This window comes from Pongo pygmaeus, chromosome 2 (assembly GCF_028885625.2).
Source record: "Pongo pygmaeus isolate AG05252 chromosome 2, NHGRI_mPonPyg2-v2.0_pri, whole genome shotgun sequence".
NCBI lineage: Eukaryota > Metazoa > Chordata > Mammalia > Primates > Hominidae > Pongo > Pongo pygmaeus.
In genome coordinates, this window is record NC_085930.1 from 115046078 (window position 1) to 115174788 (window position 128711).

The 128711-nt window shown below is 50.3% G+C and overlaps 1 protein-coding gene across 1 annotated transcript; it reads left to right on the forward strand.

Annotated features, from left to right (window-relative positions):
* Positions 1-8184: 8184 nt before the first annotated feature.
* On the forward strand, positions 8185-111260 carry SCN5A (sodium voltage-gated channel alpha subunit 5). Its single transcript, XM_054482377.2, has 28 exons — positions 8185-8334; positions 24573-24897; positions 27508-27626; positions 35463-35552; positions 36965-37093; positions 44107-44198; positions 47982-48212; positions 49740-49803; positions 51133-51274; positions 51797-51994; positions 53102-53281; positions 53927-54298; positions 58947-59079; positions 60030-60268; positions 70443-70616; positions 71973-72323; positions 76665-77102; positions 78637-78798; positions 81359-81479; positions 82672-82826; positions 92647-92820; positions 96879-97001; positions 98903-99184; positions 102027-102080; positions 102731-102872; positions 103553-103653; positions 104748-105018; positions 107742-111260. The coding sequence occupies exons 2-28, from the start codon at positions 24625-24627 to the stop codon at positions 108977-108979; spliced, it is 6048 nt and encodes a 2015-aa protein (XP_054338352.1). The 5' UTR covers positions 8185-8334; positions 24573-24624; the 3' UTR covers positions 108980-111260.
* The last annotated feature ends 17451 nt before the right edge of the window (positions 111261-128711 follow it).

Consider the following 128711-nt stretch of genomic DNA (forward strand, 5'->3'; position numbering starts at 1 on the left):
ATTTTGCCTTCCCCAAAATGCCATATAAATGAATTCATAACATCTACAAAACTTTTGAGGCTGATTTCTTTCACCTAACACAACAAATGTAAGATTCATCCATGCTGTGTGTGTATATCAATCAAAATGCTTCTCAAACGTATAAAAATAAAACTCTGGTGGAAACCCAATGCCCAACCACAGTTCCCATCCAGTAAGAGTCTCCAGCTCTGAACACAGCTCACTAGCTCCTCTGTAACCAACGTCACCCTCCCCTCCACCCTCAGCCCCATTCCTGTCCTTGCCTGCTTGCTCATTACAGCATGCATCCTGCCCAGAGCCTACCCACCTCCTTCTGAGCCTAGTTCCTGTGGCCACACTGGGTGCTCCACAATCCTCTTGGTGCTGCTTGGTCCTAATCCAAGAGAGAAAATCGCAAATGCCGGCAGAGCCAGGCTGGTAATTTAATAAACATAATACAACACGGAATGGTGGGGATCAAAAGGACCCGGCGAGCACATGTCTCAGACAAAGATATTCACATTGCTATGAATTATTTGACACACTTTACCTGCACACCTCTCTCTCTGACCCCAAAAATACATCTGTGGGATGAATTCAGGCACCAGGATTCTGGATCTGCAGCCTCTAAATCTCTCACCCTGACCCTCTTACACAACTACACCACTGCACTGATGTGAAATATGACAAAACACAGGACAACCATCGCACCTTTATGAAGGTGGCAGAACTCAAGGTGATCACATGTCCCCAGTGGAATGCAATGGAACATGGGGAAGCAGATCACCCCCATGTGGACTTGAGAATATGCTTTGAATAGAATATGCTTGGAGCAGATTCAGCTGCCAGAAAGGCCAGCTGAATGAAAGGGATAATGCCCAGGAGACCCCCCTCCCCAGCCACAGCAGTCTAGTACTTCTTACCCTACAAAGCTCAGACCCAGGAAGGCTGTGTAATGTATAGAATCAATGGTTGGCTCTTTTTCTTATGGCTTCCATATTGCTTGCACCAACAACACCCCTCACTCCACATATACAACCAAGGGAAGAGAGCATGCTGCAGTGAGTTGCCCAGAGCCCCTCTTAGGATGGAATTCTTCCATCTAGCTCCTCCTCCAGCTGGAGGTTCTTCCTCCAGCTGCCAGGAGTGTGGCTGCTGATGGCTCTCAGAAGTGCCCCTCTCTGGACATTGCCCTTGCCTCATGGGAGCTGCTCACCCAAGGTTATGGCCTCTCATCAGAAGCAGGCCACTGCCAATGACTGGTTGAAGTGGAGGTAGACAAGCTTGCTCATACCACTCTGGGCTAAAATTGGGACAACTCCAAGGGGTCATCCAACTCCTGGTCATCCCAGCTTCCAGGAGGCTTGGCTGAGGCGTTGGTTGCAACCACATTGGAGTTCAACTTCCTCTGCCCAACCCTGCTTCCCTCACATCCTTACAAATATTGTTTCCAAGTGCACTCCATAGAAACTTCCTGAGTGCAAATCTCCATTTTAGAGTCCGTTTTTAGGGTTTTTAGGGAACCCAATCAAAAGCAAAGGATGAATAGGCTTTAGATAGTATGACTGTCAAATTCAATCTGTAAAATATTTATTTTTAAAACATCTTCCCGTATTATTTCATTTGCTCCTCTTAACAACTCAGCTAGGTAAGTATAGAATTATCTCATTTTATACATGAGTGAAGTAAGACCCAGAAGAGTTATGTGTTTAATACAAGGTCACATGGGCTATAAGTGAAGAATCCTATCAAGGCTTCTGGCCCTCTAAGCCCTGCTCCCTAGTCACTACAATGGCCAGAGCTGATGGGTGAGGGACTGCATTTTGTAGCAAGGAGATGAGACAGGTGGAGGCAGGGGCCGATGCCATGCACCGTCATGCTTCACACAACCTGGGGTACGATGCACATTCCTGCTCATCAGATATTTCTATTTTCTCTCAACTTTCCAGCAGATGGCAGTCAAGTGTCTTGAGGAAGGCTCATCTTCATTTGCAGATTTGCAGGCAGGCATTATTTGAGCTAGTGGGGCCACCGGCAGAGGCGAGGGTATGTGTGTCTGACTTGGGCTGAGAATACATGTAAGAGACAGCAGATGCTTCCCACATGGGAATGGTCCCTCAGTTAAGAGCATTACCCTGTCCATTGTCTAGGTATAAAGGCAGGATGGGGTCACCAGCCCTTTGGCAGCAGATCATGGCCTTGACCGTGAATACATTTATTTTTTTCTCTGCCCCTTCTAAGATAGAGGGTCTCAACTGCTCAGGCCTTCAAAATAAAGCAAGAATGCTCACAACCCATGAGGGTAGTATCTGATTACTACTTAAAACTACCTGGGGTAGAAACTGAAATGGAGGACTTTCTTCAAAATATAGTGGAAGACATCTATTGAAACGTCACTAAAATGACAGTGAAATAATTTTTTTTGTTTGTTTGTTTTGAGACAGAGTCTCATTCTGTCACCCAGGCTGGAGTGCAGTGGCGCGATCTCGGCTCACTGCAACTTCTGCCTCCCAGATTCAAGTGATTGCCCTGCCTCAGCTTCCCGAGTAGCTGGGATTCCAGGCACCTACCACCACGCCTGGCTAATTTTTGTATTTTTAGTAGCGATGGGTTTCACCATGTTGGCTAGGCTGGTCTCGAACTCCTGACTTCAGGTGATCCCCCCGCCTCGGCCTCCCAAAGTGCTGGGATTACAAGCATGAGCCACAGTCCCCAGCCGACAGTGAAATAATTGTAAAAGGACAAAATGTACGGAAGAGGGGCCAACAGCGGATATGATGACAACTTCCTGGAAGTTTGAGCCATAACTGCCAGAGCTGAGTGTGCCTGCAGAGGGAAAGCTGGCAAAAGAAAGCAAGGGGTAGCCACTCTCTTCAAAACCCTGGAAAGTTCTCAGGACTCCAGGCATTAGGTACCTTCGAAAATGGGGAGGAAGAGTGAGGTTAAAAACACCAGAGCTAGTAAACAGTTTGTATTTGGAGCAACTGAGCTACCAGGCCCCTCCTCACCCAACACAATCTGGCTGCGGGTGGCAGAGAATCCTGTCTTATTTGTTTAAACAAAGAGTGAAAGAGAAGGCCAGGCGCGGTGGCTCACGCCTGTAATCCTAGCATTTTGGGAGGCTGAGGCAGGTGGATCATGAGGTCAGGAGTTAGAGACCAGCCTGGCCAACATAGTAAAACCCTGTCTTTACTAAAAATCCAAAAATGAGCTGGGCATGGTGGCACATGCCTGTAATCCCAGCTACTCAGGAGGCTGAGGCAGGAGAATTGCTTGAACCCGGGAGGCAGAAGTTGCAGTGAGCCTAGATCGCGCCACTGCACTCCAGCCTGGGCAACAGAGCAAGACTCCGTCTCAAAAAAAAAAAAAAAAAAAGCACGAAAGAGAAGTACAAAGGTATTAGTTCTATGGTTCACTGTCATCAAGGCCAATGTTTCTGCAAATCTACCAGCCTTACCTTCAAGGCTGAGAGAGGTTTTGTCAGCTCCAAGCATCATGTCCTCATTCAAGACAGGGAGAATCAAGAAGAGGAAGACAGTAGAGCCAGCAGCTCTTGTCCTCTTTTACCAGGAAAACAAATGCTCTCTCAGAAACTGCCCTTCCCTAGCAGAAGTTTGCTTCTGACCCTTGGCCCTCATGAAGTTACATGGCCACCACTGGGTATAGGAAAAACTGGAAAGGCAAATACTGCTTGCCTCTTACAGCCTTCATGGAAGAGGCAGGCAAGGAGAAAGAGGGGTGGGGATGAATGCGGAGCAGGCAGAGTTTCTTGACAAGTGGGCAGTATAGATGGTAATGTCAGTGCCCAGTATCAGAGATGTTTTCTCTTGGGCTGGTCAGTGTCTCAGTGTGAAATTCTCCAGCCCCCTGCCTAGTGGGAAGTGCACATAAGAGTCAGAGTTCCAGCGCCCAGCAGAAGGAGGAAACCAGGGTTCTCACTAAACCCTCTTACTTTCAGTAAGGTTCCTCAAGCCTGCCTCCACTGTGCCAGATGCCCTCCATCTAGAGCTCAGAGATAGCCATCTGCATGAGGCAGGACCAGCCTCTGCTGGGGAGGGCTGGGCAAGGCGTTTCTGGGTCTGCTGGCCTTTGTGTGGCCTTTCCCCCAGGCCTCCTGTTCTTAGCCCCAACCTGCACCTCCACCATCTAAGATGCCTCCTGGTCCTGACTGTTTATGAATCTGAGACCCCACTTTCTTCTTTGTCCATCTCCACCCCTGGAATTAGCAGAGTGAAGAAAACAGAAACACAAGACAGTTACTACTCTTCCATCCACTTACCTTCTTCAATCTCTCACCGCAAGGGGAATGGATTAATAAAGTGCTGTGGATGCAGAACACAGAACATTCTGCAGCTATCAGAAGCAAAGAGCCAGATGCCTATGCCACAACACAGATACAGCTCAAAAGCAGGGTGTTGAGGGAGAAACATAAGGAAAAGAAGGAAATCTAGAACAATACCCATTTATATAAATGAAAAGCACATACACACCAACAGCCATTAATCATAAAAAATGTGCTCAATTTCATTAGTCATCAGGGAAATGCCAATTAAAACCAGAATATGAAACCTCTGCACACCCACTGAAGGAGATAAAATGAAAATGACAAAAGTATTAAGTGTTAAAGGATGCATGCATTCACTGCTGGTGGAGTGAATACTGGTGGAACCACTGTGGAAAACTGTCTGGCAACATCTGCTAAAAGCGAACACACACTATCCTATGACTCAGCAATTCCACTCCCAGATATGTACCTGGCAGAAATGGGTACATATGTTCATCAAAATTTATGTACTAGAATGTTCATAGGTGTGCTACTCATGAACCCCAAACTAGAAACTACCCAAACACCCATCAGCAGTAGAATGAGTAAAGTCTGGTATATGCATACAATAGGATGCTGTACAGCAACAAGAATGAATGAACTACAACAACAAGCAGCAACATGTGACTCTCATGAGCGTAAAGCTGATCAAAAGAAGCCAGACACAAAAGAGCTCCTATTATACAATTCCACTTTAAATAAATATCAAAACCAGGCAAAACTAGCAAGGGGAATTCGATGTGACTGTAGTAGTTAACTCTGGGTGGGTGTAGCGGTGGTGACAGAAAGAAGGCACAAAGAGGTCTTCTGTGGTACTGATAACGTTTGGTTTCTGTGTTGTGCTGCTCACACGGATGTATTCAACAACAGAAAACCCTTTCAAGTGAACACTGAGGATTTGTGCACTTTTCCATTATGTAGGTTCAATAGAAGTAAAACATAAAAAGAAAAGCTTTGGGCTGTTAGAAGAGAAAACGCATATGCACAAACAACAATACTACCTGTTTTACAAGGATGTGCACATAAAGACCTACTTTAGCTCTTAGAGAGGTGCCTGTGTGGAGAAGGAGATGGCAGTGGAGTGATGATGGGGGAAGAAATAAAACAAAAACACAAGAGGGGAGTAATGATATGGTTAACCTAGCTTTGAACCTGAGGCAAAGTAAAGGCAAACCTTGGGCAAAACTGAGGGGCGAATAAAGGATATACTAGTTTTTAAAAACATTTATCTCTGACAGCCGACAACATGTTCCTCTTATTGCTTTAATTAAATAGGGTTGGCCAGGCATGGTGGCTCAAGCCTGTAATCCCAGCACTTTGGGAGGCTGAGGTGGGTAAATCACGAGGTCAGGAGTTCGAGACCAGCCTGGCCAACATGGTGAAACCCTGTCTCTACTAAAAATACAAAAAATTAGCTGGGCATGATGATGAGTGCCTGCAATCCCAGAGACTCAGGAGGCTGAGGCAGGAGGATTGCTTGAACTGGGGAGGCAGAGGTTGCAGTGAGCTGAGATCACGCAGCTGCACTTCAGCCCTGGAGGCAATGCAAGACTCTGTCTCAAACAAAACAAAAAATTTAAATAGGGTCTGGCAAAGAGAAGGGAGTAGCCAAGATCTTGGCAAGGGCTCTTTGTAGGAAGTGCCTGTCTCCAGACACCTGTTGCCTGTCTCTGCACTCTGAGGCCTTTCTTGGACCACAAGGTGTGCTTTTATGGATGAACTTCCACAGGGTCAGAGCTCTGGTTCCCCATCCCCTGGGCTTCTCTCCCCTGTTTAAATTCAGGGTGCATGTAGACTTACGAGGCTCAACCCACCTCTCCTGCTGGCAACATCCAGTTGCCCAATACTAAACAGGAGAGTGAAAATCCCACTTCTGCTACATATGGATGGAAGGGAGGCAGGTATCCACCCCTACCCCCAGCAGCTTCTATCCTAGCCTTGTCTCCTGCTTGGCCCAATGTCAGTTTGCAAGTAGAAGCTTCATTCTGAGGCCGAGAAGCCCGTGATGGAAGTTCTTAGGGGAGGTAGGACCTTCCTGCTACTGTACTCTCCTGCCTGGTAGGTGTGACTCTGGGAAGGCGGTACTGCACGGGGGCTGAAACGTTGACACTGCCTGCACTTCCCCTTCTGGCCGATAGTGGGAGCTGCTAGCCAACCTGAGGCTCGTCAGGCGCTAAAGGCTGGCAGCCGACCTGTGGTCCATCCGTCTGTACCCGACACCCCACTCAACTCGGGGCCGGAGAGGCCCATGTCCTGAACTTTCCTGTAGACTGACTTTCCTACTGATCCCCTCCCGCAAGCAAAGCAGCCCCTCCGTATGTACCTAAGGCGTCCAACGAAGCCCCACACCCAGGTCGCAAACGGACGCTGTCCCAACACTCCCCTCTTTGCCCTCCCACCTCTCCAAGATCCCCATCATGGAGGAGCAGGTCCCAGCCTCTGGGCTCCCAAACCCAGCACCTCTGTGCCCTCTGAGACCCTGGCACCCATTTGGCTCTCTAAGAGCGGTTCTTGCTTCTGGGAGCCCTGAAAATGTGGCAGAAAAGTGTACCATCCCTTCCAATGACTGTACTTTTTTCGTGGGCAAAAGCTGATAGCCTGTTTTTTGTTGTTGTTTTGTTTTGTTTTGGTTTTGGTTTTGTTTTTGTTTTAGAAGCAGCAAGATTTATTGTGAAGAGGGAAAGAACAAAGCTTCCACAGCGTGGAAGGGGACCCAAGCGGGTTGCCCTGATGGCCTGTTTTGTTTAAACAAGAAGTGTGTCCCCATAGGCCCTGGGCATGGGCATGGGAGCAACTGTTTTGTCAGCGTATGTCTCCGTGTGTGTGTGCCTGTGACCATGTCTCTGAGTGAGAAACAGTGGGTGTGTAGGTATGTGACTCCAGGTTCTGCGTGTGTCAAGGTGAAGGTTGTATGTGGCTCAAGAGGGTGGAGGTATATATATAACGAGGTATATATGTATATATATGTATGTGTGTGTGTGTGTGTGCGCGCGCGCGTGTGGGTGTCTCTGTGTTGGTTGCCTGCTTGCTTCTGGGTCTGGGTGTGTGTTTGGTTCTGTCAGCATGTGCGTCAGTGTGTTCAGGTAGATGTGTACCATTGTGCAGATTTCTGTGGCATCACTAAGTGTGTCTCCAGGAAAGTGTGGTTCGAGTGAGTGTGTGTGTCTCTGTGTCAGTGTGTCAGTGGATGTGTGTCTAAGTCATGTGGGTGTCTAAGTTTGTCAGAGTGTCTTCCTCAGTGTCAGTGTGTGTCAATGATGTGTCTGTCTGTGTCTGTGTGGGTGTGTGGGGGTGTGTATCTGTCTCAGGGTGCATGTGTGTGTCTGTGTCAGTGCAGGTATGCCTATGGTAGCGTGTGTCTGTCTCGGCATGAGTGTCAGTGTATGCCCGTGTCCACGTGGGTGGGTGGGTGTCCGGTAGCCTTCCCAAGTCAGCAAGGTTGCGTGTGTGTGTGTGTGTGTGTGTATACTCCGGCGGGTGCTGGTGTGTATGCCAGTGTTTGTTAATGTGTGCCTGTCCGCGTCCGCGTGGGTGGCCATCTGTGGTGAAGCGTCCCCGGGTCGCCGTGTGTGTACCCCCGCCTGTGTCTGTCTGTCCGCGGCCGCGTGGGCGGCTGTCTGTGGCTGTGAGCCCCAGGGTCAGTGTGGGAGTGTGCGCCCCGGCGGGCGCCGGTGTGTCCCCCCTCCGAGCGGGCGGAGAGCCACGTGCGGAGCCCCTGGTGCGTCGCTCTGGGGCGGAGCCAGCCCGGGGCCTCAAGCCCCAGGCCGAGCCCAGGCGGGGCCCGCCCCGACCCCGCCCCCGACCCCGCCCCCAGCCCGAGCCCGCGCCGCCTGCCCAGCCCGGGAGCCCGAACGGAGCCGCGGAGCCGAGACGACGGCGGCGCCCGTAGGATGCAGGGATCGCTCCCCCGGGGCCGCTGAGCCTGCGCCCAGTGCCCCGAGCCCCGCGCCGAGCCGAGTCCGCGCCGAGCAGCAGCCGCCCACCCCGGGGCCGGGCCGGGGGACCAGCAGGTGAGCGAGCGGCCCGGCGCCCGGCAGCCCTGGGCCGGCCGGAGCCCCCTTCGCCTGCCGCCGCCCAACTTTCCTCCCCGAGGGCCGAAGCCTCCAGCCCCTGCGTGCTCCTCCCCTGCCCCGGGTCCGCCCAGCCGCTCCCTCCCTAATCAGTGCCCCAGAGAGCCGGAGGGGGAGAAGGGGCGCAGATCCGCCAGGCTGGAGGGTATCCCCGGGGGAGACGTCTCTAATCACCGTGCGCCCCCGGTCCCTTCCCTTTCCTTCCGGGTTTCCTGGTGCGCTGTCGAGGGCCGGGGGAGGGGGAGCTGCGGCCCCAGCTTCCCGGCCATCCCTGGCGCAGGCTCGGGGAGGGTCTGGGATTGGGACCCGGATACCGGAGGCCGGAGACCCCAAGGTCAGAGCGGCGACTAGGCGCGCAGTGAATGTGGTTCCAGAGAGCGGGGTTTGCGGGGGCTGACTGAGCAGGGCTGGATATGGGGGAGGAAGCCACGCACCCCCTTTCTCTGGGCCCAGGGGGAACCATCCGCTGGGGCTGTCCTCTCCGTGAGACGAGATCTCTGCGCGTTTAGACCATATAGAGATCTCGGTGCCCTTTGACGCCCTAAAGGGGCCGCATCTCCTCTATCTGATCTCTGTGCTTCTCGAAGGGGTGGAGATCTCTGTGCGCTGAGATTGGAGAGAGTTCTCTGCCCTCCTCTCTCTGAGCCGGACAGATCCACGCACCCTGATGGGAGGTGGCTCTCGACCTCTGTGTTATTTGATCGTCTTTGGTGGCGCTCTGGAAGAAAGTGGAGGTGCCAAGCTTTGTCCGAGAGGCCAAGGGCTGGTGGGGGCCAGAGGTGTGGGGACTGTTAGTGGTGGTGATGAGGATGGGGGGAAATGATGTTGGGGACAAGCCCCTGGCTGTAGGCCTGCCTTGCAAACACCTGTTGGAGAGCAGCGCACAGCCAGATCAGGAAGCCATGGCTAAGATAGTGCAGGACTCACTCTTGTGCTCCTCAGTGCCTTCAGCCCAGCCCCGGGCCATGGGATCTATCTCCTCTTAAGGTCCTGGGCCTATGTTCCATTCCCAGGCATCTGCTCGCCTCCTGGTGAGACCCCAGGTGTGTCTCCCAGTGAGCCTAGGCAGTATCATCCAGACAGGCAAACCACGTGACCCCCACCATGCCATGGCATCCCAAGCCCTCTCCCAGGTTCCCACCATCCTTCAGGATCTAGTGGGACCCTGAGCAGCAGAGGCCCCAGCTACTGGGGGCCCAGGCCCTTGCCGCTGCCCTCAACTCCATCTCTTTGACCTCATCTCCACTCAGTAAGAATTGGGCAGGTGCATATGAATCGGTGGTAATGAGTGAGAGGTGGAATGAGGGTGGTCAGGCTGCTGTCGCAGGAGCGTGGAGAGGGTGAGGTCAGGTGACAGCCAGGATGTGGAACACAGATTCTATGTTACAGTGTCCAGCTCTGTGCTGAAAAGAGCCTCATTAAACTTTTAATCATGTCATCACCACCATATTTTACAAGTGGGGAAACTGAGGCCCAGAGGAGCTCAAGGACTTATTCAATGTCATCTACAGAATCAGTGGATTGGGGGCACCACTCAGTGTGAAGACACCTTGAGATCTACTTTCTATGGGGCAAATAAGCCTAGAACTGAGCCAGGAGGATCTGAGCAGAAGGGGAACTGGCCCTGGGGTGCCAAGAGCCAGCATTCAGCCCAATGTGGCATGGGCAGCTGCTGTGCTCCAAGGTGCTCGGCCCCCTCTCTGTGTGTTGATCAAAGCTACTCTGGAAAAATTCTAGGATTGACTCACTCAGCATGAAGATTGGGCTTGGAGGACTGGTGGGAAGCACCAGAGACAGCTGGGGATGGGGGAACAGCGGAGGCTGGTGCCCAGGCAATCCAAAGAGAAGGGAGTCCTGAGGGCAGCCAGGGACAGTGGCAAATTGCAGTTTGTGTTCTGTTCAGAGGAGCCTGGCTTATGCTCACTCTTGGGAAGGTTATTGGAAGGGTGTGCAGTGGTAGAAGTGTGTCCCCAGAGCCCACTCACAGGAGAGGTGGTTACCTTTGGCCGGAATAGTCAAGAATCTTATTCTAACAAAAAATAACTTTCCACACTGGGTTTCGAAGGGTGAATAGGAGTTTTCCAGGCAAGGACAGTGCAGTCTAGCTGTCAGGACCAGTATGTACAAAAGCACAGAAAAGCGAAACAGCACAATTATTAGTTGAGTGATTTGTTGGGCCCCATGGTGTGAGGAAGAGAAGAGCGGAGTTAAAGCCAAGGTCACAGTCACGGGGGCCCTTGTGAGCTCTGCTCAGGAATTGGGAATTTATCCTCAGTAATGTTACTAAAAATAGCTAACATTCACTGAGTGCTTTCTGCAGGCCAGGCATGGCACTAAGCGCTTTATACGGTTAATCTCACTGAATCCTTGCATCAACCCTAGAGGTAGCGACCATCATAATGGCCATTTTGCAGATGGTGAAACTGGTGGTCCAGAAAGGTTAAATAGTTGCATACCGTCACATTTTCTAAGTAGCAAAACTTGGGTTTGAGCCCAAGTGTCAATATTTGCTGTGTACTATACCACCTCCCCAGCTCAGACCATGGGTGCCATCCAAAGTCTTTCCATTGAAGGAGAGGTGACTGGCAGCTTACCACAGGTAATAGAACTTATGGTGTCCCATCTTCCTTCTCTGTCAAGTGACATGCTGCTCTCCCATTCCCCACCTCCAATGTCTCACTAAGTGAGGTGTGCTGCCCCCTGGCGCACCATGAGAAGAAGAATGGGCAAGTTAAATTTGGGTTGGCAAGCTTGATGAAGAGCAAAGGAAAAGTGACAGATGTTCTTTTTCCCCACACTGAAGGGCAAAGGAAAAGTGACAGGTTCTGATTTGAACCTGTTGTACTTCCAGGGACAGATACTGACATCCAGAAGGTAGTTGGAGGGAAGGGCCCAGGAAGGAAGTATGTTCAGGATGGAGATCTGGGCTGGAAATGGAAACTTGGAGTCTTCAGCAGAGGTTGTCATTGGAGATGTGGCACTGAGTTAGATTGCCCGGCGAGAGTGCAGACCTGGGGCTCTCAATCCTGGTGACATTAGCATCACTTGGAAAGCTTTAAGTAAAAATACCTATGCTCAGGCTCCAGCCCTAGACGTGCTAATTTATTTGACCCTGGGATGAGGCCTGGGCATCAGGAGTTTTGAAAGCACCCAGGTGATTCTAACGTGGTGTAGAGGGTAAGAAGGAAGGGGTTGAGTCAGGAGCCCAGAAACACTCCAACCGTCAAAGCAGGAGAAGTCTGCAGAGAAGGCTGAGAAGGAGCAGCCAGAGAGGTAGGAGGAAAGCCAGGAGTAGGAGGCGCTGCAGAAGGCAAGCAGAGTGCCCTGCTCGGGGGGGAGGGAAAGTGCCCTGTTTCTTTCTGCTGAGAGACTGAAGGTGCATTCTCAGAAGTTCATGGATAGATAGAAAAAGAATGAATAATTTAAAAAGAAGTGTCCATTAGATCGAGCCATGGTGAGGGTGCTGGTGACCTTGGTAGGAGAAACTCCACTCAGCGCCCGCAGAATGTAGTGCCCAGTACAGACAGGTTCTTGTTGAATGAATGAATGAGTGACTTGGTGGGAATGGAAGCCAGTTTGGAGTGGGTTGAGAAGCGAGCTGGAGGTGAGGACGTGGAGACAGCATGTGTAGACAGCTCTTTCAAAGAGTTTGATGGTTGAAGAGGGAGGAGAGAGATAGAAGGGAGCTGGCGAGGGGTGGGGTCAGGGAGGGCTGTCGGGAGAGCCTGGAGTGGACACTGTGGGCATGCGTGTCCGTGCAGCACATCACCGTGCAGGAGCCTGGGGGAAGGCCTTTCCCTCAGTGAGGGCTGCAGGTCTGTGAGTTAAGATTGTACCAGTGAAGTGTGTAGTGGTTACTATTTGTTCAGGGGGCAGTCAGGAAGGCCTGGGTAGAGGGAATAACTCTTTCTGTGAATCTCTGGGAGGGAGATTTTGATGGCAGCAAATGTGGTTCCTGCTAGGGATGGCAGGCAGAAAGGAAAGGGAGCCCTTGCTCTGCAGAGAGAAGGGTGTTCCAGAAAGCCGTATTTAGGGACAAGATGAAGTTTTCTAGGGCGGGTATCCAGGGTGATAGGATTGGGAGAAGGGAGCTGGAGTAAAAGCCCTGTGGCTAAATACATGAAGAAGGCAGAGAGAGGAAAAAGCAGGGCCAGTGGGTAGCCTGTGGACAGAGGCTGGGCCCCGTGGGGAGCAGACCCACTACAGGGCTAGCCAGGGCTGCAGGGGAAGCCTAGGACGGGACAGCCCCACAGCCTGCTGCCAGCCCAGGCTGCCCTGATGCAGGGGTCTGAGGCAGAGTTCATGCCTTTGTGCCATGGAAGGTTCTAGAAGGTGTACAAGCTGTAACAATTGTTCTTATGAAGTTTACATAAAAGTAGGGAGATACCATTAAACCAATCCATACAGAAGATAATTGGAGATGGGGCTAGTGCTATGAAAGAAATACAACAGGACAATGTGATGGAGAGACATGGGGGTGACTCTAGACTGGCTGGGCAGGGAAAGCCCCTTGAAGGAGGAGACTGAACTGAGACCTGAATAACATGAAAGAACCAAGCCCGAGGAGATCTAGGGAAAGAATGTTACAGAGGGAACTGCAAGTGCAAAGGCCCTGAGGCAGGGGCGAAATCTGTGGGTTGGAGCAGAGGGAATGGGGTAGGGATGGAGAGGTTCTGTGCCTCTGTTTCTGGCCCACCCCTTCAGACTGCCCATTCGGCTATGCACAGCTTACGCCACTCGCCTCAGGCTGGCAGCGGTTCCTGGGGATGAAACTATTTTTAGACACAACTCTCCTCTCCGTGGGCCTAGAACATACCGTGTCTTTTTAAGATGATCAATATGGAATGATGCTATTTATAGAGACCCCACGTCAATTCTCGGAGCCTGGGACCCCCAGTGTGGGGAAAATCCCAGGACCAGGCTTTGTGGAGGTAGGCACCACCCCTGGCACAACACTGGGACCATCTGACATCAATTCTTTAACACTTGTCTTAACTTCTCCACCCCGCCTGCTGTCACTTGTCTTTCCTGAAGAGCCACAGCCATGGGCTGGGGAACTTGGTACCCACAGCCTCCCCCTGCAACTTCATTTCCCCAAGGGGTACCTGGTGTGCCCCAAGCCCAACATAAAATTTAGTTGTGATTTGCGAAGCCAGAGTCTGATAGAACAGTTTCTCAACCTCTCTTGTCCATTCCTCACTCTGTTTACTATTCTGGAGGGGCAGAAAAGGACAGTGAAAATTCTTAGGACCTCCTAGGTTCGCCTCAGAGGGCCAGGGAGAGATCCGCCCAGGACAGGAAGAATGCAAGGTTGAACTTAGGGGCTGAGCTTCCCTGGTGGGAGGTCAGTGTGGCCCAGAGCAGCCAGGGGAGACTGCCTGGAAAAGGTGGGACTGGTACCCCTCCACAGAGGATGCACAGAATTCGGAGAGGTAAGCGCTTAGATCGTGTGGCTGGGCCTGTTGTCGGGAGAGAATGTCTATACTGAAGCTGAGGCTTCAGTTCTTTCTCTCCTCTTTAGTTTCTTCTTCTATTTAAATCTCCTAGGGAGGCAATGGAAAGTCATGTCCCCACAGAGGTATTAACAGAGTGGAGGGATGGAGCTGCTCTCACAGCATCTGTGTGTGCCCAGGAGGGTCCCTTGTCCACTCAGAAACCCTGTCATCATCACCAAGGGCTTTCCCTGGCCTAACAGCCCTGGGTGACGGAGGCTGGTGCTGGCTGCCCCATAGGCTCAAGGTCACACGGGGAAGTGGGCAGAGCTCAGACAGGACTTCACCCTTGCCCTTGCCCAGGGAGCCCCCGTGGTTTCTGGGAATGGATTTTGAACAGGAGAGAGGCTTCTCCTGGCACCAGGAGAATGGTAAATGCCGTTCTGGTGGGTATTGATTCCTCGAAGGCCTGTGCGAGGCAAGAGGCCGCTTTCAAAGAGATGGCAGAGCAGAGAGAGGTAATCTGGCTTCAGGCACCAAATCAGTTCTCAGGGTACTCAAGCTACATTAGCCATCCCCCTACACTCAGGCTAGGCTGGGAGGTACCCCAAATGATCTAAGATGGGGGAAAAATTCAGACCATGGATGGAACCAGCCCAGCCCAATCAGTGCACCCTGCCTGGCCATCAAAGCCCCAGCCTCATCGACCTGGGCCAAGCGCAGGAAAGTGGCCCAGACAAGCTCCTCAGAGCCAAGGTGCCCGCCCTTGGCTGCGCAGCTCTGCTGCCTCTGGGCATGCTCCTAGGAAGAACCCCAGCCCCGCATTCATTCTGTACTGAGCCCAGGGCTCCATTCAAGGGACACCAGCTGGTGTGGGGTACAAGGAGGCTGAGGGCCAGAGGCCACCCACCCCAGCCTCTGTTCCTCGTGTTCTGCTCATAGACGTGGTTGGAAGAAGACACAGAAGCTCAGCCGGCCGTTTGCAGCAAAGTCTCACCACTGTGCTGGGTCAGATGCAGCACAGACTGCCAGTTAAATAAAGCAACAGCTAGTTGCCAACAAAACTGGAAACCCAAGGAAAGCCCCCACTTGCTTGCTGAGCCTAGGTGCCTATTAGATGTCTAATTGCTGAGCTTCTGTTTCAGGAAGTCTGAGGGAAGGAGAGAAAAAAACTCCCTAAGGATCCCTTGGGGCCTACGGTCCCCAGAGATAGCTGGACTTCAGGTCCCTTCCAGTCCTCGCCTTTTATGATCAAGTTAAGGACGTGTCCCCAGATGGGTGACTTGTATTCACAGTGCATTACACAGGGAGCTTAGATCACACTCGCCAACAAATAAAAGGTAAAAATCTCAAACATCGTGTTGAGCAAAAACAGCCTGACACAAAAGAGCCCATAAGGTAGAATTCCATATGCATGAAGTTCTAGAACAGGCAAAACCAACCTAGGTGACAGAAATCAGAGCAGTTGACTGAAAGGAATAGTGGGACTTTCTGGGGTGAGGGGATGTTTTCTGAGGTGAGTGGCACTTACACAGGTGTATGCATTTGTCAAAACTCATCCAACTGTATACCTAAAGCATTTTCTTGTGTTTAAAGAATACCTCAGTACGAAAGAATATTAAGAAAAAAGTGTTGCACATTTGGCTATAATACATCATGGACACTTTTGTGGCATAAATTTAGTGTATTGGTTGATTGGCTTATTTCCCTCTGGACACTAAGAGACCCTAGAGGTGGGCCTCCCAGGTTTCCATCTCTCTTGGTGCACACAGTAGGTGCCCCATAAATGCCTCAGTTGCCATGGCATCAGTGCACAGTTCCTCTGTGAAGCTTTTTTTCAGCTCAAGTATTGAGAAAAATGAGTTGGGAGGAATTGAGCTAGAAAGAGACTTAGAACGCTGATTGCTGTCTCGGGCACCTGTGTGCCATGAGGGTGTTTCCAGGGCCACATGTGGGCACCTTTCTGGCCTGATTATGTGTACCATGTGGGTTTACACAGAGATGATCTGGGGTCTGGGGTGGAATGCCCCTGGGTGACTAAGCTGGCTCTCCAACTCTGGGTCTCTGTGGTTTCAGGGTATTAGACCATCCAGGTCCCCGCCCTGGAGACCCAGGGCCAAGGGGCTGTGCTGCCTTGGCTGACAGCGAAGTGCCACTCAGCGTATTCTAGATCCCCTGTGGATGGACCTGGGCATGTGTAAAGGGGCTGACAAAGAAGACTCGGGCCTGGGGGAGGAGGGGTGCCCTGTACCCTGTGGAGGGGGTACCTGAACGACCTGGGCCTTTTGCAGTTCCCCTGGCCTGGCACCCAGACACTGATGAACAGTCGATGGGTTAAATAAGCTGCTGCCAAGCCCCCGGCCCCCATCCTTACTGTGCAGAAGGGCTATGAAGAAAAAAGCAGGGCCATCCGCCTTTCAGGGAAGAGAGTGGCTACCCCCAGGCCAGTTTGTCCTTGGGAGGTAGGCGAAATTCAGGGCTCAGGCCGAAGAGCCCACTCTTCTTCAGCTCCCACCTCTGGAGGGGGACCTGGTCTCAGGGACCCCCATTTCATTTCATCCCTGCCTGGGGAATCACTTCAGCAGAGCAGCAGAGCTAAAGCGGGTGGGGTTTTCCTGTCAGCTGAATTAGCTTCAGCTTCAGCCTGGGTGTTGGAATAAATGAGATGCAAATGTATGTAAATGAGGGCATTCCCCAGCTTCAGGGTGGGTGTGTTCTCCTCCACCTCCGGGAGGGATGGGGATGATTCTGCAGGACTTAGCAAGATCGCTGGAGGCGGAGATTAAGAGTAGAGAAGGACAGGCTCCTCAGACTCTCCCATCTCCCCCAGAACTGGGCTCCAGACTGGACAGGGTTAATGCCTATGCAGCCTCAAAGGAGCGGAGTCTGTGGGGAGCTGGTTAGCTGAGGCCCTGTGCAAGGACGGACCAATGTGCCTTTGATCTGGGAGCAAGGACCTGAAAGCACAGGCCACAAGCACCAGCTGGCACCCCCACTGAGCCTTTGTCCAAGCTGTTAGCCCAGGAGAGCCGAGACTGTGCAGACAATTGCCTGGGCAGGAGGGATGGTCTGAAACTTACTGTCGATCCCTCCCACTTACATCCCCCAGCATCCCAACCTGTGGCTTGAGCCTCCACAACCACCCACAGCCACTGCCAGAAACCAGGATGGCCACTTTCTGGTCTGCGGGGAACAATGCTCTTTCAATCCTTCCCTGCGGCTCCCACCCCCAGCCCCACCCCCAAAGCAGGTAGAAGTCTTCCCCCCGCCCACCCCCGCCCAAGACAGAGTGTCACTCTGTCGCCCAAGCTGGAGTGCAGTGCAGTGGTGCAATCTCCGCTCACTGCAACCTCCGCCTCCCGAGTTCAAGCAATTCTCCTGCCTCAGCCTCCTGGTAGCTGGGATTACAGGTGCCTGCCACCATGCCCGGCTAATTTTTTGTATTTTTAATAGAGATGGGGTTTCACCATGTTGGCCAGGCTGGTCTCGAACTCCTGACCTCAGGTGATCCACCTGCCCCGGCCTCCCAAAGTGCTGGGATTACAGGCATGAGCCACTGTGCCTGGCCTCAGGTAGAATTTTTTAAGGGCTTAGGGCCTGGTGGCTGGAACTTGATGTCAGTGCCATCCAACAGAAATATAATATGAGTCACAAATGCAAGCCACATATGCAATTTTAAATTTTCTAACAGCCATATTTTTTAAACTAAAAAAAAGTGAAATTAACTTGAACACATTTTATTTAATCCAGTATACTACTATCAAATGTTATCTGTTTAACTTGTAATCAATATTAAAAGTTATTAACGAAATAGTCAACATTCCTTATTGTACTAAGCCTGCAAAATGGATGTGACTTTACAATAGCACAACTCAGTCCACAGTAGCCACATTCCAAGCACTTAGTCGCCACATGCAGTGAATGAGTGGCCACCCTGTTGTCGGACAGTGCTTGAGCTGGAGAGAAAAACTGCTGGGGAATCGGTTCTGCCAGGAAAACTGCTGACTCTTCGGGCATGGGCAGAAATTGGCTAGGTCTCCCTGGGAGTATCTGGGCTGCATAGAGGGAGAACCAGGCTCAGATGAGGCTAACAGGGCTGACTCTTGAAGTGGGGTCTTGAAGTGGGGGTCACAGACACAGTCCAGGCAGATGGGCCATAGGCCATAGGCCAAGCCATGAGCCTTTATCCCACTCTCTGCACGCAGAGGTAGGAGGCAATGCGGTGCAATGGGTAGGCTCACAGGCCTGGCTTCAGACAGACGGGCTCACTTCATCTCTCCTAGAGTCAGATTTCCCATCTGTAAAGTGAGGCTAATAACCCCCGTCTTCCTAGGATTGTTGCAAGGATGAAGGAAGGTGATCCACGAACAGCACCAAGTGCAGTGCAAGGCACAGAATGAGCATGTGATGCTGCTGGGGTGGTCCTTAGTCCAGTGCCTGGGGTTGGAAAAACTGAGGTCTAGAAAAGGGACTAAGTCACAGTGTGAGTGAGTGTATATCCAGGCAATAGGAAGGTTAATCCCACACTCCCTCATTCTTTCATTCCTTCATTCACCAGTCCCTGCTTTGGGAGACCAGGACAAAAATCCAGGGGAGAGGCAGGCGTGCAAGTAAACTACTCCATCCTGTGCTGAAGTAAGGGTGGCAATTCAAGTGTGCCAGGAATACAGAGAGGAGGGAAAGAGCTAGCCCAGGCAAGGAGGGCTGGTGTGGGCAACAAGGAGGCCTTCTGAGCTTGATCTCTCATAAGAATAATAATAACAACAATAACCACAATAGCAACTAAATTCATTTGGCACTTTCTGTGTGCCAAGCATGTACAAATATCAATACATTTACGTTTCACAGCAGCCCTGTGAAATAGATATTATTATTAACCCCATTTTACGAATGGGAAAACTGAGGTAGAGAAACATCAATCAATTAATGTGCCCAAAGACACAAGACAAATGCGTGGCCCGGGCCCAGATTCACTCAGGTGAGCTGGCTTCCAAGCACAGCCCTAACCACTTCCTTATCCCTAGGAACAGGAAATTTTTAAGAGGGTGAGGTGGGAGGCCAGAGCGGGAGGCAAAGGTGGATGCAAGGCCTGTTTCTCTGGCTCAGGGCATTTCCTCGTTGCCAATGTCAGCAAGTCTGGGTGAATTTCCTTGCCAGCCACCACAGACTCTCTTTACTGATGACTCTTCCTCATCCCCTCATTATCTCTTGTTGATTTGGGATCCATCACTTTGGGAAGAAAAGTATTCTGTGTAGTCATTTTTAGGACCATGTACACAATGGGTGCTGATTAAATGTTCACTGAATCAGTCAATTAATAAAATGAGTCTGTGAGGTGTTGATGGGTTGACGTGTTCTCAAGGAAAAAATGCAGTTGCCTTACAAGCAGGGCTAGAAGTTCTGATGGGTGACTCCAAGCAAGGAAGCCTGGAATGAGCGAGGTTCCTAGCTGTCATCTCCACATTTGGGGGCCTGTGGATGATTGGGGTGAAGTTACAGCTTGTCAAGCTACATCTAGTCCCATTCTCCTGTCCCTGGTGTTGCCAGGCCAGGAGCACCGAGACTCGCCTTTGGAGGGAGTCCCGTCAGCCAGGGTAGAGAGCAGGGGCCCTGTGCTCATCTGTGGAGTATGATCAGAGTGTGATCAGGGAGTCCTGACCTCCACCTATGGGGAGTGAGCTCCTGTTTTGAGAGCACCCACACCCTCTTCCTGAGCCTCTTCTTTAGCACCGAGGGGCAGGCAGAAGGGGAGTGCCCTGTGGCCGGACAAAGCTGCACTGTGTTCTAGGGTTGGTGAGACTGCAAACCCTAGGTGCTGGGTGCTCCAGCCCGAGGTCACCCCAACTGCAGGGCAGGAGAGAGGAGCAAAGAGTGGAGGAAGCCCACAGAGATTTTCTAGGAAGCCTGGGAACCACTTCCACACAATGCTTTGCATAAATTTACATGGCAAAGAATATTCTTTGCATGCTGTGTTCCAGAGGCTCCGATTCCAAGGAGACCAAAATGCCAGACGTGACTCAGGAGGTTGAAGTGTGCCTTCCTTTGCAATCAGGGAGGGGAGTGAGTAGGGAGGGGCTGCAAGGAGAGGGGAGGCTCCCCAGGGTGACCTGATTTGTCCAGGACTGGGGGGTATCCCAAGGTGCAGAAATTTTACTGCCAAAATGAGGAAAGTCCCATGTAAACCGGGACGAGTAGTTCCCCCCACATCCATCTCCCACCTTAGACAGTGCCTACAGCTGCTCTCTACCTGCCTGGCTATTGTGTCCTGTCATAGCAGTGTCACCATTGCTGATTGAGCACCAGCTGTGTGCCTTTGCATTCAGAAAACCCTCCTTCAGGAAAGCCAGTTGAGAAAACAGTGCAGGGGGGTCTAATTTCTGGTGTGAACAGTTAATATTCTCCTTGTGCAGCATCTCTACCTTGATGTGAATACACATACTACAGGGCCTGTCAGTAACCAGCAGAGGCCAGGAAGGGGCCAGAGCTGGGTGAGGGGGCACAGAGGAAGGAGTCAGTGTGGGTGGGTGGGCAGTCAGAAGAGGTGTCCTGGAGGAGGTAGAGTGGGGAGGAGAGCAGGAGGTGACTCTGGCATCACTCAGGGCACACAGAATGTTGGAGAATGTCTAAATCTAGGAGCAGGGGGCTGCATGTGTGGGATAGAAGGAAAGAGGGAGGCACTGCCATGGTCCAAGCAGGGGCAAGGAGGCCTGTCCCAGGGCAGTGATGTTGGGTGAGGGTTGGGAACTTGTGGCCAGTGCCAGAAGAAAGGGTGTCAGGAGGAACCAGTCTGGAAAGGAAGATTCACAGTCTGCTCCCATCATGAGCTCTCAGGAGGCTTCCAGATGCAGGGAGGGATGCATCCAGTTCCAGAAGCTGATGAACCTGGGGCAGGATGGAGTTGAGGGTGGGGCTCTAGAGTGAAGCCCAAAGGACAGGGAAGCCTGGCCCCGGAAGAGTGCATAGCTGGATGGAGCGGTCCCAGCCTGATGAGCTGTGGTAGGGCTGCTGCAGATGGCCGAGCTGATGCAGATGGAGCAGCTGTCCTGGGCGGGGGGTGGTGTGGAGAATCATGAGGTGCTGGCATCTAGGGGATGAGCGACTGTGGTCTTACAATCAAGCCAGGTCCAGCCTCCCCAAACTCTGGGGCTATGTGAGAACAAGACCAGGGGCCCCTGCTTACCTATTTTCCCCTACAACCTTCCACAGCCAGGGGATGGGTTCTGAAATCTGCAGGCCTGACATCCTAGGCCTGAGGGGTGTGGCTGAACCTGAGCCCGGAGCATCCTCAGACCACCCCTGAGCCCTCCTCACCCTGGCAGCACCGGAAACCCTGCAGCCGGGACTCAGCCAGGCTTGGCCACAGCAGGGCGTGGGCCCTGAGCTGCTAAAGGAAGGGCAGGGCCAGAGCCAGGTGCAGGTGGTGGGAGAACAAGGGAGAAAGCGGATCCCACCCGCCCACCAGGAGCCGCCTGGGGGCCCCAGAGACAAAGGACGCTCTTGGTAGGTTTACTTTGGAACATGAGGCTGCCCGGCTGCTGCAGCAGAGAGCTTCATCCGGAATCTGGTTTCAGCAGCTCCCCTGGGCAGACTATACCCCTCCCAGGCCAGGACCCCAAGCAAGTGGATGCTCTGCTGGAGGCCAGCTGGGATAGGATCCTTCTTAGGACCTAGGGCTTCTTCACCAGGCCTTGGATGGAGAAGATTGGAGAGGGTATGGAAGTGCTTGGACGTAGGACATCTGCCTCTCTGGTCTTTGTCCATCCCACAGGGCCACTGCAAGACTCAGAATGGAATTTCTCAGGTCCAAGGGTGGGGCAGACTGGGGTCCCAATCCACACCCAGAAATGACACAAAGTCCAGGTAAGTCAGAGCCAGAGGCCAGGGGAGTGGCTGAAACCACTCACGATAAGAGCATTATAGAATCCCAGAAAGGACTTGGAGGCTCGCCTCATCCTTCTTTAGAGATGAGGAGCTGAGGTGCAGAGGAGGGGACCCCAGGATCAGCACCTGAGCAAGGACCAAGCCAGGGTCTTAACCTTTCTCTACCAGTTGAGTGAAGCCCATCTCAGAAGCACATATTTTGAGACAAAATAAAACACATAGGATTAAAAAGGAAACCAGCTATATTGAAATACAGCTATCGGAACACAGAAACCAACTTTTGATAGAGTAGTATATGTCTTTATTCATGTTTTAAATATTAAGGTCTAGCAGCAAATCTAAGTGCTATAATTTTGAAGTCGTGATGAGTATTAATGTTATTTGAGAGGCCAGCAGCAACTGTAACATGACAGGGAAATATCTGCAGTTTCTTTTGGTCACAATTTCTGCTTTGTTGCCTACATTCACAATTGAAGGAAATGCTAAATTTGAATTAGAGGTTAATGAGAAGGAGATGCGGTTTCTCCCCTAAATCTCTCCACCACCCCTTCACGGAGTCTGTTAAGAAGGGCCCCTGAACTATTAATACATAGACAGGCAAAACTAATCTATGCCATTAGCAGTGAGGAGAGTGATTCCCTGGGCAAAGGAGGGTATTTAGTGACTGGAGGGCAGCCTAAGTCTGAGAGACTGGGAGCATTTTATCTCTCTGTCTGGGTGCTGGTTACCAGGTATGTTCCGTTTGTGGAAATTCTTCCATCTATACACTTACGTGCATGTAACTGCATGAATCCTTTACTTAATACAAATTAAAAACACACCTTTACTAGAACAGACATATGTGCAGGTGTAAGCTTGCACCCGCACACGCACACTGTCTCTCTCACACACACACAAACCCTTGCCAGTGTGTACCAGTGAGCCTCTGCAGATCCATGGGCGTGCATGTGTCCCCACAACCCTTGCAGGCATATGGACACAGATGGATACAGTGAGACAGAGAACACTATTTTTAGGAAGTAAGTCCAAGCAAAAGAGGTGGCTTCCCAATTTATGGAACTGATTGCTCACAGTGGAGAGGGTTGCCCTGTAAGAAGCTGCTGTCATCCAAACTGTTTTTTTTTTTTAATTTTTAAAATAAAAAGACAAATGAGTTTTATTGTTTCTGTAAAAATAATGCAAGCTCATTTTAAAGAATTCAAGCAATGAAGACAAGTATAAAGAAAATCATTTAAAATTACCCAAATTTCCATGAGCTAAGAAAAAAAAAGAAGTCCTCACTCACATGCATGGATGAGTGTTACAGATGTCTGTCTGTTCACTCAAAGATGGAAGGGAGACAGGGAAATGCTTTTATAGAGTAGAAACCTACTCCCTCATCTGCTGTTTTTAACAAAGATGTTCCTTTAACTTTACTTGAATTAAACAAGAAAAAGACACAGAGTGGCTCTTAACGTGTGGGTCCTGGGACCTCTGTCCTGCCTCCCTTCACAAATTTCATTCCACACTTCCCCAGGGACGAGAGGTGCCCTTTTGAGGCCTGAGTGTGTTGTGTTTGCTCACTATTTACCTGTCTTTTGGCCAGGTGCCTGCTTCACAGCAATCCAGGGTTCAGGGCTGTGGCCCCAAAGTCCAGGCCGTTTGCCAGCCATGTGCAGGGGTTGGTACGGCAGCAGCTCATTGGGGTCATCGGTGACATGTTTTGCAGAAGTGTAAGCTCAAGGCAAAGCTGACCCTCGTGAGGGAAAAGGATTCTGTTCTGGCAGAGATGTCCAACAGGTGTCCACCGTGCCCTCTTGAACGGGTGCCCACCATTCCCCGGTTTGATGTGGTCATTAGCGATGCAGCCTCCCGGCTTGGTGTCACAGTCAGGAGCTGCTCCGGCCACATCCTGTTTTGGTGGGGCAGTTGGGACTGCATTCTTCTGCCTCGGTGTCATAGGCAGAGTGTGTTCACACCAGGTTCTGGATTGTTTGAGGCCACCAGGGGCCACATTCTCCCGGTTTGGCGTCACATGCCTGTGCCGGCTGGATGTCCTCGCTGATGAGTGGTCACCGTTTTCCAGTTCTGCTGTCACTTGAGATCAGCATTCATTTGTTCACATTTGGGAGGAGGGGAGCAGGGAGCAGTGTGAGGAGCCAGAGATACTCCATCAGCTCTTCCCATTTTTCTTTTTGCAGTATGATTCAATTTATTACTAGAATTTTATTTGGTTATTACAAAATCTGTAAGCATGTATGTATTTTTAAAGGGGATGGGGGAGATGGAAGGCAGAGTTATCTTCGGGTTACCTAAAGTGCCAGACTAATTTTGACCTTTCCAAGGAAGGGAAATAGCTCAGATGGGCAAGGGAGGCATTGCCCATTTTTTGAGCCAGATTGTTTCGGAAGGTTTCCGCACCCTGGGGATTTCCTTGGGAGCCCCTCTGCAGGGGCTCCACCACAGCTATGTACACTAGGGTGCCAACATCTGGATGACAACTCCAAGCTGAGAAATGTCTCAAGTGATGACAGTTAAGAAACCAAAAGATGCAAGTGTTTCCTGTTGTGTGGAATGGGGCAAGAAGAAGGTGCTTGGATGACACAGTCACTCTTGCCTGCTTGAATTCAGACATGCTTGTTAGGAGGGGAAAGGGGAGGTGACCCTGCTGCCTGTCTACATGCATGCCCCGTAGCCTGGGAGGCTTTGGGTTTACCCAGGCCAGTGTTGCCCAGGTGTGCCTGTGGAGGTGTTGGCATCCTGGGGTCTGGAGCCTCTCTGCAAATGGTGTCCCTCCCTCCACCAGCACAGCCACCTCCAGGAGGTCTGCCCACCCTGCCCTCTGTCCCTGGGCATAGCATCAGGCCCATTGTCTGTTTCTTCCAGCTTCCCCACAGGCAACGTGAGGAGAGCCTGTGCCCAGAAGCAGGATGAGAAGATGGCAAACTTCCTGTTACCTCGGGGCACCAGCAGCTTCCGCAGGTTCACACGGGAGTCCCTGGCAGCCATTGAGAAGCGCATGGTGGAGAAGCAAGCCCGCGGCTCAACCACCTTGCAGGAGAGCCGAGAGGGGCTGCCTGAAGAGGAGGCTCCCCGGCCCCAGCTGGACCTGCAGGCCTCTAAAAAGCTGCCAGATCTCTATGGCAATCCACCCCGAGAGCTCATCGGAGAGCCCCTGGAGGACCTGGACCCCTTCTATAGCACCCAAAAGGTGACTACCACCCACCTCCAGCCCTGTCTACCCTTCTGTGCAACTCCCTTGTCAATGGAGCAGAGGGGGAAGAGGGCCTGGCCTCCATATGGGGCTCTGTTTAGGGTGGCTCACGAGGCTTTGGGGGAATGAGTCACTGGTGATCTATATTCCAATCACCTTAATTTTGGAATTCTGGAATAAAAACAGGAATTACGCAGCCTGGGATGCTGGTTTGGTGTAATGAAGAAGAGAGGGTAGCCTCAGGGAAAACACGCCTCCTGTGACTACCTTCTTTGGGAATTACGTGTGGTTAGATTTTCACCCCTGAAGGACTCCTCCCCGTTGTGTGGTGTGTGTGTGAATTGGAGTCAAGCCCCGAGTTCTGGCCTGCATTTGGGCCCTGCCTGAGTTTGGGCCACAGAGCATAGCATGTGGTCCTTTCTCCTTAATGGGGACAGCATGTAGCCCCCACACCCACGAACTATGCATGGCTATGCTGGCTGGCTCAGGCCACAGCCACAGCAGCAGTTCCCTGAGCTTTGAGGGCTGGCCACGGGACCAAGAAGTCCAGTGGAAAGTCTGAGAGGGATGGAGAGGGCAGTGATCACTGGGGGATTTTTGGGGGAGGGTGGCGTGTGATGTTCTGCATTGTCCCTTCTGATCATAGGGAAGGGAAGTGGCTTTTGTCCACTAGGGCAGGGAGACTCAGGCTTCCTCCTAGCATGGCTCCAACCCAAGAGGTAACTGCCCCTGTCTGAATCCCCTGCCCTGGCCTCCCTCCTCCGGATCTCAGGCCCATTTGTGCCCCATCCCTGAACCCCACCACACACAGAGCTCCCACAGAGGCTTGGTCTCCAAGCTACCCACACTTCTGGGCCTTACTTCCAGAGGAAGGTAGATTTGAATTTGGGGGAGGTCTTTTTCCCAGAAGGCTGAGTATGAGGAAGACAGTGGCCAGGCACAGTACTGCAGTCAGCACCAGGCTGAGGAAGCTCATGGGGGTCAGACAGGGCTGGTGTGGCCAGTGCGAGAATGTGACTACAAGGGTGTGTGACTGTGGTTTAAGACCAAGAGCCTGGGGATGAGCCTGGGGCGCGTCTTTGGGTGTGCATGCATGCATTGGATGTGTGAGTGGTTGTGCATGTGAAGTAAAAGCCCACCCAGTCCACATAAACAGGTGGGGGAGGAGGCCTTGAACTTGGTCCTGCTCCCAAGCCCCCAGCTGAACTTTCCCTTGGTTCAAGTGACTCCAGTGGAGTGCAGGCCAGGTTGGGGCCACAGCTGGAGTCAGAATGAGGCTGGAAGGTGGGCTTAGTCAAGGTGGGCGGGCCTAGGTCCTGGTTGGTTGGAGATGGAAGTAGGAATTGGGGTTGGGGTTAAGGCCACAGCTGGTAGTGTGAGTCAAGCTTATGGGGAGAGGATGAGTGGCGATTAGGCTGAAGTTAGCTGGGACAGGCAGGCTCCACGGCAGGTGGACCCGACTGAGGTTGAGGTCAAGACTGGACTGGGCTTTTGGGGGCTGGTGGCAGCTGAGCCTGTGAGAGGTCAGGGACACCATCTCTTCTGTCCTTGGGTCTGGGAATGCTTGAACAGCAGCTCCAGGGATGATTCCGGACTCTCACTTTCTGTTTCCACTTGTTGATCCCTGGCCACGCTGCCTGCAGCCCCACAAGGCAATGGAGGCACCACAACAGAACTTTTGGTCCTAATCTATCCAGTCAGCTTGTCTCCCCAGACCAGATTGGGTAGAACCTTGTCCCACCAGCTCATTCGGCAGACCAGTGGACTCACTGCCTTGCCCATGGGTGGAAGTGAGGGAGGTCTCAGGGGAATGTCAGGTTGTGACATTCCCCTAGACCTCTGTGAGGCCACAGAGCTGTGACCACCACACACCGGGGCAGGTGGGGAGGCACAGCTCTCCTCAAGGGCTGCTTGGGCACCTGATGTGCATGTGTCTCAGCATTCAGCTCTCATTGCCCGCTCCTGTGCCCCATTGTGCTGTGTAGAAAGGATCTTCCAGAAGCTCAGGGAGGGGTTGCATTGCACTGTTCATGATCCTCTGGAGGGAGGCAGTAGGCTGTGTCCTGTGGGATGGGGCTGACATTTGTCCTGGACTCCAGGAGACAGGGTCCCAAGAAAAGCTCTCTCAGGGGACTGCTTCTGCATTTTCATTTTCCCTTCTCCTCACCCGTAAGTCCTCCCTGCTGACGCAGCTTCCCTATCATGCCCTCCCACCCAGTGGGCCTGGCAGGGACCCCATGCAGGGTGAGGAGGGGTCAGCTAAGGGAGAAGGGGAGGGAGGAGGTATTCCCAGGTCTGCTGAGCCTCTGCTGTGACAACAGCTGGGCAAGGACTGTAAAAGCTCCCTTCTTTTTGTGACTATAATTTTGAAACTAAATTTCAACCAACCTGACATTCCGCTGAGACCTCCCTCACCTCCACCCATAGGCAAGGCAGTGAGTCTACTGACCTGCCAAATGTGCTGGCAGACTCCCTTCCCCCGTCCTCCCTCAGCCCCTCTCCTCCTCCTCCCACCCCACCCCTCAGCCACAGTCCAAGGGCTCTGAGCCAAAAGTTGCCCCCAAAAGCCTTTCTACACAAGGGCCTAATGCTACTGTCTGTCCCCAGACTTTCATCGTACTGAATAAAGGCAAGACCATCTTCCGGTTCAGTGCCACCAACGCCTTGTATGTCCTCAGTCCCTTCCACCCCATCCGGAGAGCAGCTGTGAAGATTCTGGTTCACTCATATCCTTTGCAGTTAATACCTGCTGAGTACCCCTTGGGGGCCCACGCTGGGGATGTGCACAGGGTGCTGCCCCCACCCCACCTCCATTCTAGTTTAGGAGTGAGAGTGGTGCTGATTCCCTGCTGGTCCTAAGACAAACGCATAGTCATGACCTGGGAGCTGGTTGGAAATGAAGAATCTCTGACCCTCCTCCAGGACTGCCAAGTCAGCATCTGCATTTTCATTTGATCCCCAGGGGATTCTTGGGCACATGAAAGTTTGAGAAACCCTCTTCTGATTCTCAGGAAAACATTCTAGAAGCTAAGCTACTGAGGATCCCAGAAGAAATGACATCTGTCAGGCTCTGATATTGGCTCCAAATATCCCTTCCCACCACACCCCCTTGGTCCGTCCTCCTCCCCACCCACTTGCAGGGACCTTCAAGCAGGTCACCAGAACTCAGCCAAGGAAAAACCATTTCCCAATAAAGAGGCCTCTAGTTTATTCACATGTGGGCATCTTTTGAGGGTGGCAGCACTTGCTTTTTGATTAGGCGTTGACAAAATGTTTGCAGTTTCAGAGTATCTCAAAGAACTCTAGTTAGCGTTAAATTATATAAACCACAGCTGAAAAAAGCTCCAGCCTGCAGAGGAGAGCCATTGGAGTGATGCAGCGTAATGAGGGACTTACCGGGCTTGGGCCTGAGAGGGGCATCATTTGGGCAGCACACGGCATGGGGCGCCAGCACCTAATCACTCTGTTCTCTGGACTTCAGAGAAGGGGCCCCATAGATGGAGCCTTCCGGGAGGGTGGTGCCAGCTGCAGTCAGAGGCATGAGTATTTCACTGCGAGGGCTTGGGCAGGCCTCCCTTTGGCCAGTGGCAACCAAGGTGAGTGCACACATGCAGGTGGCTCTGCTGTTCATCTAAGCGATGCTGCTAGGCTCAGCAGTGCAACTGATTGTGGGTCTAGTGGGCTGGCCCCACAGAGCTCCCCGAGGTCCCCTTCAGCCCCTTCTCTGAATGGACTTTTTTGAGGCCAAGACAAAGACTTCACTCACTAACCTCTGGCCAAGGCAGGAGGCATCAGGATTACAGATACCTAGTGAGGGACTAAGTAACCAGGACTGAGGCTGGCAGGTCAGGAGCTTTTCCTGTCCTGGCAGGGATGGGGGATGCTCCTCCTATGGCTCCACTTTCTTCCCACCTGTGCCCAGTGCCTGATCCTGACCCCAGGGGTTAATTGGAGGGGTATGCACGGCAAGTGGTGTCTGCATGCAGATGTGCAGTAAAATGCATGCGTCCAACCACGTGTCTGCTCTCCAGCCTACCCCTGCCTTTCTGGTGGGGTTCATGAGACAACCCCACATGCAAACCATGGCTGTGGCGTGAGCAAAGTGGGAGGCAGACACCGTGGAGAGGGACCGTATGTAGCGAGCAGCCTGCCATTCACAGCTGCATCTTATTTTGTGGGGCAAGTGTGGGTCTAGATTTCATCTTGAGCCATCCTGAGTTCCCTGTAGGTGTCAGGCTCTTTGCTAGGCACGCTGGGGTATTGAGCCGAATAAGACCCCGTCTGGGCCCCTTGGGAATTTTATAGTCCCCTAAAAGTGATAAGGCAGCTTCGCAAATAGTTATCCTTTCTGCCAGAGTGTGGTCACAGCCTGGTAAGAAGAACAGAGCAGCAGGAGGAGGAAAAACCAGCTTTTCTTGCTGTGAGCCTGTCTCCGGCCTCACTCCGGGGGCGTGGCCTCTCTAACAGCATCCTCCAGCTCTCACCTGGGGCTTCTCCTCCAGGTATCTAACCAACCCAGCACTGTTTGGCAGCCACAGAAGCCCTCAGGGATGTAGCAGAAGCTCCAGAGCTCCTGCAAGGTGCTGAGCTGGGTCGTGGGGCAAATGAAAGGTCAGGGAGGCAGGTGGGCAAGGGAGGAAGTGGGGGGCCCTCGAGTGCCTAGCCTGGCCAGACTGTCCATTGAGCAATGGCTCTGAGGCTGTGAGGTGCTGCTTCCACCTGGAAAAACTGGCCCTGAGGGCTCAGAGCCAGCCTCTATCCCCCAGGACAGCTGCCCCAGGGAAGTGTCAAGCATCAGTGAGGACCTGTACTGGGTTCCCAGTGGCTGCCTTGACACTGCTGCTGCCTGGGGATGGGAGCACATTGCTGGACCTCGACAGCGCCACTTAGTGGGCTCAGTGGGCACTGGGGGGAAGAAGAGGCCTAGATTTGTGGGGTTTGGGAGCAGCCCCTCAGCAACACTGTTGAGCCTTGACATTGAGTATGGTGTGTGGACCAGTAGCATCAGCTTCACCAGGATGTTGTAGGAGTGGCCGAATCTTGGGTCTCACCCCAGAACCTGTGTTTTAGCAAGGTCCCATGTGCATGCCACCCTAGGGCAGTTGCTTCCAAATGCTAGTCTGAGGGCCACCTCAGTCTCACCTGGGAAGTTTGTAAAAATGCAAATTCTTAGCTCTTTCCAGACCAGAATCACCAGTGTGAGGTCTAGAAATCTATAAGTGCTCCATGAATTTTTTTTAACTTGAGGTATACTACTTCATATACCATAAAATTTATCTTTTTATCTTTTTCTTTATTTATTTATTTTTTCTTTTTTTGGAGACGGCGTCTCACTCTGCTGCCCAGGCTGGAGTGCAGTGGCACAATCTCGGCTCACTGCAACCTCTGCCTCCTGGGTTCAAGCGATTCCCTGCCTCAGCCTCCTGAGTAGCTGGGATTACAGGCACCCGCCACCACGCCCGGCTAATTTTTGTATTTTTAGTAAAGATGGGGTTTCACCATCTTGGCCATGCTGGTCTTGAACTCCTGACCTCATGATCCACCCGCCTTGGCCTCCCAAAGTGCTGGGATTACAGGCATGAGCCACCGCACCCAGCCAAAATTTACTGTTTTTAAGTGCACAGTTCAGTGGTTTTTAGTATATTCATAAGGTTATGCAACCATCACCACTATTTCCAGAACATTTGCACCACCCCAAAAGAAATCCTGTGCCCATTATCAGTCACTATGCATTTCTAAGGAACATCAGATCTCATGTTTTGAATGGTGAACTTTTGCTCTGCTTAAATTTTTATACTCATTCAAACATCTAAGTTCCACATGTGCAAAGTTCTGTGCTACACCATTTGAGAATGGTAAGTGGGGCAAAGACAAACTTAAAAGTGGGCAGGAATGCAGCCTGGTGAGAAAACCTGCTCACTCGTGACAATCCAAGAGCTCATAGACCGTAGCAAGTGCGCGGTGATTCCACTTGGCCTTGTTCTTGGCTCCATGCTTGCAGTGTATCTCTGGGAAGTTACCAAAAAGTAAATATGGGCATGTGGAATGATTTTTTTATATGTATTTTTGTTATAATCCTGCAGAATGTGTTCCTGCCAGGATTAAATAAAAGAAACCAACTGAACTCCATATCCTACCACAGTCACATTCAGAGAGGCCTCACACACACACCGAGAAGCATTTTGCCTTCCTGGTGTACAGGATCTGTGCACAAAATCCTCCCACGTTCCTCTACCAGATTCAAATGGGCAATCAAACCACATGTCTGTGGTGTATGTGTGTGTGCATGTTGATTTAATAGCACAAACACATGAAAATACCCCTCCACAGTTAATTACCTTTTCTTTGGGAGTTTTTTTTTTTTTTTTTTTTTGACTCCCTGGGATCTGAAGACTTAGGCAGCCCAAGTGTCAGGCATTCCCCACAACTCAGGCACTCCTTGCTGGCATTTTAATCACGAGGCTAGGAGTGGGTGTTTAGGGACAATGACATGACAAGATTGAAGATGTTCAGCTGAGCATAGACCTGGAGAGCTGGCCTTTGCCTCAGCCCACACAAGGGACCAGCTCAATCATCAGCCTGAAATTATGAGGCAGTGCAAACAGGTGTGCCCTGGCCAGGAGTTCAGTTGACTCATCTCTCTGGTGTTGGCTACATGCTGGGCACCATGGGGGACCCGGGTATGCTTTAGGCAGAGTCATATGGACTGGGTGCTCAGTCTGGGAAGGAAGAGATCTCATACATGCAGAAGAAGGATTGACAATTGTGCGAGTGCTGTCCTCAAGGCCATGGGAACCAGGCAAGGATTTTGAGCAGTGAAGTGGCAGAGAGACAAGAGCTTGCTACACATCACCCTAAGCCACTGCTGTGTCTGGAAAAGATAAAATCCCGATAGATAGCTCCTGTCATTGCCCACCATGGGACCCAGGCCCTGACTGGTGGGATCCAGAGGGCTGTGTGCCCTGGCTCTTCCCTGAGTCTGGGTGTTCAAGTCTCACTCACCTCTGTCTGGGTCCAGGCAAGTCCTGTAGTACAAGGCAGCCTGTTCACACCTCTGCTCCCTGCAACAGGGCCTGTTCCCCACTCTAAGGAGAGCTGTGAGTGGTCTCCCTAGAGCTGGAAGGGACTTGACTCCACCGAGAGGAGTCCACCACCCAGCCTTCAGCCCACGCTGCTTCACCATGACCAGCTGGGCTGACTGGTTGCTGGAGAAACCCTGGCCAGCCTTGGTGCTTATCTAAATGCCTCTTCCAGGAAGCCTTCCTGCCCAGCCCAGCCGGAGGCATGTTTGGTTTTTTCATAACATCCCATGTCAGAGCGTTTTGGGGACATGGCTCCATTGCCCCCCTGGCTCCCACTCAGGGCCAGACACACATGCTCAAGTGGGATTTCCCCTTACAAATAACAGATAATTTCCTCCCTCCTGTACGGTAGTCTCCCCACATTTGACGGTGCTCTTTACCTCGTTTGGTTTTCACACCGCCCCATGGGTGGCAGAGGCCAGGCGTGGAATAGCTTGCCTGCTTGGCATGTGAGAGCCAGAAGCAGCATGACTCATGCAGACCCTCCAGTCTGGAGGCAGGAGAGTGGACCGGGTGGCCTTGAATGTCATCTTGCAGAGGTGATGCAGCATGGGGCCTCAGAGTGGGGCCCAGATCAGGAGAACCAGGGTGCAGGCTGGCTCAGCCATTGATCAGCTTGGTACCGGGAGTACTTTCCCAGGAATGCTGTAACATTCCAACACAGTGGCTTACAGCAACGCAGATTTATCACCTTATAGCTTTAGAGGTCAGAGGTCCAAAATGGTTCTTGCTGGACTAAACTCAGGGTGTCAGCCGGGCTACACTCCTTTTGGAGGCTCTAGGGGAGAATGTGTTTCCGAGGCGTTTCCAGCTTCTGGAGGCTGCACTGGATTCTTAGTCTGTGGTCCCCTGTCATCATCAAGCCAGGAATGGCCGGTTGAATTTCACATCACAGCACTCTGCCTCTCCCTCTTTTGCTTAAAAGGACCCCTGTGATTACACTGAGTCTACCTGGATAATCTAGAATGATCTCCCCACCTCAAGATGCTTAATTTAGGGCCAGGAGCAGTGGCTGACACTTGTAATCTCAGCACTTTGGGTGGCCGAGGTGGGAGGATTGCTTGAGCCCAGGAGTTCAAGACCAGCCTAAGCAACATGGTAAGACGTGTCTACAAAAAAAAAAATTAAAAATTAGCTGGCTATGGTAGTGTGCATCTGTAGTCCTAGTTACTTAGGAGGCTGAGGCGAGAGGATCTCTTGAGCCTAAGAGTTCAAGACTGCGGTAAGCTATGGTAATACCATTGCACTCCAGCCCCAGTGACAGAGCTAGACCCTGTCTTGCGGAGGCCAGGGGAGATCCTTAATTTAGTCACATCTGCACGGTCTCATTTTGTCATACAAATTAGCATATTCACAGTTTCCGGGGATTCCTCCATGGCCACCTTGGGGATGGTGGGGGCATTATTCTGCCTTCCACAGTGACCTTCAACTTAACCTCTTTGTGCCTCAGTCTTCTCATCACCTAAAATGGAAACAAAGTCCGCACCACGTATGGTTGTTGGGAAAACTGAATTCGCTGATGGACACGGAGAGCAAATTCTGGTACCTAGGAAGGGCTCAGTAAATATTTACTCTTAGCATCATTGCTTGCATATTTCAGGAGTCACCTGGGCTCCTCAGTAGATGATTAGCAGTAGATCCATGGGGATGAATAAAGACTGGTTGGGGGACTTGTTAACCATCTGCCTAGTGAGGAAAGCCTTGGCACATACCCCGTGTGTGGGCAGTGTGTGTGTGTGTGTGTGTGTGTGTGTGTGTTTAAGGGAGAAGGGGTACTGATACTGAGATGATTATCTGATCCTGCCTTGAAAGCTGGAGAGGGATATAAGCCTGGCACTGGAGACCCTCACACAGGCAGAGGGCTGGGCAGATACCAAACTGACGGAGGGACCCCAGGGCCTGAAGTGATGCCTTCTGGTCAGGGAGAAATCAAGGCTTCCTGGAGCCATGGCATCAGAGCCGAGCAGTCCTGTTGGCTCAGTCCTTCTTTGACTAAGGGAGATTCCCAAAGCCTAATTCCCTCTCGTCCCAGATGAGAAACTAGATAATTATAAACTGGAAGCTGGTTTGAGATGCTGATTTCCTGATTGCCTGACTCCCTAGAAGAGGACTGGCGGCACGGAGGGCATCTACCTGGTTAGATTCCTGAGAGGCATCCCCACTGTCCCCAGCTGGGGCAGTCGGCACCGCAGCCAGGCCTGGTCTGTGCTCTGACTGCACTGGCCTCCCCGTCGGGCGAGGTGGAGCTATGCTAAGGAGGAAAGAGGCAGCCCCTGGAGCTCAATTACCGCAGCTCCTGGGCCTCCCGTGGGAATAACCAGTTTGGCAGCTGTGCATACGGGGCTGAGGCCGGGCATGGTGTTGAGCGCTTGGGGGCAGCCATAGGGAGTGGAAGGCCCAGCCTCTCCTCTGGGGCTGGGTAGGGATTTGTGAGAGAAGCACAGTGTCCCTGCTCTAGGCCAGGCCCCCAGGGGTGCCCCAGCCTACAGGAGGCCCAGAGTCTGCCCCCTTCTTCCTCTGCAGTCCTTGCAGAGGTGGAGGAGGGCAGTCGGAGCTTTGTCTAGCCTGAAGCAGCAGCTAGGAATTGTAGCCAGAGTCAGGCTCAGAGAAGTCCCGGGCAGTTCAGTTCAAGGCCAAGAACCCACAAGTAGACCTGAAGCACAGCTCTGGCATTTGAAGCGCTGCCTTGTGATGGGAGACAGATGGACATTGCCGTTCAGTGAGCCACCAGGGCTAAAAGAGGGGTGCCCGAAGCCCGCAGGGCACAGAGGCAGCACCGTGTTACCAGAAAGACAGGACAGGCTGCTGGGGAGTTGGGTGGGGTCCTGCTGAGGGGCTCCTGCAGGGTGAGAAGGAGATTCCCAGGTGGAGCAGAGGGCTAGCTTGAAGACTAGGTGCACAGGCAGGAAGCAGCCAGAGGAGTGGTCCCCTGCCTCCCCAGGGGTAGCAGGCCCTGGCCAGGCGTGCAGTTGTTTGGCAGCAGAGCATTCTGCAGAGAACTTCTAGACAAAGCCTGGCCTGGGCTGCTCCCCTAGAAGTGGGGGAGGGAACTCAGAGCCCTGCCACTCTGGCCTTGCCCTCCACTGAGGAGCAATTTATAAATGCCCATTTCTCTCCTATGTGACTGAGGACAGGGCCCCTCACCTGACTGCGGTTAAAAGCCTTTGAGGTCTGGGGCCCACCTCTCCTGCCTTCCCTCCACATGATATCCTACCAGCAGTGTGGTTTCAGGTCTCTGGTGCCTATTAGGTGTCATGAAGCAGGCCAGGGGGCCAGCTGCAAGTGCCGGGGAAGGGACAGAGACCAGCCTGGGTGGAGGGGGGTTGGCATGGACTGGTCACAACCCCAATGTGTCTCCTTGGAGACCCTGTTTATTGTCTGGTAGCACTGGCCTGGCAGTGATGACCCCCAGGGGCAGGACCCCCCAGCGGTGGTGGCGTGGCCGGCCCATACTGCTCAGCTTTCCTTGACCCCACGCACGCTCTTCAGCATGCTCATCATGTGCACCATCCTCACCAACTGCGTGTTCATGGCCCAGCACGACCCTCCACCCTGGACCAAGTATGTCGAGTGAGTATCTTCAGGGCCTCTTCTCCACGTGGCCCCCTCCCTTCCTTTCTATTCCATGCCATGGCTCCTGAAGCTGCCCCGGAAGGGGGGCTGTGTCCAGGCCCAGGAACTTACCCACGGCGGTGGGGCAGCCCTTGGCTCAGCTTCTACCCTCTTTTGCCTTTCCCAGTCCTGCCAACTTCTGGCATTAATTTGAGTTGTGCCTTCTCGGGAGGAAGCTTTCCAGAGTGGCAAAGTAGGAAGTTTCTCCCTGTCCTGCCTAAAGAGGAATGATGACATTGGAGAAAGCTCTGAAATAATAATAATTTATTGAGCATTTTGTACATGCCAGGCACTGTCATAAGAGCAATAAGCATCATCTCCTTTAACCCTCATGGCCACCCAGTAGGGTGGGTGCAGCCACCTTCCCCATTGCACAGATGAGACTAAGAATTAGAGAAATAGCTGGCCTGATGTCATGCAGCTAGGAGGTGGGCAACTAAGAGGTACCCCAGGGCTATCCCCACTTCAGTAACACACTCTGCTGCCTTTTTTTTCCCAAGTCCTGCCTCCTATAACCATTTGCACAGTTCCAGAAACTGCTTCTGGTCTTTTCTTCCCAAACAAAAGTACCTTACCTGGAGGTTCTAAGCAGACTTGATAGGCCCTTACTGCATTTGGCTGCAGTTTTCAGGAGACCAGCAGAATGTTGAGGCAGCTCTCTTCCCAAAGCAGTCTGCCTAGTTGTTCTCCACATTCACACAGAACCTAGCAGTGCTCTCAGCTGGTACGTGCAGCTGCTCTGAATCCTGGGATGTGGTCCTCTCCCGCTCCAGCCCTGGGGGCCCCAGTCCCAGCATCCAGGCATTTTGGATTCCTCAGGCTGCCCTAGGCAGAGAGAACAGCACCCCGACTCCCATCAGCCCCATGCATTATAATATCAACACCCCTTCAAGCCCAAGGTGGACAGCTGGACCCACCCACCCTGTAAGCAGTTGAGGATTGACTGGGCCCATTGCTAGCTGCTGAGGACCCACAAACAGGGGTGAGGGTCCATGTATACTGTCCTATAGCACAGACCCTGTGGCCACTGTATGCCTGTTGCATGCACAGCCCCCCAGGGCTGGGGTGGGGAGACTGGGAGGAGGTCTTCTTCCACCAAGACAACTGAGAGAGAATACAGAGAGTTCAGATGGACACATGGCAGTTACACAATAATATGGAATAAACAAATTGGACGATGGATTCGTTAGCCAGATGTTTAGAGCAAAGTTCCATCCCCAACTCCAGCTCTGCCATGGGGGCATTGCAGAGAGCCCCGTTTGATGGCCTCTGTTGAAGGGAGCTGTGTGGGGCTCACACCATGTAGGGAACCTGGAGAACCTGGCCTGCTCAGGCCTCCCTGAGAAACCCCACCGGCCTCTCTTGCCCAGGTACACCTTCACCGCCATTTACACCTTTGAGTCTCTGGTCAAGATTCTGGCTCGAGGCTTCTGCCTGCATGCGTTCACTTTCCTTCGGGACCCATGGAACTGGCTGGACTTCAGTGTGATTGTCATGGCGTAAGTATCTCATTTGCTGTGCTATGCTATGCCTTGCAGGCCACACTGGGGTGGGGTGTGCACCACCCCAGGCCCTAGACCACCCCTCTCTTTCTGGCTTCCTCCCTGCAGTCCACATGCAGCTCTGCACACAGGCTGGAGGAAGGTAGGCTGGAGGCCCTGAGCTCATCCTGGTGGGGAGAGACAGCTCAGGCAGGCCTTGGTGGTCAGGCCTACTGGCTCACCTGAGGCTCCATGGCAGCCCTGGGCTCCAGAGACATCATTAAGATTCTGGTTTAGTATCCTCTGCCCTTTCCACCAAGAGAAACCAATATTTCAACCCCTGGCCCACTGCGAATGGTGACCTGGATTCCAAGATGATTAAGAATGAAATTGCAGCCAACAGAAGGAGCCTGGAGAAGTGACTAAGCATCCCCAGGAACTCACACCAGGCGCACCAGCACATCAGCTTGCTCCATCCAGAGACTGAATGTTTGGCACATTTTAAAGCACCCGGCCACTGACACAATACAGTGGATCCTCCACCAGCCAGAGAAGTAGGCTACATGGGGATGGCTTAGCCCATTTTATGGGTGAGAAAATGGATGCCAAGGACACACAGGGGGCCTGCCAGAAAGTGAACGTGACCCCAGGCCTGCTGCAGCCCAGGCTGAGGCCCCGCCTCTTTGCCTATAGAAGAAACCCTTGCTGAGGGGTCAGTGTTGAGGCTGCACTCCACCCTGGAAGTATCAGGGAACAGATGCTGGGTTCTGATGGGACATCTGCAGAAGTTGTGATCAGAGGCTCAACCATCAAAGGCGTTTTGAAGGCTGAGTGCGGTGGCTCACACCTTTAATTCCAACACTTTGGGAGGCCGAGGTGAGCAGATTGCTTGAGCTCAAGAGTTCAAGACTAGCCTGGGCAACATAGCGAGCCCCATGTTTATGAAAAACACAAGAATTAGCTGGGCATGGTGGCACACACCTGCAGTCTCAGCTACTTGGGAGGATCACTTGAACCCATGAAGTCAAGGCTGCAGTGAGCTGTGATCACATCACTGCACTCCAGCCTGGGCAACAGAGCAAGACTGCCTCAAAAAAAAGAAAAAAGAAAAAGGCCTTTCTGAAGCAGAGGACCTAGTGTGTGCAGGGCTGAGCACTGCACCTCAGCAAGGAGCAGAGCTGGTGAGGCTCATACCCCCTGCCCTTGCAAACCCTCAGTTTCCTGACATGTGAAAGGATAGTGTTGGGTGCTGTGGTATCAGAAGCTCAATTCAGCTCTCACTTTCTAGGATGCTTGGAATCCCTGAATCTACCTATTGAAGACAGGCTTTAACCCCAGACATGAGCAGCCCTGAGCTCAGCCATGCTGTCAGGGAGAGAGGACAAAGAGGGAAACTATACCCTGGTGAATGGGGTCTAGACGGAGAACCTGGTAGTGGGAAAATGCATCAGAATCTCTGTTTCTAGGTACACTATTTGTAAGCCAACTCTAGCCCTCCATTTTACAAGTGGGAAAACTGGCTCCGAGAGACAATACCACTTACTTGCCCCAAACCCAGTATGGATTTAGGCCTGGGTGGAGTTGAGCGAGCAAGGAAAGAGTGGTGGGAGAGGAAGTTGCAGAGTAGTGGGATGGAGGACAGATCGTGGTAAAAGCCAGGTGTGATGGGAGTCACCGGGGTGTAAGAACAGGCAGAGCTGTGACCCGCTTTACATTCTGTAGAGACTCCCCTGGCTATGGTGTGGACCACAGACTGGAGAAGGTAGAGACAGACGGAGTAGTTAGGAGGCTATATCTTGGCAGCCAGGAGAGAGAAGATAGTGACTAGAACCAAGGACCAAGTGGAAGAGGGGAGCACCTGGTCAGATTCTGGACATACTTTGCAGGTAGGGCTGATGGGAGGCCCCCCAAGGTGGTTTTTGGTTTGAGCAGCTGGTGGCTGGACGGTGTTCCCATTGGTTGAAATGGAAAATTGGAGAGAGCGACACTGGCTGAAGTAGGAAGAAAATCAAAAGTCCTGTTTGGGATGTATGACATTTGTAAGCACCCAGGGTGAGATATTGAGTAGGCAACTGGATATTCCAGTCTAGGGTTCAAGAAAGAGCTCCAAGGTGGAAGTGTAAATTTAGAAGCTATGGGGATACAGATGGTATTTAAAGCCAGGAGACCAGATGAGATCACCTAGGCATGAGTGTAGCCTGTAGCCTGAATGTACTGTGGGATGCCCCAACATCTCATCTGGAGGCCACGAGAGAAGGCTGGAGGGCAGAGGCAAATTAGGAGACAGCAGTGTCTGGGAAGGAATGTGATTCCACTGGAAACCCACCACCGGGAGGTTGGGGAAGGTGACGACTAAGAATGGACTATTGGATTTGACAGAGGGGGAAGGTCACTGGTGCCCTTGACAAGAGAGGTTCCAGTGGAGGAAAAGGACATGCACCTGGTTAAGGAGGGTTCAAGAGAGAGTGGGAGGAGAGGAGGTGTGGCAAGTAGAGACATCTATTTTGTGGGGCTTGCTATAAAATGGGACTGAAAATGGTGTGGTGGTCAGCGCGGAATGTGGGTCAATCAAGGGAGGGCTTTTAAAGAAGGGGGGTATCTTTGCAGGCTGGTGGAAATGATCCAGTAGAGAGAGAATGCTAGATGATGTAGATGAGCAAGGGGATTGCAGGAGCAAAGCCCCTGAGCTGGCCCAAGAGGGTGGGAATCCAGTGCCAAGGGGGAGCATCGACCTGAAGAATGGGGAAGGCAGAATTTCAGGTGGAGATGGAGGTAGATTGATAGAGCTGATGATGAAAGGAAAGAAATTTCTCTTCTGATTGCTTCTATTTTCCCAGTGAAATAAGAAGCTTGATCATCAGCTGAGAACAGAGTGGGGAGGCACATCTGAGGTTTCAGAGAGAGGGAGAACTTTTCATGTCACAGCCGAGGAGGTTGCACTGACTTGGGAATGGAGTAGGGTTGCCAGGCTGGGCCCTGGGGTGCTCTGTGGTTGGGAAGCAGTAATCCACGGTGTCCTGAGCCTGGGTGTCATAGGAAGGAAGGTGGCTTCGGGCAGGAGAGGATACACCGTCTGCCTGAGCCTTTCCTAGCTCCCCAACCTGGAGCCTGGGCAAGACAGTGTCACCACAGAGGCAGCCCCAGATCCCAGGAAAAGTCATTGCCCTGGGCCAAGCTTTGGCTCAGGCTGTGTCTCTGGGAGATGCTCTGAGCAACCTCAGACCCTTAACAAGTCCTCCTGCCCTGTCTCCTGGGAGAATCCTGGTTTCATTCCCAAACTGCTTCTTTCACTGGGAGTCACAAAGCAGGTGTGCCTTCCTCACGGAAACCTGCTTGCCTTCGCTGTGTGCCAGGGCCAGGGCTGACAAGGCAGAACTCGGCCTCAGAAGCTCAGACACTCTCCACATTTCCAAGCATCTCACAGAAATGGCACATCCACTTCCCGTAGGGCTGTGTGACCTATTGGCACATCAGCTGTGGGCCCTTGGCTGGCCTGGCCTGGCAGCTTTGATTGACGGATATTCTGGCTTTGAAATGCATTCTCTTAGAGATGCAATGGTTCAGTAACAAGGAACTCTAGGATGATCAAAGGAGACTTGAGTGAAGGGAAACATTCCATTCAGTGAAATCCTCCATCTGACCTCCATTACACAGATGGAGAAAGTGAGGCTCACAGAGAACCTAGCACTTGCCCAAAGTTATAGACTGAATCAGAAGCAATGCTGAGACTAAAACCAAGTCTCCCAACTCCTAACCATGGGATAGATGGGAGAGGCACCCCAAGTCTGATGTTTCTGCTGGGGTGATCCTCCACCCCACTGATTTAGAGGCTGTGGGAGGGTCTGGGGCAGGGTGCTGGGAAGCCTGCCAGGCTCAGCTTGCAGCCCTCCAGCCAGAGCTCTTCCTGTGGCCCCACTCACAGAAGGGCATTACCTGCTAGTTAGCATAGCCTGCCACCTTCTGGGGTTGTTATGGAAACCAAACCTGGAGGGGAAGGGAGGGAGGGCAGAGAGGAGGGTGGCAATTCCTGCAGTCACTAACGGCGTGGGCTTCACCATCTCAAGATAAGGGCGGGGCAGGAAGAAGGCTTCCCTGTGCTAGGGCTGGTGATGGGATAGGATTCTCACCCACCACCCTTTGCTCTTTGTGCCCCTGTCTCTGTCCAGCTGTGTCTGCCCCCGGCCAGCAGCTTAGCCATCACTGAAGCAGCAGACTGGCTTGGAGGAGGGTTTTGCCAGCCTGAGAGGGGCAAAGCTCTGACCCCTCACGTGACCCCACACTTGCCACCTCTGCAACTGGCCCTGTGTCATACCAAGCATTCCTCCAGCCCTGCCACACTCAGAGGACCCAAAAGAGGCCTCGGTGGGGATCTGGGTAGAATAAAAGAGGCAGTAGCCCACCATGTCACCAACATGGTCCCAGACATTCTACACCCTTACCCTGTAAGTCCTCTTTTAAGACTTCCTCTAACTCATGATTGCTCTCCCAGACAGACACACAGCCACCAGCTGCACTCCTATTTCCAGCCACTCAGCTGGCTTTGCAAGCCTGCCAGGAGCACAGATATGGTCCTCCCTTATTCTGTCACTAAGCTGTCCTTGTCACCTTGGGACACCAGCTGCCTAGAAGGCAGACAATGAATGGAGGCCAAGCACTGTCTGTGCTGGGGTCACTGTGCTGGGGGCAGGTTCCACCCTGGGACAGGCAAAGGCAGGCAGAATCTAAGCTAGAGATAGGCAGAGTTTTCAATGGAGACACCAGGGGACAGACTGGGTCGTAAGGGACAGGAGGGAAGCAAGGACAGTTGAAGCAAGGACAGTTAGTTCCCTCTCTGACCTGCACAGTATTCCACTCACTCCCTGTAACTAGAAGAGACAGCCTTGAAACCAGTATCCTAGGCAAGGGGAGCTGCTGTCCTCAGCCACACTCGGTAGAACAGCAGCCGGAAAAGGGGCCCAGAGCCTCCAGCAGGCCACAGCCATAGTTTCCTTGGGATGGCAAGGTCAGCAATATCCCAGGCTCAGCCAGAAAGTCCTGTGGCAGCACCATGTCTGGAGAGAGACCGAGAGAAGAATGTGGGACAGAGCCCTGAGGGTCTGAGCCGTTGTGGAGAACGGAATAGCTCTCAGAAGTTGAGAGGGACCTTGGATCAAATTAACAGGCGTATATGGGCCAGAACAAGCATGGTGACTTCTGCTCCCCAGCAGATGATGGGACTGCATCTGACTGCCACACTGGAGAAAGTTGTACATGCTGAAGTGAATACAGGAGACGGAATGGAAACCACACCACAGAAAGGGTCTGGTGTCGCCAGAGGAAAGCAAGCTCTGGCGGTGTGTCTGCTGACGTCCCATCTGTGTAGGGCTTTGTGAGAAAGGAGAGATCAGCATGGTGCATAGGACCATGTGAAGATGGAAGGGCTCCTCCAGTGGACATAGAGAAAGCTGGTGTCAGCCCAGTATCAATTAGAGCCGGACCTGTGGACCCCAGGGCATTAAGCCCCTTGACTCAGCTGGCCAAGTTCTCTCCTGTAGATATTCAAAGCCTGAAGGGGAATTGGGAAGCTGGGAGCAGACTGGAAGGGCCTGGAGGTCCAGACCGCCCAGCAGAGTGAGTCTGGCAACAGTGCCAGCCCACCCTTGCACTCACCCAGAGCCACAGGGCTGACGTCCTGTGTCTGACATCACTCAGACACCTGCATCAGACGCACTTGGTTAAACATCAGACATCCCGAGTCCAGTGTCCTTTGTTAAACACCAGACACCTTCAGTTAAATGTCACATACCCTGGATGCAAAGCCTTTGATTAAATGTCACAAGTCACTTGCCACTGTCCCAATGGCCTTGGTCACACACTGTCCGTGGTCCTTGTGGTCATGTGGCCCATACACTGCATGTCCTCATGCTCTGCTTGGGCAGGTCCCTGCCCCCAGAGACCACCTTCTTCTGTCCCTGTGGAGGCCACGGATGGGCAACTGTCCAGGTTCCAGGAGGGGGCCCACAGCCACTCTCCCTGCTGATCCTCACTCAGACCCAAGCAAGACAGACTCCAGGAAGGGCATCTCGCCTCTGGAGGCCACTCCTCCAGTGGAGACCCAGGGCCGTCCCTGGAAGATACCAAGAGTCTGGGGGTGGGACCGGTAGACTTGGGGAGGCGCTCCACTGCCTTGGGGCCCCTCATCCTGCCCTTTTCTCTTCTTGGGTTGTTCCTTGCCTGTGAGTAGTTGAAGAACAGATATTCAGGCAACCTCTCTTCCCGTCTTCCAGTGCCTCTGTCTTGGGAACTCTGTTTTTTCCAATGAGTGTTCAGGCCACCTCCACCTCGTGATTTCAGGGACTTCTGAGCCAGGCACAAACTGATCAACAGACCACAGAAGATGTGAACCAAAACTATGACCAGAAACGCACTTGCTTCCTGTATCACCTGACCTGAGCCTCCTGGAAAACAGGCTTCCCTCTTCACTCTGATGTGTCCCCAGCCCCAGACCCCACATGTGGCTTCATGTCATGGGTCCCAATGGTGTGGAGAGAGTGGCAGAGTGGTTGCCTCTTAGCACCGGTTATCCTTGACACCATCACCAAGAGAGCCACTGGGAAGCTTGCCGTGTGGACATCCTTACGGCACTCAAGCTGAAGTCCTGTGTTAGGAGGGTTGAAATCCAGAAGAAAACCTGAGGGAGACCCTGGGCTATCCACAGCACTGCCCCCACCCCCGTGGGAGGGGGCCAAGGGAGAGGGCTGGTCGGGGAGGGCAGGCGGCGGTTCTGCTTTGTAATTCCCAATAACTGTGGTTTGATTCTGCAGGTATGTATCAGAAAATATAAAACTAGGCAATTTGTCGGCTCTTCGAACTTTCAGAGTCCTGAGAGCTCTAAAAACTATTTCAGTTATCCCAGGTAAGATGCCCAGGTTTGCCTCTCAGATCTCAGCTACAAGTGACTCTCTCTCTGTCTTCCCCACCCCCTTTCCTCCTCTGTGTGTCTCCTATTATCGTGTTGTCATTGTCTCGTGTGTGAATTTCCCTTGTTACAGATACACAACTGAATTTGTGGACCTGGGCAATGTCTCAGCCTTACGCACCTTCCGAGTCCTCCGGGCCCTGAAAACTATATCAGTCATTTCAGGTGAAAATCAGGTTAAACACCAAGGCTAGAGGGATACGCCTGGGCCTTTCCAGCCACCTGGGAGCCAAGGCAACCCTCCAGAAGGCCCTTCGAATGTGCCTGTCACCAGAATACCTTTCCCAGGGCTCAGGTGCCAGGGGCTATTGGCAGTGGACATGCCTGTCCCCCTGGAGCCTCAGAATGGGCTTCAGCCTTCCCACCCCAGCAAAACCCACTCTCATAGACACCAGGGGGCACAGAGCACCCCACAGTGGGGCCTACATTGAACCTAAATTTTTTCCAAGATAGTGGACTGCTTTTCCAAACCACACTCAGCTATTTGAATAGCTAAAAGCTTTACATGAATTGCTTCAGCCTGAAATGTCAGCTTCTGATGAAGAAACCAAAAGAAGTGTGTTTGCAGGAACCCCCACACACACCCGGAATGAAAGAGGAAAACTCCAGGGCGGTCTTTCATGACTGAGTGCCTCAGCCCGCCTTGTGCCCCATCTGGTGATAGAAGTAGGGCCAGAGACCCACCCCATTTTGTGAAACAAAGCGTAATCTGTGGACAGGCATCATCGGGCCTTGGTGTCTAACAGCCCTCGCTGCATGGTGCGGTAGAGGTTTAGCAAACCATGCATGGTAGCCTCAGGAAGAAATTCTCCTTGACCGATGTTGGCAATTGCACCTGGGAAATCTCCTAGGCCCAGATAACCTCTCTAGAAACCATTCCATCTATCCATCCAGGAAAACTCTGAAAAGACTTGTGATTTCTGAGCCTGGTTGTGCAATGGGCCAGTGCTGAAGCTGAGTTCCACCCAGGAGACATTCCTATCCTAAGTTTGTATTCCCTCTCCCCAGACTCAAAGCTCCTCCTGTTTGGAGGAACTTGCTCTGGAGGGGCAGTGCCCAGAGGTTCCTTCCAAAAGTCTTTTCCGAAAGCAGTCACACTTAGAACTGGGTAAGCCACCTCTTTTAAAAAGACAGCTCAGCCGGGCACGGTGGCTCACATCTGTAATCCCAGCACTCTGGGAGGCCGAGGCAGGTGGATCACTTGAGGTCAGGAGTTCAAGACCAGCCTCGCCAACATGGTGAAACCCCATCTCTACTAAAAATATAAAAATTAGTTGGGCGTGGTGGTGCACGCATGTAATCCCAGCTACTTGGGAGGCTGAGGCAGGAGAATCGCTTCAGCCCAGGAGGTGGAGGTTGCAGTGAGCCGAGATCACGCTGCACTCCAGCGTGGGCAACCGAGTGAGACTCTGTCTCAAAAAAAAAAAAAAAAAAAAAAAGGCGGCTGGAGATAGGTTGCATGCCATCATTCTAGGGAGGTGTGAGAGCTGACGGGAGGATCGGTTGAACCAGACGGCTACATCCACTCCTGATGTGGAACCTGGTGGCTCCTAGGCCTATGGCCTGCATTGAGCTACTGTCGCCCCCAAGGAGTCAGAAGCCCTGCTCTAAGCTCCAATAAGGAATCTGGACTCCCCCTGGTAGGGCTAGTTATCTTTCCAGAGCAGCCCCCAATTATGCTATGTTCACACTGAGCTTTCTGGCCTCTAAACCCACTATAGTATGTTCATAAGGGCCGCATCTCCCCCAGAGCTCCCACAAGTGGCCCAGACCCCTGCCAAGGGCCAGTAGCAAGGAGGCGGTCTGTTCCCGCTCAGTCCCATGGAGCCAACTGCATTGAGACAGACATCATGGGCCTTGGCACACATAGATTCAGAAACCACATAGTCTGTCCTCTAGGGCCCCGGGGACAGCCTCACAGGCACTCACCCCACCAAAGTAGACAAACACACTAACCACAGGACTTAAGGCATATTCCTGGTGTGTTTTATAAGAAAGATTTACAAAGGGAAATATTTCTCGGTCCTGGGGAAAAGGAGGAAGCCCACCAATCTCAGCCTAGCTCGGTGGGACCTCTTCACAGCTGCCAGCAACCTAGTGAGCCAGCAGGCTCTGAAAGCAGCCAATAGAAAAATGCCATGGTCGGCATTATGGAAGGCCCTCGGGAGGAGGTGTCCTCTGAGCTGGGTCTGAAATAGCCCTAGTCCTCTCTAGACTCAGTCGCTTTTCCATAAAATGAGAGTGAAATCAGAATTGGTGGTTTCCAAGGGCTCTTCCACCCAGCCTGTTAATTCAGTGGCAGGAGGATTTCCTAGTTGATCTCCTGGGGCCAATCCCTTCCTGGGTCTTTTCAGAAAGAATCCTGCAGTTTCGTTGCAACCATTCTTGCCAGAAGTGAAATCCATCATCAATATGAGAAGTGTTCAAAGGGGTGAGTTACCCTTGGCCACTATCTCCACAGACCAGGTCAGGGGGTGCTTTGCTGGCCTTGAATGGGACACTTCAGGCCAAAGAGACCTTAGCCTAACAATTGAGGCAGAGACCAGTTTGGGTATTCGAGCTGCTGTCCATCAGTCTTCACTTGGTTCCCCTCGAGACATGCAGATCTCCAGCCCAGTAAACCCACCAAAGGGTACAGGAAGCTCTGTTACAGATGAGGAGCTCTGGACCATGAAGAACTTGTGAATCTCACCACCACCACTACTCTGGGCCCAGACCTGTGAGGTCCACCCAGTGCCCAGGCAGTTGCCAACATCTGCCAGGACGATTTCCACAAGGAAGGCTGAGTGCCTCTGAGCCCTGGGCGGGCAGCAATGTCAGTGGCACGATGGGGAGGTCATCCTCTCCCCATCTTGTGTTTGCTCACCATGGCCTCCCTGCCTGTGGGTCACAGGCCCAGCAGCAGCAGGCACAGAAGCCACAGGTGCTCCTAACACATTAACCGGCTGGACAGTGGATGGATGGAGCTTAATCTGAGATCTGGCCGCTTGGGACAGGGACATGAGGGGCAGGGCCCTGCCGCTGGCAGAGGAGCCTCCTTATTCCCCATGCTCTGCTTGCACTTGTCCTAGGACAGTCGCTAAGGGCCAGACTGGTGTCTACACATGCTTTTCTGTCATTCCGCTGTGTGGTGCTGGCTTCTGCAGGGAGCTAGGCTGTGCAACTAACAGAACACAGCCTCTCAGCTATGGGGAATGGGATGGATGGGGGTGTTTGGAGGTCCTAGAGGGACAGGGCAAGTGAGAAGATGCAATGCAGGTCAGTCCTGTTCCTGAACCTTCCCTAAAGGTGGGCCTGAGGCAACCCAGGCCCCTTAGACATCACCCACCATGACCCCGCCAGACCCTCACCCACAGCCCCCAGCACACAGCTGACCACAGCCCCCAGCCCCTACCCGACCAGACCCTGGGCCCCTAGTTTCCTCCAAACAATCCACACTCCCTGTACATCAAATAGAGCCAGCCCCAGCAGTGGGGCAGGGGGACCCCCAGCAGGAATGGCTCTATTTCGCCCCGTCTCAAGATCAAGGCTGAGGCCCTTCAATTGCCTCCATCTCCTTTTCCATGGACTACATTAAAAGGGGTAGGCCTGGCACACCTTCAGACCAGCCAAAGGGGGTCATGCTCTGCGTATGTGTTTTCTCAAGAAAGCAGCACTTTCCACACCCATGCCATATATTTGGCTGGTGGAGAGCAAAGAAGAGCAGGCTCCCTCTGAAACTACAAAGCCAGCCTAGACTCCTGCCCAGGGAAATCAGGACACAATCTCAGCTGCTGAGGAAAGTGGGGCTTGGGTCTCAAAGCCCAGGAGAAGCCTCCCTTATTCTGTCCCCACCTCTGGTTGCCTACTCTGGCCCCACCCCAGCTCAACTCAGGCCTAGCCCCCAACCAGTGGAGCACAGAGCTCAGTGCCCCTGGGTGACCCCGTGCTTGTTCTTGCCTTCCCCAGGGCTGAAGACCATCGTGGGGGCCCTGATCCAGTCTGTGAAGAAGCTGGCTGATGTGATGGTCCTCACAGTCTTCTGCCTCAGCGTCTTTGCCCTCATAGGCCTGCAGCTCTTCATGGGCAACCTAAGGCACAAGTGCGTGCGCAACTTCACGGCGCTCAATGGCACCAACGGCTCCGTGGAGGCCGACGGCTTGGTCTGGGAATCCCTGGACCTTTACCTCAGTGATCCAGGTGCGAACTTGCTCTGCAGCTGGGGAAGGCTTTGCGAGACCAGCAGAGCGGGGACACCTCCCACACAGACGTCACCAGAGGGCAGGCCTCCAGGGCTGTTCAAGCCCTGCCTGATCCCCCAGAGACCCAGACAGAGGACAGACGGGTAGCAGACTTAGGGCCTGCCTTGTGACTTCCCAGGCTAGATGGGGAGGCAATGCTTGAGAGTGGGAAGTACGGAGTTAGATGGAGGGCCAGTTGGGGGAACAGCAGCTGCAGCATTTGGAGATGGGACTGACCCTAGAGTGTTGCAATGGCAAGGTGACCAGGCTGCCCACAGAGTGTCAGCTTAGGAAAGGGGTGGACATGGAGCCAGAGTAGTTGATGAGGCTTCAGAGTGAAGCCCCACCTAGCTCGCATGGAGATTTCCCAGTTGACATCAGTGTTCCTTGCCAGGATGCTAATTCCATATTCGTGTACCCCAGAACCCTGCAAGAGGGTTGGAACAAGCCCAATGATGTGCCAAGTTGTGTGAGCCCCTCCGTTGTTTCACTGCCCCGTGGCTCACACTTCCATTCTCCAGGCTGAAGGCCAGCACCACTCTTGACTAGAGCCATTGGTCTGTTTCAGAGGTACATGCTGCTGCAAGGCCAGATTCCAGGCCACAGGACCCTGGGCCAGAATGACCATGAGGGCCATTCTGAAGTTAGGGCCTCTTACATACACCAGCAGTCCACTTTGGAAAACGAAACAGACACTCAATGAGTAGTTCAGCAGTGGCCTCATAACAGCGGTTCTAAAACTTCCATGTACACCCAAGTCACCTAGAAGGCTCTGGAAAACAGACTTCTGGGCCCCACCCGTAGAGTTTCTGGGTCAGTAGGTCTGGGTGGCAGTCAGGAAGTTGCATTTCTAAGCAGTTTCCACTTGATGCTGATGATGCTGGTTCGAGGACCATGCTTTGACAACTGTCGCCTAAGACAAAGCCAGGTAATGGTGATTGTTGGAGACTGATGACTGCCACAGAGAGGAGAGGACAAGACGGGCAGTCCTGTCTGGTGTAGCCCCATCCGGACAGACCACAGCGTTAGTATGGTGACTATGGCAGGCATCACTTCCACCATTTTATGTGATGGAAGTGAGTACAGAGCTGGGCAGTAGCCGGCCAAGGCCCCACAGTGACTCGGCAGCCAAGCTGTAACTCTGCCCAGACCCTTGCCTCCTGGCCTTGGTGGGCCCCCTGAGTGGTTTCGGGTAGGGTGCAGAAGCTTCCTGTGGGGACAGCTGAGGCCCTGCCCAGGGCTTCCCGTGTCTTCTGAGAGCATGGGGGCACTGGCAGCAGGATGTCTGCAGAGGAGCAGGAGGAAGGCCAGAGGCGCAGCCAGAGTTGCCTGAAGCCTGGCCAGGCAGAGGGCAGGGGCAGGGGCAGGGAAGGGGCAGAGAAGAAGGAAGACCACTAGTGAGGTCTCCACCTCCCCAAAGCCCTGGATGCAAGGCGGAAACTTTTGGGCCAGAGTGCCCCTCACCGGCATGATGTTTCTCTTACAGAAAATTACCTGCTCAAGAATGGCACCTCTGACGTGTTACTGTGTGGGAACAGCTCTGACGCTGGGTATGTGGCACCTACCACCCCGGATCTCCTTGTCCTGCCAGGGAAGTCTCCTGGTGTTTTCTCAACTGACTGTATTTTCTATTTATGCCCTGACCCCAGGGACAGCGAGGCGTTCTTTTGTGTCCCTTCCCTGCCAGGACCCTTCCCCAGCTTCCCCACCTTGCCCCCAGCACAGAGGAGATAGCTGCTAGAGAAAGGTCAGGGACAGAGCTGCAGGGAGAGCTAACGGAGCCCTGAAGGTGGGCTGGGACTGAGGGATAGCTTGGGATGCCTTCTACAGCCCCCCAACCAGCCCACCCCCAGCTCCATTCCCTTCCAGAAGCTCCCCAGAACTGCTCCCTCCAGCTCCAGTCTTCCCTCCCTCGCTGCTGATCTGTCCCTTGGAGCAAATGTGGTTTCCCCAGCAGCCTGGACTTTCCTTGAGATGCCCAGTAGCCATGTGCAGCTTCCAGGGCCCTGTGCACACCAGGGTCTGGATCAGTGTGACAGTGCCATGGAGTGTTGGAGAAGGGGGTCACAGAGGGCCACCTCAAAGGAGAAGTACCAAGTTTGTTGCCTCCTTCCTGTCACCAAAGAGATTGTCTGGAGGGTCTTGAGGCATTAGCAAGACACAGAGGTCCCTTGGATGCATCCATCCACTAGCTAAGTCCCTCGTGTGTGTGTGTGTGTGTGTGTGTGTGTGACACACACACGCACATGCACACATGACTCCAGACCAGCATTTCCTCTTTGGAGAGAGGCTATCACCTCCAGCTCTGTGAACTGTGGATCTGCCTCACTGAACCAGTGGCTGTGTGCACAGTTGTGCAAATGGGCTCCTGATATGGCCAAGCCCCAGCCCATCCCTTCCAGAATCATTTCTCAACCCCATGGCCCTGCCTTTGCCCTAGGCTCATCCTGTTCAGCTCAGCCAACGCTCACTGCTTTCCCCAACCCTGCTCTCCCCCATGCCCATGCTATACTCAACTCCTCATGGGGTAGACGGGCAGAGGAAGAGACATGAGCCAGGCTTGAGTGCTTCCTCTCTGTGAGGAGAGGCAACTTGATAGTAGCTGGGGATGGTGTGTCATCTGGGCAGAAGAGAGCTTGATTTAGGCCTAGCAGAGTACACATAGGTAAAGAGGAAGATAGTGTCCCAGTGGGAGGCACAGCACGAACAAAGTCACGGAGGCAGGATCCAGCAGCGTGGCACTAGGTTTGTGAAGCTCAGCTTCACCGAGCAGTGGGGCATAAACTGGGTTGCCCAGGGAGACAAGTTCGACCCAGCAAGGGTCTCAAGGGCAGCAGACCCCTGACAGCATAGAACAAAGTCTCTGTGTGTGGCTGCAGGACATGTCCTGAGGGCTACCGGTGCCTAAAGGCAGGTGAGAACCCTGACCACGGCTACACCAGCTTCGATTCCTTTGCCTGGGCCTTTCTTGCACTCTTCCGCCTGATGACGCAGGACTGCTGGGAGCGCCTCTATCAGCAGGTACGTGTGTGCCCACAGAGGGATAACAAGTGTGGGCTCAGGGTCCAGGCTACACAAGTGACTAGCCAGAAGTGGCCCCAGCAGCCTCCCCACTGGTGAGAGCTTTGGAGGGGACAGGGGACAAGGACCCTTGCTTCTGAGAGAGAAGGGATCAGCAAGCAAAGAAACTTTCTTTTTGCTGGTGATGAAGTACCAGTCCCTTTGTATAGGATGCGCTCTGCTCTGTGAGCGGGACACTCTTTCTCTCTGTAGGATGGAATATTCTCCCTCTGTGGGCACAGCATGCCCTGAGTTGGGTGGGACATTTTGCCTACCTCCTTGGGTGGGACACAGTCCAGCTGTGTGCAGGTCATTCTCCTCTGCAGGTCAGTACATGTCCCTCTTTATAGGTGGGACATCTCTACCCTCCTCCCTAGGCTATGGCTATTTGAACCCCTGGCACAACTAGACTAGGTGACTTGGAAATGCCATAACCCAGAAAGGGCCCCGGTGAGGGTGACCTCTTCCCCCTTGCTCCCCCAGACCCTCAGGTCCGCAGGGAAGATCTACATGATCTTCTTCATGCTTGTCATCTTCCTGGGGTCCTTCTACCTGGTGAACCTGATCCTCGCCGTGGTCGCCATGGCCTATGAGGAGCAAAACCAAGCCACCATCGCTGAGACTGAGGAGAAGGAAAAGCGCTTCCAGGAGGCCATGGAAATGCTCAAGAAAGAACACGAGGTGGGTGAGCAGTGCCACCAAGGAGCCTCTAAGCCCTCACTTGATTGTAGGTGCCTATAGGTGGGGTATATGCCGGTTAAAGCTGGTGCCTGTGGGCGTGGTACATGCTGGGTAAAGCTGGTGCCTGTGGGCGTGGTGCATGCTGGGTAAAGCTGGTGCCTGTGGGCGTGGTGCATGCTGGGTAAAGCTGGTGCCTGTGGGCATGGTGCATGCTGGGTAAAGCTGGTGCTGTGGGCATGATGCAGTGCCTGCTGGGTAAAGGTATTTTCTGTGAATGTGGTATCTCTGAGTAAAAATTTGGAACCTGCTGGGTTAAGACGTGCCTGTTAGTGAGGAGCCTACTAGGTAAAAGTGACATCTGCTGGGTAAGGTGGGTCCTATGAGTGTGGCTTGTGCTGAGTAAACTTGTTCCCTATGGTCATCATGTCTTCCAGGTGAAGGTGGCGCCAGCTGGGTGAAAATGGTGCCTGCTGGGTGGTAGCTCCTGGGTAAAGACAGTCCCTGTGAGCATAGTGCATGCTGGATAAGAGATCCATGTGTACATGCACATAGTTTATTCTGGTCAAGGGATGCCTTCTGGTGGGGTAGTGAAGAAGGTCCAGTGTCAGAGAACAGAGCTGTCTCAGAAAATAAGCACTGACAATGCTGCCCTAGCCATCCCCAGTCCCCCACATGGTGGAGCCTGGAGGCTGGCTATAGAGTGAGCTATTAGAAGCCAGGCTGTGGGCATCCACTTGTTCTTCTCACTACCCTATGCCACATCTTCCAGGACACTTTTGGCCAGCTAAACCTTCTAGAAGAGCCTCTGCCCTCTGGTTCTGCCACTTCTCTGCTCATCTACACCCACCTCCCACCTGTTCCACACACTCCCCTCTTCCAAGGCTGCCCACTTTAGCCACTCCTATCTTCCTTCCTGGATCTTGATCTTTCCCAAAACATTCTGGGTCTGTCTGAGTTTATCTCCATGATGTCCTCATTTTGGGGTAGGTGTGCAAGTCCACTTACTGATGGCGAAAACCAAGTCACTGAGAGTTGCCTGGCCTGCCTGAGCCTGAGGCTACACAAAGTCTCAGTGATGGAAACATCCCTTCCTCCACTCTTTTCCAGGCCCTCACCATCAGGGGTGTGGATACCGTGTCCCGTAGCTCCTTGGAGATGTCCCCTTTGGCCCCAGTAAACAGCCACGAGAGAAGAAGCAAGAGGAGAAAACGGATGTCTTCAGGAACTGAGGAATGTGGGGAGGACAGGTTCCCCAAGTCTGACTCAGAAGATGGTCCCAGAGCAATGGTAATCCCAGCTGTGGTTCTAGCTTTTCCAGGGTGGGTCTGGCATGAAAAGCTCATCATGCTAGGCCCCTGTACTGTCACAGCCCCCATGGTTGCTCCTCTCTGCCCTTCCTGTTTCCCATGGCCTTCCTTAGAGTAGGGGAGCTCTGGGCAGAGGGACAGGGTAGTTTTGGGTATTGTGATATCCCCAACCTGAGGCCAGTATCCCAGCACTGGAGCTGGGGCTGGGGGACGAGGCCCCATGGTATGGGTTGGTAAGAGTTCAAGGACATGCCCATAAGAGTGAGGGGCCACTCTGAGTGCCCCAGGTCCTCCTCAGGCCGGGCCTGTCTGCAACACCAGGAGCCTTCCTGCCTCCTTCTCCCTTGCCCAGCCTGAGCTCTAACTCCAAGCCCAGTTAAGTTTCAGGCTCCCAGCTCCAGAGACATAGATTTGAGGGGAATAGACATCCCAGAAGATACAGGATTATCTCTAACCCCACATCCCCTCTTCCAAATACCCCCGGCCCAACCTACCCAGTTCCTGTGTGGCCAAAAAAGCCCTCAATGCTCTGAGAAGTTTAGCTGAGACCAATGGCACAAAAGACAGGCTGGGAGCACATGAAGAGCACATGTCATGGTCATGTCCCCTCTCCTCGTGCCCTTAGAATCATCTCAGCCTCACCCATGGCCTCAGCAGAACTTCTATGAAGCCACGTTCCAGCCGCGGGAGCATTTTCACCTTTCGCCGGCGAGACCTGGGTTCCGAAGCAGATTTTGCAGATGATGAAAACAGCACAGCGGGGGAGAGCGAGAGCCACCACGTATCACTGCTGGTGCCCTGGCCCCTGCGCCGGACCAGTGCCCAGGGACAGCCTAGTCCCGGAACCTCGGCTCCTGGCCACGCCCTCAATGGCAAAAAGAACAGCACTGTGGACTGCAATGGGGTGGTCTCATTACTGGGGGCAGGCGACCTAGAGGCCACATCCCCAGGAAGCCACCTCCTCCACCCTGTGATGCTAGAACACCCACCAGACACGGTGAGCCAGCCCCGAGGCACCAGGGCAGGTCTGGTCTCCCAAACTGATCACCAGTGCCAAGTCCAAAAATACACGCCAAATATTTGTTGAGCACCTACTGTGTGCTGGGCTCTAGGTGCATAAACTTACAAAAAAAACTCTGTCCTCATAGAGCATCCATGCTAATGGGGACAGACAGACAATAGTCAAAAGAAAGCCGGGTGCCATGGCTCACGCCTGTAATCCCAGCACTTTGGGAGGCCGAGGTGGGGAGATCACCTGAGGTCAGGAGTTCAAGTCCAGCCTGGCCAACATGGTGAAACCCCATCTCTACTAAAAATACAAAAATTAGCCGGGTGTGGAGGCGCATGCCTGTAATCCCAGCTACTTGGGAGGCTGAGACAGGAGAATCACTTGAACTCAGGAGGCGGAGGTTGCAGTGAGCTGAGGTCACGCCATTGCATTTCAGCCTGAGCAACAGAGTGAGACTCCATCTCAAAAAAAAAAATCAAAAAAGAAAAAATGTCCATATTGTGTGTAATGGTGATAAAGAGGGATGATAGTTAAATATGTCACACTAGTAAAGCTGTCATTACCATCATCTGGGGAAGCCTGTTCCAAGCACAAGGAACAGCAAATGTGAAGGCCCTGAGGCAGAAGTCTGCCTAGCCTGTTGGAGGAGATGCCATGAGGTCAGTGTGGCTGGAACAGAGGGAGCGGCAGGGAGAGAAGTTGCAGTGACTGTTACAAAGGTGATAGGAAGGGACTGGCCAGATTGTGAAAGGCCAATCAGAGCTTTGGTCACTTAGTCAGTCCTATGACAGACTGATGGCTGCCCAATCAGCCATCAGGTGTCCTTGCTGACCCCGGGCCCCCAACACAGTGACCAGAGCAGTCCACCCAGGAAAAAGCTGAACATCTGGCTCAGCCCCCAAGGCCTGCAGGGCACACTTGGAGAGGAAGGTAGAACAGATGGGAGGCTTGACCAGGAAGGTGGAGGATGGCCTGAAGATGCAGGGCTCCCAGCCACATGGCTTATTTTGTGCCACTCAGACTCTTGCTCAATCTGTGGGACTTGGTACGGGTTAATTAATCTCTTTTTGCCTCAGTTTCCTCATTTGTAAAGTGAAAATTATATGCCAGTAAGTTGTGGTGAAGACTGAAAGAGTGCAACTAGGTCCAGTGTTGAGACCCATACTTGCCTGGTGTTAGAGCCATTAGTATTATCTGATATTGGTATTAGTGAGCAGGAAGGAGTGAGGTTCCTGGGGTACACTGCAGAATGCCCAGGGCCCCACACTCCTCTGGAGCACAGGGTGAAGGGAGGAAACTGGGCACCCCTGGGGGCAGACCACAGCTTTAGGTAGAGCTGGGGAGGCCCTGGCCCATCTGAAGGGTGGGGTGTCTAGTTTCCAGGAACACTAAACGAGGCAGGTTCAGCCCTGGAGCCTCAGCCTCATGGAATCGGGTCAGCAGCTGGGAGCGCTAATAGAATTTCCTAATCTCATTAAGGAGAAAATCATCTCATTGTACTGCACATGTCGGGAGGAATCCAAGTTCAAGCACTTCATTACCAGGAATTCTGACTTCACCCATTCTCACTTCTGTGGGCCCATTTGTAACCTTAAAGGGATTAGCAGGCCAAGACAGGGTCATTTGCAAAGTTAAAGGAATTAGCGAACCAAGATGGAGACATTTGAAGAGTCAAAGAGATTAGCAGGCTGCAGGCCCCTGGGAATGCCTTCTGTGCTTCCACTGGGTCCCCAGTGAGACATTTCTTCCCAGTTCTAGTCTGAAAACAAAGCACAGGGTTGGGCGCACTGTGGGTGCCTAATCAACAAGGATGGGGAGGAAGGGCCAGCCCAGCAGACAGCTCACGTTCAGTTTATCCAGATTGGGAGGTGGGGGCTGAAGACTTACTTTGCCCCTTGCTTGTATGAGACTGCCTGGTTCCAAAAGTCCAGATGGAGGTGGGAGAAGCACACTGAGTATCCACTCCTTTTCTCCGCCTGCATGTTAAATCTTCATCCTCATTTCCTGTGGCCACCTAGCAAGTTAGGAACAGAGCTGGAACTCTAACCCGAGCCTTCTGATTGATTCCCAAGAATTTATCCATCCAACTAATATTTATCTAGTGCCAGCCTGCCATGTGGCGTGCCAGGCAGTGTTGAGACTCCAGGGTTATAGCAGCGAACAAAGAAGGCAAGATCACTGTCTCTTGGAGTTTATACAATAGTTAGGAAGACAGTAAACTGATCAATATTTTCAGGTAGCAATAAGTCATGTGATAGAAAGCTACTAAGGGGAGGGATGAGGATGAGGGCTATTAGAATACTCAGGAAAGGCCTTCCCAAGAAGGTAACATTAAAATTGACAGGCAAATGATTTTAGGGAGCCAGCCCTAAAGATGCAGAGAAATAGCATTCAGGCAGAGGGAATAGCAAGTGCAAAGCCCCTGAGGAGGACACATCTAAGGGATGAGAGGGACTAACAGGGCCAGGTGTGGTGAAACATTAAAATGAGTTTCATGAGTTAGGATTTGGACTGTGCAGGGCCTTCTAGACCACAGATAAGTTTGGATATACTATCTGAGTAAGATAGGGAGGAGTAGGGTGGGAGGAGTTGTTGAACAGAGGAGTGACATTATCTAATTTACTTTTTAAAGGAATCCCTTTCTACTATGCAGAGAATACAGGGATGAGAAGAAGAAAAGAAGCCAGTTAGGAGGCTGTTGCAGTGGTTTTGGGAAAGAGATGATGACTGCCTGGACTAGGATGGTGTATTAGTCAGCTATCGTAATAATAATGCTGTGTAACAAACTACCCCAGAAGTCAATCTCTAGCAACAAGCCTTTATTCTCATGCTCACTTATCTGCAGGTTGACTACAACGTGGCCCATGTAGGTTAGGCTTAGCTGGGAAGCCCTGCTCCAGACTGCATGCTGGCTGGGCTGGGCTCCATGCTGTGGGTTAGGCTCAGGGCTGCTCTACATCTTTGTTCTGAGGCTCAGGCTGAAAGGGTGACAGCTACCTGGGGAAGCTCTTTTCATGGAGAATTCCTGGAGCACAAGAGCAAGATAAACAGCACTAGCCCAGTTGAGGTTTCTGTTCACAGCATGTCCACTAACATTCTGTTGTCCAAAGCAAGTCATTCATGCCCAGGGCAGGGAAGTTTAATTCACCCTCGGTGGGAGGGGAAAGAGAGTGCATATGTGCCAAGTGATAACCAAACTATCATAGATGGCAAAGAAGGAGGGGAGAAGTTGGGAAAATTTAAAACTTGCTTGTGAGTTAAGCTGGCCAAATTCATGGTTGCATTGAGCCTAGGGTAGTACCGTTGCACCAGCCACCTCAGCCCTCTCAGGTGCCTCCACTTGAATACTTCCATGACTGGGAGCTCACTACCTCCCTAGGCAACATTTCAGAGCAGTCCTACCAATGGCCGGGATGTCCTTAACTTGAGCCCAGATCTATTTGGTACCCACCCTATGCCCCGCTTCTTCTACCCTGGCTAATCTAGGCCCATCTCCCTCTGCCCTACGAAGATTACAGAGTCTTGCTATTGCATGCTGAACAGCTCAGCACCTGGGCCGTGGTCATGCAGGGCCCTGCTGAAGTGAAGGCTTTATTGGCCCTCCTTGGTTCTGTGGGAGGCTCTGGGTAAGCCTAGAGAATGCCTGCCTGCCACCTCCCTTCACCAGGGCTATTTCCAGGCCTGGGTTTTTTACTGATAAAAATGGTGCATGCATGGTGAAAACAAACCCCACAGTGCAGAAGTACATGAAGTGAAAAGGGACCTTCTCCCTCTTTTTCCCTTCCCCCACAATCCCATTCCCCAGATATGTCCACTTTAATTATTTGGTATGCATTTTCCAGATCTTTTTCTTGTTTTTTCATGAAACTGTTTGTCTTGGAGATGTCCGCATGGGAGCATACAAAGAACTGCCTCGTTCTCTTTGTTGTCTATCAGAGCCCAGAGTTGGATTGTGTCTATAATTGATTTGAATATGGTTGCTATTGATTGGTTGTTTTGTTCTTATGGCATTAGGAACACTGCTGCAATGAACATCATTTATGTGTATTTTTGATGCACATGTGTAATTATTTATGAAGTTAGATTACTAGACGAGGACTTGAGGGCCAATTTAAAATTTTCTTGGTAAATCCAGCCTAACTGCCTCCACAAAAGACACAGCCCCCCACCAGCCATGTGTAAGCATTGTACTTTATCCTTCTATTAGCATTATCTTAGAGCATGTTAGATTTTTTTTTCAGCTTCTTTATGCTCTTGACGCTAGGAAGCTTGTGGTCAATTAAGACTCCCAGATCATTTTTGCATGTACTAATGTGTATGGCAGCATCAGGCTCAGGGAGGACCTGTGATATGTGTAGCTTCCTGACCACACTCAGGAATCACTGCTGATGAGAGGCAGTGAAGAAGAAAGGAGAATGAAGGAGACAGTGATTGGGAGGAGGGTTGGAGGGAGTTCTTAACTGGGAGGGAGTTGGGAACAGAGAAGCCCAGCATCCAGTGTCCCATCAAGACCTTCATCCTATCCCTGTGGCATCCCCAGCCTGAGTCTGGACTGGCCACCCCAGGTCCAGCAGGACTAGAGCTGGGGGCAGGACCCTTTTCCCCAGGCTGACACAAATCTCCTGATTGCACTCAGACCACGCCATCGGAGGAGCCAGGCGGGCCCCAGATGCTGACCTCCCAGGCTCCGTGTGTAGATGGCTTCGAGGAGCCAGGAGCACGGCAGCGGGCCCTCAGCGCAGTCAGTGTCCTCACCAGCGCACTGGAAGGTCAGCAACCCCAGGTCATTTAAGCACTCCCCACTTCTGCTGTAGGCACGCTCTCCTTTATCCCAGCCTGACCCAGGCATCCCCCATTTGTCTTGGCCTGCTTTGGACATCCCCACACTGTCCCAGCCTTCTCTGTTCTGTGTAGCCTTGCCTGTCCTTCCATGTCTTTTCATCTGTTTCAGCTTGTTCTCTCCTGGGTATCACTATGCCTGTGTTTCTCCCAAATACTCCCACATCTGGCCTGTCCCAGATGCTTGTCAGTCTCATTCCATCATCTCCCAACCATAACCATGTCTGTCTAGGACCATCCTGTCCTGAGCACACCCATGCCTGTTCTAGCTATTCCCATATCTACTTCAGACTATTCCAGGCATCCCACATCTTTCCCAGCCATTCCTGCCCTAGGCAACTCCACATCCCTTCCAGTCTGAATTGGGCACCCCCCATCCTGATCTTGTTCCCTCCTATCTCGGATGTATTCTCATCTTTTCCAGCCTGTCCTTGGCATCCCCTCTCCCATTTGTCCTGACGTATCCCAGATATCCACATCTGTCCCTGCCCATTCTGTCCCAGGTGTCCTTGTGTCCGAACTTGCATGTCCCCATTACTGTCTCATCATTTTCAGCCTGTCCTCCCCTGAGTGTCCCCAGGTCTATGTGGGACTGTTGTCTTAAGCAGTTGTACGTTTGTCCTGATAATCTCTCCTGTCCCCATTTTCCCCACCTCCATCTTTGTTTCCTGTCCCTATGGCCCTCTTCTCTCATATTTCCAGACTAAGGAGCCAGGATGCAGGCCACCCATTCCCTCGGCCTTCCCTGCTCCCACTGTCCTGCTGTCACCTAGCAGCCCTGTCATCTCCCAGAGCAAGTCATAAATCTTTCCTGGAAGGTATTCCAGATACATATGACTCAGTCAACAGAATCAAACTAACTCATTGGCTGTCCCCTCAGAGTTAGAGGAGTCTCGCCGCAAGTGTCCTCCATGCTGGAACCGCCTTGCCCAGCGCTACCTGATCTGGGAGTGCTGCCCGCTGTGGATGTCCATCAAGCAGGGAGTGAAGTTGGTGGTCATGGACCCGTTTACTGACCTCACCATCACTATGTGCATCGTGCTCAACACACTCTTCATGGCGCTGGAGCACTACAACATGACAAGTGAATTCGAGGAGATGCTGCAGGTCGGAAACCTGGTAAGGGCTGCCTGCAGCTGGTTCTCAAATGGGCATCCTGGCAGGAGGGGACCTCGGGCAGCTGGCACAGCCTTCGTGGGTAAGGAAGAAGGGATCCTGCACACAGAAGGATCTTTTGAGGGTGGGAATCATCATAGAGGACGTCTTGGAGGAGGGAGGGAATCTCAGGGTCGGCTTCTAAGGAGCTGAGAAATGTAGATTTGGAGTGGGAGGGTGGAGTGAAAAGAAGTTTATGCAGATGCCCAGAGTCTAAAAAACAAAAGTGAGCTGGGGGTAAACCTGAAATGTGTGGAGACTTGAGATTTTGTAATTTGTAGGTGGAGGAGAGTGCGTGCAGAAGGAGGTAGTTCTCTTATGAACAGAGCTTGCATCAGTGTTGTTGGATGGGGGAAATTGTGGATGGATGGTTGGATAGAAGGAGGGAAGGATGGAGGGATGGACGGATGGATGGATGGATGGATGGATGGATGGATGGATGGATGGATGGATGGATAGCTGGGTGTAGTAAGTAAATCAGGCAGAGCCAGATTTGAATTCTGACTCAGCTCTTACTAACTAGCTGATCTCAAGCAATTTACTCAGTAATTGGCCCAATAAATATTTGTTGAATTCAATAAATGTGAAATTAGTATGACAATATCAACCTCATAGGAAGGTAATGAGGACTGAATAAGATAATGTGTATAATATGCTTGGCTCATAGATTGATAAACAGTAAGCACTCAAAACAAATGATAGCTCTGCTATTGTTGTTGTTGTTAGACTGCTCCTGGAAGTCAGAATGTCTGGATTCTAATTCCAATTTTTTTTTTCTTTATACCAAATCAAGTCCTGCCTCTTTATTATACAGATACGGAAACTGGGGCCCAGAGACAGGAGGGATGACATGGCAGGGGCAGAGTTGGGCATCTCTCAACTCCCAGGACAGGGCCATATTGGATCAGTCCAGGTAAACAGAGTCAGCCCGTCTTTAGAGGATCCCAGGGCAGAGTTGCCATGAGCCCACTGGCCTCAAAAAGGAGCTTCTGAGATCATCTTCGAGGTTGGTGTGGGGGTGGTAGGGGGACTTCTGGCCCCATTTGATCTAAGCTTGCTCTTACTGCAGACCCAGCCTGTCTAAGGCCCAGCTATTCAAGTGACCCCCATAGGCAGGTAGGTCTCTCACACTGTGGGGTATGAGGATGTTCTTTTCTTCTTACTTTCCAAACCCAGGACTCTAGGTAGTTCTCTGCAGGGCCTATTCAGATTTTTTCACCGATTTGAGTCCACTTGCTGTAATTTTACTTTTCTTTCCTTCTATGTGCAAACAGAAGGCAAAGCTACATCTCAGTGGGTAGAAGTCTCATGGCACTGTTGGAAATGTGGGGTGGTCTTCAGATGGTAGTTATGCAGGGTTTCAGTTGAGTGTGTTTTTATCAGGTTGTGACCATTGGGTTGGACTGAGCAGCAAGTTAGGTGTGATGAACAGCACTGGTGGCTTCACTGGGGCAGCAAGTTGTGGCTGAACTGCATTGTATTAAACTTGTCATTAAAATATTGATAACAGGCAACGTAGTTGTGTTATAGCTATATTTTGTTCTGTTTGAATAGCTTTATTACTAATATGTAAGGTTTTGATTTTATTGCATTTAATATATTCTAGGTAGTTTAAATATTAAGTGTTAAGAAACAAAACCATAAAAATAAGCATGAGTAAATAATCAGCATGGGAAAAGCCTTTCTAAGCATGTCTCTGAAGACAAATTCCATAAAGGAGAAGACTGATAGATTTAACTAACTTTTTAGCCCATCACACAAATAAAGGTAAAAGGCAAATGAAACTTCTGTTTCCAGCAACATTATGGACAAGAAAATCTGAAAAGTCTTCTATTAATAAACAATTTAAAATATAGGAAACACCCTTTGAATTACATAGCTAAGTGCATGAGAAAGTACAGTAGTTCCTCTTATCCACAATTTTGCTTTCCATGGTTTCAGTTACCCGTGGTCACCCACGATGTGAAAATATTAAATAGAAAATTCCAGAAATAAACAATTCATTAGTTTTAAATGGCACACCGTTTTGAGTATTATGATGAAATCTCACACTGTCCTGCTCTATTCTGCTTGGGGACATGAATTGTCCCTTTGTTCAGCGTATCCATGCTCTATACGCAACCTACCCATTAGTCACTTACTAGCTATCTCTGTTATCAGATAGACTGTTGTGGTATCACAGTGTTTGTGTTCAAGTAACCCTTATTTTACTTAATCATTATTCCCCAAAGCAGAATAGTAATGTTGCTGGCAATACGGATGTGCCAAAGAGAAGCCAAATATATGACAAAGAGAAGTTGTTAATCTCTTATTGTGCCCAATTTATAAATCAAACTTTATCAGAGGTATGTAGATTTAGGAAAAGGCATAGTATATATAGGGTTCAGTAATATCCATGGTTTCAGGCACTCACTAGGAGCCTTGTGGGAATGTATTCCCCATAGATAAGAGGGGGCTACTTTAACAGAAACCCCAAGTGCCAAAAACAAAAAGAAGCTTAGAAACCATAGCAGTAAACATGTGAAATGGCTCTGTAGTTGCCCTGGGTGGAGTGGGGAGGTGTTGATTTGCATAATCTGGAGGCTTGGATTTTAATGAGCATGTAGAGACAAGACATCCAACCTTGGGACAGTGTGAGTAGGGGTCGAAACTGAGTAGCCCCATAAGAATATGACCATACATTCAGAAAAATGGTGAACCAGAAAAAACCTACACACAGGCCCTGGGAAATGATAAAGAATCCCTGTCTTAGCCAGGGTTGGAAAGGAAAAAAGTAACCCCTGAAAGGCTTGTGACTATGGATTTGGCCTTATACAGATTTGGGGTTCAGATTTACACCTGAGTAGTTCTGGAACCTACATCTAAAAAATTAACATAGAAAGTGATCCTAGAATGATGTCTTGGGGCCCCTAAAAGGGAACAAAACTTCTCTGGAAGGACACACCTTTAGCCCAGGTCAAGCTGGATTTCCCAAATTATAAAGCACAGAAGGAAATATTCCACCATACGGAAGAGTCAGCAGACATACACACACGCAGACATACACACACGCAGGCACAATCAGGCTATCCCCTTAAAAATGTCACATAGTAGAATTGCTTGATAGAGATGATAAAAATGTTCATAATTGGCCAGGCGTGGTATCTCACACCTGTAATTCCAGCACTTTGGGAGGCTAAGGCAGGCAGATTGCTTGAGCTCAGGAATTTGAGACCAGCCCGGACAACATGGCAAGACCCTGTCTCTACTAAAAATACACAAAAATAGCCGGGTGTGGTGGTGTGCACCTGTGGTCCTAGCTACTTGGGAGGCTGAGGTGGCAGGATCACTTGGATCCCCAGCGGGACCGAGACTGCAGTGAGCCAAGATCGTATCACTGAACTCCAGCCTGGGTGACAGGACCAGACTCTGCTCAAAAAAAAAAAAAAAAGTTCATAATAACTAAAGACATAAAATAAGAGATTAAAAACATAAGAAAATAATACAACTTTGAAAAAGAACCAAATAAAATCTCCAGAAATGAAAAATATAGACATTGAGATTAAAATTTCAATGTACGCATCAAATAGCATATTAATACAGTTGGGAAGATAATTAAATGATTGTAAATTTAGATCTAATAAAGTTGCCCAGAACGTAATATAGAGAGATGAAGAGGAGACATAGAAGAAAGAAGGAAGAAAAACATATCTGACATTATTTTCCAGATTATGTTGTTGTCTATTTAGATCATTTTAAAAAATCTACAGAGAGGCTGTTAGAACTAATACGAGAGTTCAACAATATTAGGGGGTACAGCCTCAGTATTCCAAATAGTGTTCCTAGTCACCATCAACAATCAATTGGAGAAAATAAATTTTTAAAGTTTCCACTTATGATCACAATAAAAACTATGAGAAATTTAGCAATAAATAGAACAAAAGATATGCAAATTTTATATGAAAAAATTATGAAACTGCTGAAAAACATAAAAGAAGACATAAAAGTGGAGCGATGTACCATTTTCATTAATGAAAGTATGAATATTGTAGAGATACAAATTCTTCCCAAATTAACCTATAAGTTCAATGTAATTCCAGTCAAAATCTCAATACTTTTTTTTAATGGAACTTGACAAGATAATCCTAAGACTCATATGGAAAAGTAAAGCAGATCAAGATAAATTAAGGACTAAGGTAGAGAATTTACCATAGTATCTTAAGATATCTTATAAAGCTAAAAATATTATAGTATTGGTGCAGGGGTAGAAAAACTGATTTTGCTACAGAATTGAGACCACAGAAATAGAACAATCCATATTTGGTGACTTGATAAATAATAGAGATGGCATTATAAATCAGTAGGAGAAGGCTGGACGCGGTGGCTCATGTCTGTAATCTCAGCACTTTGGGAGGCCAGCCGAGGTGGGCAGATCACCTGAGGTCAGAAATTCAAGACCAGCCTGGCTGACATGGTGAAAGCCTGTCTCTACTAAAAATACAAAAATTAGCTGGATGTGGTGGCATGCACCTGTAGTCCCAGCTACTCAGGAGGCTGAAGCAGGAGAATTGCTTGAGCCTGGGAGGTGGAGGTTGCAGTGAGCCGAGATCACACCACTATACTCCAGGCTGGGTGATAGAGTGAGACCCTGTCTCAAAAGATAAAATAAAATAAAATAAAATAATCAGTAGGAAAAGGATGGGACTGTTTAATAAATGATGCTGGGAGAATGGTTATCTGCATGGAAGAAAATCAATTTAGATCCCTACCTCACATCATATTCATAAATTAGATGCAGGGGAATTAGACTTAACACCTAAATGTGATAAAGCAAAACTTTAAAGTTTTTAGAATAAAAACAAGCAAAAAAGCTTTAAGATCTTCGGGTTGGGAAGGTCTTCAACAATCCAAAAAGCTTATATCATGAAAGAAAAGATTGCTAAATTATAAATTGTTAAAATTTATAATCTCTGTACAACAAGGGATGTTACAAACTAACTGAACTCACTACCACAAACTGGAAATTGATATTATGATAAGTATTTAACTAGAAATACATGGAATCCAGGCAATATTGAAGATTTACACTTCAATAGGAAAAGAGGGATAGTGATAAAATGATAAAAACACAACCACAACAATGGACAAAGGAAATGACAAGCAAATCACAAGAGGTAATTCAGATGGTTATAAACAAATGAAGAGAAACAGAGTAATGGAAATTAAAGCAACATTGAAATACTATTTTTTACCATAACAGAATAAAAACTAGACTTCTGTGTGTTGACAGGGTTGTGGAACAGTGGGAACTCACAGCTTGTAAGAGTGTGGATTTGGTACAACCATTTTGGGGAGCAATTGAACAATATTTGGTAAATCACAGATATAAACTGTGTACCCTACAACTCAACAATTCCATATATATATATGTCTTCTTAAGAAAGTCTCACACATCTGTACAAGGAAACGTGTATAAGAAAGTTCTTTACAGTACTTTTAGTCATAGGGGAACTGGAATCAACATAAATGTCCATTAATTTTATAAAGTGGATAAATAAATTGTGGTGTATTCATACAATGAAATACTGTACATGATTAGAATGAATACATATACATGTGTCAATAAATCTCAAACATGATGTTAAGAATAAAAGGAACAAAGAATAAAAAACATGATGTTAAGAATAAAAGAGAATATATAAAGCATAGCCTATTTACATAAAGTTAAAAGAATACAGAAATACTATGTGTTGTTGTTATATACATTAAAAATGTAAAAATGTGTAGAAATGATAAACATCAAATTTGTGATAGTGATTACCTTGGAATGAATATAGTATTATGGGTGGCTCCTGGTTTATCTGTGATGGCACATGATGGGTAAGAATTCATAGTGGAAGCCATCATTTGAATTACTGGTTTAACTCCTTTGTATCTCAGTTTCCCTATCTGTAAAATGGGGATAATAAACATTACATATCACTTAGGGTTACTGTGAGGGTTAAATGATTTAATATATGTAAAACACTAGAACAGTGCCTGGTATACATCAAATGCTATTTAAGTATTCGCTAATATTTTTTTTTGTAAGGAAAAAGAAAACACGATTTGAAACAAATATGGCAAAATGTTAATATTCATTAGAGTTTGGTGGTGGGTGCACAGGTAATCATTTTATTATCCTATACTTAAAGTATATATCCTGAAATATTTTAAAATGTAAACAAATACAATAAAGGTAAATGACAAATCAGGAAAATTGTGACAATAGTACTAATAGACAAAAGGGTAATCTCCTTAATATATAAAGTATGTTTATAAACCATACAAAAAAGCAAACACCTTAATAGAACAATTAAGAGCAAAGGATTTGAACAGGAAATTTCACCAAATAAGAAGTACAACATAAAAAGAAATGTCCAATAAAACAAGAGTGTCCTGTTGGATGAGAAAAGGTCATAGGAATGGAATACCCAGTATTAGCATAGTTAAAGGGAAGCAGTTACTCACATGCAGCTCGTGGAATTGGTTAAAGCCTTTCTCCGAGGATCATTTAGCACCATGTGTCAGAACCTCTAAAAACGTTCATTGACTACACAATTTCATCTCCAGAAATCTTTCCTAAGAAAAGAATTAGACAAGTTGTTTTAAAACAAGCACGTAAAAGGATATTTATTGTGGCAATGTTTTTAATAGGGAAAAAGGAATGACTATCACAGGGAAATGGCTAAACCAGTTATAGCACATCTGTACAGTGGAATGTGCCACAAATGTAAAAAAAAAAAAAAAAAGAAAAAAAGAAAATGATGCTGTAGATTGTGTTTAATTGGCATGGAAGGATGTTCACAAGGTATTATATTTTAAATACAGGTTTATACCTGCATGGAGTGTGGTCCCATTAAAATCATATGCCAAGGTCAAAGAGAATTTGGGGTTCCCCATAAGTTCCCCCAATTCCTGGAAAGCGGCCATTTGCACTCATTGCTCAGAGAACCTCCTGCCAGGAGTTAGGGGAAGTGGGTCACCATGCTCAGAGCCTCCATCTGCCAGATCTCAGTGAGCCTATAAAACATGCAGAGTTGTTTATATCTGAAGGCAGCCCCTGCCTGGGTCTGGAGCTCTTGGCCACTCTCAGCAATCATAATAAATCCTGCTGAAAGTAACAATAATCGCCCTCTCATACGGAGTATCCACTTTACAGCCATTAGCTGTAACTCCTAGAAACCTCCTATGGAGTTATTATTATCCCCATTTTATATATGAGGACACTCAAGGCTCAGAGAGATGAAGAAACTGGCCCAAGATCACACAGAGGCAGCCCCTGCTCTGGAACCCCGGCCTGGACACCATTCTCTGCATATCTTAAACCATCAAGCTTTGATCACATGGCCTTAGAAAGCCTGGTATAAGCCTGTGGAAGGAAGAGGTCTGTTACCAAAATGTATGTACTTCTCACGCTTAGCTGCACATTAGAATCACCTGGGAAGTTGTTTTTTTGTTTTTTGGTTTTTTTTTAATCCACATACCTGGGCTCCACTCCAGTCCAATGTAACTAGAATCTCTTGGATGCAACCCAAGCATCCATATTTTTAAAGCTCCCTAGGTGATTACAGAGTGCACCAAGTTTGAGAGCTCATGGTCAAAAACAGCACTTGAACTTCGAATCCCAGGAATCTGGTCAAAATGTAGATTCTAATTCAGCAGGTCTGGGGCCTTGCAAGATTCTGCATTTCCAAAGAGCTTCCAGGTGATGCTGTTGATCCCTGAAAATTCTTTTATCATTTCCCCGAAGGGCATTCCCCAAGAGCCTCTCCTGTCTCTTTTTTCCTGAGTCCTAGCTCCACCTGATAACTGCCATCTCACCACCAAAACAGCTGGGAGCCTGCACAAAGTGAGGTGCAGGGCTTTTCCTGAGCTCCATTCCCTAGAAATGAGTGTCGGCACTCATGGGTGTCGGACCCACCCTGGTGCGCCCCAGCAGTGCTGGGGAAGACCAAAAGTGGGGGTCCAAGGGAGGCGCTACCCGGGCCCCACCTGTAGGAGCTCTCAGCAAAGCTGTGCAGGCTGTGCTGCTGAGTGAAGGCTCTAAGCACAGCTGTGTGTGTCTGAGGCTGGGTAGGGAAGGTTCCTGGAAGTCAAGCAGAGCAGCACGGAACAGGCAGGAAATGGCGCACGGAAGGCCAAGGCTCAAACATTTGTACATCTATTCAACAGATACTAGAGGACCACCTGTGGGCTGGGCACCATTCCAGGTACAGTAGGGAAATGTCCCTGCCATCACACAGCTTATCTTCTAAACAGAAGAGGCTCGATAAACAAATAGCTGTTAGATGGTGGTGTGAAGCAGAGGAAAACGAAGCAAGGATGGGGGATAAGGAACGTGGTGGGAGGGAGGCACATTTAAAGTTACCAGAACGCCCATGGATCAGGTGGCTCTGAAGGGAGCGAGTTATGCGGCTGGGGAAAGGCATGACCCAGGGAAAGGGAGCAGCAAGTGCAAAGGCCCTAAGGAGGGAACAGCAAGGAACAGGCGTGGCTGGAACAGGAGTGCAACAGGCAATGGGGCTGGGGGTTGGAAAAGTTATGAAAGCAGGTCTGGGTGCTGGGGAGAGAAGCAGGTCTCAAGGCTGTCTCTCCATGTGTGAGGAATGCAAACTGAGGCTGGAGGATTTCAGGGTCCCTCCCTTTCCCAAGACCTGGCTGATGGAGGAGCAGTTCCCTCTGGGCACAAGCACTAAAGGGACCCCTGAAGTCAGGAGGGCTGGGCTGGTGAGTGGTGCCCTGTGTGGCAGTGCTGAGGAGCCCACCCACCTGCCCTCCCGGTGCCTCTCTCTGAGCCAACAGCATCCCGCTGCCTTCCAGCCCACCTCCACAGGGTCTCTTCTGAGCTGATGGTGAGAAGATGGCAATGGGGTGACAAGCAAATGCCTCTCCTTCTAGCACAGAGCCCTGTCAGGGCAGGTGCTCAGACCAGAGTGACCTCCCCACCTGATTGCCAACCCTAGTGAGGTGCCTCAGCCATGCCCATCTTTGACCCCCACCTCCTCACAACTGCTGCAGGCCTGACACTGTTCTCAGGGGTACTCTGGCCCTCTGGCTTTAGCCCTCCCCTCCAAAAGACCCTGAGTGCCTCCTCACTGCCCTCAGGACAGCCCCCCAACTCCTCAGCATGTTCAAGAGGCCCTGCGTACAGGACCCTGACTTCCTGCCATCCACACCATCACAGAACATTCTCTCCTCTGGGAACCAGGCTCCCATCAATTGGCACACTGCAGGGCAGCTGGCACGGCTCTCTGGTCCACTGCACCAAGGGATCCTTGACCACAGGGTTCTGCCAGCCAAGGCTGGGCAGCTTGGGACTCATAAGTCAATGAACTGGGCAGAGCTCAGCCTCTGCCCACTCAGGAATGTTTCCAGAAGAGAGAGGAAGTTTCCCTAAATTCTGAAGAGCAGCACTAGGTTCCTCTCCTCATTCTCAAACTTAATAGCTACATGACCCTAGACAAGTTACTTAACCTCTCAGTGCCTCAGTTTCCTTACCTATAAACTGCAGGCAATGATACTTCCTCATGGGGTTGTTGGATGAATCAAAAGAAACATGTGCAAAGTGTTGTGACCAGCACTTGGCACGTAGCCCTCGGGAAGCAGTGGCTGCTGATTATCACAGTGGGCAGAGTCCAGCAGGTAGATGAGGAGGAAGGGCCTCCTGAGGAGCAGGAACAGCAAGGACAGAGGCCCTGGGTCAGGGGAGCCATGAGCATCGTGTTGATGCGTAGATTTGGCATGTGATGGGTGAAAGCCCTTCCTGTGGACACACGGATCAGAAGTCTTGTGCTAGTTCATGTCACTGTCCATCGCAGGTGTCCCCTAGAGCTATGAGTCTCTGTGGAGACTGCGAAGGGCCCAGGCCATTCCCAAAGGCCAAGCTGGTGTGCCTGGTATGCTTGGTGAGCAGCTGCAAGGGCTGGGAGAGCAGGCTGGAGAAGAGAGCTGTCCCCAAGGGGCTGGGCCATGGCCAAGCAAACCCCTACTGGGAGCCTGGGCGCAGTCAGAGCTGGCAGCCCTGGAGGGAGCCCCTGCCACAGCAAGAGTCAGGAGTCAGGTGCCCCTGCTGGCCAGGGGGTCTTTCCATCCCAAACAATTCCTGCTCCCTCCTCAGGTCTTCACAGGGATCTTCACAGCAGAGATGACCTTCAAGATCATTGCCCTCGACCCCTACTACTACTTCCAACAGGGCTGGAACATCTTCGACAGCATCATCGTCATCCTTAGCCTCATGGAGCTGGGCCTGTCCCGCATGAGCAACTTGTCGGTGCTGCGCTCCTTCCGCCTGGTACCTGGCTGGACCCACTGCATGGGGGATGGTGGGGGTGGTGGAGGGCTCGGCACAACCCAATCTGAGGTCATCACTTGGTCATCCCTACTTTGATCTGTCATGCCTTCACCCAGCAGCCATTTGCTAGGTACCCCTGGATGCCTGGCCCAGTGCTGGTGGTGTGGGGGGTACAGAGGCAGGCAAGGCAGGAGACATTCGTCCAGAGGAGCAATTGTGGTGGCCATCCTGATGATTTGCAAAGCCCTTTGTGGTCCACAGTGACCCCTTTAGCCCTCACAGGATCCAGGAGTGGGGCTGGTATTACTACATTTCCATTTCACAGATGAGGAGACTCAGAGAGATGAGACGAATTTCCCACAGCCACATGGCAGATAGCAGAGGGAGCTGGGCTGCTAACTGCTCATCCGAGGTTCTGCCTGCTGGTTTCTGAATCAGCATCTTTAAAATATTAATGCACACACAAATCACCTGGGGATCCTGTTAAAATGCAGATGCTGATTCAGTCGGTCTGAGGTGATGTCAAAGCTGCTGGTCTGTGGACCACACTTGGAGCTTGAAATGCTTGAGAGGTCCAGACATGGGGTGGGAGGTATAGTCAGGGAAGGCTTCCTGGAGGAGGTCCTCAGCACCGTGGGTTGCTGCACATACAGTGGATGGGAGTGGAGTGGGGGGAGTGTGTAGGAAGGCAAGACGGTGGGGGCAGGAGGGAAAGCCAAGGCTGTGGGTTCTAATCCTGACTCAACTGCTATGAACCAAGGGACTTAGACAAGTTACTCCACCTGTGAGGGTTGGCAGCTTCTTTTGTCAAATGAGGTAATACCGGTGCCAACCTCATGTGGTTATTGGGAGTTCTGATTGAGTTCATCCATTCTAAGCACAAGGCCTGGCACATAGACATTCAGTAAGTGTTAAGCACCTTCCCCCCTTTCTCTGTGATGACTGAGAGGCAGAGGTGATGAGTCAGAGATGGTTTGAGCTGTCCCAAAGGATACCTGATAAGGACAGGTGTGAAAGAGCAAGGACACTCCCTGTTGGGAGAATCTAGTGGGCAGTTCCTGAAAGTGAGGCCAAGTCAGAGAGGAGGCTGGTGTGGGGACAAAGAGAAGGGCTGAGTTGGGGAGGTGAGGCTGGAGCTGTTGACCTGACTCCCAGAGCAGTGCCCAGTGAAGCTGCCCTCAGGCTATGGAGAGAAACAGTAGTGGGTTCTCTGGGAGAAATAGGGGGGAAAATAGGTGTCAGTGCCCTCCAAGGGCTCCCTGGGCTTTCAGGTAGGAGCTAGAGAGAGTGAGGGTGCCCATGGGCAGCAGGAGCCAGAGCCCCTCACAAGGTCCTCTCCTCTTCCTCCTTCCCCAGCTGCGGGTCTTCAAGCTGGCCAAATCGTGGCCCACCCTGAACACACTCATCAAGATCATCGGGAACTCAGTGGGGGCACTGGGGAACCTGACACTGGTGCTAGCCATCATCGTGTTCATCTTTGCTGTGGTGGGCATGCAGCTCTTTGGCAAGAACTACTCAGAGCTGAGGGACAGCGACTCAGGCCTGCTGCCTCGCTGGCACATGATGGACTTCTTTCATGCCTTCCTCATCATCTTCCGCATCCTCTGTGGAGAGTGGATCGAGACCATGTGGGACTGCATGGAGGTGTCTGGGCAGTCATTATGCCTGCTGGTCTTCTTGCTTGTTATGGTCATTGGCAACCTTGTGGTAAGTTGGCCAAGGGCCTCACACACACACACACCATCCACTCATCTACCCATCCAATTATCCATTTACTTACCCTTCTATCAATCCATCTACCCATCCATCCATCTGTCCATTCATTTACCCACATTTCCATCTAACTACTCACTCATTTATTTCCTCCACCCCCCCCATGCACTCACTTACCCATCCATCTATGTACTTATCAACAAACCATCTATTCAATGTACCCATTTATCTTGCACATATATGCTCATACAGCCATCTATCTATTGATCATCCACTTATCAATCACCCACCCACCAATCAACACACCCAACCATCTGTTCACCACTCCAGCAATCAGAAGGATCAGTAGATCCTTCTCCAGTTACCAAGCCACCCATCCATTTATCCACTCATTCACCTTGTCATTCATCCATCAACCCCCTTTTACTCATTCACTCATCCTTTCATTAGTCTGCTTATCAGTCACCTATTCATCAACCCCTATTCACACACTTATGCATCCATATGCCCATTCATCTATGTACCCACCCATTCACTTACACAACCATCCATCCCTCCCTTCATCCATCACCCATCTGTCCACTCACCTAACTATTCACTCCTCTACTCATTCATCCACCTCCTATCTATCAACTCACCATTCACTCATTCACCAATTCCATCTATCTACTCATCTATCTATCCAGCTGTCTGCTTACTCACTCATTGACCCATCCATCCATTCACTCACTCTTCACCGCATTTTTTTTTTTTTTTTTTTGAGACTGAGTTTCACTCTTGTCGCCCAGGCTAGAGTGCAATGGTGCCATCTCGACTCACTGCAACCTCTGCCTCACAGGTTCAAGTGATTCTCCTGCCTCAGCCTCCCGAGTAGCTAGGATCACAGGCATGCACCATGCCTGACTAATTTTTTGTATTTTTAGTAGAGACAGGGTTTCACCATGTTGGCCGGTCTGGTCTCAAACTCCCGACCTCAGGTGATCCACCCACCTCTGCCTCCCAAAGTGCTGGGATTACAGGTGTGAGCCACTGTGCCTGGCCTCTTCACTGCATTTTGCTCATTAATTCATTTACCCACTTATTTACCTATTTATTCATTATTTACTCATTTTGTTTTCATTCATTTACTTATCTGTTCATCTACCCATTATTTTACTGTCATACACTATCAATGAATTATCACATGGTTTTTCAATTTATCTTAAACATTTTCTAAGCCCTTGTTGCATGGAAAACATTGTGCCACATGCTGTTGGGCATACAGAGGCAAATGAGGTCTAACGCCAGCCCTGACATCACTCACCAGCTTAAGAGATTATTGGGGAGGTGGAGAGTTCAAACAGGCCTGAAATAACTCTCAGACTAGTCAGAGTGATCAGAACCATTAAGGAGGAGACCATGGTACTCTTCCCATTCAGCTAGGAAAATCAAGGAAATCTTCCTGGAAGAGATTTTGGAGCTGACCTGATAAACAGGCAATGCTGAAGAGGGAAGGAGCAGGATGAGCAAAGCACAGGTGCAGACAGGTGGTGGTCCAGGTAAGGTGGGGCCCATAGGAGCTTTATATGTCACCCTGAGTAGCGTGGTAGGAGTCTCTGCTGTCCCATCATGAGGGGCCCACACCTTTGCTCCTGTGGGTACCTGTCTGTCCTTGGGCAGGTGCATCTTGTCTTGTGTCTTTACAATGTGGAGAATTCTGGAACTGAGAAAAGCCAAAACTTAAATACCAGAGAAGGCGCCTTAGGAAGAGGCAAGGTTGGGGTCAGTCAGTGGTTCAGGCAGCAATCCATGTCCACTGTGGACATGAAGCCACCTTGCTGGGTACACAGTTGGCCCACACATGCTCAAGAAGCATGCCTGCATTGTCTGGCTCCCACCTGTATCTGTATGTCTCTGTCGTGGGCAGTGCAGTCACATCAGTTCACAGAGAGGTTTTACATTCACTTTTTCAGGCTGCTGTGGGGCAAGTACTATGGGCTATAGATTCCAGAGCCTTTCCCCAAACCTGTCTGCTCTCTTCTCCCATGTGCCTTTTCCAGGCCAGGACAGGACAGGCCAATTTGGAAGCAGTCCGCCACCAGCCCATGAACCCAGAGGCCAGAGGAGTGCAGAGCCCAGAGAGAGAGGAGCCAGGGCATCAGTGCACAGTGCCACTAGAACCCTGCTCTTTGGCTGGCCCCCAACTCCCCCTTATGTCCCCCCAAACTAGCTATCCCTTGGGGTGGAGGGTTGCTCAGCCCATCCCAACCCCAGGGCCTGCCAGACTGTCTATTCTGGGGAGAATGAGAATTGCCAAGCACTCAGCCCAGGGCCAGGCTGAGCCACCCCTCACACACGGAGCCCTGCGATTTCCCAGCAGATCTGCCTGGGGATGAGAAAATTAGAGGCTGCTGGAGGAGGGAGCTAATGCCAGCCCACGCAGCGCCCTCCCCGGCCGCCTAAGGAATTGGGCCGCTGCCGGGCGTGGGAGGAAGCAAGATTGCCATTGAAATGGGAAGTGATGATCAGGCAGGGCTGGGAGCAGCAGCAGCACGATTGATGGGGAAAGCACTGGAAGAAGCTGAACTTCTGAAGCCAGCGACAGGGAGGGCCCTAGACTCCTGTGTGGGTGGGCATGGCTGCCCAGGTACCCACACCCCCCACCCTACTCCCAGCCTAGGCCCAGAACTCCTGGAGGTTGGGGGATGCAGGGCCTGGTGTGAGTGAGGCTGTGGGGGAAGGATCCAGTTGCCATCCTTCCTGGGAATGGAGGTGGCCATGCCTGGGTCCTTGTGGACAAAGGCCAGGGGCCAGGCCCGAGGTTGGTGTAGATAGCAGCTCAAAATGGTATCACATGCCCTACCCCCTAGTGATGACAAAGAAAGCTACCAAGTGTCAAAAGTGATCATCTCTCTGTAGATATAGTATGGGAGAGCCTACCTCTTCACCTTCTGTACTGTCCACATGAATAGGTATTACTTTTAAGCCAAAGGCATGTTTCTGAGGCCGCTTTTATCAGAATTCTCATTCCCAGCTTGCTGATAGGTATGGGGTCCCTGGTAGAGGTGTGTTTTAGAGGCTCTTGAGAAACCAGAACAGAGTCTCGAGTGGATTTCCAAAAAGAACTGTGCACCCCCCCTCACACTCCACCCTGCCATAAAGGCGCTGGGAGGGAGGAGACACCAAGCCCATGGTGGCCTGGTGGCCTGGTGAGCCATGGGCCAGTCTGACCCATGCATGTGGGAATCAGCCCACCGCCATCTTAACTGACCCTCCATGAGACTGGGAAATGGTCACAAGCCCAGCTGCTTGTCACACAGCAAAGGCCTTCTTTTTAAACAAAAGCTAAAGCTTCACACTTTTGTAGGAGGGCTTAACAACAAGCAATTCTCCAGAACTATCCAAAAGCAGAGGGTTATGCAAACCCCCTTAAGAAGTCTCAAGTCCCTAAGCCCTGATGATAGACCTCAATAAAATACTGCGCCCTGTGGAACCTCCAACACTGCACCCTCCCCTGGCTCCCTGCAGCATAGCAGCCCTTGACCTTCACACAGCACCCTTCCTAGCACCCCTCACAGCCTAGACACGGTCAGTTCTCCATGGCCTGACCCCATGGTTAGTCCAAGTGCCTGAGGGCTGCCTGTGCCTTCCTGACCTCTTTTCCAGCTATTGCACCTTTCTCTGCCCAGTCCCAGTGTCACTCACCTGGAAAGTGTGGCAGACCTGGGCCTCAGGTGGTGTGTGCCCTACAGCAGCAGCTCCAGGCCTCTGAGCACCAAGCTGGCTTCAGTGGGGAGCTCAGAGGCAGGTCACTGCTCCTCCTCTTTACAGCAAAGTCCCAAAAGCTCTGTGTGGCTTCTCGGTGGGATTCTGTCTTGTCCCTGGACCCACACTTCCCAGGAAGGAGACCTGTGCCCATCCTGACCCCTCTGCCCCTCACTACTCCTAAGGCAGCAGGAAGAGGTAAAGGGAGAATAAGGCTTGTGTGTAGAAGCCGCTGGTGCCAAGACAGGGCTCAATGTGTGTGACTTTGGGCTAGCCCCTCGCTTTGACACTGAATGCACGCATAGTTCTCCCATTGAACCTGAGCCAGGACACGACATCCTCAATTCAGACTGTGTCTGGGCCCTTGGAAAGAGGGATTCGAGTTTGTATTTTCTTTTATAGCCAAACCTTCCATATTCAATAAAATGAGGGGTTAGGATGAGGGCTCAGGGCCCTGGATTCGAGCCTCGGAGCTGTTTGTCACAGGCAGTCTTAAAAGTCTCTGGGCCTCAGTTTCCCCATCATAGAACTGGGACTGGATGGCTTGGCATGGCACAGTGCCTTGGTGAGCCTGACCCACTATCTCGACAGGTCCTGAATCTCTTCCTGGCCTTGCTGCTCAGCTCCTTCAGTGCAGACAACCTCACAGCCCCTGATGAGGACAGAGAGATGAACAACCTCCAGCTGGCCCTGGCCCGCATCCAGAGGGGACTGCGCTTTGTCAAGCGGACCACCTGGGATTTCTGCTGTGGTCTCCTGCGGCAGCGGCCTCAGAAGCCCGCAGCCCTTGCCGCTCAGGGCCAGCTGCCCAGCTGCATTGCCACCCCCTACTCCCCACCACCCCCAGAGACGGAGAAGGCGCCTCCCACCCGCAAGGAAACACGGTTTGAGGAAAGCAAGCAACCGGGCCAGGGCACCCCTGGGGATCCAGAGCCCGTGTGTGTGCCCATCGCTGTGGCCGAGTCAGACACAGATGACCAAGAAGAGGATGAGGAGAACAGCCTGGGCACGGAGGAGTCCAGCAAGCAGGTGGGCCCTCACCCCTGCATGTATGAGGCACCTACATATACAGAGCCCAGAGCTCTGCTGTCCGGGCCACCCAGCCTCACTCAAAGCAGCTTCCCCTGCCAGACTGCCTTGGCAGTGGGTAGGGGTAGAAGGTAGGCCAACCCCACAACAGCCAGCCTCTCAGAGGGGTGCTGAGACCAGCTCTCAACCCTCTCTTCCTAACTCAGTCCAGAAGCTGACCTGCGGAGGGGCTGCTATCCACCGCTCATGCCCTGGCTGGGCATAGGGAGCTCATTGTACAGACAGGGAAACGGAGGCATGGCAAGAGAGACTTGCTAGGTGTTCCTCATGAATTTAGAACAGAGCCTCTAGCCCCCAGTTCCCACACTGACCATTGTCCCCCCTCCAGGACTGGCAAGGTAGAGCGTCTTGGCGAAAGAGAAGTATGGTTTTCTGACCTCCAGACTGCCCCTTCCCCTCCTCCCACACCCAGAGCTCATTCTGAGATTTAAAAATAAGCATCCCTAAGACTGAGGTGTCAGGGACAGCACTATCTTATCTCCCAACCTGTTATTTTTAACACTTGGGACCAGAGTCTGCACAAAGCAGGCAGGGCCTACCCCTCCCCTCCCCTCCGTTTTCCCTTGGCCTGAGCCAGGCTCAGATGGCTTCTCCTCAGGGCTTTAGGTCAAGCCCCCAGGAGTGTTCTCCCTGTTGAGTCAGGCCCATTTTGGCTGCTTCCTCTGGGCCTGCACTGGGTGGGCCTGGCTGTGGAGAGCAACCGCTCCCCATGTGTGGAACTTGATCTAAGGCTCTGGGCTTGGTTTCACGTCCTCCTGCCTCCCTGTGGTCCCAGAGGCCACCCTTTCAAGTCAGGTTGCGGGGCAGTGGCAATGTCTGCTCAGGGAGAGGGAGTGTTGGTGTTGCCAGGACCACAGTTTCCAATGATCTCCAGCACAGGAGGGGAATTCCAGCTGTTCTCCTTTCCCTTCTCTGTTCCTTCTCTTGAGCCCATTGACTCTGGCTCCCGGGGTGTGTGTGTGTGTGTGTGTGTGTGTGTGTGTGTGTGTGTGTGTGTGTGTGTGTGTGTGTGTGTGTGTGTGTGTGTGTGTGTGTGCGTGTGCGTGTGCGTGTGTGTGTGTGTGCGTGCGTGTGTGTGTGCGTGCGCGCGCGCGCGCGTGCGCACAAGCTGGGAGTGCCACGGGGATTCATGAGGGAAGTCAGTGTGACCTTCCTAAGTACAGTGGCCAGCATTTGTGAGGTGGGCATCGTGACCCAGCTGCACCCTTCCAGGGAGTCTGGGGAGGGGGAGTTATGCCAGGCTGGCCAGGGGCTTCCTCTGTCTCTAGGCCCTTTGCCTGGACCTACCAACAGCCTCCCACCTGCCTGCTCAGGTCCCCTGAGGGAGGGGTCTTCAGTGAGATGGAGGCCCCATGAAGACAGCTGGAGGCAGTGCCTCAGATGCATGGGCAGGGTCTGAAACCCCCAGGGTCAGGGCCCTGGAGACCCTCTGGCTGGGTGTGTGGACTCAGCTCATAGGCTGGGGTCTTTTCAGCAGGAATCCCAGCCTGTGTCCGGTGGCCCAGAGGCCCCTCCGGATTCCAGGACCTGGAGCCAGGTGTCAGCAACTGCCTCCTCTGAGGCTGAGGCCAGTGCATCTCAGGCTGACCAGCGGCAGCAGCGGAAAGCGGAACCCCAGGCCCCAGGGTGCGGTGAGGTAATGCATGCCTTTGTCCCTGAAGCCAGCTGGGTGCCGCTGCTTGGGTCAGAGCCAGGCTGTGAGAGGTGCACGCCAGCATTTGCTGTTGGGAGCCACAGCCACTGTCACAGGCAGCGTGGAAGACCAGTCTGCAGAGGGGAGGGTGGGCATCCCTGTCCTGACAGGGGAGAGATGGTACAGGGCCCAGGGCCAACGGGAAATTCTGGAAATTCTGGTCCCAAACTCTGATGCAGGACTAACCCACTACCTCCATGTGTTCGCCCTCTCCACATACTCCATCCCTGTGTTTTGGTCCTGTTTGGCAAATGTTTGTCCTGTGAATCTCCCCATCCAAAGAAGACTTCAGGAGGCTGGGCACGGTGGCTCACGCCTATAATTTTAATGCTTTAGGAGGCCGAGGCAGGTGGATCACTTGAGGTCAGGAGTTCGAGATCAGCCTGGCCAACATGGTGAACAGGTTACCCGCCTGATTCTGTAAGCACTGGAGTTCGCAACCCCTGAGCAAAAGGCTTGTGGCATTGCTGACTAAGCTGCCCAGCCTCACTCACATCTAGCCCACGGAAGGTGGAGACCACGTGTTCAGAGTGCTTGGTGGCCACTGTCCTGCAGCCTGACCTCACTGTATCCAGCACTTCTGCCTCTTCCTCTTTTGTGAGATGGGCCCATGTGAGCTTTGCAAGCATGGTCAGTTTTTGGAGCACAAGGGCGTACTGGAGTCATCTTCCTGACTGTGCAGATCATGGTTCTCCCCCTGATGGTCTGAGCTGTGAAGACATGTGGGGACAGGAGGACACAGGAGAGAGGCAGAAGGCCATGGGAGAGAAGTGGCTCTGTCATACGGATGCTAACCTTTGAATGAATTTTATAAGTCTTCCTTTCTTCAAATCAGTTCATGGGGGAGCCTATATAAGGGAGACACAGGCTGGGGTTTTCCCGGAAAAGGGACTCCCTCATCTCACCTGCAGTAGGACCTGAGAACGTGTCCTCTCACATGACAGCCCCATGGACTTCAGACAGCTCCAGTGTTTGGAAAGAAAAAATAAGCATGCTGCTCTCCTCTGGCTTGCCCCTTTCATCACCCAACTCCTTTCGTCCCCCAACTGAGCTGGGAGGAGGGGGGAAGGAACCCTCAAAGCCACGGGGGACCACGAAAGCCTGAGCCTCACCTCTCTGGCCAAGGATCCACCTTCTCTGAGCAGTAGGCTCTGTTTTCCCTCCAGAATCCACCCCTTTCCCATCACAGATCTCAAAAATGGAAAAGAAGCCCCTGAGACATCAGCAGATTGATTCATCAAAGGAAAAGAAAAGAAAGAAGGCAGCCGTAGGAGCATAGCCATGCCCAAGAATTCAGACAAACCCCTCTCTAAATGGAGCCTGAGCCTGAGATGATGTGAGGTGGGGGCAGCGGAGATGGGGGCTTTGGACCTGACCTGATGCAAACGATGGATTTTCTTCCTTCACTGACACTCCTCCCCTGATGTACCCATCTTTATGTCCCGTTCCCTAGAAGCAGAGGGATTCCTGTGCAAATGACTTATTGAGGGGTGTTCTCAGGAGAAACCCATAAGAAAGTACGAGAAACAGGATGAAGCAAAGAAGGAAGCTACGGAACGGCTTTCCAGCTGGAGTCAGCCTCATCCTGTCCCAAGTAGAGCTCTGGGGCATGAATTGCACCACAGCATTGTCCCAACTCAAGGCTAGGGGCTGGCCTTCTGTGTTCCTGTATCAGTGGCTGCTGGGCACCGGCCACCCCTCGGGACGGCAGTCCCCCAGCTGAAGATGATTTTCTGGAGGAGGGCCAGCTAAGCAGCTAGCATTCAGTGTCTGGGAATGGGTGCGCTGGTCTTATGCGGTGGAATTGGGCAGAGTACCCACAGTGGCCCCTGTAACACCCCTTTACACCCATACTCACAAGTGACACACACAGACACTCACAAGGGCACACCTGCATGCACATGCCTCTCTGTAGCCTCCCTATAATCAAGTTATTGAGGTCAGGGCAGCAGACTTGCAAGGACAGGAAGTGGAGGGCTCCATCACCTTCTCAGTCTCCAGGCTCTGTCCAGCACACCAGAACCCACGGGAACTGCACAAAATGTGTGGGTGGGGTTGCTGGCGTGTTCTCTGTGATCTGACCTTGCTGCCTGTGTGTTGCCTGGGATCCTGGTTCTGACTCTGTTCTGGATGTGACATGCCTGTTTCCACTGTGTGTGCCACACCACCACGATGTGTCCATGTTGCTACCCCATGTCTGTTTCGCTCCCAGCTAGATGCAGTCCCCATCCCCAGTGGCCTCCCAGAGCCCTTTCACAGCCCCCACACCCCAGCCTTAGACTCCAGCAGACCAGAATCACAGACCCGGGAACCCCGAGGTCCAGCCTTGGCCCAGCCCTGACCGGCAAAAGGTGGCTCTGTGCAGGTCCCAGGGTGCGTCATGAAGATGCTGCCTCCCTTCAGGGAGCCCCAAGCTCCTGCAGACTCTGGGCTCGAGGCCAAAGGCTGCTACTCAGCCCACACTCACACCCTTTCCCACCCTGTCCCACATCCCTGTCCATAGACCCCAGAGGACAGTTGCTCCGAGGGCAGCACAGCAGACATGACCAACACCGCTGAGCTCCTGGAGCAGATCCCCGACCTCGGCCAGGATGTCAAGGATCCAGAGGACTGCTTCACCGAAGGTAATGGCCCGGGCAGCCCTCTGCCCTAGCCTTAGTTCCACCCAGAGGGGACAGGAGGACCAGCAGCTCCTTGGAGCCCAGGGCCACGTGGCACCAACACCCTGCCTTAGATATCTGCCCACCTCCTCCATTCCTCTGCAACCCTGGGGGTTCCTCCATCTGCCTGACATGTCTGCCCATGGAGTGCTGGGCTGGACAGGTGCACCAAGGACTGGAGACACTGTGTTTGTGGTGTGTTAGCACCACTGTATGCCCAACAGCAGTAGGGTCTGGGTCTAATTCGCTCCTGTACCACCAGGCCCTGGCACGGTGCCTGACATAGTAGGCCCTCTGTAAATCCTTGAAGCAGGGATGACATGTGGCCATGTTGATTGGCATCTATAGCTTTTATGGATTGGTGGTATATTTGGAGGGTAGCTGGGGATAAAATTAGAGCTTGGCCAGGCGCGGTGGCTCACACCTGTAATCCCCACTTTGTGAGGCTAAGGCGGGTGGATCACCAGAGGTCAGGAGTTCGAAACCAGCCTGGCCAACATAGTGAAACCCCATCTCTACTAAAAACACAAAAAATTAGTTGGGCGCACTGGCGGGCACCTGTAATCCCAGCTACTCAGGAGGCTGAGGCAGGAGAATCTCTTGAACCTGGGAGGCGGAGGTTGCAGTGAGCCAAGATTGCACCATTGCATTCCAGACTGGGCAACAAGAGTGAAACATCTCAAAAAAAGAGAAAAAAAAATAAGAGCTTGCCCTCCATGTGACACATCCATGGGGGCTCTCATTGAGGGACCTGCCCTTCCCAAGGCTCAGAAACCACAAACATGGAGAAGACCCAGGGAATGCCCAGGAGTTCCTACCATTTTCCCCGGGGAACAGTTTCCCAGATGAGCAGCGGACAAGCTGGAACCTATCCCAGCCCAGCCTTGTCCCTGCCCATACCCACCAGGCTGTTCACCCACTCGCTGGGTGCTCAGTCCATCCATGCTCCTCACAGAGTGCCCGCAGAGCATGCGGCCCCCATGGGCGGTGCCCACGGCCCTCGCTCACACGGCCCTGCTCACCATATTGCCCTGTTCGCCACCTCCATCATCGTAGCTCTTTCTGTCAGTCATCTCTTCAACCATCCAACCTTCTGCCATTAGATGTGGGCATTCACAGGCCTTGAGCTGGGCCTGACCCTCACTCTTTCCCATAGGCTGTGTCCGGCGCTGTCCCTGCTGTGCAGTGGACACCACACAGGCCCCAGGGAAGGTCTGGTGGCAGTTGCGCAAGACCTGCTACCACATCGTGGAGCACAGCTGGTTCGAGACATTCATCATCTTCATGATCTTACTCAGCAGTGGAGCGCTGGTACCCTCCTGGGGATGCAGGGTTGTGACAGGGACGGCTGGAGGAGGAGGGGAGGGCAGGGAAAGGAGGTCTCCAGCTGGAAAGTCAGGTCAGAAACTGAGGCAGAGCCTCTGCTGAAAATGTGCTTCCCAGACCCCCAGAGCAGGGAACAGCTCACAAACTCTCAACACCCACAGCACATATGGAGGCCAGAGCAGGAAGGGCTCGCAGAGGGCATGTGTCCAGGCCTTCGTCTTTGTTCCACAAAAGGGAAATGATTTGCCCCAGATCACCAGCCTCCTATACCAGAGCTCTGGTGACACACCCACCTGCACACAGCATCAGTGTTCTGTCAAGCTGTCACAGTGCAGTTAACCATGCTGGCTCATAGTACAGTGCTGGCTCCGCTGAGTCCATGTCTTCAGGCTAGAGGCTGTGCCCTGTAGTTCACGCATGATGATGCTTAATCCCCATGACAACTCTTTGTAGAAACATTAAGTAACTTGCTCAAGGTCCCACCACTCAGGAACCACAGATCTGGCATTTGAACCCAAGCAGTCAGATTCCAGAGTCCTTTGCCTTGACTTCTCATTTGTTCGGTCAGTCTTCTAAGCCCTCCTTGTATCTAGCTCTGTGTATTCAGCCATGTGGGAGCTACAGGAGGAGGCCCCAGCCCTGGCCTCGGGAACACCCAATCAGGGTGATAAGAGGCCAGAAGGGGTGGAGCAATCAGGGTAGTATCCCTGGAGGAAGCAGATAGAGTTGGACTGTGGAGAACAGGGAGGTGTTGAAGCCAGGAGGAGCAGTGAGGCCCTCCAGGGTTGCCCCATCTGGCTCCCAGGCATGCTGCTCTAATCTCTCCAAGCACTTCTAGGAAGAGATGGAACAGCCCTGGAGGGGGTTCTGGAAGGGGCTGGTGAAGCAGGGAGAGGGGTGATTAAGAAGGCAGAAGATGGCCGGGCACAGTGGCTCACACCTGTAATCCCAGCACTTTGGGAGGCCGAGGCAGGTGGATCACCTGAGGTCAGGAGTTCGAGACCAGCTTGGCCAACATGGCAAAACCCCATCTCTACTAAAACTACAACAATTAGCTGAGTGTGGCGGCACTCACCTGTAATCCAAGCTACTTGGGAGGTTGAGGCATGAGAATCACTTGAACTCGGGAGGCAGAGGTTGCAGTGAGCCGAGGTCATGCCACTGTACTCTAGCCTGGGGGATACAGTGAGACTCTGTCTAAAAAAAGAAAAAAAAAAGACATGGAAACTTTACTGGACCAGAGGAAGTAAGAGCCTGTGGAAACTTTGCTGGACCAGGGAAAGTAAGAGCCTGTATTGCTGGGGAGGTGAGAACCCCATAGATGAGCAACTAACAGAGAATGCTTTAGACTGCAGAGTGAGAGGCACATCCAAGGCTATGTGCCTCCATTCCGTGCTGCCTCCTCCTGTGGAGTTAGACCATGGGGAGGCACTGTGGCTGTCACTTTGAAGCCTCTGGGCCTCCCACCCCACCCGATGCTGCCTCACCCCTGTTCCAGAATGGGCCTGGAGCCATCACTTGCAGCCCGCCTGCTGTTTTACCATTGGCAGCTAGAGCCAAATCTCTGTAGGCTTCAGAAAAAGATGGTTTGACAATATGTTAACGAGTTTTGTTTTTAAACAGCCACAAACAAGGGCAGCCAGAGCCATTTCGTCTGGGCTGTGGAGGGAAAGCCCAGCTTGGCATAAGTGAGGAGGAGTTTTGGCAAGCATCTGGTGAATCTAATCAGGGTAGACAGCCAAGCTCTGTTGTTAAAAAACCACGTCAATGATATATTGAGAAAAAGAGAAATCTGAGTGTGTTATTTAAAGTTGTAAACTTGTTTAACAGAAAGCAAACTATATCCTTTCCAAATTGCTGAGGGAAATTTTTTTTTTAAAAAAAGAAAAAACAGAGATCTCACCGCAAAAGGTAGAAGAAAAAAGAAGCAACAAGAAAACATAAAATCAGAAAACAAAATAATATAAGAGGCAAGATCAAACACATGTTTTAATAATAAATGTAACTGGATAAAATTCATCTTTTAAAAGGAAAGAACTCAGGATGGATCAAAAAAAAAACCTTGAGCCATGTGCTTTCAAATGACAAACCTAAAACAATGCAACTCAGAAATATTAAAAGCCACCAGGCATGGTGGCTCGCGCCTGTAATTTCAGCACTTTGGGAGGCTAAGGCAGGAGGGTGGCTTGAGCCCAGGAGTTCAAGACCAGCCTAAGCAACATAGTTAAGACCCCACCTCTACAAAAACATTTTTAAAAATTAGCTGGGCATGGTGGCATATGCCTGTGGTCCCAGCTACTCAGGAGGCTGAGGGGAGAGGATCGCTTGAGCCTGAGAGGTCAAGGCTGCAGTAAGCCCTGTTCATACCAATGCCTTCCAGCCTGGGTAACCAAGCAAGACCTTGTCTAAAATATATATATATATATATATATATACACACACACACATACACACACACACAAATATATATATAAAATATATGTGTATATATTATATATGTACATATATTATATATTATATATTATATGTACATATATGTATATATTATATATTATATGTACATATATTATATATTATATGTACATATATTATATATTATATGTATACATTGTATAATATATGTATACATTATATAATATATGTATATATTACATATTATATGTACATACATTATATATAATATATGTATATATTACATATTATATGTACATACATTATATATAATATATGTATATATTACATATTATATGTACATACATTATATATAATATATGTATATATTATATATTATATGTACATACATTATATATAATACATGTATATATTATATGTACATACATTATATATAATACATGTATATATTATATGTACATACATTATATGTAATATATGTATATATGTACACACATTATATATGTATATATTATATGTACATACATTATATATATGTGTATATATTATATGTACATCCATTATATATAATATGTGTATATATTATAAGTACATCCATTATATATAATATGTGTATATATTATATGTACATCCATTATATATAATATGTGTATATATTATATGTACATCCATTATATATAATACGTGTATATATTATATGTACATCCATTATATATAATATGTGTATATATTATATGTACATCCATTATATATAATATGTGTATATATTATATATTATATGTACATACATTATATATAATACGTGTATATATTATATATTATATGTACATACATTATATATGTATATATTATATATTATATGTACATACGTTATCTATTATATGTATATATTATATATTATATGTACATACGTTATCTATAATATATGTATATATTATATATTATATGTACATACGTTATCTATAATATATGTATATATTATATATTATATGTACATATATAATATATGTACATATAATATATGTAATATATATTTATTACATATATAATATATAATATATTATAATATATAATATATAACTAATATTAATTATTTTTATATAATTAATTATATTTTATTATAATTTATTATATAATATTAATTATATATAATTAATATATATTATTATATATAAGAATATATGTAATATATTATATATTATACATATAGTGAACTAATAAAGTAGATCAGGCAAATGCAAATAATGACAACAAATTCAGGGTGCTTTTTGTTTGTTGAATTCGAAGTTAAAAGCTTGAGATGAAACAAAGAGGGTCCAACCTATAATAAAAATATAACTATTGGCTGGGTGCAGTGGCTCATGCCTATAATCCTAACACTTTGTGAGGCTGAGACAGGAGGACTGCTTGAGGCCAGGAATTCAAGACCAGCCTAGGCAACATCGTGAGACCCCCATCTCTACAAAAAAGAAAAATTAGCCAAACATGATGGCACATGTCTGTAGTCCCAGTTTCTCAGGAGGCTGGGGTGGGAGGATTGATTGAGCCCAGGAGGTGAAAGCTGCAGTGAGCCATGAACATGCCACTGCATTCCAGCCTGGGTGACAGAGCAAAACCCTGTCTCAAAAAAAGAAAAAAAAAATGTGTGTGTATGTGTGTGTGTATAAAATACATATATATTCATACACATAAATATAATATATAAAATCTATAAAGGAATATAGATTTATACAAAATATATAAATATAGATTATACAAAGTATATAAATATATGTGTACAAATATATAAATACATAAAATATATTTGTATATTAAATATATAAATATAATCCATATAAATATATTCATATAATATATGAATATATCTTTATAAAAATATATATTTATATAATTATATATACGTATATTTATATAATTATATACAATTATATAAACCTATATAAATATAAGTATATATTATATAATTATATACACTTATATAAGTCCATATTTATATATTATTATATGTATAAATATTATGTATACATTTGCTTGGGATTGCATAGCACTTCAATATATAAAACCAAAACCACTGGAGAAAAAAACGGGAAAAAGTGACAACAGTGCACTAGTACTGGGAAACTTTGCCATATTTCTATTAGTTCTTGAGATTCAAGTGGAAAGAACAAGACAATGAGAGATCTAAATACATATATATATATAAAATAAATTTGACCTAACATAATAATAATGACAATAGCTAACTCTTAAATAGCACTAGCTATATTCCAGATACTGTTTTAAGCATTTTATAAGCATTAATTCATTTAATTCTCACAATAACCCTATGAGATAGGTATTATTATTAATCCTATTTTACAGATATGGAAAGTGCTAGAAATGGAAAAAATAGGAGGATAAAAACAAACACCTGGCCGGGCGCAGTGGCTCACGCCTGGAATCCCAGCACTTTGGGAGGCCAAGATGAGCGGATCACGAGGTCAGGAGATCTAGACCATCCTTGCTAACACGGTGAAACCCCGTCTCTACTAAAAATACAAAGAATTAGCTGGGCGTGGTGGCGGGCGCCTGTAGTCCCAGCTACTCCGGAGGCTGAGGCAGGAGAATGGCGTGAAGCCGGGAGGCGGAGCTTGCAGTGAGCCGAGATCGCGCCCCTGCGTTCCAGCCTGGACGACAGCGAGACTCCGTCTCAAAAAAAAAAAAAAAAAAAACCACCTAAAATGTAAAAGTCATTCTTAAGTAAACCTTGGATCAAACAGAAAATAGGTTGGTGGTAGTTTAGGGGGGTTCAATTGATTAATTAACTAATTAACAAAAGAAGGCCACTCATGCACCAAAGGTGATGATAGTGTGCTATAAATCAAAGATTGTGATTCCATTAATTCTGTCCATGTGAGATCTGGAAAAATAAGAAAAGTATAGAGGTAGAGAAAAAGCTGTGACTGGTAGAAAAAAACTAGAAAATAACAGTATTGAGAATACTGCATGTGGAATACAGCCAAAGCTGTAATAAAAGGAAAATTCATTACTTAAATACTTTTATTATTAAATAGAAAGAACATAAATTATTTAACTCAAGAAATTAAAAGTATAACAAAATAATCTTAAAGAAACCTAGGCAAGTAATTAATAAAATAAAAACCTTTTTTTCTTTGCCCCATATGATCTGCAGTAATAAAAACATATATTAATGAATTAGAAAATAAATAGTAACATTGATATAAAATTCCAAAGCTGATTCCTTGAAAATTTAAAGCAACCAAATTGATAACCACTAGCTAATCTAATTTCTCACATCTCCGAAAACAGATTCTTTCACATTCTCAAGGAAGAAAATAATTCCAATGCTATTTACTCTAGTGCATGAAAAAAGATAGAAAGTCTAGAAATTGTTTTTTGTGTGTGTTTGTGTGTTTGTTTGTTCGTTTTTGAGATGGAGTTTTGCTCTTGTTATTGCCCAGGCTGGACTGCAGTGGCGTGATCTCAGCTCACCGCAACCTCCGCCTCCCAGGTTCAAGGATTCTCCTGCCTCAGCCTCCTGAGTAGCTGGGATTACAGGCATGCGCCACCATGCCTGGCTAATTTTGTATTTTTAGTAGAGATGGGGTTTCTCCATGTTTGTCAGGCTGGTCTTGGACTCGCGACCTCAGGTGATCCGCCTGCCTTGGCCTCCCAAAGTGCTGGGATTACAGATGTGAGCCACCGCGCCTGGCCTAGAAATTGTTTTCTTAAAAGCTAAATAATGCTGATTTTTAAAACCTCAAGTATACCAAAAGGAAAACCTAGGCCAGTTTTTATGCTTCATACTCCATACTTCTGAATAGTGATGCAAAAATCTTAAATAAAATACATGCAGATAGGATCTAGAAATATATTTAAAAGATTGGGTACATCATATGACAAATGTGTCATATCCTAAAATGAGAAAATAGTACCATATTAGGAAAACTATTTATATTAATAGGACAAAGATAAAAAACCATATAATTATTTCAATGAATGCCTGATTTTCAAAACTCTGGTAAGAATAGAAATAAAATATATTTTCTTCTACTGAATCCAAAGGACAAAAAAAAGAAATAAAATATATTTTCTTAATTTAGTAAAAAACTGACTCTCAAATTAACTTATATCATCATTAGTAGTAAAACCACTTGAAACGTTTTCATTAAAGTGAAGAATAGGAAAAGGATGATTTACCTTTTTAGCTATTGCTCATTATTTAATAATAGTCTTGAATTACTAGCCAGTGTAATTAATTAAGAAAATTGAACACATGATATAAGAGTTGGGAAATAAAACAATTGAAGTTAATCCAGTCAAGTATAAAAGCAAGAGTTAAAAATGATAGAAATATATCATTATTTATAGATAATATGATTGCCTAGAAAAGAATTTAAACCTATTTTAAAAACATTATATGGCCAGTTATGAAATGAATATGCAAAGAATTGTTGCTATTGTTGTTGTTTTATCCTAAGAGAAACCATTTAGTCACAAGTAACATCTCTCAAATATTTCTTACATGCCAAGCACTGCAAGCATAAAATAACTGGGAATAAATATAATAATAAATGTATAAGAGATACATGAAGAAAACTGTAAAACTTTGCCAAGCAGTATAAAACAGAACAAATAGATAAACATACCTTCATCTTGGGTAGGAAGACTTCATATTAGTTCCTAAAGTAATTAATAGATTCAATGCAATAACAAGTTTTCAACATTTCTGAGGAAATATGACAAAACATTGGTAAAGTTTATCTTGAAAATTATTTAAATGTCCAGGGAAATTCATGTGATACTAATTCAGGAATAGACAGAGAAGAGAAGAACCACATAAACAGATCTGAAGTAGATTTAAGTAAATAAAGAAATGTACTATATGATAAAGTTGACTTTTAATCAGTGGATTTTAAGTGGATTATTTAATAAAGTGTTGGGGCACTTGATGAGCCACATTCTGAAAAAAAGTATTAAAATGGATATTTACTCCTTACCAAACTATGTGCAATTTTTAAAATTGTAATGTAAAACAATGAAACCACAAAAATTGTTTTAAGAAGGTCGTTTTTCCTAGCCTCGGAATAGATAAGGGCTTTCTTAATGCAACACCAAAAATTTTACTAAATGAAAATTATAATAAATGATATAATAATTGAAAATGAAGTACATGGAACTTCAGTATGGTAAACAAAAGCAAGTGAGATTTAAAGGCAGGTTGGTGTCACAAACCAGGTTGGTGTTACCAAACAAAGAGTTAATGTCCCCAAATAAACCAGACACTCAAGTACAAAAATAGGCAAAGGATATGAACAGGTAATTCCCAAAAGGAACAAAGCAAATATCCAAAGAAAAGATGTCAGCATCACTCCTAATAAAATAAATGAAAATGTAACAAAGTACAAGTTTCTTTCATTAGGCTGGGAAAAGTGAAAAAGGAGAAATGACAGCAATGTCGGTGGGGTGGTGGAGAAGAGCCCCCTTCCTGCCCCGGAGATGGAGTGTCAATTGGTGTTGCCTTCGGAGGGTCCATTCCCAGGCTGTACCAAAAGCACACCTTTGGCCTGGCAACCCAATTTATCCTCAACAATCCCCTGTCCACTGCAACTTTATTTCTACTAGGGATAAACTGTAAAGAACTGAAATGTGCATTATTAATAAGGTTATTGGCTAAATAGCAGCATATGCAAATAATGAACTATCATGCAGTCTTTTAAAATAGTGATAGATATTATTGCATGTATTCATATTATTGAGTGGATGTTCACAACATACTGTTTAATGGAGAAAGTAATTTCAAAGCAAATATTTAGTGTGTCTCATAAAATTGTGGTGATTGTGTGTATGTGCACACACACACACACTGTCAAAAACAATACTCACCTAAATGTTAGCAGTGGTTACTTGGGTGTCATGAAATTAGAGATGCCTTTTACTTTCTTTTTTATAATTTCCATATTATTTAATTTTTATAAGATGCACCCATTTTTATACTCAGAAAAAAATACAATACACCTACTTTTTTTTTATCTTGAACAACTCCCAAAATCCATTTTGGGACCTGAATTATTCTGTTGGGATAATTCAGTGGGCCCCTCAGTGGGCCATATGTATGCCTCAGCAGTGCCAACAGCACTGGTCTCTTGGGTCACTGTCACTCACGGAGGCCCTGAAGTCAGACAGGAAGGCCCAGGAGTGGCAGGTGGAGGCAGCTCCCCCAGAGCCCTAATGATGTGTTCAGTTGCCTAGACAGGAGCCTCATAGCACACTCTGGACAGAGAGAGAAACAGGAACAAATCAGTAGGCTGGAGGTAGAAGCCATCTGGGAGCCACTGGAGTTTCTCTGTTAGCTCAGGAATTTGAGTTGAGGCAGAAATGAGGAGGTGGAGAAAGACTTACAACTCCTATGATTTTGGAAACTTTGACTCCTAGCGCCTGAGAATTGCAGGAGATTTGACTTTATCTACACCTGTGGTTCCTAAACATCATATCTACAAATGACTTTTAATATAGTTTCTTTAAAACTCAGCTTTGCATCAACTCTTATTGGTTTTGGCTTATTTAAATAAATGTTGTGTAAAGTGAAACTTAATCATTATTATTAATTGGAAACCAATATTTTTCCCATGAAAAGTAAGTAACCATATAAAGTAAACAAAGCTAAAGCAAAATGGAGTGAAAACAAAAATATTTTATGTTGTTTCCAGCAGAAAGCTGTGAGCTGAGCCTGCATACCCTCTCTCCTTGTTAAAATGGCAAGTTTTAGAAAGGCCTAGCCCAAAACTCAGACTTGATCTTCATTGCGAAGGAAGAGGGGGTCACACCATTCACTCTGCCTTATTATCCATCTACCACTTAAGGCCATCTCATAGCCTGCCCGTGGCACAGGCCCCGCTTGGAGGGCATTCTCATCTAGTCTAACACTGCCAGGGAGGAACCCCGTCCATGGCATTCCTCACCCCTTCTCTGCTCTCCCTGGAAGGGAAGTGTTGTCAGAAACGGTGCCTAGGCCAGGCACAGTGGCTCATGCCTGTAATTTCAACACTTTAGGAGGCCAAGGTGGGCGGATCACAAGGTCAGGAGCTCCAGACCAGCCTGACCAACATGGTGAAACCCCGTCCCTACTAAAAATACAAAAAATTAGCAGGTGTGGTGGCAGGCATCTGTAATCCCAGCTACTCAGGAGGCTGAAGCAGGAGAATCACTTAAACCCGGGAGGCGGAGGTTGCAGTGAGCCAAGATTGCACCACTGCACTCCAGCCTGGGCAACAGAGCAAGACTCTGTCTCAAAAAGAAGAAAAGAGAAAAAATAAAAGAAACAGTGCCTGGTGCAGGGTGGAATCAGCAGTGGTCCAGGCTTCACGTCCACCTTGTCCGGCCTTGTCTGCAGGCCTTCGAGGACATCTACCTAGAGGAGCGGAAGACCATCAAGGTTCTGCTTGAATATGCTGACAAGATGTTCACCTATGTCTTCATGCTGGAGATGCTGCTCAAGTGGGTGGCCTACGGCTTCAAGAAGTACTTCACCAATGCCTGGTGCTGGCTCGACTTCCTCATCGTGGACGTGAGTGTGGGCACCCGAACGGAACAGGAAGGGGAAACCCATTGCCTGTGCAGGAGAAGGAGCTGAGGCGGAGGGCCCAGTGGGAGCCAGTAGGCTGAAGGGGAGGCGCGCAGCAGTGCTGTGGGGCAGGCAGAGAGACGTAAGTCTGAGAGACCCAGGCCTTGTCCTCAGGTTCCCAGTCTCAGAGGAAGAGAAGAAATAGGAGACAGTGTCCTGCCTCTAGAGCCCCCAGTTTGGAGCCACAGCAGGCAGAGACCTAGGCCCCTGCTTCTAGGGGAGATCGTTTGAGAGTAGTCAAGCTAGGGGCGTGAGCCAGGGCAGCGGGTGGGGGCTCAGGGTCCAGAAAGGGAAGTGAGCAGACAAGCTTGTGCTCTAGCACACACCACAGCAAACTGTAAGTGTCCATCAGGCCCACTAGACAGATGGCCATTTCAGAGCCTCCATGCACACACAAGGAGGACAGTTCAGAGCCTCCATGCACACACGAGGAGGACAGTTCAGAGCCTCCATGCACACACGAGGAGGACAGTTCAGAGCCTCCATGCACACACGAGGAGGACAGTTCAGAGCCTCCATGCACACACGAGGAGGACAGTTCAGAGCCTCCATGCACACATGAGGAGGACAGTTCAGAGCCTCCATGCACACATGAGGAGGAGAGTTCAGAGCCTCCATGCACACATGCCAGGGGGAGAAGGCTACTGAAGGGATGCTGGGCAGGCAGGGGAGAGCCTCCAGCTCAGGGAAAAGGCACTGACTGGGGAGGATGAGAGAGGGGTGGAGTCACCCCAGAGGAGGAGGAAGCCATGAACACTGGCTCAGGGGCTCTGGGTTGCTGCCCTAGATGATCAGGTAGCTGTGAGGGCTGCCTGCCCAGGCTGTGTCCAAGGAGGGCCTGGGGCAGGAGGTCAGCGTGGCTTCTGAACACCCGGTTGGCAGATATAGTGTGAAGCCCCTGCCCCTCAGCTACCCAGGCCCCAAGACACAGCTGGGTGCCAGGCAGCATGAATGCAGGGTCTGACAGGGGACCTGATGTCAGTCAAGAGGGAGAGTAGCCAAGCAGAAATGGGTCGGTGCAGGGTAGGCCTGGGTTTGCACTCACTGAGGACAAAGGAAGCAAAGGCAAAGGGTGCAGGTGGAGGGACCTCTCTGGGGGATCGAACAAAACAGAGTGGGGGTCAGGATCTGCAGACTGAAAAGGGCTTTCCAGAAGGCACCGGGTTTGCTGATGGCTTCCGGCCTTGACATCGGGCTCTGCATACCAGCAGGAGCTATCCTTCCTGTGGTTACAGAACAGGCTCCGGCCTGTGCGGTCCCCATACCCCACTCAGAGTCTCAGCCCCCAGTAAGCCTGGCCAGAGTCCAGGTTGAGGCTACCAAGGCTGGGTGGGAGGTCAAACTGTGGGTGGCCATGGTGGCAGAGTGCCTTGGGCTAGAGGGGATGCACAGAGACGCAGATCCAGGTCCTTGGACCTGCAGTCCAGGCCTCTTCCCCAGGTGGCCAAGAGGATGCTAATGCTGGAGTGACGGGGTGCTGGGGTGGAAAGGGGGCAAGGAGAGCTCTAGACACACTGGACTGCCCGGCCCAGCCCTCAGAGCCTCCCTGAGATGAAGGGGAGGCCCCTGAGGCCTCCCCATTGAGGGACCTTGGGAGGGCCTGGGATCCTGGCAGCTCAGCCCTGAGGCTCCCTGACCTGCTGTTCCTGCAGCATCTTGAGCAGTTGGGCCTGCTGAGGGTCTCCCACAAGGCAGGCCAGAGGGACTCTGCACAGACTTCTGGGGAAGCCCACCCACCAGCCTCTGGCCACCTTGGGGAGCTCAGAGCCAAGGCAGGGGAAAGGGAACTGGCAGTGCTTCCCTGCTCAGGCCCAAGAGAGGAGAAGGAGCCTGTGGAGAAGGCAACCAAGGCTCACAGCAGGGAGGGGCCTTGCCCAAGGCTGAGCAGAAGGAAGTGGGTGTGGAATCCAGTTTTCTTGACACTGGCCACACTGCTGTGCCCCTACCCCATCTGCATGCTTCATGGGAAAGTTTGTCTCAGGCCTCAGAATCTAGGGAAGGATGTTTCCAAGATGAATTCTGCATTATTTTTCAATAAATGCTATTGGGTCTCTACTGTGTGCAAGCACTGTTACGGTGCTGGGGATCTTAGGGAACAAAATAAAAACTCTTCCCCCATGGAGGAAGGTGGCTACAAACAATCAGCATAATCAGTAAGCCACTTTTACACTATGTGAAAAAGTGGTATCTACCATGGAGCAAAGAGAACTTGGGAAGGGTGGGGTTGAGAGGAAGGTGCAGGTTACCACTTTTAAACAGGATGATCAGAGTAGGCCCACTTTGGTGACATTTGAGCGGGTTTGAAGTTGGGGTTAGCCAGGCCAATGTCTGGCAGACGTTCCAAGCAGAGGTTGGAAGAGCAGTGCAAGGACCGTGTGTCGGGAGCACGCCTGGCATACTGGGGGAAATGCAGGGAGGCTAGAGCCACTGAGCAGAAGGAAGTGCAGGAGATGAGGCCAGATTGCAGGGGATGCAGCCAGATTGCCGCCTCTGAAAATATATGGGCTTTGATTTACAATGAAATGGGGGTAGGGGGGCGGAATTGGAAGGCTCTGAACAGAAGAGTGCTGTGAACTGACTGATTTTCTTTAGGAGTCACTCAGTCATGGAGGCAGGGGTAGAGAGGAATGAGTAGAAGCAGGGAGAATAGTTAGGAGGCTCAGGCCGTGATCCAGGGAGAGACGATGGCGGCCGGGCCAGGATGGTGGCAGTAGAAGTGGTAAGAAACATTTGGACTTCAGATGTATTTTGAAGGCAGAGCCAACAGGAAATCCTGATGGGTTAGACACAGGGTGTCACAGAGAGGAGGCAGGGAGGACGCCAAGAATTGTGGCCTGCACAGCTGGAGGGATGGAGTTGCCGTCACCTGAGACGGGAGGCCATCGCCGGGGCAGACGGGGCAAGCTTTGGAAAGAACAGCAACCGCAAGGCAGCCTGTTAGGAACTGGGCAGGCAGACCAGCTGGACCTGGCACTGTGGAGGTCCTGCCCTCAAGGAGAGGTCCCTGAGAGATGCCCCCTGACTCTCCAGGATTGGGGGCCAATAGCCCAGCATCCTTGAGGGGTGAGTGGGGGCAACACAGAAATCAGTCTGGCATGTCTTCCTTCCCCTGGCCTCTTTGCTCAGCTCCCTCCTCTGGTGCTGCCAAGCCTGGAAGGAGGCTATGGGAGTCAGGCCTCTGCCCCCAGCCTCTCCGAACCCCAGGCTGGCCTGAGCACCAGGGTGGTGCTAATGGTGACTGCAGGGGAGGTCAGGCAGGAGGCCGTTTTTGGCCTGTGATCACAGGCCAGTGGTGAAGTAAGAAGGGAGTGGATGCCCATGGAGCTTTAGAAGGATAAAATCCACAGAGTGGAAGTGCCCTGGGGGGGCGGGTGGGGCAGAGGGAACAGCGAGCTGAGGCTCCTGGTGCCACCGAGTCCCCACCTTTGCTTTCCTTCTTTGAAGATGTTGAAATGCTGCACAGCCTGGCCTTGGGGAAATGCCCCACGATTGTCTATTTGCTCCTACTTAACCCAGGACTGCCTCTCCTTCCCCAAAAAAGACTTCTTTGGCGAAGAAGGAGACAGGTCCAAGAATTGGAATTGAAGGAAAGAATGTGGAGACCCAAAGCCCAGGCTTTGTGTCCCTGCTCTGCCACACCAGCAGAGTGGCTTTGGAATTCAGTTTTCCCATCTGTAGAATAGAGGTGACGCATCGCAACATCGCAGGGTTAGTAGGGTTATTACAGAGCATGTATGTGAAGTACACATAGCAGCCTCTCAGTAAAGGCCCAGAAGCCAGGACACTCTTGGGCTCGCCCCAGCTTGGGCTCCGGGAAGCCTGGCCCAGTGCAGAGCTGGCCTGTGATGACAGTCCACCCCAGGACTAATAAAGAGTGGACACGGGAGTCCTGTGGCTCTCTCGCACCCAGCACCATCTTAGTGGGGCCAGAAGCCCTACTGTCTGTCTCCAACAGTGGGGAGCTGTTCCCATCCTCCGCATTTCTACTTTGCCTCCCCCAGGTCTCTCTGATCAGCCTGGTGGCCAACACCCTGGGCTTTGCCGAGATGGGCCCCATCAAGTCACTGCGGACGCTGCGTGCACTCCGCCCCCTGAGAGCTCTGTCACGATTTGAGGGCATGAGGGTAAGAGAGGCGGCTGCCTTCCCACTAGGGAGTGGGAGGCAGTCCCACAGGCCCAGCCCACTGCCACCCAGGACCCCTCCCTGTGTTTCTGATGTCCTATGGCCGCGGAGACTGTGGCCGAGGCTGACTTGGTAGGAGCATGGCCCAGAACATCCAGGAGAGGCACAGCTGGGCATGGAGGCACCCTGAGGGTAGGCAGCTGTGACAACCCACCTCCAGGGCTCACCCTCCAGCCCTGTGAGCTCCCGTGAGGGCTGGGAGAGCACCAGACAAAGGAGAGAAAGCAAGACTTGCTGGGCACAGGGGTCTCAGCTACACCCCAGGCCACTGGCACCAGGGCCCCTGTGCTTCTACTGTCCTGCGGGGCTGCATCTCTGTGTGCCCACTCTGTGTGCCCCTCCGCATGCCCTGCCTCCTGGCAGACACAGGCTGCCAGCCCTCTGTCTGTGATGGCCAGTGGGGCTGTGGTCGGGAGGGTGAGGGAAGAGGCATAGAGCAAGCTGCATTCCCGGCATCAGACAGAGGCTGTAGAGGAAACGACCACGTGCTTAGTGATCTCCTGTGCACCATTTTCCTAGTACAGACCCCTATGCATTTTTCAAGTCACCACATTTTACGAAGAATGGGAGCAGATAAGGCAGATTTGAAAGCGCACCAAGAAAAACATCAGCCGTGATATATAGCAAGAAAACAAATACACATGTGTGTGTTTGTACTTGTGTGGGGTATTTTTTTAACAAAACATACCAGTTCTGTGTGGCTTCAGAAGACATTTTTGTTTGTCTCTCAACCCAGCAGGCACCACCACACAGCTCAGCTTACCAGTTGGTTGATGGCTTTGAACCTTGCCCACACCCCCAATCCATGGAGACACACAAAGCTTATTCCTGGTGGGAAACCACCCACAAGATAATATTCAGAGTTAAATGTCTCTTTGGGAGCAAGGACATTTGATTCCAGAGGGACGCAATGAGACAATAGGTGCCAGGAATGCCTCTGCGGTGGCCATTGGCCACAGAGCCAGCCAAGGGCAAACTCCCAGGGCTTCCCCCGCTCACTCTACACCCAGATGTTTGGTGCCCTAAGCGCTGGGTTTTCCACCCTGCTCCAGGCTTCAGCATGCCTGCTGGGGAACAGCATCCCCCAACCTGACATCTGGGCCACACCGCACAGTCCACACCAGCTTCACCTCCAGTCTGTGTGGCACATGTGTTCCTGGTGCATGGACAGCTGGGGACTTGGTCCATGAGTGGGGTGGAGGGTCCCAAATGCTTCTATTAGGGAATCTTCTATAGGGTGTTGTGAGTTTAGATGCAGAGCATGAGGCTGTGGCTCCATGGGATCTGACAGCCCCTCACTGGGGAGCGGGTATCATGGGGAGTACCCATGCCACCTGCTCTCTGGCTCTGCTCTTATGGGAGCACTGGAGAACTGCCACAACACCCTCTAGACACTGCACTGAGGTCCCATTCATCCCAATAGCAACAACCTAAAATAAACCAGAATTTAGCTCCAAAAATGTAAGGACTCATGGGATTGTTAGGAAACCCAGTCTTGGGGACATGTTTTGAGAGGTCCTTTCCCATCAAGTTGCTGGTATCCTCAACCAGCACACACCTTGGTGAAAATCAGATTTTAAAGATCACAGATTCAGGGCAAGGCCAAGAAGGGAAAGCAGATGTTCTGAAGCCACACCAGACTCTAGGGTGCACTCCCCTCACTCCCCACCAGGGCTTCCGGCCATGGAGCTGGCCTCTCCCATGAGTGTGGGATCTGCACACCCACCTGCACAGCCCCCTGTAGTCAGGGAGTTCATTCTTTCGTGGGGTGGCAGGGGGTCTCGAAAAGGGCATGTGCTCTGGGCACCCCCAGGAACTGAGCCACTTCTCTGTCCACTTGAGGTGGTTGTCAATGCCCTGGTGGGCGCCATCCCGTCCATCATGAACGTCCTCCTCGTCTGCCTCATCTTCTGGCTCATCTTCAGCATCATGGGCGTGAACCTCTTCGCGGGGAAGTTTGGGAGGTGCATCAACCAGACAGAGGGAGACTTGCCTTTGAACTACACCATCGTGAACAACAAGAGCCAGTGTGAGTCCTTGAACATGACCGGAGAATTGTACTGGACCAAGGTGAAAGTCAACTTTGACAACGTGGGGGCCGGGTACCTGGCCCTTCTGCAGGTGGTAAGTCCTGGAGAGAAGGGACTTCCTTCCTCCCAATGGCTGTCGAGCAGCACGGCCATCACCAATGATGTGGGCAGGAGAGGGGGCAGTGGGGCCATGCTGGATCTTCACAGGAGGATCACAGTGCCCAAAGGAGGCTCAGGACTCTCCAGGGATTTGGCTCCTTGGGAAAAACCCCAGACTTTCAGTTCTAGAACCCATACCACATTCTCCAATTTGCAGAGTATGGGGATGGGTCTGTGGTGCTGCAGAACCAACTCCCAGCCAGTAGTCAAGTTGATCTCTTCAGGCTATCAGTTAGGCAGTATGATGGCACAGATTAAAAAATGAAAGACCATAGACTACTCAGGAACTGAACTATTAGCAAAGTTGTGACTGTGGCCACCCTCTGTTATAAAAGATAGTGTTAGCTCTCGTGTTGTTTAAAAGAACATATTTCCGGCCAGGCACGGTGGCTCACACCTGTAATCCCAGCACTTTGGGAGGTTGAGGCAGGCGGATCACGAGTTCAGGAGATCGAGACCATCCTGGCTAACACAGTGAAAACCTGTCTCTACTAAAAATACAAAAAAAAAATTAGCCAGGCGTGGTGGTGGGTGCCTGTAGTCCCAGCTACTTGGGAGGCTGAGGCAGGAGAATGGCATGAACCCGGGAGGCGGAGCTTGCAGTGAGCTGAGATCTCACCACTGCACTCCAGCCTGGGCGACAGAGCCAGACTCCATCAAAAAAAAAAAAAAAGAACATATTTCCATCTTTGATGTGCAATGTTTAAGCACACACAATCCTTCTAGGGTTTCCATTGATTTTGTGATTATGGTGGCTTCAGTGATTATAACACATTCCATAAAATTAACCTACCATTAGCCTTGACCAATGCAACAGAACCACAATGCATAAAGCTGCAACTTGCTTGTCTTGCTGTTCCAATCTTAAGCCCAGACACCTGTCTCTGGTCCCCAAAGCAGAGGAAAACTCAGCAGACTCTCATCTGGAAACTATACATCCACTCATACCTCCACCCATCCCTTAAGCCCTGGTGGTAGTACCACAAAGACTCCCCTGCACTGCCTAGTGGAGAACGGTAGATTAGCACCAAACCCAAGGAGCTGTCTAGTCCTGCAACTGTCCCTCAGAATGTCAGAACTTTGGAAGAAAAGGCCTCCTTTTGTAGACTAAGAACTGCTCACCTTTCCAGACAAAGCCACTCGGTGTTTGGGAAGAATTCAGTCATAAATATCTCATACCCTTGGGTGGTCCCCAGCAGTTTCCAAAGTATTTCCGGGCCTATCTTTATAGGCAAGGGCCTCTTGGTACAGGGAGCTGGAGTAGCTTGCCTACTATGGGCAGCCTCAGCTTCCCCTTCTGCCCTACCTGCCTCATAAGAATTCTTAGACACAGGAAGTTTGTGTACCTCAGCTTGTGCTTAGAAACGAAGCTTGGGGGCCGGGCACGGTAGCTCATACTTGTAATCCTAGCACTTTGGGAGCCTGAGGTAGGTGGATCATTTGAGGTCAGGAGTTCGAGACCAGCCTGGCCAACGTGGTGAAACCCCATCTCTACTAAAAATACAAAAATTAGCTGGTCGCGGTGGTGCGTGCCTGTAATCCCAGCTACTCAGGAGGCTGAGGCAGGAGAATCACTTGAACCCGGGAGGCAGAGGTTGCAGTGAGCTGAAATCACACCATTGCACTCCAGCCTGGGCATCAGAGAGAGACTCCGTCTCAAAAAAAAAAAGAGGCTCGGGGCAGGACTGGATTTGGCCAAAAACACAAATGAGACTTCACTGGGGAGTCAGTCTCAACACCAAGCATGTCTCTTGGGCTCTTTCTGCATAGCAGCCCAGACTAGGGCAGACAATGTCACCAGCACTAGGGCCTCTCTGGTTCAGCCTCCCTCTTTACTCCCTTGGTGTGGTATGCTGGAGCCAGCTTGTGCCAGCTCACAAGAGCTCATTGTTACATGTTCAGAAATTTTGCAAGCTGTTTATTAAATACAGCCATTATAAAAAATTGAATTCTATAAACTTACAAAATTAACTAAATGATATTAAAATAAAGGTAATAAATACTCAAGATTCATCATTACATTTTAGTATTATCATCTATGCTCTTGAGGCTTTTTACATCTATTGTGTTTGTACAGTGGGAGTACCATAATGCTAAGCTCTTATGTATCTCTTCTCAACTCCATTGAGTAACTTCACATTGGTAACCTGAAATCGACCATGGTGGGAATATTTACACAAGAGAAATTGGCAAACAACAATCAGGGTTTTTTTTTTCTTCTGGGAAGTCAGCTGTTAACCATTTACCAACACACCATTGACAAAAGAACCCCCTTAAGTACAAGGGAAGGTTGAGATTCTTCGGGAACTTCCCTTGAAAGTCCATGGAGCAGAAGCCACATGGTTCTCTGAGATGTAGGACAAAGGGGACCAGGTCAGCCCTGGAGTCTAGAACACAAAGTCTAAGCTCCACCTCTGTCTCCCTGACAGAATCACTGTCAGGATTCTGTGATGTTTTAGAAAGGAAATGAGGGTGGATCTGAAGGGCAGACTTCCTGCAAGCCCCCTCAGACTCTTGGCCTCAATCAAGAAGCTTATTCCCTGCTGCATGGCCTTCTTGGGGCATCCGCTCAGCTGCTTCCCCTCCCCACCCCTAGTGCTAAACAAGGTCTTTCTCTGACCACCCAGGCATTTAGATGCTGCTGAAGGGGTAAGGTGGGGTGGCTTGCTTTTCATAAGAAGCTTGCTTCTGGCTTCATCTTTCCAGACCAGAGCCCTAAGTAGCTCAAGCAAGGTGCGGAATTAAATGATTGTCTTAATCTTGTCTTTTCCTCCCAGGCAACATTTAAAGGCTGGATGGACATTATGTATGCAGCTGTGGACTCCAGGGGGGTAGGTTGCCACAGTGGCCTCTTCCCCCAAGTCAGGCACCTGAGGCTCCTGGTTGCTTGGCCACCAGGGAATCAGTGTCTGCATCTGAAAGCCCAGCCCACAAGGGCAAGATCTCATGTCACTCTGCAGTTCAGCCTCTCTGGAATGCCCAAGCCTGGCTCTGGGGCAAGGTTGCTTGGTCTCCTAAGAAGTCCCAGAATTCTCAAATATCTTTCAAATTAAACTCACTGTAGTTTACTGACTTTTACTGCAGGAGGATGGGGTGGAAGCAACAGAGACGCAAATTAAGCTTCTTCTTTGTCCAGCACCCCACCCGGTCACACTGACAGCTCAGTGAAGACTGAGAGAGGTCCCCATGTACTCCAGCCTCCCATTGGCCCAGGGGCCGGAGCCAGGCACTGATACTCTGCCAGCCCTGAGCTCAGCATGTCTGCTGTCCTCACCTGCCACCATCCACTCCTCTCACCTCTATCACTACCCACCTCTGGCCCACAGACTCACTGTGGGCTAGTGACCTTCCTCTAGATACACCCTCTCTCCCACAGAATGGACACCCCTAGCCAGCCCTCTGCCTCTGCCCCCCACCCCTCCCCATCAGACCCCTGAGACTCCAGCCTGTCTGATCTCCCTGTGTGATTTCTCCCTCGCAGTATGAAGAGCAGCCTCAGTGGGAATACAACCTCTACATGTACATCTATTTTGTCATTTTCATCATCTTCGGGTCTTTCTTCACCCTGAACCTCTTTATCGGTGTCATCATTGACAACTTCAACCAACAGAAGAAAAAGATACGTAGAGCACCAGCTCCCCGCTGGGCTGGGCAGGGCAGGGCCAGGTGCCAGGGGATTGAGGGGCCATTCGGGCTCCAGGCCCCATCTCACCTTCCCTGTTGGGGATGGTCCTCTTCTTGCTCCTGCTGGAATGCAGTGGGGAGAAGGTGTGTCCAGGGATGTAAAATGCCTAGGCCTGTAAGAACGTAAGAAGGGGCTTTGGTGGGAGGCCCCATGCCTACTCTAATCCACCTGAGAGATGAGACTCCTGGGAGAAGCTGGGGTGAGAGCTGCAAATGTTCACCTGGTCCATGATCAGAGGTCATGGGTAAGGCCTGTGCAGAGGCCCTGGGTCTTCCCAGAGCTTCGTCAGAGAGGCTATGACTGGGTTGTAGGCAAACCAAGTGAACAGAGAGAACCTGAAGGCTGGTTGAGCTGGGAGGGGGAAAGGGCAGGGGGTGGATACTGGATTTGCAGGTCATAAAGCCAGAGAGATCTCAAGGTGAAAGGGGACAGGGCCCCTGGATAAATAGATTTGGGGAAGAATCTGTGGTGCAGAATAGGGACATATTTTGTCCAGGAGAGGAAGCCAGGAGGTGGTCGACCCTGGCATCCTCATCAAGAAGGCAAGATCCTGGTGCCCTCCATGCTGGGGCCTCTGAGAACCTCAGAATGAGGTTGGTGCCTTCTCTCTGCACTTAGGGGGCCAGGACATCTTCATGACAGAGGAGCAGAAGAAGTACTACAATGCCATGAAGAAGCTGGGCTCCAAGAAGCCCCAGAAGCCCATCCCACGGCCACTGGTGAGCCAGGCTCCTGGTTTTGTGGGAGTGGGGAGGATCTTCTGGGGTCCCTGGGAAGCTTTCGTGCCACACAGCCAGCCATCAGGGCCGCTTCACAGTCTTTCAGCCCATCCTGAGGGGTGCTATCAGATGTCTGATCATGAAGAGAGGTCCCAGCCTCATACAGAGAGGGAGGAAGGTATGATAAGGATGTAGCATCCCAGGACACTCCCCACCCACAGGAACCCTCTGTACCTGAGCGAATCTCCTCCTTCCCCTCAAGGGTGCAGGCTTTCCCCAGGAAAAGCAGTGCAGCCTTCACAGCCCCACCCCACCCTACTCAGAGCCTCATCCTTGGACTCCCAGAACAGTCAGGGAGCCGGATTCCTGAGTCACCTGGTGGGGAGAGCCAAGAGCTCTGGAGAGCGGGGTCCTTTCCAAGACTGACTCCCTTGGCCCAATCAAGCCATTATCCAAAATATTGTGTGTGTGTGTGTGTGTGTGTGTGTGTGTGTGTGTTTGTGTGTGTTATTTATAACCTTTTCCAAGTGGGAGAACAGAAAAAAAAAAAAAAATATATATATATATATATATATATATATATATAAAATCTTATTTCTTCCCCCAAATAATCTGGGCTGATTTACAATTAAAGACACATACAAATATGGTTAGTAGAATAAATAAAATAAATTCCATAAAAAAGTGGAGAAAATATATTAATCTAAGCACTGACATAATCACTAAGGTTGAAGTTTAAATTTGCCCTTGAGCCTTCAGACTGTGGGAACTAAAAGGGAAGCACAATGAACAGTGTGCTAAGGATGCTCAGGGCAGGAACAATCTCTCCCTGAAGATCCATCATGGAAGGCCTCATGGAAGATGGAGCTCTGGGGATGGGCCTTGAAGCCCAGGAAGCATTTCAGCAGGACAGCCAGTGGCTTCAGCCTCCAGGACTTTTTCCTCTGCACTCTCTGTGGCAGTGTGGCAGGGGCTTTGGGCTCGCTAGAGGGTAGAGTGGGAGGGTGGGTGGTCTGGGATGAGAGGCAACAACAGGCATTTGCCAGCCTCCCCAAGGGCCCTGCTGAGCACTTTCCATTTGCCTCTCCTTTCAGAACAAGTACCAGGGCTTCATATTCGACATTGTGACCAAGCAGGCCTTTGATGTCACCATCATGTTTCTGATCTGCTTGAATATGGTGACCATGATGGTGGAGACAGATGACCAAAGTCCCGAGAAAATCACCATCTTGGCCAAGATCAACCTGCTCTTTGTGGCCATCTTCACAGGCGAGTGTATTGTCAAGCTGGCTGCCCTGCGCCACTATTACTTCACCAACAGCTGGAATATCTTCGACTTCGTGGTTGTCATCCTCTCCATCGTGGGTGGGTATAACAAGTCAGCTGGACAGAGAAGCCCTCCCCAGCCAGGCCTCTCCTCCAGCCCCTGGGTCTCTGCTGAATGCCACGTACAACCCTAGCTTCTTTCATTATTCTTTCAGTGCATTTCTCAACCCCCTTCACCCCTCACACATATATGCACACACACCTCTCCAGAGAGAACTTATCTGGAAGGGCCCACTTGGGCCAAGGAGACCAACCTAGCAGAGGACCCAGCACTCGTTCCTGGCCCCACCCTCCAGAGGACCTGGGAACACAGTTCTCTAACTGCTTAGAGAGCTTCAAGGATGAGTCTGGGAATGGGAGTGGGTGCTGTGGAGGCTAATTCTGCCTGCACTTAGGTTGAAGGAGAAGGAAGCTCACTCAGGATGAGGTGGGTCCCCAGGGATGGGGGATAGGTGGCCCTCCAGACTAGAAATTATCCCTGAAAATGGAAAATTCTGGAGCTAACCGCCAAGGTGTATGCCAGACTCCTTCAGACATCACCTGCCTCATGGAATTCACCCAGTCAATTCAGCACCAAAGGAGGGAGATTGTACAGCTAGGGAGAAGCAGAGACCCAATCCTGACCCATGTCTGTTTGACCTCAGAGCCCAGATCTTTTTTTTATATAACAGCTTTACTGAGACATAATTCACATACCATAAAATTCACGGTTAACTTTAAAGTCACTTTAAAGTATACAATTCAGTGTTTTTTAGTATATGCACAGAGCTTTGCAACCATGACCACTATCTAATTTTAGAATATTTTCCTTTCCCCAAAGGAAACTCTACCAATTTAATAGTCACTCCCCATTGATTTCCCCTCTCCCTCACCCCTGAAAACCACTTATCTAAAATTTTGAGGGACCACCAAACTGTTTTTCAATATGGCTGCACCTTTTTACATTCTCGCCATCAATGTGTGAGGATTCCAATTATTTCACCCTCACCAACACTGGTTATTGCCTGCATTCTTTCTATAGGAGCCCTCCTAGTGGGTACGAAGTGATATCTCACTGAGGTTTTGGTTTGCAAAAGCAAATGACTGATGACTAACGATGCAGGACATCTTTCCATGTGCGTCTTGGTCATTTATATATCTTCCTTGGAGAAATCTCTATTCAGATCCTTAGCTCATTTTTTAATTGGGTTATTTCTCTTTTTATTGTTGAGTTGTAAGAGTTCTTTACATATTCTGGATCATAGTCTCTTATCAGATATATGACTTACAAATATTTTCTCCTAGTCTGTGAGTTTTTTCATTTCCTAGTGGTGTCTATTAAAGCACAAAAGTTTTACATGTTAATGAAGTCCAGTTTACTTATTTTTTTTTTTGTCACTTGTGCTCGGAGCCCAAACTCTTTAACTCTACCCCCATGGGGCTCTGCCTTGCGATGACTGTGACTTTCATCTTTCTGCCATATACAACCTCTGCCTCTGGTAAATGTAAAGGATAATGCAGGGGCTAAGGCAGGCACTGCTGTGGCTATAGTGACGGGCAGATGGAAGCACAAAGTAGGGTCCAGAATCTCTGGGGGGTCTCAAGCAGGATGAGGGTGAGAACGTGCCTTATGGGACTGGAGAGGAGCTTTAGAGAATGCAGTGTCAGCAGCAGGAATGGAACCATTGAGGGACAGTCTCAGAGGCTTTGGAAGGTTCAGCATGTACTCCGGGATCATCTCCTGGCCCGCTGTTTTGGGCAGTACCAGAGAGGAGGAGTGGTTAAGAGATCAACTTGCAGCCCGAACGTCTGAGTCAAATCCCAGCTTCTCACTCACTAGGTGGCAACTTGGGTAAGTTACCTCACCTCTGTTTCCTCTTCTGGAAGATGAGGATGATGGCATCTGCTCACTTCCTAGGACAATGGGAAGGACTAAATGAAATGATGGCTATAAAGTGCTCGGCCTATTGCCCCAGTGATCGTAAACACTGGACCCATGTCAGTCAGTGACATTATTATATAAGGAGTCTGGAAAGGGCACTTGGGCCATATAAGACAAGTTTATTTCACTCTTTATTCCATGATTTATATCCATGCCCCTTAAAACTCCAAACCCAGGTAGTCACAGGAGACCCAGGGGTAGTGACGCCCTCAAAGGAGGCAGAGTTGGGAGAGTGATAAGAACCATCACAGAGAAGCTGAGAGAAGACACTGGCCACGGCGCGGCATCAGGGAGCACTGATTTCTGGGCCAGTGTTTCATGCCCTTCGATGGGCACATAAATCATCTGGGCTTCTTAAGATGCAATGGGCTGGGGTGGAGCTGAGATTCTGCATTTCTAATAAGCACCCAGGAGATCCCAAGGCTGCTGGTCCTCAAACCACACTTTGAATAGCAAGGAGCTGAAAGACCTGAGTTCTGGTCCAAGCTGGGTGGGCAGGATGCTAAGCAGATCCCCTCTGGCCTGAGAACCCAAGATGTAGAAGATGGGCCTAGGACAGCTCTATTGTGCAGGTACACACTGAAGATTAAGGAATGAGGGGGATGAGAAGGAACCCTGCAAAGGACCCATTTTTCTGGGTCACAGATGCAGATATGGAGACTCAGACAGACAGGAGCAGGCAGAGTCCTAGCATGCCCAGTGGACGCAATCCTCCTGGAAGAGCTGCCTCTCCTTGGCTCCTTGCCATACAGAGACCCACCCCCGCCAACCCCCTGCACAGTGATGCTGGCTGGAAGACGGAGGTGCCACCAGTAGCCACAGTCTCTGTTGTTTCCCACAGGCACTGTGCTCTCGGACATCATCCAGAAGTACTTCTTCTCCCCAACGCTCTTCCGAGTCATCCGCCTGGCCCGAATCGGCCGCATCCTCAGACTGATCCGAGGGGCCAAGGGGATCCGCACGCTGCTCTTTGCCCTCATGATGTCCCTGCCTGCCCTCTTCAACATCGGGCTGCTGCTCTTCCTCGTCATGTTCATCTACTCCATCTTTGGCATGGCCAACTTCGCTTATGTCAAGTGGGAGGCTGGCATCGATGACATGTTCAACTTCCAGACCTTCGCCAACAGCATGCTGTGCCTCTTCCAGATCACCACGTCAGCCGGCTGGGATGGCCTCCTCAGCCCCATCCTCAACACTGGGCCGCCCTACTGCGACCCCACTCTGCCCAACAGCAATGGCTCTCGGGGTGACTGTGGGAGCCCAGCTGTGGGCATCCTCTTCTTCACCACCTACATCATCATCTCCTTCCTCATCGTGGTCAACATGTACATTGCCATCATCCTGGAGAACTTCAGCGTGGCCACGGAGGAGAGCACCGAGCCCCTGAGTGAGGACGACTTCGATATGTTCTATGAGATCTGGGAGAAGTTTGACCCAGAGGCCACTCAGTTTATTGAGTATTCGGTCCTGTCTGACTTTGCCGATGCCCTGTCTGAGCCACTCCGTATCGCCAAGCCCAACCAGATAAGCCTCATCAACATGGACCTGCCCATGGTGAGTGGGGACCGCATCCATTGCATGGACATCCTCTTTGCCTTCACCAAAAGGGTCCTGGGGGAGTCTGGGGAGATGGACGCCCTGAAGATCCAGATGGAGGAGAAGTTCATGGCAGCCAACCCATCCAAGATCTCCTACGAGCCCATCACCACCACACTCCGGCGCAAGCACGAAGAGGTGTCGGCCACGGTTATCCAGAGGGCCTTCCGCAGGCACCTGCTGCAACGCTCTTTGAAGCATGCCTCCTTCCTCTTCCGTCAGCAGGCGGGCAGGGGCCTCTCCGAAGAGGATGCCCCTGAGCAAGAGGGCCTCATCGCCTATGTGATGAGTGAGAACTTCTCCCGACCCCTTGGCCCACCCTCCAGCTCCTCCATCTCCTCCACTTCCTTCCCACCCTCCTATGACAGTGTCACTAGAGCCACCAGCGATAACCTCCAGGTGCGGGGGTCTGACTACAGCCACAGCGAAGATCTCGCCGACTTCACCCCGTCTCCGGACAGGGACCGTGAGTCCACTGTGTGAGCCTCGGCCTGGCTGGCCAGAACACACTGAAAAGCAGCCTTTTTCACCGTGGCAAACCTAAATGCAGTCAGTCACAAACCAGCCTGGGGCCTTCCTGGCTTTGGGAGTAAGAAATGGGCCTCGGCCACGTGGATCAACCAGGCAGAGTTCTGTGGCACCGCGTGGACAGCTGGAGCAGTTGGCCTGTGCTTGGAGGCCTCAGACAGACCTGTGACCTGGTCTGGTCAGGCAATGCCCTGGGGCTCTGGAAAGCAACTTCATCCCAGCTGCTGAGGCGAAATATAAAACTGAGACTGTATATGTTGTGAATGGGCTTTCATAAATTTATTATATTTGATATTTTTTTACTTGAGCAAAGAACTAAGGATTTTTCCATGGACATGGGCAGCAATTCACGCTGTCTCTTCTTAACCCTGAACAAGCGTGTCTATGGAGCAGCCGGAACTCTGTTCTCAAAGCAGAAGTGGAATCCAGTGTGGCTCCCACAGGTCTTCACTGCCCAGGGGTCGAATGGGGTCCGCCTCCCACTTGACCTGAGATGCTGGGAGGGCTGAACCCCCCACTCACACAAGCACACACACACAGTCCTCACACACGGAGGCCAGACACAGGCCATGGGACCCAGGCTTCCAGCCTAAGGGAGACAGGCCTTTCCCTGCCAGTCCCCCAAGGATGGGGTTCTTGTCCATGGGGCTCACTCTGGCCTTCTATTGTCTCCAAGGTCCCATTTTCCCCCTGTGTTTTCACGCAGGTCATATTGTCAGTCCTACAAAAATAAAAGGCTTCCAGAGGAGAATGGCCTGGGTCCCAGGGCTGGCCCTAGGCACTGATAGTTGCCTTTTCTTCCCCTTCTGTAAGAGTATTAACCTTAAAACCAAAGGACACAAAGGTGCCAGCCCCACTCACGGCCTGGCATACAGCTTGTCCTTGCTCCTGGAACCTGGCAGGCCCTGCCCAGCCGGCCAAGGGAAGAGAAGGCTGAGCCATGTGGGTTTGGGGCTAAGAAGTTCACCAGCCCTGAGCCATGGCGGCCCCTCAGCCTGCCTGAAGAGAGGAAACTGGCCATCTCCCAGGGCTCTCTGGACCATACACGGAGGAGTTTTCTGTGTGGTCCCTAGCTCCTCTCCAGACACAGAGACATGGGAGTGGAGAGAGGAGCTTGGCCCTGTGCCCTGTGCAGGGAAAGGGATGGTCAAGCCCACTTCTCATGCCCTTAGAGGGGAATGAACCATGGCTCCTTTGAGAGACGGGGCACTGTGGTCAGGCCCAGCCTCTCTGGCTCAGCCAGGGATCCTGATGGCACCCACACACAGGACCTCTTTGGGGCAAGATCCAGGTGGTCCCATAGGTCTTGTGAAAAGACCTTTTCAGGGAAAAATATTTTACTAGTCCAATCACCCCCAGGACCTCTTCAGCTGCTGACAATCCTATTTAGCATATGCAAATCTTTTAACATAGAGAACTGTCACCCTGAGGTAACAGGGTCAACTGGCGGAGCCTGAGCAGGCAGGGGCTTGGCTGCCCCATTCCAGCTCTCCCATAGAGCCCCTCCACCGGGCGCATGCCTCCCAGGCCACCTCGTCTCACCTGCCCGCTCTGGGCTGGCTGCTCCTAACCTACCTCGCCGAGCTGTCGGAGGGCTGGACATTTGTGGCAGTGCTGAAGGGGGCATTGCCGGCGAGTAAAGTATTATGTTTCTTCTTGTCACCCCAGTTCCCTTGGTGGCAACCCCAGACCCAACCAATGCCCCTGACAGAACTAGTTCTCTTCTCCTGTGTTCCCTTTGAGTCCAGTGTGGGACATGGTTTAACTGTCCCAGCGACATTTCTCCAAGTGGAAATCCTATTTTTGTAGATCTCTGTGCTTTGCTCTCAAGGCTTGGAGAGGTATGTGCCCCTCCTGGGCGCTCACCGCCCGCTGCACAGCCAGGAATGCGGTTGGGAGGCAGGTCGGGCTGCCAGCCCAGCTGGCCGGAAGGAGACTGTGGTTTTTGTGTGTGTGGACAGCCTGGGAGCTTTGAGACAGGTGCCTGGGGCTGGCTGCAGACGGTGTGGTTGGGGGCGGGAGGTGAGCTAGACCCAACCCTTAGCTTTTAGCCTGGCTGTCACCTTTTTAATTTCCAGAACTGCACAATGACCAGCAGGAGGGGAGAAGAGAGTAGGAAAAAGGAGGGAAGGACAGACATCAAGTGCCAGATGTTGTCTGAACTAATCAAGCACTTCTCACCAAACTTCGTGTATAAATAAAATACATATTTTTAAAACAAACCAATAAATGGCTTACATGACCTGGTCTAGGCACTGTCCTTTTGCTGAGAGTTGACAAGAGTGGTAGCAGAGGCCCGAGGGCCTGGGAGATGGCCTCGTCCTGAGCAAGTCTGGGGAACTTGCTGAGAGAGCATAACACCATCATAACCACGGTTTAAGCGTACAATTCTGTGGCAGTAAGCACATGCACACTGTGGTACCACCATCACCACCATCCATGTCAGGAACTTTTGTGTCAGCCCAAATTACCACCCTGCACCCATTAAACACTAGCTCCCCACTCCTCCCTTCCCCCAGCCCTGGGGAGCTGCCATTCTGCTTTTCATCTCTACAAATTTGACTACTCTAAGTGCCTTATATAAGTGAAATCATACAATATTTGACAAATTCGACTACCCTAAATGCCTTATATAAGTGGAATCACATAATATTTGACAAATTCGACTACCCTAAGTGCCTTGTATGAGTGGAATCATACAATATTTGTCCTCTTGTGACTGGCTGATTTCACTTACCATAATGTCCTCAAGGTTCATCCAGGTCACAACGTATTTCCTTCCTTTTTAGGAATTTTTTTTCAGGATTTTCAGAATTGTTTCTTAATTTTTTTCATAAATTTTCAGAATTTACATCCTTTTTAAGGCTGAATAATATTCCATTGTATGTATTTTGCTTATCCTCTCACCCACTGAGGGACACTTGTGTTGCTTCCACATTTTAGCTATTGTAAATAATGCTGCTGTGAACATGAGTGCACAAATATCTGAGACCTTGCCTTGAATTCTTTCGGGCAGGTACCCAGAAGTGGAATTGCTGTTTCATATGGCAATTTCATTTTTAATTTTTTTAGGAACTGCCATACTGTCTCCCACAGCACAAGGGTTCCAGTTTGTCTACATCCTCATCAACTCTTGTTATTTTCTGCTTTTTTCAAATAGCAGTCATCTTAATCTGTCTGAGATGGTATCTCATTGTAGTTTTTTTGTTCGTTTGTTTGCTTTTTGTTTTTTGAGATGGAGTCCCACTCTGTCGCCCAGGCTAGAGTGCAATGGCACGATCTCAGCTCACTGCAACCTCTGCCTCCTGGGTTCAAGTGATTCTCCTGCCTCAGCTTCCCGAGTAGCTGGAACTACAGGCACCAGCCAACACCAGCTAATTTTTGTGTTTTTAGTAGAGATGGGGTTTCACCTTGTTGGCCAGGCTGGTCTCGAACTCCTGACCTCAGGTGATCTGCCCACCTTGGCCTCCCAAAGTGCTGGGATTACAGGTGTGAGCCACTGTGACCGGCCTCATTGTAGTTTTGATCTTCATTTCCCTAATGATCAGTTATGCTGAATATCTTTTCATGTGCTTATTCGTCATTTGTATTTCTTCTTTGGAGAAATGTCTATTCAGGTCCTTTGAATTTGGTTGTTTTCGTCATTCTTGACTTTTAGAAGTTCTCTATATATTCTGGATATTAATTCTTTATCAGATACATGATTTGCACGTATTTTTCCCCATTCTGTGGGTTGCCTTTTTACTCTGTTGATAATGTCTTGGGATGCACAAAACTTTAATTTTCATGAATTCCATTGTCTATTTTTTATTTTGTTGCCTGTGTCTCCTCCCGTCTTATTGACTGTGCCTTTTCAGCCTCCCTTGGCAGAACATCCTCTGGTGTCTGACTAATGTTCAAGTTCTTTAGGCCCTGTGCTGTCTCCCAGAAAGAGTGGAAAACGCATTCTTTTCCCCTCCCATGGCTTTGAAGAGTCTTGATCTTTTCCTGAGGCCAGGTCTCTCCTTGGACCCCCAGGCCAGCAGATTCAGCTACTTACTTTGGACATCTCCAGAGCTTTCAGGCCCAGCGCAGGCAACTCTGAGCTCCTCCGCCTCACCCTGAGCCTATCTGTGAAGGTGCTCCCACAAACCCATCCTCAGCCGCATGCAGCCCTCACCTCTCACCCCTCACCTGGTCCAAGCCCCGTTGGCTCCACCTCCTTCGTGTCTTTCAAACCCCACCTTTTGGCTCCATCTTATTGTCCCTTCCTTGGGTGAGGCCAGCATATCACCTCATGGAGGCCACCAGGGAAGCTCCTTCCTCTAACCTCATCCATTCCAAACTCTTCTCCACTCAGCTACCAGAGTGATATTTTCATCAAAGATAATTACTCCCATAAGACTGCACAGTGGCTTTCTATTGCCTCAGGATCAAGGCAAACCCCTCAGAGGTCCCCCCAGCCCTGCCAACCTCTGTAACAGCATCTCTTCCAACCCCTCAAAGGCTCCAGGCTCTTCCTCTTCCCAGCCTTGCCAGAACACTGTTCTGCTTTCCACTCAGCCTTCAGACCTCCCTGAATGCCCCTTCCTCTGGGACCTTCCCTTGACACAGCCTGGTCCCCTCCCCACCATGTTCCCCACTCTTGATGCTTCCCTGCCACAGCCCTCCGCACTCTGCAAACACCTGCAAAGCCATTATGTGAACAAACACGATCCCTGATGTAATAGAACCCAGCCTTGGTCTCTGTCCCTTCCTGTCTCTTTAGCTTTATTCAGTGGCGATCATTTTCCCTGGCCCTGGAGAAAACCCGGGCAGAGCCTGTAGCTTTGCAGCTCAGGCTTAGGTTATTTTACCTAATCAGTCAGTTTGTGTTATAAACACAGACTCAGCCAGGCCAGGAGAGCATTCGATCCCATGACTTGTCAGAGACGGGGTAGCTGGTGGCTTCTCCTCCCCAGGCCAGGCAGATGGTTAGGGATGCTCTCACACAAGGCATTTTTGTGGGATCTCTCTTCTGGGTACCCCCTTATGATCTCTTCCTTTGCCCATGGGAACCATGAGCCTAGCCCTTCCTGGCAAGGCCTCTTGTCCCTCCAGGTGGCCCTGTCATAGTGGTGCACACTGGCTCTCTCTCCGCCTGCCCACCTCTGGCCCACAAGAAACACTTGGAGCACTTGCCCCACCTACTCTGGGTGGGGTCATGCCCTGACAGCAATGCCCTCTGCAGCCACCCCCAGCACAGCTGGCCCGCAACCCTTCCTCTGGGTTCCGAGGGTGGGAGTCAGACCACACTCGCTCATCCACTTGAGCTTTCTTGGATCCTGGAGGCCCAGTTCTCTGTGTCTCCAACATCTTAAAGCTCTCTGAGAAGCTCTGGAAGCCCTGTTGGCCTGCCCAAAGTTAGAAGGTGGTGTGTGCCTGCCACAAGCCTTGCTAGAACCTCCTGCAAGGGAAGGCTGGGGTCCTGGAAACAGCACAGCAGCAGCTCTCTCCAAAGAAACTGGCTCCCAGGGTCCCGCAGCCCTCTACTCTCTCAGACCCCTTTTTATATCCTTGATGTGACTAGGGGCCCAAGTGGGTGGTGCCATTTATTTCCCTTGTAAACCAACTTCATAGGAGAGGCATGTGGTTCGGTGCCCTGAAACCTATGATATAGGTTCCTTGGTCCAAACTGGGGCAGGGATAGTCCATTCACCACTGGGCTAATCATCTTTCCCCAGCCACACGAGAGCTTTTCAAATGGCAGACCATGTCCAGTTTTTTTTTTTTTTAAAGAATATCAGAATTTAAAATCGCAGTGTATCCCATATGGTAAGAGTGAGTGTTGTTTGGAGAAAGTGTTGATTCAGCTCTATATAAAACTTGGGTGAGTTCCCATGTGTGTATCCTGGTGAGTGATAGAAAATAAACTTCTTACTAGGAATCTCAGTGAAAAAAACTTAAAAGCAGCACAAGAACAGAGTCTATGTCTGCTTTACTCAGCACTGCATCCCGGGACTAGCTCAGTGGCTGGCACATGGTGGTAACTCAATGACTATTGCGTGTGTGAGGAAAGGAGGGAAGCTGGGGGCTGCGACTCCACCATGGGGCGGTGACGGGAGTCAGGTCTTTCTCACAAGCTCCAGGGATCCTAACTACCACCTTGGTCTGGGCCAGCAGGCAGCTTCCCGCATTGTTCTTGAAACCAAGGCTTGGAGCCCAGGCTTCTCGGCCCCTTGGGTGGGGTCTTCCCTGGCTGCCTGAGGTGGGCCCTCACCTGGCCTGGGATGTGGGCGGGTTCACCTGGAAGGAGTGAGTGAGGCTGGGAAGTGGCTGAGGCCGGGAGAGGAGGACTGTGCTTGCAGCAAGGCTGCAGCTGTCGCTGGGTCACTCTGGGGTGAAGCTGGGGTCCAGGCAGCGGGTGGCCCTGTGAGTGACGGATGCCGGCTCCTGTGTCAGCGGGAAAGCATGCAGCCCAGAGATCTCAGCCCTTGGCAGGGAGGGAGATGCTCCTGGACAGACGTCAGCTCTCACCCTGGGGGCCACGGCAGTGTTGGCAGCTTCCCTACCCCCGTGCCAGGAGCTCCTCCGACATCAGCCCTGATGGCCACGAGACTCAAAGCCCAGGAGGTTGGGAGGGGCCAGGGAGACAGAAGCCCAGGCACTCCTACAGGCAGAGACAGCAACTGGGAACAGCAACTGAGAGCGAGGCAAGGGTGTGGTGGCGAAGATGCCAAAGGGCAGCCACTGATGGGCTCAGAGAAACAGCAGGGACTAGTGTCTCCTGACCCCGGCTGCTTCTGAGAGTCTGTGTGTGCTGGCACGGTGCCTTTGCACCCCACCATTGCTCTAAGCACACTGTTACTGTGTAGCCCACCTGTGAGTCTAAGGGCTGTGCAAGGCCACGCCAGACCTGGCCTGTTCATAACACAGTCTTCAGCCCCTGCCCCAGCACCTGGCACAGATACGGAGCTGGGAATGTTTGCAGAAGAAACAAACTGATTGATCAGCCAATTCACTCTCTGCTGAGTTCCCCTGGACCTGCTCCTCCATTTGAACCCTTCTTGTCCCCTCAAGTTTCCTGCCCCTTTTCTCACCAGCAGTGCCACCTCCCACTCTTTGTTTTTCTGGAAGGAGGTCAGACACAGGACCATTTGAAATTCTTGCCAGATGGAGAAACACGTGTGGATTCACCATGCACTTGTGCACACGCAAGGCACCGAGGCTGTAGTCAGTCTGCCAAGGATGAGGAGGAGCACAGGGAGATGCCTCAAATCCCAGGAATGAATGTCAGGCTTCCTGTCCCAAACCTCCTTGGGCCAGGGCCCTCAGGACTTTCTCAGGGACAGAGGTAGGCAGACAGGCCAGAGAAGAGTCAAGCTGAGAGGATGGGTGAGGAACTTAGTTCAGAAATGACACTTAAAGGCTGGCAGTTGCCAAGCTCCATCTGAGGGCATCCCAGAGGGACCCCAGGGTCCCTTCAGGAAGCACTATCCTCATGTGGGTATCCCAAGCCAGCCTGAGTGGCAGGGGTCGGGGCCAGGCCAGCCTGAGCCCAGCACGCGTAATGACCATCCTGACAGGCACTTCCTCCCATGCCAGCTCATGGAGCTGGCATCCCCGGGCAGCTGCCAGGCACCTGCTGCCGGAGAGAAAAGCCCCATCATCCCAGCCTTTGTGGACAGACAGGCCGGCTTGGATTCCAGAAAGGCATGCAAGGTCAGAGTGAAGCCCCCTTCCCCGGATGTGGGCCGAGCAGCCAGCAGTATGTCCTGTCCTCCCACCTGCCCCGCTCCATGCTGGCCTCTGTGTGAGGCAGAGCATCAGTGAGTGTGCACTGGGATCCTCGGTGCGACTGGCCAGGGGGCCGAGCTTGCCTCCAGTATTTGTCCTGGGAGCCGTCTCCCCTTGGGGCCCATGTCTGCCGCTCATCCTCCCAGGCATCGCTCCCTCCCTGGCAGAACCAGGCCACTTCTGTACGGAAGACTGCAGGACTTGTGGCAAGGAAGGCAGAGGGCAGGGACAGCTTGCCCAAGAGCCCTCCCTGTTTAAGAGAAGCTGGTTTAAGAGAGATAATTGGGGCTCCTGTATCCTGTATCGATCTATCACATTTATAGCCGTCACTCCAGACAAGAGACAAGGAAATGACAAAAGCCAATAAGGCCAATAAATAAAGGGTAATGGAATAATCAGTATGTGCAGCCTATTCCCTGAGCCACAGAGCCAGGGGCAGGGCTCAGCCCCTCCCTTCGGTCTCTGTCTCAGCTTCACCCACAGGCCCCAGGAGAAAGTTAAAACCACTCAACAGCCCCCACGGGGGTGCCCGGCTGGATTTCCAGCTGCTCAGGCCAAAACCCTTGACGTCATCCTTGCCGCCTCTCTTTTTCTCACACCCTACATCCAATCCGGCCGGAAATCCTGTTGGCTCTGCCTTCGAAATATATCCCAAGTTCAACCACTTCTCAACATCTCCACTGCCACTGCACTGGTCTAAGCCACCATCATCTCTCTCCTGGATTCTTGCAGCGGCCTCCTCACTGGTCCTTGTCCCCAGCTGCTCTCAACACAGCAGCCAGCGTGGTCCTGTTAAAATCAAGTCAGATCACGCTCACCGAAAGCCCTCCAGCAGCTTCATCTCACCCAGAGGAAAAGCCTTTACCCAGCCCTTATCCAGCCCTTACCCAGCCCTGATCCAGCCCTTGCCCATTTGCCTGTCTGAGCCCCGCTATGGCCGGCCTCTTGCTCCACTTCAGCGACACCGACTCCTTACAAGTTCCTGAGCAGGCCAAGCATGTCCTGGCCTGGCACTGGAGCACTGGCTGTTCCCTCCCACCTGGAATGCTCTTCCCCAAGGGATCAGCCCTAGCTCCCCTGCTTCCTCTTCCAAGTCTTAGAGGTCACTTTTGCAATAAGGCCGACCATGACCATCCTGTTTTCTTCCCTTTCCCAGCCCATTGTTTTTATTTTTAAATCAGTTTTAGGAAAGTATAACTTACATACAATAAAAGGCACCCTTCTTAAATGCACAGTTTGATGAGTTTTGACAAATGTTTAAGCAGTACAGCCACCACCACAATTAAGATATGGAATATTTCCATCACATCACGAAGTTGTCTCATCTCCTTCATGGTCAGCCTGCCGTTCCTGGCAATCACTGATAGATTTTCTGTTCCTATAGATTTGCCTTTTCTGGAGAGTCCATATAAGTGGAGGAATTTTCGTATGTAGCCTTGTGTGCCTGGCTGCTTTCACTTAGCATAATGCATTAGAAATCCATCCATGTCATTGTCTGTTATCAGTTGTTCCTTTTTATTGTTGAACAATATTCCATTATATGAGCATACTACAGTTTGTTTTCCATTCAATAGTTGATGGACATTTGAGTTGTTTACCATTTTTTGCTATTGTGAATAAAGCCGCCATGAACATTTGTATATAGACGTTTGTGTGGGCTTATGTGTTTTGGACTTTTTTTGTTTGTTTGTTTTTTTGAGACAGAGTCTCACTCTGTCACTCAGACTAGAGTGCATTGGCATGACCTCCACTCACTGCAACCTCATCTTCCCAGGCTCAAGCAATCCTCCTACCTCAGTCTCCCAAGTAGCTGGGACTATAGACATGCACCAACATACCAAATAATTTTTTTGTATTTCTGGTAGAGACAGGGTTTTACCATGTTGCGCAGGCTGGTCTCGAAATCCTGAGCTCAAGTGATCTGCCTGCCTCAGCCTCCCAGGCATGCTGGGATTACAGGCGTGAGCCACCACACCTGGCTATGTTTTTATCTCTTGGGTAAATACCTAGGAATTGAATTTCAGAGTTATATTAATAGTGTATGTTTAACTTTATATGAAATTGTCAAAATGTTTTCCAAAGCATTTGTTTGCTTTTCAATCAGCAATGAGAGTTCCAGTTGCTGTATATCCATGCCAGCATTTAGTATTGCCAGCCTTATTTTTCCTTTAACTTTAGCCATTTGAGTAGGTGTATCTTGTAATTTTAATTTGGATTTCCCTGATGACTAATGATGTTGAGCATGTCTTTTTCTTCTTTAAGAGATGGGGGTCTCACTTTGTCACCCAGGCTGGAGTGCAGTGGCACAATCATAGCTCACTGTAACCTTGAACTCCCAGATTCAAGCGATCCTCCCACCTGAGGCTCCTGAGTAGCTGGGACTACAGGCATGAGCTATTTAAAAAAAAAATGCTGTAGAGATGGGGGTGTTGCTATGTTGCCCAAGCTCGTCTCAAACTCCTGGGCTCAAGCACTCCTCCTGCCTCGGCCTCCCAAAGTGCTAGGATTACAGGCATGCGCCACCATGCCCATAATGGGAGCATCTTTCCATGTGCTTATTGGCTATTCCTCTATCTTCTTTGGTGAAATGTCTGCTACTGTTGTAAAGAGCTCTCAACAATGCTTATATGCTTACATCATCATTGGAAGGAGCAAGCCTCCCTGTGTGCGATAAACTTCCACTGCTCTGACACAGGCTTTCTGTGTGATCTGGGGAAACTGACCTCACTGTTCCAGTCTCTGTTCCCTTGTCTGTAAAATGGGGAAAATAACAACAGCTGCTTCCCAGGGTAGTGTGAGGACTATGAAAATTAAGGTTTGTAAAGAATTTACAATGATCCCTCAAATATAGTAAGCACTTAATAAATGTCTAGTATGATGACAGTGATGATGATTCCTAACCCCTATGTGACTCATTCATGTCAATCCTATTTCCCTCTTAAAGCCCAACGTTTTCATCTATAAATGGTTGTGGGAGAGGGTTGGGGCTGAACAATCTCTAAGTCCTGTCCACAGTAGCATCCCTGAGTTCTAGAATCGCTCTGTTTATGGACACACCCTTACAGGTCCCTTTCCCCTCCCAGGGCACGTCCAGCAGCCACCCACCTACGGGACTCTAGAGTTACACACACAAGGCAACAGGAAGCTCACCTCCAACTCCTGCCCTCCAGAAATGGCCTAGGGCCCAGCTCCTTAATCACCCATAAGAAGGACCATGAGAAACTGAAAGGATCAGGGGAGATGCAGAAGTCAGAGGCAGAGCTGGGAAGGGCAGGTGACACCAGGCAAGACCAACAGACAGTGGGAAGCTGGGGACAGCAGTGTGGCCTTGCAGGGCTGCATCTCCCGCCACCACGGTGGTTCCGCATGCTCTCCCACTCCAGCCCTCTCCCTCCCACTAGACAGCTCCACAGGTCTGCAGGCCCAGCCCTCCAGCAGCCCTGCCTTCATCCCTCCCTGACTCTGGGGGAAAGCTGGGCCCCCCAACGGAAACGTCTCAAGTCCTTGAGCCCCTCCCTTTGGGGCAGTGGGGTGGGAAGGAGGACAGGAATGTTGGGAAATCAGTGCACACAGATCTGGGGCTGGTGCCAGGGTGCCACAGGGAGCGAGGAGGAGGTGATGAGAGAAGGGCACGGCAGCTCAGCAGGGCCCAGGCTGCAGGCAGGGCAGGAGGGGTGGTGGGGATGTGACTCGGGGAGCAGACGGGGCTGGGAGGCTGGGAGAGCAAGGGGTTATAGAGGATAGAAGCCAGAGATTTCTGAAAGACCAGATCAGGGAGAAGAGGAGGTCCCGAACGGCCAGGGTGCAGAAGGGGTGAGGAAGATGAGAGCAAGGAGCAAGGGCACGGTTGGGGGAGACGAACCTCTGGTCCTCCCAGCCTCCCAGGCCTTCACTTCCACTAAGCATACTCTTCATACTCATTGTCACCCTCTTGATTGTGGACAGCCCTGCCCAGCCTTCCCAGCTACCAGCCCCCACCAGGACTCTCTTGGCACCCCAGCCACCCAGTGTCCTCCTCCCTTCCAGGCCAGCCACCACCTCCATGCTGCCCTCACCACCCACCTGCTGCAAGGCCCCCATCACAGAGCCCCCCAAAGCCAATTTCTCTGCTCCCACACCCCAGCTGAAACCCACCCAGCCCCAAGCATAGGATCACTATAAAGCCACGCATCTGCCTTCTGCCAGCCCTACCTGCCACCCTCTCTCTCCTGTGGACACTCTGACATTTGAAGGATCAATGAATACTGAGCAGCAGGGCCAGATGAGAGGCTCCAGAACCAGAGGGTCCCCTTCCTCACTCACTCACTCCCACCAAGTGAGATCAGCCTACATAGGGACCAGCTGGGGAAACCGAGACATCTGTCCACTCTTTGTTTAGCAACCACATATTGAGCATCTTATAGATAAAACCAGACAAGGTCCCTGTCCTCACGTAGCTCACAATCAAGTTGGGAAAACAGGTATTCACCTCCAAATCCACAAACAAGGCTGTTTATAGTTACAAAACTATATGGCAGGGTAGGGGAGTACAAAGTGCAATGAGGGAGAATAACCAGTCAGGTGATCTCTACAGGGAGAGATGAGGGTGGCTTGGACCAGGATGGGGATAATAGAGAATGAGAAGCTTGGGAGCTATTTCGGATGCAAAATTGGTAGACAGAGCGCTCAGAAGTGGGAGAGGAGGTGTCTCTGGTCTCTGGCCAGGACAGCCATGAAAGTGCCACAAGAGGCTTCCTCAGATCACCTCCCAGGCAGCCCCTCAGGCCTCCTACGTCTGCCCCACAGAGCCCTTGGCAAGCAAAATGGATGACCATTTGGGGACCTATTCTAAGAATGAATCCCAGGTCCCATCCACCCAGATCCTGCCTCCTACAGCTACCATGGGGAGCCAAGCTGTAAACAAGAACAAGTTCCCAATACCTGTTGAGGCAGCGCCCACACGTCGCTGGTGATGGTGAAGACACTGGCGTCTCTGGTATCTGTGAATGCAGCTGTTTGAACTGTCCCTTGGGCACAGAGCACAAAGGTGCCCTCAATCCACTTTTAATTTTTTCTGTTAACCAATCAAGAATTTACATGACACGTCCAGTCCCTCCCTTTAGGGATTTTCACTTCCTGAGGTTTTTGTTTTTTTGTTTTTTGTGTTTTTTTTTTTTAAAAAAAAAAAAAAAAAAGCAAAATAGGGATTGTGGGTCTGACCAGCACTACCACATCACTATTGAGGACACTCATAGCATCCTCACAGGGACAGTATCACTCCTCAAAGTCAACTGGAGCCCAGGGGCCCCCCACTGTGACTCATATCTAGGTGGCAGTCCCTAGCCAGGAGCACAGGCACAATGTCAGCATGGCAGAGTCCCCAGAGCTCCCAGCAGTTAGCCTCACACCATGCTAAGGACAGCCTTACCCCAGGAAACACAGGTGGGTCCTTGTTGTAAGCCCCGGTCACCACCCTAGACTCACGTGTTCCTCATATTAATCTCATTTCAGAAGCCCCATGGCCCAACGCCTTTATTGTGGCCTCCTCACTCCACCCCAACAAATTCTCTTCACTTCAAATCCCAGGAGCAGCAGTTGGATAGTGTTTTCTTCCCTCACAGAGATTCTGGGCTCCCTCTGTCAACTGATGCACTTCCTCCAGGAACCAGCTTTGCATACCAGAGATCTCAGGGAGAGGAGGCTTTGGATCTAGTCTCAAAACAATAAACTAACTCCAGGTGGGGGACCAAGGCCACTCATTCTTCACCCTACGTTTACATAACTAAGAAAGCTATTTAAGTGGCTTTCACTGAACTCCAGTTATTTCATTTTAAACTGTCCCTGTGACTTGTGGACACAGACAGTGGACTTCACCAGGCACTTAAATCCTCCTCGTTGGTCCCCAGAGCCTTGAAGAGGCTTATCTGGAGAACAGAGTTCCCACAGCACCCTATCCCAGCCTCCACACAGGCTCTGCTCTGAGTGCTTTTCAGGCAGGGAAAAGGAACACGTCCAAGTGGAAATCTTCCAAATGTGTCTTCCCCAATCACCCTGTCACTGGATTGTTCTCAGCAAAAACTTTCTCATAAATTATCTTTGCCTTTGGCTTTTCACACACAAAGGTCACATAGTTGTCTGCCTCTGGTATCACACGTGTAGCTGGAGAAGTGGTTTCAGAGGTTCCCACAGCTGGAATCTCCAGAGGAATTTTGATCAAGAAAAGGGAAATGAGGTCATTATGAAGAGGGAAAGGGAGGAAAGAGAAAGTGGGGAAGACCTGGAGAGCTAGAGGGGGAGAGGGGAGTCTCTACCTAGGTCATCTGGCTCCTTTCCCCCTTTCCACCCCTAAGCCACACTTTCTTCAGTGGCGACCTCACCATCGTATCCAAGTGAATGGATAATAAAAAGGACGAACCAGAAGCAATAACACACCATATGAATGAGCACCCACAGCACCCAAATCTTGGTTTCTAAATATCATTCTCCATTAAAAGGAACCAGGGCTCCTTGATGAAATGGCTGATTCAGGGCTAGAGCCAGGAAAACACCAGAAAACCTGGAACATCTTATTGTGCCAGAAAGCAAAAAAGTGCTTAAAGACGGATGAAGATAAATGTCAAAAGACACAGGAGCCAGTATGAATGAGCCAACTAGTAAGTTTAGAAGTAATGATGGTGTAAAAAATTATTAGTGGGCAAAAACTAGTGGGTAGAAGTTTGATGAGGAATATAGTCTCAAAGTATCTCCCCACAATTACTTATTAATTAGAAAGAGAAAATAGTAATTCTACAGGAGGGGGAACAGACGCCACTTAAACTAAGTGATCAAAGATAATATCACTAACAAGTGGAAAAGTTGACATAGTCTGCCTCCTGATGTAAGACTCTGAGAAAGACACATCACCTTCAGTAATCATCCCCAAAACACATCACCTGAAAGTCATAATGAGGACGCATCCAACAGGATTCAAGCAACATCATTCTTCAAATAACTGGCCTGCACGCTTCAACATTGTCAAATTCAAGAAACACAAAGAAAGGCTGAGGAACTCTCCCAGGTTAAAGGAGGCGAAAGAGACATGGAAACTGAATACAATGAGTGGCCCTGGAACAGGAAAAAGAAATAGAAATAGGCCAGGCTCGGTGGCTCATGCCTGTAATCCCAGCACCGAGGTGGGTGAATCATCTGAGGCCAGGAGTTCGAGACCAGCCTGGCCAACATGGTGAAACCCCATCTCTACTAAAAATATAAAAATTAGCTGGTTGTGGTGGTGCATGCCTGTAATCCCAGCTACTTGGGAGGCTGAGGCAAGAGAATCGCTTGAACCCAGGAGGTAGAGGTTGCAGTGAGCCAGGGTCACACCACTGCACTCCAGCCTGGACAACAGAGTGAGACTCCATCTCAAAGAAAAAAAAGAAAGAAAGAAATAGAAAGAAAGAAGATATGAAAAGACAACTGATGAAATGTACATATGGACTGTGGATTCAATAACAGTATTAGACCAATGTTAGATTTTCTGATTTTGATAACTATACTATGGTTTTGTACCAACACACACAAGTATTTAGGGCAAAAAAGGCATGATGTATTCAACTTATTCTCACGTGACTCTGAAAAAAATATGTGTGTGCATGTGCATATGTGTATATATACTATATATAGTAGACACGTAATACAGAGTACATCATAAGCACACACATATATATGAGGAAAGAGAGAATGATAAAATAAATGTGCAAAATATAAACAATTGCTGAATCTGCTCACACCCGCTTATCAGCATAAAGGGCATATGGGAATTTCTTGCAACTTTTCTGTATCTAAGTTTGAAATTATATTAAAATAAAATTTACAAAAATATTACTAATGGCCAATAATTACATTGTACCTGATACGGTTTAAAACACTTTACTTATTTTAGCTCATTGGGTACTTACAACAGTTCTACAAGGTATATGGCATTATCTATCATCCATGTTGTCATCTTCATTTTACAGATGGGGAAACCAAGGCACAGGGCAGTTACGCTACTTGCTGTAGCTCCCCCACCTGGTTAAGATGGCAGAGATGTGACCCCAGGCTAATAAGCCTGGTTCAAGTCTGTGCTCTCAGGATGCTCTGATGCCTCCTAAGCTATGCAGAGGCTGAGAATGGAACCCATAGACAGGAATGCACACAGGAGGACAGGCACACCCTTCCCCACAGACACACACGCAGTGGGGCTGCCTGGAGCAGTATGGATGCAGCCTGCTAATCAAAATAGTCTTCAGATCTGAACACAGAAGACAGCCTTTTAGAGCATGGAAGGAAGTTCAGAGTTCAGTGCCATAGAGCCTAGGGGCTTGACACCTGGGCCAAGACCCTCCACCCTGAAGGGTTTCCTATAGCCTCTGGCTTGGTCCTGTTTGTCTTCTCCTTCCCCTTCCCTAGAGCTCCAAGTTTCTGTCTCTCTTTTTCCAAGACTTTTCTGTTCCCTGCACCCCATCCCAATGAATCCAGAAATAAGAGGTTTCTGGCATGGCCTTCTGGTGAACAGTGGCCTTAGATGAAAGAGGTGGGCAGAGAAATGGCCCAAAAGCTAGGGAGTTGGAGGGGGAAGACTGGAAGCTGATGGTCACAGTGATAGAGGAGATGGGGTGAGGAGAGGAGACAAGAGGACCAGCCATTGAAGTTTGCCCAGTGATAAGAAGCACTGTGTGTGCCAGGCCCCAGCATCAGCAGTCACTGCAGGAACAGGCCTGATGGGGGTGGGAGGTGGTCATCCTCCTCGGCACTTTGCCAGAAAGGACTGAGGGAGGTCTGTCTCCTACCATCTCTGAGAAAGCTGAGGCCACATGGAGCAGAAACAAATCTCCAAGCCAGGGGCTGTCAGGGAGGGTGCCTGGTTGCTAGGGCCTGTCTAGTCTGACAGGGCAATGGGGGTTGGGGGAAAAAGATGCTGACGTCTGAATTCAGAAGTGGAGCAGACCCCCACCATCACCCTCCCTGCCGAAGGGCCTGTCACAAGGCGGCCGTGGCTCACACCCCCTTATCAGTGCTGGGGTGTGGAGAGGGTGTCGCAGACGGGAGATAGGGCTGGGACAGGGCTGTCCACACCGGCCCTGCTCTGCCTCCCTCATTCACACCTCCTCAGAGGCCCTCGGCCCACTTTGCCCCTGCGGCCTCCAGCCCGCCCCACTGTGCTTCTTCTGCAAACCACCCCAGCAGGCTGCCTTGCTCCAAGGATTGCTCTGCCCTGGACAATTAAGAGACACCAAAGAGGAGGGATGCTGGACACTGTCTAGCCCCAACCCCTCACTTTACAGATAAAGGAACTGAAGAGTGAGGAGTGGCTACTTAACTAAGATCCTATTGCAAGTACACCGAGGAGCCAGAAGTAGAAGGCAGGTTCTCACCCCAGACCAGAACATGAAAGAGTCTGAGCCTCAGCTGGGGAACCCCTGAGAGCAGGGTTCCAAGGGCCATAGTGAAGGAGGAGTAAGGGGCACATTTATCCCTGAGGAGGGCCAGTGTGTTCCTATTCTAGCCTCATGCAGGGAGAGAGAGCACAATCAAATCATATCATCCTGGGCTCCACCTGCCTTGGATAAGACTCCCCAGGGCAGGGCTCTTCCATCTCTGCCCCCAGACTAGCTCTCTTCCATCTGTGTCTGAATGGTGATGGGTGGCGAGGGGTCAAAGGCTCTCTCTGAAGTGGTGGGCAGAGTAGGGGCACAGAGCACATCAATCAAGAGGCTAGTGGGAGAAGCCAGGATCCCTTCATGTGTGCAGGGAGGGAACCAAAACATCATCCTGTCTGGTGGTCTAAGAAGGAGCCAGTTGGGCCCCAGTTGCACCGAGACCTCAAAGGTGCTAGGGAGGCTCAGCAAACTTAAGGTCACTGCCTGTCACTGCCCCCACCCCTGCAGCCTTGAAGGACATTTGGGTAGATCTTTCTATCCGGGCATCACCAGAGGTAGGACATTTCATCCTGTGCCTGTGGAGTAACTGGGGCTGGAGGAGGGAGAGGATGGGAATATTTCTGAGATCCTGGCTGGGGGTAGGTAAGGGGGTGGGGCTTCACACCTGCACACAGCTGGAAGACCTAATTTTAGCTCTGCTTCTCCGAGGGTCAAACACACAAAAGTCCTTGCTCAGCGCACTCTGACTGCCACCTCCATGCTCCCATCTTCCCACCAGGGTGTCTGCCTCAGACCACAGACGAGACTGTAGAGCCTAACATAGGGTGGCCGGGGAAAGTGCCCTGGGAGTTCAGGCATGAGTTCAGCAATGCTCAGTACCCAGGTGTTATTCAAGACACAGGCTTGCCCACAGCCACATAGGAGGACCCAGGTCTCCACCCTTCTGTGTCCCTGCGCCCCCTGCCCAAGTGAATGAGCATATTAGGACTCAAGCAGGATAAGCTCCACGTTTCTGACTTGCTGCGTAACTCCAAAACATCTCTTGAACGCTCACTATTTGCAAAACCCTGCAGGGGCCTCAGAAAAGAATCAACTTCATTATGTGCCTGCCTCTAAAAAGTTAGCAGGGCACTGTAGGGCTAAAATGGGTAAATGCATGAATGACTGAATTAGAAAGCAACATGGATGAAGCTGGAAACCATCATTCTCAGCAAACTATCGCAAGGACAAAAAAACCAAACACCGCATGTTCTCACTCATAGGTGGGAATCGAACAATGAGAACACTTGGACACAGGAAGGGGAACATCACACACCAGGGCCTGTTGTGGGGTGGGGGGAGCGGGGAGGGATAGCATTAGGAGATATACCTAATGTAAATGACGAGTTAATGGGTGCAGCACACCAACACGGCACATGTATACATATGTAACAAACCTGCACGTTGTGCACATGTACCCTAGAACTTAAAGTATAATAAAAAAAAATACATATATATATATAAAGAAAGCAAATGAAAATAACTGCAACAACCTTGAGGGGGGAGTTGAGGGTAAACATTAGATGGGAAGCTGGAAAATCTTGGTAAGTTCCTAGAGTTTGTTGCTTCGTTTGTGAAATGGGATGAATCGCGCCGATTCAAATGGTGGACTGCATAAGCTCTGACTAGAAAGCGCTCTGCAAACTGTAAAGCACGGATATGCTCAAAGGGCTGGTTGCAAATATCACAGTCTTAGGATTTGAGAAGAGATTGAACCACTTCCACCACCGCAGGTTAACACCATACTGAGGCCTGGCTCTATCCCTCACTCTCTCAGATCAGGATGACCTTCATCAGACACCAATAATCATTCTCAAGAATTCACAGTAACTGGCTACCATTTATTAAGAGCTTACCAAACTGCACATGTTATCTTATTCAATCCTCAACCAATCCTGCAGGTCCTTCTCAACCTGCTTGCAGATGAGGAACCTGATTCAGAAGGATGAAGTCAGTTGTCCTCAACTCTCCCGCACTGATAAGTGGAAAGATGATTATGTGGGACCCCAAGTCTCCCCAGCAGCCTCCCCGCCCACTGCTGGCGTCCAAAGCATTGGCCCAGCCATGCCATGTAGACCCAGAGATGCGGCAGGCACTCTCCCTGTCCCAGAGTGACTCACAGGCAAATTGTGATGGAGACCTATTTCTCCATAATGCAATCAATTCAGTGTTTTTCCTTCTAAAGAAACAGAAATGGGCTCAGTGACTTGGCTCAAGCCCATAATCCCAGCACTTAGGGAGGCCAAAGTGAGAGGATTGCTTGAGACCAGGAGTTCAAGACCAGCCTGGGCAACACGGCGAGAACTCATCTCCAGAAAAAAAAAGTTTTTAATTAGCCAGGCATGCTGGTACATGCCTGTAGTCCTAGCTACTCAGAAGGCTGAGGCAGGAGGATTGCTTGAGCCCAGGAGTTCAAGGTTAGAGTGAACTGCAATCGCACCACTACACTTCAGCCTGGGTGAGAAAGTGAGACCCTGTCTCTATAAGTAAACAAACAAACAAACAAACAGAAA

Coding starts and splice junctions, on each gene's coding strand:
- SCN5A (XM_054482377.2), top strand. CDS start 24,625: ATGGCAAACTTCCTGTTACCTCGGGGCACCAGCAGCTTCCGCAGGTTC. Junction 60,269..70,442: donor TGCTGCAGGTCGGAAACCTG/GTAAGGGCTGCC, acceptor CTCCCTCCTCAG/GTCTTCACAGGGATCTTCAC. Junction 92,821..96,878: donor TCGACTTCCTCATCGTGGAC/GTGAGTGTGGGC, acceptor TGCCTCCCCCAG/GTCTCTCTGATCAGCCTGGT.